Here is a 114,446-nt window from a genome sequence, read left to right on the forward strand (position 1 = left end):
ATCCTGCCCAGTCTGCCACAGGGCAACAGAAACAGACAAGACAAACAACCATGCACACATTCTAGAGAAAATTTAGAGAAACCAATACCTGACAGTTCAAAACAGTCATGGTTTTGAACTGTGGGAGGAAGCCGGAGTACCCGGAGAGAACCCACATATGCACAGAAAGACCCCGGGCTGGGAATCGAACCCAGAATCTTCTTGCTTCAAGGCAACAGTGCTACCAACTCTGCCACTGTGCAGCCCTACAGCAATATTATACTATCAAAATGGTCCCTAAATAGAAGTGAGTTGAAAACATAATTTCTAACACCTAAGAAGTGCATGTGGCCACATTTATGCATAAGCACACAGAATGTAAAACAATATATCAAATCAAAGCCACTAAAAGGAAAAAATTAGCTCCTGTTGCAGAGTTTCCCTCAGTGTATAAGAAACCAGGCTTTACTTGTGCCCCCACCAGGCTAATCATTGTGTATTTATGATTAGCCTAGGGGCTAATTTATGATGAGCTATTTATGATTAGCCTATTGTCTGAATTTGATTGAAGGGTCTCCAATACAAAGAAGAACCATGAGAATGCCGACAGAATGTGAAAACAAACATTGGAGCGGTCCCAAGATGAGGAGGCTGACAGTGAACAACTGACACAGGATCTGACTGTCTGAAGCAGCGACTAACTCTCACTGAGAGACAGATTTTCCCTGTATTAAATAGGACCAGTGAGAGCAAACACAATAAGTCATTTCATAATCAGCTCCTTAGTTTATATTCACTTATTTACTTTGATATAATCGAGTCTTTCACATCATGATCTCAGTCCGTGTCCCTCAAAACCTCAACATTTTTGCATGAAATCAGATTCATTTACAAATAGTTCACCGCTTCTAGAAACTACATTGAGACCTGAACATATCTTCACACACACAAAAAAAATATTCAAGTGAAGTAGTGCTTACATTCACAGTGTATGATATTCATACATTGTTCTAACATGTAAAAATGTGGATTTGTATTAAATGACTCTCTAAATAAAGTCCAGTGCAGCTGGTTGTATTTTGAAAGTCACCCAATCTGGAAATCGAGTCCACCTGAGTATAAAGACAGATGTGTCAAAGATTTATAAGTTTGCTAGAGAATATTTAGTTACTAGGAAACTTAATTGTTTGAGTAAGGAATAAAAATAATGCTTATGAAAGAATCTCTCTGGTCAGAAGACACAAATTTTATTCTTTGGGATCATGAAAAAGAAAACAATATTAAAGCAATTTATGTCAAGATAAACCCCCAATTAAAAAATAGATTCTACCATTTTTGAAATGGAGAAGCAAGCATTAACCACTAGAGGGAGCTGCTGGTTAGTTTGTGCAGGACAGAGATTTCCTGTCATCCCTCACCAACATTCATAAACTTTCATAACCAACATTCCTCCCGACAGTCAGATAAGATCTTTAAAAAGAGGAGCCAAATATATCTAATAACTCTATGTCACATTATTTGGTTTACTGGGTACCATAATAGTTTTGAGTTCTGCAAAATAGAAACTGAAGGACAGACGGGTGGGGGGGGCTTAACTTTTGTTTTGCTGAATTAAAAAATGGAGGTGTCACGAATACCTAACCTATGGATGGTCCTCAATCTGTTAGATTAAGCGAGTCACACCACATGAGAGTGGTGCCTCAGCTTCTTGCTGTCCTGGTTTCATTCTGTCTAATAATTATATCTGTTTAAAACTGGGACTGTAGGGTGACCTACAGCAACCAGTTTAGGGAGAGAGAGAGAGAGAGAAAGAAACAGGACAGGGGAGTCAGGGGATGAGAAAAAGAACCAAAACAGAAATAGCGTACTTATCCTTGGGAGACGACTCAAAAACTTCATGTTGAGGATATAAATATCTTGAAATGGGTCACAGTGACCGGAGTATAACCCGCTGGGTGATGGCAGTAGACTGCAGCTACTAAACTTTTTGTAGTCGTCTGCAACTTGTGTTGGTTTTGTGGGACAAATGTGGCACGCAAAAAAAAAAAAACAAAAAAAAACTGACGCTGCATCTAAGTATCCAGCGTCTGTTACATCTGCTTCTATGCCAAAAAAAGAGCAGAAAAGACATTTATAGAGATGCTTCGTCTTACACACATGCCTAGAGAAGAGATTCACCACTTCAACCACCAGAACTGATTGGCGATGCCAGGAGAAAACCTGTTTCATAACAACTAATCAAAATCTGGGTTTAGTGTGTTTTTGGTTCTGTTCTTTTGTTAATTGTATTTTTACAGAAAGTAAAGCAAGATCAATTTTTATTTTTTTTAATAATTTCTTATCTTGAGGAACAGCGTTAGAGATATCATGAGATGCATGCACACGCACAAATAAAAACAACACTGGCTTCCCAGAGAAAAACTCAATTTCTTCAGTGTGTCAGTATTTTTATATTCACACCTCAATACAGAAGAAACAATATTAAAACTTTAATTTCTGTTTAGTAGGCAGGATTTGCAGTCAGTGGTAGGTTGTAAAAGCAGAATACATGCATGTCTCATTCTACACCCTTCACCTTGTGCGACCTTGCCCCAGACAATTAACTCAAGGGAAGCTCAGAGACTCCTCCCAGTTACTTAGGACTGGAGCCATATGATTCAGCTTTCAGGTTGTGTAGGTGTAGCACCAAAGCTGCTTCACCAACCACCTTTGGTCCCTTCCCCACCCTGGTCATTGCATGCACCAATGATGACCCCCACCCGCCTACGTCCCATCTATAGTGAGCAGACAGAGGGGGGTTTAGTTCAAACTGCTGCAATCTGCAAAAAACACAGTGCTGGATGCACACTGGCAGCCAGTGACAGCCTTATATCCTGCACTCAGCTCTTTCCCTTTGTCATGGTGGATTGTGGATGAGCCCTATGGTGGTTCATGGGTGTTTGAGCAAAGGTTGGGAGAAGGACCAGGGCTGTAAACATGGTTTCTGTGTCTTGCTGTTAATGCAGACGCAGCTGCAACAGGAACAGATGACTTGCTTTCGTCCTTAGGTACTTCTTGATTAAACCACTGAAGGCACTGGACAAAGCCAACTTCATGAAAATGAATAATCTCTCATGTTCACCAGACAATCATTCATATTTATGGTGGGCTGCAGGCAGATTGGATCCAGGTCCAGACGTCCAATAAGCCAATATAGGCTACGGTTTTGATATCAGCCACTGAAACACCTGCAGGAAAATGGACTGGCAGTGAAATTTACAGCTGATGTAGCAAAGTCCACTGAAAAGCTCCAGTGAAAATGCAACTTCAGAGTTAGTGACCTTGCTTATTCTGAATTTTGATCTGTTTTGTGTTTTAATTCCTCTAAAAATACCTTCTCAGGGAAATGGGTTGTGGAGTGTAGCATCTCACCATAACTCATAACTCTGCCTTTGGAAAAATAGATGAAAATATGGTCTTTTCAGTGGTACTTTCATATGGGATCTATTCATATTTTGTACAAAAAAACTGAACTGGGTAAAATTTTGTGTCAAATGACAAAATTGAAAAATAAGCTACAACCGTTAATGTATTAGTAAGATTATGTGACAGACCTATTTGCATAGTTTTAACTAATTACTTAAAAATGCCTATCAAAAGTATGGATGTTTTACTCTTTAATTCTTTACAAATGAATTATGATCAACAAATTTTGGCTTGCTTGACAAAAGACAATTACAAAACAACATTAATGTCAAAGTAAAAACTAGCTCAACAAAATAATGACACTGAAATACAAAAAAAAGGTGATTACATAAATATTCACCCCCTTTATAGATACCGACCTAATCCAACAGTGGTCCAGACAACTGGTGCTTGTAATCAAGCACCAATTATACGTTCGAGGTTTCTATTTGTAAAAGATGTTCATATTCATCAGTTGGTCTATAATATAAATGGCAACAAAATACTTTGAAGTTTGTTGTTGTGATGTCACATAATGAGAAAAAATCAAAGTGGCGTGAATACTTTTGAAAAACGCCTTATTTTTTACGTAAACAAATGTTTGTAGGCACACGTGTATTTTGTGTAAATAAGCAGCATCTTGGCTTATCTTGTTTTCTTCAACAATAATAAAGTTATTGCACAAAAAACCAAAAATGTTTGAACTGTTCTGGTAGAACACGCCAAAACTATTTAATGACCCCTTTCGCTGCTTGTAATGAAAGGCATGCTATTTTCTGAAAAGCTCTGCCCTCGATAAAAGACCCTTCATGTCATAAAAACTTCACCACCACCACTTTGTTGGTTGAGCTACACCCATACTCACAGATATAGTAAACACCCTAACCGAACATAGGCAGCAGAAGTGAGCATAAATTCTCCTAAAAGTAATTTAGATGTCAAAGTTTGGGTGTCTCTGAGCCCCCGTCAACAGGCTACTTTGAGTCAATTAAGACTTTTTCAAACTGAGCTACTACAACCATGAAATATCTTTTATTACGGTACTACTGAGAGCAGCACAGGGGGAAAATGCTTTTGCCAGTCTTGAGGAGTCTTTTGCAGGAGGATCCTGTGGGGCTTTATGAATAACCCAGATCTTGATGACTTACCCTGTGACACGCCAGCTTGCCAGGTGCTGCATAGTATCTCAGGAATAATTTAGAGCAACTGCAGGCTCTACAAGATGAAGTGAAAAAATGCTGAAGAAGAATCTCAAGAGAATAGCCTTTGGATTTTGATTTCTAAATAGTCATCCCAGGAGCACGACAAGACATTGCAAAAATATAAGCTCCTATTATTATTATTTTCATATTTTGTCATGACGCCACTCCAGACTTCTGTGTATTTTGTGGTGTACTCCTATAAAGTGAGTGGCTAAATAGCCTCCTTGTTCAGCTGGATCCTGCTAATGACCTACTTCTTTAATTTAGGTTTGTTTAAGCAGATGCCATTCTAAAAGCTGGAGTTTTGGTTATAAACAGCTTTTAAACAAAGATTATATGTCACATAAATAGGTGTCATCTGAAAGCAATTGTTTGCACTGATTTTATCTTGGTGTCATCCTTTATCTTGGCATATCACATAAAATCTCAGTTAAACTACATTTTCAGAAATATTTACACCAGTACATCACTCAGACTGTATTTGCATACTTTCCATTGATATGTAAATGTGAATGGTTTCAGTTTTAGCACCAGGGACAGCACCACAGCACACAAGAACATCTTCTTCTCTCAAACCGAGAAACGTGCTTCCCATGTGACCATGAGTGGTCAGAAACCCACCCACACACCCACCCACCCATCCACCCACCCTGCCAGCCACCTACATCCCTCTAAACTACCACACTTTTTCCTTTCTTCTCCCCCTGTTGAACGGGAAACACAGGCAGGCTGTGAGGCTTGGACGGCCCTTTGGACGCCGAAGCGGGGAGGGGGCTGGAAGAAAGCTGCTGCGGATATCCGTCTTTAAATTACCTGCCACAAACAAACCCCCCAACCCCCCAAAAAGGGGGGTCTTCGCGTTCGCCTGGTTTCTTTTTTTCCAGTCCCTTCCCTACTTACGTTTTTTCTCTCTCTCTCTCTGAAAAGAGTCTGGTTTCGTAACGAGCTGCTGCTACCAGCGCGGAGGAGAAAAGAGGGGGAAAAGATCTTTTTTTTTCCTCCCAGAGATGCGGATTTAAAGGAGAGACGTTATCAGTGCCACCTGGGAAATTTGTAACCGTCACATTTGAAATTAGCGTAGCCGCGCGCGTGCTAGAAGACGACGACGTATTTATGTGTATTTGTTGTTTTTTGTTTCTTTCATTCCCGTTGAACTCTCCTATACAGTGACGTTACAGAAAAATACCTTCTTTTTCTTTCTTTTTTTTTTTTACAAGAGGACGGAGAAATAAAGAGGTAAGTGGGATTTTTTTTTGTGTGTGTGTGCCCTCACCAGGAGCCTGCCCACAATAACAAAGCTAATGAGGGAAAAGATTGGGAATTCAGGTGACTGCTGCTAGCTTGGCTCTACCGTTAGCTTTTTAACTCAATAGGTAACGCTTCTGTCTCGCTTTTGCTGTAGCTACAGAAGATATAAGTCTGCACACATTTCCCGTACGGTAGCTGTCTTGTATGATAGTTTATTGGGAGCCATCTCCCTGTAATCATGTGTCTCTTCTCGCCTTTGTTTGAATCGATGTCAAACGCAGCCACATTTTTTTTTATCTGCGTGTTGTGTTTCAAGCCAGCCTGTGGATCTTTGGTTCAGACATCTGCTGCTGAACCAGCCAAGCCTTGTTGCTTTTGTCCGGCTATTTTTGTCTCAGAATGATGGCATCTTGCAGAGCTTTCTTTTTCCCTGGTTATGTTATTATGTATAGGACTGAGATTTATGCTGCGAGCTTGGCCTAGACTGTGTGACTCATATAGGAGGGATGTATCAGGTTAAAGTATTTTATAAAAGGAGACATTGTGGTAAAACTACTGCAAGCAAATTCTAGTGAGTAAACACGTTGTTTTGAAATATTCAAGTTTGCCTCATTCCTTTGAACCATTTAGGACAGTGTCACTGGTAGCGCAGGGCTGACATGTACCACGTGTAGAACAGGGCACTAAAACCCAAATAAAAGCTGCAAGACTGGGTTAGATTGATGAAGTGGTGGTGTTTACTCTACATTGTAGTTAATTTTGATAGCTTTTAACAATTTGGATTGATCTGGTCAAAGGAAAGCACTGAATAAGACTTGAAAGTTATTTTAAAAACCAGACTATTTGGACAGGGCTTGATGATGAGTGCAAAAATAAAACTTGTTAGCAAGTTGCAGTGTTACTGACATCTATTTTTCTTTTCATGTTCAATGATTTATAAGCCAGCTAGAGCTTGGGATATTTATTTGCTGATACAGTATTTTAATCCACCTAACCCCATTTCATTCACCCATTGAACCCTGGAAATGGCTTTTTGTGGAGGACTACCATCGAATATGCATTTTAGGAAATAGTGCAGTGTCTTTATTTTGGTTAAATATTACAATAGTGATGATCCAAATTTGTTATACTACTTCCCCTCTGCCATTAAAAATGATTTCAGCACTCTCTTTGAATTTTCACACTTATTCCAGCCGTTCTTCCATGATTGTGTACCCTTTCCTAAGGAAAGAGAGTAGAATATTCAAAAAAAAAAATTTTTACATGAACTGTTCTTGAGTAATACTACTTCAACATATTATTACTCAAGTAAAAGTAGCAAGGAATCTTATAAGAAATTACTCAAGTGTACAAATGCATTTTGTAAAAAAAAAAAAAAAACGAAAGAAAGCCACTCATGTACCAAATTGATCATAATTTTTGACAGATATTAAAGTATTTCTGTCTAAATGGTTGGTTGGTTTCCTAATGCTCGATTGTTTCTATTTACTGTAGCTGGAACTACAGAAATACTTTTGTTTCTGACCTCCAGATAATACTTCATGTTTTACTAAAGATGCATCGATCAGGCTTTTCCCGATAAAAGCAAATGTTGCGTTTTTGTTGAGATCTAAACTGAAAATTCAGACTTTTCTTTCTAAGAAATGTATTGTATAAAATAGAAAAGTAGGTTCCTTGATTTTAGTATTTTTTTTTTCAGTCCAGCTGATCTTTTTTTTAATTCAGTTTAAAAAAATGCATCAAAGTAAAGGCTCTCAGTGGATGCATGTGTAATTCTAACTTTTTTTGCATTTATTGAATAATAAAACTATTTAATCTTTCCATGTTTGACCAGTATTTAGTCAGACTTCATCATCTTCTGATATGAACACATATTATACATTGTGTTAAAGATCCTATTCAGATAGCTGAGCAAAGCATTGTTATGCTTAAAAGAGCTGAGGAACTTGAAGGTGGAATAATCAAGAAGCATCAATTAAGTAATTTTCAATTTAATAAACTATTCTGAATGTACGTTTTTTTTTTTGTACATGTAAGCTTAAATAACACCACCAGAGGGCAGCATGATACGTTGTTTTTTTGCTGCAGCTCACCTGCTTTGATACTTTTCCATAGTAAGACTAAATCTTACCACAGGCTGTATGTTGAACACGTAAGGACATCTCTTAGAAAGTGTGGTTGAAATCTTGCCTGAACAGCCTGTTTTGATATGACAAAGCATAAAGGAAAACGTTAATCATCATGTGTCATTGTCTTTCTGAACAGTAAGTGCTCTTAGAATAATTTATTGACCCCTGTGAATAACTTTGGTTCTTCTTATGGCTTAATCAAACTTTTCTGTGCAAACATCACCTCTTTAGCAGACATGTGTGGGGAAGTCTGATTATACTTGTGATTAGCAATGTACATTTGTAGAACTTTATTTAGAGGTAGAACATGAGTAGCACATTGCAGGATCTGTTTGAGCAACTTAAATGTAAAATTCACATTACTTTGTTTATTTTTATTTCAAGCATCTTTTAAATTTGATTGCTATGTATGCATGTAGAATTAAAATGTTTTCAAAATGAACATGTTCATGAGATTCAAATTAGATTTCTTTTCAATATATATTATTTATGTTGCTAATTCATTCCTCAAATCTTACAAACATTATGGTCATTCATTATTTATTGATGGGGTTCATAACTGTTATAAGCTTTATTACCAAATACTCCAGATGTATGTAAAGTCAATTTTAAAGTCTTGACATGGCCAATATTGACTCTTCATAGCTCTTGCTTACCAGAGGCGATTTAAAACAATATGTTTGGTTTTTTGGAAAGCACTTTGTGCTTTTGACCTGTGGAAGGGCTTGCTTACTTACATTTGTCTGTGTTGATTATTTTCTTCAAGAAAAATGTTGTACTGAGTACAAATTGGATGAAACTTGGTGCCTTAAACTCTGAGGCATGTAGGCAAGAATTGTATTTAGAAACTTGTCTCTTGCTTGATAAAGCAAAGATTAAGTTTTATGCAGAAAAATTACAAATTGGGAAGGAAATACCGATCAGAGATCAAGAGTTGATTGTGGCTTGTTTCATGACTGTGCGTACAGCTCAAGGACAGTATTAGTCAAGGTAATTGCTAAAAGTTGACCTAAAAACTGTTTTGTTACAGCTTTCACAAATTCCAACATGAACTACATGTATTGCAGTCAGAAAACACTAACTCATCGGCTACACTTTAGAGAGTATTTGATTATATTGCTAATTTGCAAAGGTTTTATACTTTAATCCTGAAGGGTCTTGGAAAATATAAGTTATTGCAGAACACATTAACGTTTAACCTCCTTACTGGAACAGAACAAAAAAATCTCAATTCATTACTAAACTATAGGCATAATGGAACACAAATCACGGTTTGGTATGCATTCAGATTTTAAAAGTCATAAGTTATATTTACGTTGCACTTCAAAATCAGTCGACAGTTAAATAATGTATTTTAGTTTTGAAATAATTAGATTTTGTGATGCTGAGTTTTCTCTATGTATGATTACTTTGCTCCTGATATTGTTTCAGATGAGTAAATTGAGTTAAGTGAACAGAGTGTTTCAAATCTTTCTTCTTTTTTTATTTTAAATCTTTTTTTTAAATTGTACACTGACTTAAAGTTTTGGTTCAGTTCCAGCCATTTTACCATTCATACTTGGTTCCAAACAAACATTCTGCATGTGTTGAGGAATAAATCAGCGCTGTATTCGACAGGAGCTTACTGGATGTTTCAGTCCGAATAGGTGTCTGGTTACACTCCTAGCATCTACAGCTAGCTCTTTCAGGTCTAGAGGCGTCTTCAAAACCAAGAGTCTGGACATAGAAGCTGAAAAAGAAAATGTATAAGAAAAAGCAAATGGGACCATCCTCATGATATGTAGTTTGTCTAAATGAAAAATGGCAAGTAAGCAGACTTGTATAGCGGCTGAAAGGTGACCCGACCCCCCCTCCTCCCCAGCAGTCTCAAGGATTTTCATGATGTGGCATGTTTCAGTAATTGGTCGGCAGCTGTTAAAGGCAGATTGATCAGATGTTAGATTTTTGGCTACAAAGGAAGTTTTCCACAGTACTGTGATTTATTTATTTTTTTATACTCCTGGCATCCAGACAGACTATAGAGACAGGAGGCAGAAATGAACAGGAACTGGGTTAAGGCCAGGCAGGCTATGAGGTCTGTGAGATTGGAAGCAAGTCTTGAAAACCCTGTTGAGTAAAATACGTTCACCTCCAACTGCCTTGGAGGTGAATGTACTTTCCTGGGTTTCTAAAGGGAAATTCTCAGCGCTGACCTGAGGTGGGTTGTACATTTCTCCTAAAACTATGCCATTCGTTTGATGTCTTCTCTACAGCTGCATGATATTAGAAAGCCACGCAATTTCCACCCTTATAATTTTTTTGTTATATGCTACGGGGTAATACTCTTTGATCTGTAGCAGCTATGGTATCGTAATCTGTATCAGGTGTGGATGTTTACGGCGGTGAGACTCCCATCCAGCAGGCTGAATGTTTCACTGGCATGCAAAGTGTGAGATCATGACGCTTGGAATTTACTAGCCATCAATTATTACATTGCATTGCAAAAATTCAGTTTTAAATATTGCACACACTGATACTGCTGTGACATCTTCGACTAGAAGTGCAGAGTCCAGGCCGGCGGAGCTTGACTGAAAAGTCTGGGCTGCACATAAATAATGAGGACAAACATAATAAAAGATGGAATCCTACAGGAGCTACTGCAGTATGCTCTCACCACTTCAAGATGGTTCATTAATGGCAAACAATTTATGTGGATTTCAGAAGATCTTGCAGTCATTGAATAGCATGACAAATTAATTCATGTAAATTGGTTCCAAAAGACTACATGTAGAAACCGTACATTTACTCACAGGCATCCTGTGGATGGAGACACTTCTATGTGTCTCCATGTGTTTTGTAAAATGGAAAAAGCATTTTTCTGAATGAGAATGACCTGAAATAGTATTTCATTCTCTGATGTTTTTCCATTTGGATATTTGTCAGTGCTGGTAATGGATGCTGCTAATGTGGGGTTCCAGCCCAGGACATTCAGGACAAGCGCCATCATTTCTCTCCGGCTATTAGTTCTATTAATAACTTTCACTGTTGCCCTCCATTGAGCCGTCCGGTAACTTGTTGATCACCATGTGGGGCAACTCAATTAGCAAGATCCTAATCTGTTTGGATGAATAATGTGTGGCAGAAAGCCCTTTTTTGTTGATCACATTACATTTGTGTTTCTTGTCAGTATGATTACTCTCAGATCAGCTTACCAGAAAATATTACATATTAAGCTATTACTGTGAATCATTTAGGATATTTACAATTAGGAATGAAAACAAACTTCCTTTTCAACAAATATTTGTGGATATATTTCACAAATATTTCAAGTACTTATTTCTATTTATTGTAATAATTAACGCTAGTAAAAATCCAAAAGTGATCAGAAAATGTCAAATATTTTCTAACATCAATTTGTGAAAATGACTTTTAATACAGAAATCCAGACTATTGAGATTTATGTCCAGAATATTTGTTTATATGTAGTCAGGTTTTGATTTACATAAATTATTGCATCATTATTCTTTTATTGCCAGACTATCTATGTAGTCTGGTATGCTGGATATGTGTCGTTTTTCCCAGACTTTTTTTCTCTCCATAAGGTTTCCTTTAATGTGCTTAGGTGCAATTCTCTTAGCAGCCATTTTCTTTAGCTATGGTTTTCTGTGGCTCCCTCTCCATGTGGAGGGTGTTAATTGGAGAACTGTCTAGTCAGCAGTCATTTCACTGATTGTGTAAACCATAACATTTATGTAAAAAAAAAAAAAAAAAACTCCCTTCTAAGGGAGGTTTTCGTTTGTCATATATGATATTCTAATTTTCTGAGAAACTGAATGTGATTTATTTATTTTTTCCCCCAAGATCATCAAATTTTTAAAATCTCTGAATAGGTCAGGGTTTCCTGTGCTCCCACCAGGCTAAGCAAGGCTTTATAGTTAGTGTTCAGATATTAATCTCCCAGTCTGTCAATAACAAATAATTATCAAGTGGTATTTTCAAATTTCCTGTTAACTTTAAACATTTTTTTTAACTCAAAAACACAACAACCAGCGGGATGAATGACTGCCCTAGCAACCAACCACCAGGCTTAGCAAGTTTTGAGGGAAAACTTGCATGTTGTAGTGTAGTAATATGGTTTCACTTACTAAAATAAATTTTTTGATATTAATTTATTATTATTTTTCTGATATTTGTGTTATTGCTAGCGCTTTAAAGCGACCTAGCATGTCCATGTCAAAGTGTGGCGGCGGTCATGTGTGATGGTCAGTAGAGTGTTAGATGAATGTGATGCTACAGGTCAACAAAGGACGACCGCTGTCCTATTCAGCGGTGCATTCAGGCTGGGATCAGCAGCCTGTGGATGAGGCCTCTGATGCATCTGTGCCTGTGGCTGCCTCATCTCTGCAAACAGGAAGGGCTTGAACAACTGGCCTCAATTCTCTGCTGACTCCTTCATTGTGTGGGGCCAGTTAAGTGTGGCGAGCTTTGTGTCTGTCTCTTTGGAGTCCATCTCCCACACTTCAGGCTCATTAGTGTCACAGACTCGTTTATTTGGGCTGCGTTCTCATTTCTACGTGACTTTTTATTCTTTTTGCCTCTTCTTTTTGCTCCTTGTGTTGCAGGGAGTGGTTGTGTCTTTTCATATATGTTTATGTAAGCGCGTATGTCTTCCCTATTCCCTTGGTGCACATTGGCATTGTGGCTGGCTAATGTGAATAGGCTTTATTCCCTGCGGACATCTGATTATGGGCTCTATTTCTCTTTTCCTCTCTCCCTGATTAACGGGTGCGGTGACAAACAGACCAGCTGGGCGAAGGGAAGCGGCTCTAGGAGGGGAGGAGAGATGACGGAGAATGAAAAAGAGAAATGCGGTGGTGCTACCAATCATGCCGCTGGCTCTGTCCTGTTTTTTTTTTTTTTTTTGACCTATGTCATTCTGATTGCTGAATGTGTGTCTGCATCCTACAGTTTAGGTTGGGGTTCAACCCTCAGGCATTGGGCCGTGCCCCACTTTGGTTCCTTTCGTTTTCAGACTGATTTTTATGCAAAACATTTGCTGCAGTTCGGATCTGACTCGGAAAGCCTCTGGAGCATAATTCAGAATAATATTTAAAGATGAAGGAGCAGCATTTTAAAATACTTTCACACATTGCACAGGCCAGCCTGACAGATGTGTTGACCCATATGCAGAACGTTGATGCCCCTGTGTTGACAAGGTGGATTTAGATTTGACTTTTCAGAAACACAATTTGGGTACAAAGCCAAGCACGTGTGACTTTTTTTTGCCACATTGTGTTGCGTTTCTGTGTGTGAGGATGAGTACAGTACCATAGTAGGTCAGGGGATTGTTTGTCTGATCCATTGAGGAGTGATTAGTGCAGACACAGTGAGCCGGGGTTCTTCTCACTCATAGAGGGGGAGGATGTCCACTGGCAGACTCACTGGTCCGACTCCCCACCAACCCCCACCCTGAACAGCTCCCAAAACCAGACGACAAAGAGGACAGATTGGCCCTGTGGCTTTTCCTTTTTATTTTATTTTTATCATGTTCTACATAATAAACACAATTGGTCACATAATGTGTGAGCATTCCAGTGTTCATTTATTTTTATCATGTGTCCAAAACCTCTATTTACCTTGGTAATTCTTAGGACATGCACAACAAAGCACGGGTAACGATTGAAGATTGACTGCAATGGTAGTCGTGTCACCTCGAATCTGAAAAGTAGTCGATATTCATAGCCAGTTTGCACAAAAGGCAGTACGGCCTTGGCCAATGCCTGGGGTGTGGTTTAGTTGAGAGGTGACAGGTCAAGGAAGGATGAGGGGTGCGGAGGAGGTGTTTTGCCTTCTTTGCTAATCCCTGCATTTAGTTTCTATTCCGAGACACTTCGTAATCTACTACTAATGGGATTTACCAAGCCGTGTTTTTTCAAACTTCTGTTGAAATACTAAAAGACTTTTTCATTTATTTAATCAGCTGTGTGTTACATTCACAATGATGGATAAACCAATATATTGTGCAAATAGCAAATTTTTTTGTGTCTACCTTTTTTTCTTTTAATGTATTGTTTTCTCTTTTATTGTAAATGAATATTTCATATTGTTTTATGGTAGTTTTTTTTAGACCCTACACAGTTTTGTTTAAAATAGTTTGAAAAAGAATTTAACACATTTATCTCTAAGCTTTACTTTCACACTGAAAGTACAGAAAATAAAGCACAAGTTCAGTTCATGTTTTTTAGTGGCTCAGGTGAATCTGTACTAACATACTGTGGTAGAATAATAATCCAAATGACATCTGTTCTTCAAATTAAAAGTTTCACCTTATGCACTTTTTATTGGAAGAATATTCTTTTAATTTGATCAGAAATTGACAATGAATGTAATCTGGATTTGTCCAGAAGAGTCTCTTGGTTCATAGGAAGCAGAATCTAAACAGAAATGTGTGAAATTAAAAGTAAAGAAGAAGTTCTGCTATGGTAGAACTTTTTCTTCAAAAATTCATTATATTGAGAGCTGAAATGCTCACTTATACTAAGTTCTAGGTTCTGTTGGTTGAAACGTATCTTATCCATTTTTCCGTTTCCCCAATGATTTCTTTCTGTCACTTTGGTTTCACAATGACATCAGTAAAATTAAGATATAAAATAGCAGATTACAATAAACTCTATAATTATCGACCAGATTAGGGCTAGTAAGCAGAAAGTTTCAGTAGTGCCCATTGTGTGTACATCAGTGTTATTCAAATGGTCAGAATTTTTGATTTGGTAGGGAGCTGGTTGCCATGTTTTGTGCAGCAAATGTTGAGAAATTGTCGTTTCAAAATGCTCCTCATTTAAATAGTTTTTATTTGATTGACAAGAGTCAATTTATTCTTACTAAGAATATAAATAATTATTTGCTGTCAAGTTTTCTTGACAAGAAAATGGCTTTGTCTTTTGTGAATGGTTAGCACACAAAGACTGGGCTGTCTGAGCTGAATAAGCGGTGTGTGGAGACAACTTTTGTCGGTTGCTTGTGTTCTTTCTTCACGTTGTTGAAATATTAGCAGCTACAGTACTTTTTACAAGACGTTCTGTCTCTTCCACAATAGAATAAGGTTGGATACATTTAGCAATGACACATCACAATACCTAAGTTGTGACATTGGTGCTGTTTACAGGCAGCAGGCAGTGGACATTCTGTCCTTCCTTTTTATCATCCATAATTAACCCCATTGTTTTCTTAAGCCAACCTACATATTAGCTGTGTTGCCACTAACATTAATAGGTGCACATTTGCAGTTTTATGCACTCTAAAAGTGCATTCAGTGTTGGCTTTTAAAAAGGAATAGACTAGGAATTACTAGGCCTGTCACGATAACAAATTTTACTGAATGATTGTCACAGATGTTATTGCAATAAATGATAATGTTGTTTTGAGACCATTTTCAAAAAATATAATGGTAATGAAATAAAAATAATGCAAGAATACATTGTCAAAGATCAATAAACGTCATTCTAATGAACATTTAACACTGGAACTGGGAGACATTTCAAATATCCAAATAAACAAAAAAAAGAAACAATAAATCGTTCAAATAAGAATTAGTGCGTTTCTTCTAATTTATCAAGCGATTAATTGATTTATTGTGATAGGCCTAAGAATAACCTTTGGGCCTCGCAGCTGCATTATGCGGGCTGTGTCCATGTCCTAAGCTGAAATACAAGTTTTTGTAAACTATTGAACCTCTACAACAACAACAACAACAACAAAACTGTAGTGTTCATTCATTCATGCCATGCACCCTGAGTTTAATTGTGAATGGTTAATTTATACCAATAACTCCATAGAATTGAACAGTGATTTCTGTAAGGAGCTTCACTTAACCTTTGTGTTTGTGATGGTCTTACATTCCTGATTATACTCAGAGGTATTTTTGTGTTACTTTATGGATGTGCATGTTAACAAAGTCCTATTGCATTTATTATGAAATAAATCCAATAAAAGTTCTTGTTTCTTTTTTTCCAACTTTGGGAGTTTCTGCAAGAGTGAATTTAACTAAAGTACTAATACACAATGTTCTATCAGTTGGCCTATCACAGTAACAAATTTTGCTAGACAAATTGTCCCAGAACTTATTGTGATAGTGGATATTGTTGTTTTTGAGAAAATTTTCAAGTAATATAATAGTAATAATGGCACAATAATGCAAGAACACATTCTCAAGGGTCAATATAGTTGAAATTCTAATGAACATTTAAAAACTGGGACTGGCAGACCTTTTAAAATGTGATTAATTGATTTATTGTTACAGGCCTATCCGTTAGACTTGTAACTGCATGAACTGCTGTTGTCCAGGTGTACATCAGGTGCTGTTGGGTGACTGCCTGACTGACTTGGTGACTTAACTTATCTTAAGGTTTTTATCTGTTACCCTCACTGGCAGTTGCACCGTCCAGTCTACTATTTGCATATGCGTGCCATAAAACTACATTAAGTAAAGTTCAGTGGAAAGTTGTGTAGAAAGCAAGAGGTACCTTCACATACCTCTGTTCACTTAAATGCAAAGTGCCTAGGATAATATTTTTGACGGAAAAAGAGCCTAGGATTATGTTTTTTGTGGATTAATTCTGATATAACCTTTTTAGGTTCAGTCTTGCAAATTGTCTAGTGTTGTATTGTCCTCTTTTTGTGCCATCACTCACTTTGGACGCTTTTTGTTTTCTGTTTCCTGTTTCTAGATTGAATGTGTTTTCCCCAAGCCTCGACACCATGAGCACAATCTCACCAACAGATTTTGACAGCTTGGAGATCCAGCAGCAATACAATGACATCAACAATCGCTGGGACCTGGCGGCAGAGACAGACTGGGACAATGAGAACAGTTCGGCACGTCTCTTCGAACGCTCTCGCATTAAAGCGCTCGCAGGTATGTTGTGTTCAGGTAGTTCCCCATGGTTATTAAAGCAGGTCTAACCTGTGATTTAATTAGATTCTGTAGTGTAATTGAGCAGGGTGAGACAAATGTCTTAGAATCTGTTTTGCTCTTTTTTAGCTCTTCCTGAATGCTTTTGGGACTCATTGCTGGTTAATGAATTGAGTTTGTTTTTCTATTTAGAGCTTCATCTGGTCTTCATTGTTCTGGAAATTGAGTCAATTTTCACTAATCTGGCTTCTCTTGGCTAACACTCTTATTTTTTTCATTTCTTATCTGGTGTTTCCTATTTTCAGCAGATTCAGATTTTTATTTGTATTTCTTCCTAAGATTGTAGCACAGAGGAGGGGAGAAATGGTTTATTGAAGTAGATATGAATATAATAGAAAATGCAGATTATCCCTGTTTATGCAAAGAATTGTGTTTTCTTGCCTGCCTTGTTTTTATTCATGTCAAAGTTTGTGCAGTTGACTGACTTTACAGACCTGAAGTGGTGGAAGTTCTTGGTTTAAATGCATATAATAAATTGGAGGAAAAATTTTCCAGTTTTTTCAGTATGTTGACCAGCCAATTATTGGTCAATGCTGATTATGGGAATGTTAGATTATTTCAGTGTCTCGCTGGTTAATTTGTGGAAATAATTGGTTTTGGTCTAAGCAATGTTATGAAATGTTCAAGTACACGGCAAGAAGGACAGTAGCTTCTAAATGTCATAATTTTGAAATTTAAAAAAGGTTTTCCAGGTTATTGATGATCAAGTATTTGTGTATTTTGCATAGCATAGTTCATGTAAAACACACATTTTAATTTTTACATAGAAATATTTATTAAGCAATCCCTGACTAACCATAGCTAGAATAATGAAGGCGTGCTGACCCACCCATTATTTTCTTTTCAAGTTTGTAATTAATGTATTGAACTGAATTAGTTATAAATTTCTTGCAAACTTTGAATTTATACATTCATATGCTAGAAAGTCAAGATTATTTGTGGCTCAGTTTGGAAACTTTGAAGTAACTCATTAAATTTTACAGAAGAGACAGAATACACTACATCTCATTATCATATGACAACTCACTCAGCATTGAGTGAGTCCTTTTGTATCTTTGTATCTTTCATCTCCATTTTTGTCATAAGGTTGTCCAAATAATGTATGTCATCAGTAATATTCAGGGCTAGAAATATTGTACAGTGTAAATTTACTTTTTAGTCCTTACATTTACAGATTCACATCAACGCAAAAAACTTGCTTTGGTTTTTTTTACATTTAGGCAAATTGGAAATTTTTTAAATAGCATTTCTGATAAAAGGGGATTTTGTAGTGAGTTTCAGTTGAGACAAAATCATAACCTCATAGTAATGTTCACAAATCTAATTAGGCTTTGTAGACGAGGGAGCAGATGTGATTCTTTTGTATCCCAAAAGGCACGAGCCTTTCTTTATAGGCCAAGACCAAAATACATCCGAAAGGAGGACAAAGCTGAAGAGCTGATCAGAACAGTCCAACTTTTGCATAAATGCTGCAACTGATCACTAGTTCTAATATAACACAGCTGTTATATTGGATGCATAGCAGAAAATTTTGGTGACAGCTTGATTTTTTTGCCTTTGATAATCTCGTCATCCTTTGGTATGCTAACGGGCCTCTGTGTCCTACAAAATAATTTTTAGTGAGATATTAAGAAGCACTTTTAGTTTTTCATTCATTGATTTTATGTGTTTGAGCAGAAGAACATTAAAGATTTGTATTTATATGTTGCTGTCAAAAACTGTATTTTCAAAAGTCAAAACAAGTTGCAGTTTTCTGAAGAGCCCAGCAGAGGGAAGTAACAGATTAGCCACTGAGGCACACACTGATGTGTCCAGTAACTCCTGCATAAGGATGGAAAACCACAGTTACTTATAATCTTTGAACAACCCTTCAGTTCAACAATTGAACTGAAGACTTAATTGACTTAATTTCTTAGTGAAATGAAGTCTAATTTCACTTAGAAATGAAATCTAACAAACTTGTTCAGTTACTTGCTTGTACATCGTAGTTTGTTTTTAGTCTCATGTTCTTCACGCATTTAAATATCTTAAACGTCCATTCTTTGCATTTTGCAGCAAAACACTCTGCAATACTGGTTGCATTGGTCTTTCCAGAAATCCAGTGTGTGTGAATGCAGCAGCCTGAACGCCTCTGATGCCCTCTCAGTTTAACAAGTGTGGGCTTGATGTGCACATTCTTTCACATGCTCTTGCAGCTATTCCCCGAAGGCTCAGCTCCAGCCCACTTTTAACAGCTTATTTTTTCCCAAACATCAGCGACTCTGCCTTCTACATTCTGAGAAGTGCTGGACCTTTCTACGTAGTTTCTTTTTCAATCCAGATTTTACGATAAAAATATTTGCCATATTTCATCTTTTACATCTGCTGGCTGGGAATCAATGTACATGTGGTGAAGCGATCACCTCTTGGTTCTTTGGTTTGCTCTTTGGTTCACAGTTAAGAGCTTCCTTTTCCCTAATTTACATCTATACCCGCTTATCTGCTCTCCAGTGTGTGCAGCACAACTAGCTCTAGAAACTTTGCATAAGTTTAAGAAACACCCTCCTTCACACTTGAACAGTTACCCATACAGTGTTTATGGTTGGAGGCTCCCACACCTGGGAACAGCGAGGCTTTCAAAGAGCTTCGATCTCTAAAGATTTTCAGTTTCTTTTGGTTGAAGCTCATTCTTGGAAGCATGGTCTTGTCATAAATGAAAGCAATGTGAATACATACTTACGCCACTCTTTTTACACATAGCTTATACTTTCCACAACCTGCATCAAAAAGCATTTTGTGGGTAAATACATTTTAATGCATTGAATTAGCCTCTCATTTGTACAATGATAATGGAGTCTTCTTAGGCTTCCACTAAAGTATTGATAACATGAAGAAGCTGAGTGATAAATCTTAGCATTTTTCCCTGACTCCCCCATTTGTCTTTATCTGTTTGTCTTCCTCCCTGGAGTTCATTCACTGCACTGCACTGGACATAAATGAACCATCATTAACGTTAACTCTTAAAGTTTCCCTTTTGAACAGATTTCCCTATTTTTTTTTTTTCAAAGTTACTCCAGATTTATTTAGTTATTGTTAATCTTATTTAACATATTTTTCTCCATCTGATTTATGACTGTGTTACAAACCTCTACTGATTCACAAGCACAGGCAAACATGCTGTCTCGTCTCCGTTTTATGTTAAATAGGATTGTGCCCTTTAGGATACAAAAACAAGCATTAGTATGACTTGCTACTTTCCTCCCTGCATGTGTCCATTGTGTAGCCTCTGTTCCTCAGAAGGAAGGCTGCACTCCTCATTTCTCATTACTATAGTACTCCTCCATAAACAGCCAGTCACAAAAAAAAAATCCCTGAAGCATTTTGTCCTTTTAATAAGATCCATCCAGGTGCTACCAGCTCATCTGAACAGAGATCTGAAAACTTTACTTTTTGGTCAGTTCTTTATATTTAGTCTCCTATCACACATTAAACCACTTACTTTGTCCTATGGTGCTTAAAATTAATATAAACTTTATTACATTACACTTTTAAATAAACTCTTAGTATTTTAAAAATATTTCTCTTGTTTTGGAAGCTTAAAATGTGCTTAGGTCGCACACTGTCACTGCCACCCCCTCCAATCCTCTACATTGCAAACAGATTGTTGACAGTTTCAAACCTCATCAGGAAGGAAAGTACTCGTTGCATTTCTGAGACTTTCTCAATAACTTCCTTCCTGTTTTAACGCCTCCTCATAAGGTAGTGCTCAAGTTTAAAAACAAAAAAAGGGGAGACTGAATGCGATCTAGAAAGTGTGTGGTCATCTCCCATTTCAGTCAAAGATAACATTGTGTAATCCAAGTAGGATTTCTGTGAATCACGCTTTTGGTAAGCCACACCGTGATGGTGGTAGGAGCTAAGATGGAGTTAAATAATCCACCTCAAGGCAGATTGCTCAAAAGACTCTAATGGTTTAGTCCACCTCTACACCTCCTCCCTCCCCTTTGCCCATCCACCATGTTCTTCTTTCATGCTCCTCCCTCAAACACACCTTATGCAAATTGCACAATTTTCAGACTGCACAGAAGGCTTTGTTTACACAGCCATCCGACCGCGGCTCAGTGCTGTGCTGTGCTCTGCTGTTCTTCAGCAAATGCACACTCAGAATTTGGAGGGAAGAAATACCGACAGTTTCTTTGCTAGAACCACAGCGGAGTGCAACTCCAGGCTTTTACTTTATTCATCGACCACAAATGTGGTTAAGTGAACAAGAAAAGGGAGAACTTTTCTTTCTCTGTTTTGTTTCAAATTATTCTGACTTGGAAAAAATTGATTTTGTTCTTTTTGTCCATGCCACTCACTGCTGAGTTTTTCCATGGACAAGTTGGATCGTACAGCATATGAAGAGAAGAACAATATTTAAAGCATTTGTTGTGCCTTGCTGAAGAACCAAGAAATTTTTACGAAAGGGGGATAAACTAAAAACTTTGGGGAAAAAAGAGAACACTTTTGGAAATCTGTGAAAGGACGCTCTGGATGTTGTTTTTTTTTTTTTTTATTAGCTCTGCCGTGCTATGTTGGAAAACTGATTCATTTCGTCTCTATCAGGAATATTTAGCATAAGCATCTTAGGAAACTACAATGGAGTGGGATCACAGGGACAGAGATCCCTGTTTGTCCCCAGCAGCATTTGTTAACCAAGTACAATACTCCAACATCTTGGAGGGAAGATTTAAACAGTTGCAAGGTAAGAATCACAACACTTTTCTCTGGTTGAAAGTAATGGTTTCATTGTAACTGACCTTTTTATAGATCCACTGGATTAGTAAACAAAACTGGTGAGCCTGAGCAAACAATTCTATTGACGTCACAGTTTAGACTTTCACACCAAATTGTGTCCACTCGTATGATATTTCAGAGTCAGAAGCATGGAGTTAGATGTACCCCTTATGTTTAGGGCAGAAATTATTTAGTTTGAGGTTTTTTTTTGGCCTGCTACTTTAGCTGGGCCTTGTTATGAGGTACGAGTTGCAAGATAGATTTGACTTTTTCTAGAGTAAATGGCATCCTGTGGGAATTAGAAGTATTCTGCATTAGGAGAAATGAAGATATTCGCAGTACATAAAGAGTAGGCTTCAGCTCAGATCTAAAGCAGGCAGGCAGTCTGGCACCTGATCACTTGGCCACCTGTCCTCTCTTATCTCATTACAATACACCGCTCTGTCTTTAGCCAAAGCCTGAGAAAGCTGTGAGCTTCCACACACTAAAATCATCAAGGACATTGGTTGTGAGGCAGAAAATGTTTTCACTAGAAAGAAAAATCAAACAAAAAAACTGAACTAAAACATAGAATAGAGTTTTTTGTGATTTAGCTTCTGGAGATTATGATATATGAAACTCTCATGTAAGACAGGAGTGTGACTAAAGATCAGTTGCTTTTTTTTAATTTATTTTTTTTCATCTTGACTCTGGTCGCTCCCCGGATGCCATCTCAATCTGAGAGGTGTGCTTGAGTTTGCTTGAGGAGCGCCACTGCTTGTTCTGCATTTTTACATTTTTGTAATGCATCTTACAGTATTTCAAATCCTGTAAGATGGTGTATCTTTACCAACGTTTGGTGAAAGGTTGTTTGTAGGGTGGGATGTGTGAATTTTTTCACCATTAAAATACTTTCACACAAACTCTGTAAGGATGAGATTCATGCCAGTTTAACAACAATTTCCGAGTCAAACATGCAACATTTCATTCAAAAAGGGACACGTGCCTTAATCTCATTTTCAGCCTGACTGGCAATAACCTGAAACTTCCTGTCCTGCTTTTGGGGTTAGAGATCAGTCACCAAGTTAAGGCTAAAAGGATGGGCTTTCTTTTTGTTTGTTTTCTTTGTTGTTGAGCAGACAAAGAATGTTGTATTATAATTACTCATTTGAATCAGGAGGGGAAAATTTGATTATTTGCTTTTTGTAGTTTGTAGGTCATCTCTGTGCAGTGTGGTCTGGATTAAGTTACCATCCTGTTAAATACATATCCAGATGCATAAACACATTTTTGTAACACCCACTTGTCTTTCCAGTTTGACTACCCTCATTCTTTGGGTCACACCCTTCTTGTGTTAAAACATGATGTCTGTGGGAGTTATAAAGAAGATCCAAACTCACAAAGTTTGCTACTACACCATAATTTCAAATGGTTTAAACTCAAAAGGTTTTGCTTAATTAAAGACAACATCTATTTTCATGTAAGAGAAATTTTGTCTTGCATCCAGTTGGATATCCTTAGCTATTTCACTTTTAGAGATAACTTTGATTTGACTTGTATTATGTTTCCTAACTATATTAGAGATGCACAATATGTAGGATATGGAATCCTTATTGCAATATCACTGGCTGCAATATTGCAACCACAAAGGAATAATTGGCAGGCTATTATATTTCATATACCATGTGTTAAAGCTCTGTTTTAATAAATGGCTGCTTTGGTGGACTTAGTTTTTAACTCTTAATGCCCAGGTTTGGAAAACTTATATTTTTGTAGTGGTGGGGATGTTGAGATGGTCACAAAATGCGTTTCTGCACTTTTCTAAAATAATATCCCAATGTCACATTGTCCTACTATCCTACAGCTAGGATGTTAAGGCTGCAGGATAGTAGCACTTTTATAAATACATAAAAAAGAATCCAGCATACCAGCAACAAGTAAGGATTAAACTGAGTTGGTACATGAGAATGTCAAAGACTGATGGGTTGAATTAGTGATAACAAGTTTTGATGATTGCTATAACTCAGTTTTTGAAGGCTGATGTTACCATTTTCAAAATGATTTTACCAATACAACTAACTAGAGATCTGTCTTGGCAGACTTGGAGTGAAGTTGACCAATAAAAAAAGAGTTGCTAAATGGTCTGATTTGACAAACATGTTGGGTGGCCAGATTTCTTTGGCCACCAGTTCCCGTTCTGAGTCAGCTACACTCTTACTACAGTGATTTCAGCCAGTGGAATCACAATACTATATAAGATCCAGTAATGGTGCGCTCTGCTAACTTTTGATGCATTATATAGAAAAAACTTGTACAATTTTTGATTATCTTGATGACTCATGGTTATCATATGGTACACAACACATTTTTCAAATGGTTTCTTACATTCCTCATTTGAATTAAAACACCGGATCATTGTTCACGTCATACCCTTCTGTCAGTAGTCCTATTTCACAAATGAATGAGAACAGTTTTAATTTCTCTTATTTATTTACATCATCCTTTTTTTTTTTTTACCATTTTCTCTGTAATGTACAACAAATAATGTTTAGAAGTTCAGTTTACATCAGTAAATGTCAGTTTTAGATGTCGGTGCCAAACTAAATGTTCTGTGAAGTTTGTTTTATGCGTTGCTTCATACATAAATACACATTGGGAGTTTTGTTAGACAACAGGGTTCTAGTCCAAAGGGTCATTGCTCTTTCTACAAATCAGTTGATGTGGACTTTAGCTGAATAGTTACACAGCAGGCACTAGCAGCATGGTGTTGGTGAAATAGACTATACTATTTGACTGAAAAAGGTTCCCCCCCACCCTGCTTCAGGGTGTTTATCATTTTAAATTTTTACTTAGTCACACAACTTTGCTTTCAGTTAAATAATACAGAAGGACAAATAAATGACTGGAGTATCAGGAGGCTGTATCCTCCTATATGTTGAGCTGTAATGAGATCAGCATTGGATTTCAAGTTTCACATTTTGAAGCTCCTCATGAAAAATGTAATGTCATAACACTGAAACTCTGACTCCAAGGGCTTCGAGCTGTTGCTCTTGAGTCACATTACCCTGGTGAGAGTTTAGGATACACACATGCACACACACACACAATAGCTTTTTGTTTGTGCAGTTTTTCTACTATTGACAGCTCTGCACTTTGGAGGGTAACAAAAATGGCACATATTTGGAGCTATTGGGGGGAAATGTTTTTCTACTGGCATTTCACACTCTTGTGTTGCAGATGTTGTTGAGTGCGGATTGTTTCGGTCTCATTTCTCATGGGACTGGCCTTGGTGTGGGCCCCTCCTCCCACTTCTCCCCTGTTATCACCTGCAGCTGCAGATGGCAGAGGAAAAGTAATTGAAGGGCATGTTGACTGCGACTGTGAAGAGAAAAATACACTGTTATGAAACAGGAATGTATTTTACTCTCTCCGACGGCTCTTGTCGATGTTATAGCAAACTTGTAAAGGTTAGACACGTTTTTACGGTCACATCATTAAAGCTCTTTTAACAGTGTAAGAATAAGTCGTGCTACATGTGGCAGGTTTTAGGCAGCGGTTTTACCACAGACCTACTTTTAAAGTCATATGTGAGGGAAGGGCACTTCTACTTTTATAGAGTGAGGTGAAAAAAAAGCCAAAACATGTACAGCTGTCTGCCATTTTGTTCACATAGTTCTGCTCATATTTCTTAACAGTTTAGTGTTATCACAGAACTCCAGAAATTTAGAAGTAAAACAATTGTCTTGTTTCAAAAAAGTTGATGCATACAAACATCTTTTGACTACAGTTGGTTTATTTATCTAATTCCGGTATTTCAGCTGAAGGGAACTTGTAAATACGTAAACATTTTGAAAGTTATAAGTACGGCAGTGTTGAAATCATTTATCCTCTGCTTCAGCCTCGTTATGTTTTCTCCATGATGGTCTGTCCGCATGTTTGTATTGCTTTTACTCAAACCACCCATTTGTTTTGTTGTTGTTTGTTTACTTCACACCATCACACACCTGACAAGCCATAGATTATTTATTTTTGAAGATGAAGAGGTTTAAGATGAATTAATATTTATGTATTCTGTGCTTCTGGATGCATGCTTTTTGTTTTCAGGAACTATTTTGCAAGGGAAATATTGCTGAGCCTTAAAGTTCACTTCAAACACATGTTGAAGCTCTTTACCGTAACAGTTCAGAAATGTATTTTTTCAAAATAAAAGGTATTAGTACCTCCTGCTTACTGCTCTGCCTAAAAATAGCGCCTAGGGGAAAATGTAACGGACTGCGCAGCTAAAAACATTGAATAAGACCAGAAGAGCGAATATTGGAATAGAAAACCACATGCTCACAGACCTGGAATGTGTTGCTAAGAGAATTTTGGAAATGTATCTTTACATTTGGATATTAAGATCTTTTTATGGGAATATATCTACCAAGATAAGATAGATGAATCAATTGGGCTCAAAAATATTCACAAATTTTATAATTTTCCAGAGAAGGTTCTTGGAGAGTAGGTGAAAGTCCAGGTGAAAGCTGGGACTCTGGCTTGGTTGTCTCTGCTCCCCATCGGTATCGTTCTTCCCCTCTCTGCCTTTGCTCTGTTAAAACATTCACTAGCTCATTAGCAACCAAATGCAGGAATCAGATCTACAATTTGACCTCAGGAAATATTTTTCTCACATTTAAAAGATCTTAAATATGCACTTTAAAATTTACACAGATTAGTACATTTTAACCACAGAATTGTTTAACATTTTAGATGGAATGTTTAGCATTATGCTTTGGTTTTTTAAGGGATGTAGGAGTTAAATGATGACTTTGGAAAATTTAAATATGCAGGCCTAGATCAATGTTGGTGACTGAGCAATCACCAGCAGAGCTATGGGGATAAAAAGCATGGCCTCGTACTCATGGATATGCAGCTGAATGACTCTTTGCTGTCTTTTACTGGTTCTTTGTTTTTATTTCAAACTTTGAGCTCCCGAATGTGTTCAGACAAAGAATAATTTTACTTTAGTCTCATCCAAGTTTTTGAAATATTGCAGGATGGATCAAGTCGTATTTATTTTATTTGAGTTACCAAATTGTGATTAAGGTATGAAAAAGTCTTCTTTGAGTCTCAGTCATGCTTGCCTTTATGTTAAAATATGTCTAATATGTTGATCACTGTTGGTTGAGGAATTTGAGTCCCCTGTTGACATTTTTTTTGTCCAGTTTTCCTTTCATAGATATATCAAGAGATTTTGTAGAATCATTGGCTCAAAGTTAACAAAAATTTAAATCAAAACACATAATGATCTACTAGCTTTTATTTTAAAAACAAAAACCAGTACTCCTATTACTTCTAAATGAACAGATATCGGTTTTTGCTACATGGACTTCAGTAAAAATGCAGAACAGCCATCTGCTTTATCTTGTATGAATTTTCAAGAGCTTACTGCATGGAAAATGATGGCGCTCAAATTTTTGTAAATTTAACGTAACAATTCCAATAAACTAACCATAGTGAGTTACACTTCTTTAGTTTTCACACCTTTTTTTTGACTGAAAATACTTAAAAATACTATAAGTTGTCTGTCTTGTCATTAAGGGTAGGGTGCATGGACTCTCTTCCAGCCAGCTGGCCTGCAGTGTGCAGCAACATGTGTAGAAGGCTGGTGTTACTTTAACTTGTGTCCATATGCTTTGTATATGGAGCACAAGTCGAGTCTTATTGAAAGGACTTTATTGGAAATTCATGCTGAAAATATTTTTGAAGTTTTTAATCCTGGCTTTTTAAAACCTCTGTTCACATTTCATACCCATAACTAGGCAAAGCCTCGTGTCAGACATGACGGTAGGCACATATTGTTGTCAAATAAAAATAGAGCATTTTGATACAGCTGTTGAAATGAGACAGACTGAACTTTTTATATGGGTCACCGACGTGGTAATAATCCATTTGTTGTTGATGTAGGCCAAAAAATGTATTGATATTCTATAGCTAAGCCTCAATGAATCCAACATGTCACTCACTAGTTTTTAGGACATCAAGTGAAGTCTATGTCTCTCGGCTGGGATGCCTTGGGGTTCCCCTGGAAGAGCTGGAAGAAGTGGCTGGGGAGAGGGAAGTTTGGGCCTCCCTTCTGAAGCTACTATCCCCTCGACCCGATCCCAGATAAGCGGAAGAAAATGGATGGCTGGATGGATAGATGGATGGAAGTGAAGTCTGCTGCTTACAAATGTGTTTGCATGTTTTTAATATCTGATTCCAGTACATATTGGGTAGTCTTTACATACCTGATATAAAACTTAGTTTTACATCAGTTTTTACAACCATTTTTGTTATCTAGGGAATCTATTTTACTGAGATAAAAACAAAAGAAAAGTCAGACTTCCACCAATGAGGACTTAACTGATTGGCTCAGTAATTTTCTCTGTGTGGAGAATGTCATTAAGAAGGTCAGACAAATTGATGGAAGCAGTTTGCACCTTTTTTTGTAGAGGTTGCAAGCAAAGGCACCCATAATGAAAGGTCGGGTTAAGTAACTGGCAGGATGTTGGGAGTTTACAAAATCAAGGTCATTTTAGTGGCACTACAAAGAAAACCAGGAATTACTGTGCATGGCCAAGGTCGCACATGAAGCAAGGTGAAATTTTTGTCGGCTCCTAATGACTACCAGCCTGTGTGCTGAAGGTAGACATGTTTTAAGCCGCTGCGAGATTCTCTTGCAGTTTTGCATATTTTTGCACAGAGGGAGATGATTACAAAGCGTATCTGGCAATAAAAGGAACTGTTATTGAAATATCTGGAATGGCAAAACTTATGTGCAATCCTCTCTAGTTGTAATGCCACTTATTTTACGTTGTGCAAGAGAAGATTCAGCAATGGAGGCATTCAAAGTTCACGGAAGAAATCGGTGATCTACAAATCAAACAGGCTTTTTAATTAAAAACAAACAAAAAATTTGTTTAACTTGAACTTTTGTCATTTCAAACAGATCAATGTTTGTTTTTTATTTAAAGGGGGAAAAAAAGGTCAAATTAGGACTGTTTTAAGTCCAGCTGTTTTATGATACTTGGCTGCATCTATTTCATAGTCATAAATGAGCTACGTTTTCTTTTCTCGTGTTGAATTGTGACCTCTGTGTGTTGGGACACCATCTCTGTGATGTGACAAACAGGATTTAATCAGGAACCGGACTTTCTGTCTTGTGTCAGGACTGGAATCTTGTTCTGGAACACTGACTGTTATGTATACAACAGCACAGATCAAAACTTTCTGCTGGTGACATGTGCCTTTTAGAGGTAGTCAAGTTTTAAATATCTAGCATTCCTATCAAAGTCTGCCTGAGTTTCTTCTGATTAAAGCGCTCATCAACTGGTTTCCTATTGAAAAGTACAAAAGTATTAATACCCCTGAAAGAATTAGATTTTAAAATCTCTTCAACCAAAATGTTTAACAAGACATGAGACTGGCATCATTCAACAGATCATAAAATTATATATGTATTTATTTAAGATTACTTGTAACCAGTGGAATAAACTTTTAGAGGCATTACAGCAAACAAATACTTCTTATACTTACTGACCAGCTTTTTGCAAGTTTCCTGTTATTTTGACTATTTATCTTTTGTCATTTAAAAACAACTAATTTGTTTCATTACCAAAACTCCAGTACATAACTTTATATTTAAAATATATTTTTTACATATTAAAACTGTTTTGATACAATGTGAAAAAATGGAGCCTCTCAGCTCTCTCCCTGTGCTAACTGGAAACAACTGATTACAACCAGGAGGTGGGTCTTCGCGCTGTCAATAGGCTTGTATATGTGCTTCTCACAACCTCTCACACTTCTTTACAACTTCTTCCCTATAGCATAGTTTGCCATGAATGCTCCAGTAGTTAGCATATCCACCGATGATATCACTATAGTCTCATTTTTCCAAATATGTTTGGAAAAATGAGATGCTAATGAGTCTGTGACAGACTCATTAGCATTGTGATTTAGTGCGCTCTTTTGAGCAAAGTTGATCTATAACAAGTGTCACATTACCAAAAATCCGGTACAGTATTAGAAAAAAAAAAAAAATGTTAAGACTTTTGGTTTGTAGTTAAGCCACTAAATGCAGATCTTGGATTCAGTCACTCATTTTTTCCACCTTATTAATCCTGGTTGGGGCTGCGAAGTGGCTGGAGTCTTTTCCACCAGTTATTCATTGCCAGACACGGTGCTACTTGGGAAGGTCACTATTTCTTATTTATTGTTGTTAAACAATAGTTTATTTTTTCAGTTAAGTTACTTGTCAGATTCATAGGTCAAGGTTAAATAGTGAAGAGGTTATAAGAAAAGCATGCTCCTGGGACTTGAAAATGAAGCAACTGCATCATGTGATTTTTCTTATGAACATTTGCCTCACTAAGTCTGTGTTAGTATTGTATTCATCTGCATGTTATCACTAAACATGATCCAAGGAAAGTATGAGCCACACAAACAGGATTAGGTCCAGCATTATGATCACTTGCAGATAATCATTATCATCAGTTCTCAAGTTTGTTTCAGTGTTTAACAAAAAAAAAAAAAGAAAAACAAGAGCTCAATTCCGGTAACTTGAATTGTTAAAGAGTGCACTGGCTGGGGCAGGCCCTCATTTTAGTCTTGCTCTGACATATACTTAGCGCTTACCACCATCTACAAACGGTTTCAAAGTGGCTGGACAAGCCCAAATGTGCTTGAAACTTTTAATGATGCCTCTAACTACTAGTTTCTCATCTGTCATTAGTAAACAATAGGAAAAAACACAGTGCTGCAAATTCAAATCACTTGGTGTTTTTTTTTTTTCTTTTTAGCTTGCACACACAAAGGATTGAGTTAAAAAAAACATTCTGATAATGTGCTCATTTTTGTAGGAAAGTTTAAAAAATTACTAAGGCTCTGATAAACTCTTGTACTGTTAGGGATTCAAATGTATTGTGTTTTTATCCAGGGAATAAAATCTGAAGCTGGTTTAGCTTCAGATTAGAAACCTGAGATTGCTTCAAACTGTGTTTGTTTTAATAGGAATTTCTGTTTTGTCAAAGTGCAAGCAATGCTATCCTGCAGTTAGTGGGCGTTTGTTTGAAAGACTATATTTTACCCATCAGCCATCTTGTCATCTGTTGTAATTTGCGGTTATGTTGGCAGGCTCCACAGGTATTTTACATGACGTTGGAGACATCATAGCAGAGACGTGCTAGTTTTTTTTTCCCCCCGCCATAATCTGTCACTGTTACTCTTCAATGACTAAAAATGACAAAGTTTACCACCAAACTTCCTATTGCTGAACTTGAGCGTTCGTGTTTTCTAGCAGAACGTAATGCACAGTTTAGGCATTGATCTGCAAATGTAATTATTCAGCATAATACTCTTATGCATGTGATTATTTTTGCTTGTGCTTTCGTTCAGAGTGGAAAGTACAGTGCCAAATTTTTGGTAGCAGTTATTCTGAGGAGACCCCTCCATTTCCTGACAGCATCTTTCTCACTCCTGGGTGCTGTCATAACATGACTAAGCCACAGAAGGAATGTTGACTTCTCTGCTTTAGTCCACCTGTCAAATCCACATAAATCTGCAGGTTCATTAAACAAGTCCAAACTCATTAATAAGACCCAGTAATGGAGAAATAGGTTTTTGTGGTATTTATGTGTCACTAGAATAAGAAATAAAAGGTTTATTGAGGCTGTTCTGTAAAACTATATTGACGTGTAAAACCTTAAATAGAAGACAGCCTCCAAACACCAACACACAAAATTGCAGTACGCAAAGAGTCAACATCACACAAAATTAAAGCATTGCTCCTAAAAGTTTCTGCTGCAATGAACAGCATGGAAGTACAGCTGTGGTCTTCTGTATCTTGGTACAACATGCTTTTACATTAGATTACAGAAATGCCACACCTTTTGCATAAGATTTTGTGAAAAAAATATTCTTAAAATAAATTCGTCAAGTCATCAGGGTATTCCTTACACTGACTTAGTCTTTGTCATAGCTTATCACCTGATTTAAAAAATAAAAAAAATCATTATCATAACATTAAGCTCAACATAGCCAGCAGCATTTTACTTTTTTTAGTGACTGAAAGCTGAAATACTCGAGCTCATACACCTTTCAAGGTTTCCCCCCAGAAAACTTGCCAAGTCTTGCCAAAACTGCTAAAGCAGTCATTCATCCAGCAGCCTGTTGTGTTTTTGAGAAATTGTTATTTCTATACTCTGTAAACTTGTATATGAGCTCCAGATTTATCTGGGAGGTAGAATATGAAGATAGAAATGTGACTCCAAATTAACCAAGAAAATGGCAGCCAGGCAAGAAGGCAATAAGTTGGAATAGCTGTAGGACTTGATTATAACAAATTCAGTCATTGCTTTTGTCTATATTTTTTAAAAACGATCTGATTCCGTTTTTTTTGAGTCCAATGTTTTCAGAATTTTTATAAGTATATTTACACAATTTTCTTGGAATTTGGGACAGTCTACTCTTTAGACTCTCTGTAAAGGTTTTATGAACCTGTGTTTGGGGAGTTTCTCATTTGTTCTGTCAGAGCCTGTCAAACTGTTTCAGGTTGAACAGAAAGCCGTTGTTGTATGGAGTTTAAGTTGAGGCTTTAAATGAGCTACACTTTATCACTGTCTTGGGACACCAGTGTGTCCGACTCGTGTCAGAAAGAGCAGCTGATATTAGTGGAGAATAACTTCAGAAGAAAACAACAAAAATGTCTTTAGGTTGCACCAGAACAAATACTATGAACCATGGGTTACTCCACCCTAAAAGGCTTATATTTCACAATCTGTTTTTTTTTCTTCTTCTTTTTCCTTTTTTCCCTACCAGATTGTAATTGATGTTCATTCCTTCAATAAACTTTCTTTAAGTACTTCAGTGCATTTTTTTCAAAGTGCTCTCAAATTAATTGTCCATTTAGTTATCCAATGTAATTAACTCAGACCTCTAATGAACTGCAGTGTTTTCTAAAATTATTTTTATTGTAAGTTCAGTAAGTTGTTGTGCAAACAAATAATTCAGTGGACATCTTGGTCACGTAAATTCACATAAACAGCTGCTAATAAACAAATATGGCTTTTTATTTGTGTTATGGGAATCTTAAGATTTATTTAATGTTGTGCGACATGCCTGTTTTTTTTTTGTTTGTTTGTTTGTTTTTTGGGGGGGGGGGTTCCGATTGGTTTTATATCTGATTATATTCCGGGAATAGAGTTTTCTAAGGCAAGGGAGACCTTATGTTTTAGAAATTGGGTCACCTGGGTGGTTGGTGGAGCAGGATTTGCCTCTTACTTCTGGAGTCCATATGTCTGTTGTCCTTGTCTGGGTTAGAACTGTATAATGTTTCTCTTTATGCACTACCTCCAATAACAGCAAAAAATGCATGCAGCTAAATGTTTGTGCAGTGTTTACTCTTCTGAAGCTGTCGTTCTCAATATTTTAATTGACTATTGAGCAGATGCCTTCAATACATCTTGATCTATTAGGAAAGCGCTTTGGTGCAGGAGTACTCTTTAAGTGCTATATACATAAAATTTGATTGATTGATCTTTAAGGGATTGTTCAGGATCTTTGAAGTATGATTCTATTGAGATTAGAAGCAGCTACCATATTTCCTGGACTATAGAGCGCACCTCACTATAAGCCGTACCCACACAGTTTTTGTTTTAAAAAAACTGGAAACATACATATATGTCGCCCCAGGCTATAAGCCTCTGGTACCTCCGCCGCTCTCGGTTTTTCACAAGGACGCAGCAGAGGGCTGCGTCTTTAATAAATTTGCTATTAATGACACAGCCCTGCGAACCATGGATTCATTCATGTGGATCTTATGTGCAGTGGCTAACAATTTGTACTGCTAGATTGATAGCCTTAAACTTAAAAGCGGTATTATATATAAACTTCTCCGTTTGGTTTCCATGATGAGGGGGGATGAGTTTGAAAACATTTCTCTGTCATCCCTGCTGCTAGCATATTCTTGTTCTAAATGAAAAACAGCGCTTTTTTTCTTTAATTTCCAACTTTGACTTCCAATTGTTCACTTCCTGCTAAAGAGCCCCCTGGCGGTTGAAGAAAAATCCACAGAAAAGCCGCACCGGACTCTAAGCCGCACAAGTGTGGGGGGAAAAAAGTAGCATCATATAGTCAGAAAAATACGGTAATACATTTCCTGCAGTAGAAAACTCCCGCCGTCATAATTCAGCATAAATTCCAGATTAGTTGGTCCCAGAGGAAAGCTAACAGCTAGTCCAGTTGGAGCCAAGACCAAAGCAGACTCTTACTGCCTTAAAAACCTTCTAATCTCAAAAAGGTCACAGTGGTTTATGCTGACACTATTTTATAAACCTTTAAACCACTGTCACGTTTGCATTGGGTGGTTATCTACACAGAGGCTGATGATTAATTGCACTGGAAAAAGAGGTGGGAGTTTCTGTGCCACCAGTGACGATCCTTTGTGAAACGTGTACAAAAGAATACTGCATTGTGGGCCGTGTAGCTCCATGATATGAAATTCAAGCTGTGTGGAAAAATAGTGTAACATTTCCTTAGAACACTGTAATAATTTTGATTTCCCATCTCTGGAAATCGTTTCCCAATGTAAACCCCAATGTTAAGGCAGTTTTAAGTTTTAGAAAATATACATTTTTATAAATTTTGCTATGACTACCCTGACTATGACTACCATAAGATTTTTGAGACTGAAGCCAAGTTGGTCTCAAGGACCAACTAATCTGGATTTATACAAAATAAAGACACCAAGAAAGTTATCTACTGCAGGTAAAATGTTGACTGCCTGTAATCTTTTAGCAGAACTTCAAAAAGCCTGAATTATTCCTTTAAGATTAGAAAACCCTCCCTGGATAATAGTGCCTGTAAAACGGGAGTACACAAGTCGGGGCATTAAATTCTTATGACTTAAACTGCTGGTGTTCACTCTGCTCTGTCGACTACAGAAAAAAAAAGGATTTTCTGTCAATATTTATTTACTAAAGCCCATGTAAATACAACTGTTCAGAGGAGTGCATTTGGAGCATATAGACTAGTGAAACACTCCACACTGAGGTTTTCAGGCAGAGTACACGTCAAAGCTAAGGCAATGTGCGCTCACTCTTGTTTATCTGTTATTTTTTACAGATGAGCGTGAAGCCGTGCAGAAGAAAACATTCACCAAATGGGTAAACTCTCACTTGGGTCGAGTGACTTGTCGCATTGGTGACTTGTACACAGACCTGCGGGATGGCCGCATGTTAATCCGCCTTCTGGAAGTCCTCTCAGGAGAACAACTGGTCAGTACATGTAATTAACCACTTTTCTTTAGACATGTTTGTTTTATTATATGGACTTACTTTTGCTCCAGTTTCTGCTTGTGTTCCCCCTTTAAATTCCTGTCAGCTGCTCCTTTCTATTACATTTGTTCGTTTTTTTTTTTTTTTTTCATTCATCAACATTCAAATGGGTGCATTTTGTTTTTTGTTTTTATCCCCCCCTCATAGCCAAAACCCACTAAGGGCCGCATGCGTATCCACTGCCTCGAGAATGTTGACAAAGCTCTGCAGTTTCTCAAGGAGCAAAAGGTCCATCTAGAAAACATGGGATCCCATGACATAGTGGATGGAAATCACCGTCTCACCTTAGGCCTCATATGGACTATAATCCTCCGCTTTCAGGTAATATGAAGTGATTGTTTATGTCGTAATGTTGTCCTTATGCAAACTTGCACTTCCTCTTTGAAGCTCGTAAAACTTGACTATCAGATGGCGCTTTACTGCGGTTTTCTAATAATTATGTTTTAGTTATGAGCTCCCTATTACGACTTTTTGTTTTCTCACTCTTCAAAGGGTGTTATTGCATACCAATGTAATTACTATAAATTATGCTGCTAAATCTAGAAATGTAATTTATAAACACCTTACTATGTTGATTAAATGACAGATCCAAGACATCAGTGTGGAAACGGAAGACAACAAAGAGAAAAAGTCAGCCAAAGATGCCCTTCTGCTTTGGTGCCAAATGAAAACAGCAGGGTGAGAAGCATATGTCTGTTTATATACACACACACCTCAGTAAATTAGATTATAATCCAAAGACGAAATTATTTCAGTAATTCATCTAATAAAGTAAAACACTGTTTATAATTTCTGTATAGACAGTTAAATGATTTCTATATAGACAAAGCCGATATGGTTTTTGGCTTATCTATGCGTTACTTTCACATGAGTGTTATGCAAGACTAACAATGAGATCATGAACACAAAAATTTTATGTAATGATCGTGTTATGACCCACAATCATGTGCAAGTCTGCTGACTCGACAGTTATCCAGAAGCCACTGACATCTTCCTCAAATAGGGAAGGTGCAAAAAGATCATAGCCAAGGAAGTAAGCGGTTCCAATGATCCAAATGGAAAGTAAAGTGGAGGGAAAAAGGGTACAAATAAAAGTTGGAGGAATAACTGCAGCTTCGAGAGGATTGTGAAACAAAACCCATTCTGCAGTTTGTGGAAGATTGACGATGCTTGAGCTGTGGCTGAAATCAGAGCCTAGAGTCATCACACACTGATTTATACTTGGTTATGACCGCCACATGCTTTGTGTTAAACAAATCCAGAGAAAAGGCATTCGAACTGGACTTTTGTTCAGTGGTCCTACTCAGTGTTTAAGATGTTTTAAGTTCCACTGTGAACTTAATGTTGATGATAATTTGGGAGGCCATGATCCAGTGCGGTCTGCTTGGGTTTTTTTTATCATTAATTTGCATTGAAAGTAGACTATAATTGTAAAAATTAAAAGAACTGAACACTTGAAATAAATCGTCAATAAAATGGTGAGTCATCAGGAAGGCCAGTTCTGTCCAAGGTGATGTTGACAGAAAAATTCTGGCAAAAACTCATCACTTTGGATAATGTCTCTCACCTCATCCATTGAGCCGTTGCACAACTGGCAAGCTCCTTTGGCAACATACAACTGCATCCGAGCTGCACTAAAAGCATCGTCATAGCTCCTTCCTCCCAGTAACCATCACTGCTCCCAGCAATACCAATATGTTGTTCCCAACCCTACTATTGGATTATTTTATGTTTGCACTACTAGTGAGTACAGTTTGTACATTTTAAATGATCTTACTAAGTTACACATTTCTTAGAGCCTAGGTATGCTTAATGTACTCTCATTATATTGTTTTACAGTCTTTTAATTTCTTTTTTATTACCCTCTATATGCACCAGTATATCTCAATTTGCCTGTCACTTTTCTGGTAATAAATCTTAATTTCCCCAGTAAGGAATTAAAATTTAATTTTTCTATTCTATTGTTTGTGACTCTACATAAGTTTCACTCTTTGAATTTAATTACTGGAATAAATTTACGTTTTGTTTCTATTCTAAGTAATTAAAATTGACTTGTGTGCTGAATATTTTTACTGTTAGCATTTTTTTTTTACATGAGATATCAGTATGGTATTCTGTCGTGCTGAGCTAATGATTAATGCTTTTTATTCTGACCTCTACAGATATCCTAATGTCAACATCCACAACTTCACTACCAGCTGGAGAGATGGTCTGGCGTTCAATGCCATCGTGCACAAACACAGGTCAGTGACTCACTGACCTGTGGTCCCTGTTTGGCTTGTTTTGCTGAAGAATCTGATCAGTCTTTTCTTTTTTTTTTTTTTTTTTGCTGGGTGTTATTTCAGATTATCCTCCTGCAAACACAAAAGACATCCAATATTCTTGTACTTTGGTGTTCAGAGAAGTAAAGCAGTCAAAGGAGTTTCTTACCACATTTTCTATTTCAGTATTTTTCCTCTCTGCAGTAGGACTTGAAAGATGAAATAAAATAGGGAGTAAGATGACCTAGATTACAGTCATAACCCACCCATTTTTTAAAATATAAAACCATCATTGTGCACCCTGCTGGTTAAAGGATTTCTAGAGTTTAAAGATAAAAAGACCAAAGATTAATCCTTAACTTGTGACTTAGAAAGAACAGAGATTATTGATGAATTAATCAATGCATACAATGAAGGCGTTTCTTATTTACTTAGGTGTTCAATTATTTCACTGTATTTACTGTGTGACTCAGTCATGACACAGCTGTCAATGTGCAGTTTTTAGCTTTCACAATGTACTCTGTGTAATTCATGTTCATTGAAGTTTAAGAATATTTTCATTACATAATTTTTTAACTGCATTTAGTTGAGGTTCATTTGTAATAAACTTACATCTGACACATTTATGCTGCTCTAAAATCCAAATACTCCTTTAATGAACACTTTATTATTGTTGAAAAGAATATCAGATGTTTTTAGGTCCATACATGAAAAACATTTTTACATACATCTTTTGCAAAACAGACTTTTTATACATGATGACCCGAATGTTTAGTCATTTCTTCTTAGCTGTATCCGACTCCTATTAAAATGTCTGTTTCCCATTGTCTGCAGGCCTGACTTGATTGAGTTTGACAACCTGAAAAGGTCCAATGCTCACTACAATCTCCAGAACGCTTTTAATGTGGCTGAGAAGGAAATGGGCCTCACTAAACTATTGGACCCAGAGGGTAGGTGGCTGTTGGCTTCACTGAGGCATTCAGCTTTTCTCTAAAATAACTTCATTTAAGTTGCAAGTTTAATAAAGTTAATTAGTCTTGGACAGCACTAATTATTGTCAACTTTAATTCCTTCACAAAAGGCTGTTTAAAGAATCAAAAGGACTTTAAATAACAGAATGGATATAGCTGAACACTTCTTGTTTTTTGATCAAGTGATATTTGGAGCTACAGTGCTTTAACTTTGTTGTGTTTCCTCTCTTCCAGATGTCAATGTTGATCAGCCAGATGAGAAGTCAATCATCACTTATGTGGCGACCTATTACCATTACTTCTCTAAGATGAAAGCTCTGGCAGTGGAGGGAAAACGAATTGGAAAGGTTAGCTCTGTGTGCATGTGTCTGATTTGAGACTTTTGGCTAAGTGACTTTATAATTTAAAAGCAAGAACTTTTTAAGTGTAAATAGTTTGGTTAAATGGCTATGGAATGTTTTGGGGTTTGAGTTAATTTTAGATAGAAGAAATCCTCTTTGATTACCAAGAACTGAAGGAGTGTGCAGATAATTATCTACTCAAGAAGAGATGCTGACAGCACAAAGATGTCCCACAGATTTCCACTTCAAAAAATCTGAGACGTGCTTGGATATATTGGGCAGAGCATGATGGATGTGTAAATATTTCCGTCCCATTTATATGGAATCACTAATTGTTTTGGCTGCAGGTACTTGATTACGCCATTGAGGCTGACCAACTGATAGAGAAGTACGAGACCCTGGCATCAGAGCTGCTGCAATGGATTGAACAGACCATACTGACGCTTAATGATCGGCAGCTGGCTAACTCTCTGAGTGCTGTTCAGAACCAGCTTCAGGCCTTCAACTCTTACCGGACTGTGGAGAAACCCCCTAAGTGAGTACTAGTTCTCCTGACGGAAGCTCGTAAATGTTTATTTATTTATTTAAAATCCAAAATATGTTTTGTCTCCACAGATTTACAGAAAAGGGAAACCTGGAGGTCCTTCTCTTTACCATCCAAAGCAAAATGAGAGCAAATAATCAGAAAGTTTACATGCCAAAAGAAGGCAAACTCATCTCTGATATAAATAAGGTAGGGCTTGTTTTAAATACAGGACCAGATATATTCAACAGCAACCCTGAAATGAGTTGTGTAATCTCTGATTGAAAAATGGAGAAATCTCTTAACAAAATCATTTTACAGCAGGATAACATGTGAAAGCATTGCACATTGACAACCTCAGATGCGGGTGATGAAAAACACCCCTATTGTTTTCTATCAAGCAGCCCACACCGGCTGCACCAGCCAATGCTGCTAGGCTCAGCAATCGGTGATGTTTTATTTTAAATGAATAGCTAGAGATACTTCAAATGTATCCATGCTGCAATAAACATGCATTTATTATAGGTTTTTAAGGTATCTTTATCAGAGCCAATAAATGTGGCTGGCACTACACATTTCGGTACCTGAAAAGAGTACAAAAATTTTGCAAATAATAAATTGGGAGTATTTTCCTCTTATTCTTAAAATTTTTTATTCTTTGTGAAACTTTTGTGTCATGTTTGCTGCATGATTCAGGCATCTTGTGCATCCATCTGTTTGCCAGGCTTGGGAACGACTGGAAAAGGCTGAACATGAGCGTGAGCTTGCACTAAGAAACGAGTTGATTCGCCAAGAAAAACTGGAGATGCTGGCGGCTCGCTTTGACAGAAAAGCAGCAATGAGGGAGACGTGGCTGAGTGAGAACCAGAGATTAGTGTCTCAGGTAGAAAAACGTACCTTTTCCTCTTAAACCTGATGAAAAACTTGTATTATTTGTTTAAAACTATTATAAGATTAGTTGGATTCTTATACAGTCTTCTTTTTTTTTTTTTTTTTTGTTGCAAGGATAATTTTGGGACTGATTTGGGAGCAGTAGAAGCTGCCACCCGTAAACACGAAGCAATTGAGACAGACATTGGTGCATACTGGGAGCGGGTTGCTGCTGTGGAGGCTGTTGCCAAAGAACTGGAAGCAGAGAAATATCACGATGTTCGTCGCATACTGGCACGACGGGATAACGTCCTTCGACTTTGGGAATACCTCAAGGAACTTCTGGCGTCCCGCAGGGAGCGTCTGAACTCCCATAAAGACCTACAAAGATTGTTTCAAGAGATGCGTTACATTATGGACTGGATGGCCGACGAAAAGGTAAAACGGGCATCTTGAATGGCTTTGTTTAAATAAGTGCTGAAAGTCTGTGCTTATTCCTTTTGTTGCTTTGGTGTCCAATTAACTAAAAGGGCTCAGCTAATCCTCTGAAGTAAGATAGATGTTGTTCATAGTTTTTCCCAGCAGCTTTAGGGTTGCTCCTAATTGCAGTAATTAGCTGTTGCCATGCCTGCTAACGGCTGACTGGTGTTGCCTGTCATTGTTGGCTTAACTGAGGTTAACTGAGGCGGACTACACTCATGCGGAGCACTAAAGAAATTACATTTTGACAAGCTGTCTTGGCAAGCTGTGAACTTAATTCATCTGTGTTCTGCCAGTCTTGAAATGCTGGTATTTCCTCATGTTTGTTCATTTCTAGTCTTTTATTAGCTTGACTTCATCAGTTTCAGTTAAATTAGAGATCTTTCATTATAGAGATTATATGGTTTTTTCTTTTTTGCAGAGCACTACATTTGCCTCCTCTCCATGTTCACCAGAATTACAATTGTTTGATTTTGACATTTAAATCTTTCTTAGTATATCCATATCTTTGCTAATTCATGCCTTCACAAATCCATATCCCCCATTTCACACACGGGTGTTTATTTTCATACCTGTATTTTGTACCAGTGGTGTTTTATGATGTCAAAGATTTCAAGAAATTTATTAATTTTATTTATTTATTTATTTTTATAAAATTGCTCAATTTTCCACTTTCATTAATTTGTAAATGATTTTACTAAAAAAACCTTAATCTGCATAATTTGGTTGTTCAATACCATGTCGGTTCTATTCAGTTTCAGGCTTAATAAAAGCTTAAGCAAGTTTCTGAGGGACAATAATTACTGCACTCACCCACCTGATGATTCATGTTTAAATTGCAACTACAAAAGTATGGCAAGGTGGGAAAAAAAAGGCCTGTGCACTTTTTAAAAATGTATTATATTAAAACAATTTTTCTTTCCTCTTTTTCATTGACCTTTTGATCAACAACACATGCACGCACATTTTAATGCATAACGTGACTCAAACACTAATTTCCTCCATTTCCTGCTGGCAGAGTGTTGTCTTGTACTACCTTTGAAAATACAATTACTTGGCAAGATAATATTCCAAGTATGAAATAATCTTGTATTTGAGCTTATATAATTTCACGCAATTGTGATTTTATTTAAGTAACTTAAAAATATATCAAAAATCTATCACAATCTGTGAAATTTTATTGTGTTGAATTGAATTTTATGTTCTACTGGTTTTCCTGTAAAAGTGAAAAATAATTAAATCCATTAGAAAATCATTGTGCAAAAGTAATAGATTTAATTTCTGTGCTGTCTCTGATTCCACTGATTAGTTGATGGACAAGAGATAAGTCTAAGTGTCTCCCTATTCATTTGCATGAACCCACCTACAATAAAAAAATATATAAAAGAGATGATTATCAAACAATTGGATATTCTTAGAATATCAGAAATACTTATTGGGAAAAGTATAAAACTTAAAAACTCAGGTCGCTTCTGACCCATATTGTGCATGAAACGGTTAAATGAGTTTTGCTGCTTTTCTGGTCATTTTTTGCAGAATGAGAACTTGGTATTTCTTTAGTTTTTGATTACCTTTTTTTTTTTTTTTTTTTTTTACAGGGTCGCTTGCAGTCCCAGGATAGTGGCAAACATTTGCATGACGTGTTAGATCTTCTGCAAAAACACAATTTGGTGGAGGCTGACATTTCAGCTCAAGCAGAGAGGATAAAAGCGGTGCAAGGGGCCGCCAAACGTTTCACCTCCTATGACCAGGGTAGGCCTTCTGAAACGGTCTTCATCATTTTCTGTACGGATGCTTCTCTTTTCATCTATATCTAAATGCATTTTTCTCATTTCTTTCCTTCTTGACAGCTTACAAACCCTGTGAACCTGGACTTGTTAGTGAGAAGGTCGATTTGCTGGGTCAAGCTTATGAGGAGCTTGGCCAGCTTGCGGCGACGCGTCGAGAGCGTTTGGAGGATTCACGTCGACTCTGGCAGTTCATGTGGGATCTTGGTGAGGAGGCGGCCTGGATCAGGGAGCAGGAGCAGATTCTGGCCAGTGGGGACAGTGGCCGGGACCTCTCTTCTGCCCTTCACCTACTGAGTAAGCATGAGGCCTTCAGGGACGAGATGGCCGCCCGCTATGGCCCCCTTAGCAACAGCATCGCTGCCGGAGAAGCTTTGGTGGAAGAGGGACATTTTGGAGCCCCGGAAATCACGGAGAGGATCCAAGATATCCGTGGACAGTGGGCTCATCTGGAGGAGGTCGGTTGTGGTTTTCAGCTTTTTTGTCACATCTAAACAGTCTTCTACTCTGTATACATTTATGTTTTTGTACTCTGACTTTATTAGACAACAAAGCTCAGAGAGCAGAGTCTGAAGGAGTCTGTGGCTCTGCACCAGTTTCAAAATGATGCCAACGACATGGAGGCCTGGATTATGGAGACGCTTAGACAAGTGTCCAGTCAAGAGGTTGGCCACGACGAGTTCTCCACCCAAACTTTAGCTCGCAAGCAGAGAGAAATTGAAGAGGAGATCCAAAGCCACCGCCCCCTCATTGACTCGCTCCATGAGCAGGCCCAAGCACTGCCAGAGGCATATCTTCATTTCCCTGAAGTAAGTTTGCTTTAGTTTTCATTATCCTTTCCAGATCACATGCTCTGTCTGGTGAATGATGGCTAATTGCTGTCTCTAGGTGGAGGGACGTCTTCCTGCTATTGAGCAGCGCTATGAAGAGCTGGAGTCTCTGTCAGCAGCTCGGCGACAGGCTCTGGAAGGCGCACTGGCACTTTATCGCATGTTCAGCGAAGCCGACGCCTGCCAGCTGTGGGTGGAAGAGAAGGAGCAGTGGCTGGACAGCATGGAGATCCCCACCAAGCTGGAAGACCTGGAGGTTGTGCAGCAGAGGTCAGTTTGGGAGCGATGGAAGCAGAAATGATTATGTAACAAGATTGTTGCTGAATACAATGCTTTTTTTTCTTTAAAAATTAATACAATTAAATTTTTTCTGAACACAAAATTTTAAAATATCTTGAAAATCTAATTTTATTTACTTTTTAGTTATACACATTATACAACATTAGTGATTTAGGATTAGCTAAATTTGGTATGATCACTACCCATCCTAAGTGGATCATCCAATTGTTTCTCTTGTGATGCTTCTGCTTACTTTATTCAAATTCAGTACTTCACATTGCTAAAGAGCCATTGTAGCAAAACTTGATCCCAGTTTGCCTCTTGTTTGTAGCTTGAATCTCAAAACAAATGTAAAATAAATCATCTTAATTTAAAAAATCAATGCTGTTTACATAATGTTTATTTTTAGCATTGATATTATATCTCTCTCCAGGTTTTTACCAACCAGTACAGTTTGCACAAATTAATATTCAGAGTAAACATAAACCTGCAATGAGTATGTACTATAACGATGCAAATCTTTCATAGCAATTGAAATGAAACAACTATATTCTGCTGCAGGTTTGACACCCTTGAGCCTGAGATGAACAACCTGAGTACTCGGGTCACTGATGTGAAGCAAGTGGCTGAGCAGCTGCTGAGCTCAGACAACTGCAGCAAAGACCAAATCCACCAGACAAGAGACCAGCTAAACAACAGGTAAGTGCTAATATTGAACATGCCTTTATTTTCACCACTATAATCACCATTCTCTTTGTACTTAATGTGCAATGTGTTGGATTTTGTCTCTAGATGGAAAGAGTTCGAGAAGCTGGCTGGCCAAAAGAAACAAGCCCTGGAATCTGCTCTGAACATCCAGAACTACCACCTGGAGTGTAATGAGAGCCAGACGTGGATGAAGGAAAAAACCAAAGTGATTGAATCCACGCAGAGCTTGGGCAACGACCTGGCTGGAGTGATGGCACTTCAACGCAAGTTAACTGGCATGGAGAGGGATCTCGAGGCCATTCAGGTATGGAAGCGATGCATGCTGGGCAGAAATAGAAATATAAAAACACCTGGACAAAATAATTGTTTTTTTTTTGTTCTTCTGTTATTCCTTAATCTAAATTAGCGTTCATATTTTTTTAGGGTAAGTTGGATGATTTGACAAAGGAGGCAGAAAAACTCGCCAGTGAACATCCAGATCAAGCTGGAGAAATCCAAGGTCGCCTGGCTGAGATTCAGGAGGTGTGGGAGGAGTTGAATGCCACCATGAAGCGACGGGAGGAGTCACTGGGAGAAGCCAGCAAACTTCAGGGCTTCCTCAGGGACCTGGATGATTTCCAGTCCTGGCTGTCCCGCACACAGACCGCAGTGGCCTCAGAAGACATCCCCACTTCCCTGCCTGAGGCCGAGAGTTTACTCGCCCAGCATGAGAGCATCAAGAACGAAGTTGACAACTACAAGGAGGATTATGAGAAGATGCGAGCGGTTGGCGAGGAAGTGACCCAAGGTCAGACGGACGCCCAGCACATGTTCTTGGCCCAGAGGCTTCAGGCGCTGGACACTGGGTGGCATGAGCTGCGACGCATGTGGGAGAACCGCCACAGTCTTCTGGCCCAGGCCTTTGATTTCCAGACTTTCCTTAGAGATGCCAAGCAAGCTGAAGCTTTTCTCAACAGCCAGGTTAGAACAACACAAAATATGGATGAAACTTTATTGAATTAACCACATTAGCTTTCTTTGCAACAACCTGCTGTTCCTTAATCAGTTTCAGTACGCCTGTTACAAAGGACTAGCATAACAGAACTAAAATATTTAGTCTTGCTGCTTCTTTGGCAACAAAAGAAATGAAACACAAACTGTAAGCAGAACTCTTTGATTTCCTTTGACAAATAGCTTTTGCAGTGAGATCGAATTGCAGGATTCCAAAAATATCCTTTACTCTGAGATTTAGGGTCTTTGTTATTTAAGGTATTGGTTAAAAACAACCCATTTGCCCTTTTTGTTTTATTATATAGTTTTTAGAAAAATGTTGCCTTTCTGGGAAACTGAAATGCAAGTGCTGCTTTTGTGTCTGTGCAGGAGTATGTGTTGTCCCACACAGAGATGCCCACCAATCTTCAGGCTGCAGAGGAGGCCATTAAGAAGCACGAGGATTTCCTCACCACCACAGAGGCCAGCGAGGAGAAGATAACGGGTGTGGTGGAGGCTGGTCTGCGCCTTATTAATGACTCCAATGCAAATGCAGATAAAATTCAAGAAAAAGTTGATTCAATCCAGGAAAGGTCAGAGCTGGAGCAAAAGATAAGGGAAAAATTCTGAATTTTTTTCTGATGTGTTTAGGCTTGAAAAGTTCTGTGTTATTCTTGTTTTTTTCAGACATTGTAAAAATAAGGAGGCTGCAAATGAACTGCTTTCAAAACTTAAGGATAACTGTGAACTTCAGCGCTTCCTGCAAGATGGGCAGGAGGTAACGAAGTTAAGCACTTAAACAAATTAATGTGTAAAGTCATTTAAAGAAGGAATTTGACTAAGTGGCCTTGTGTTGTGATATGTAGTGTCTCTTTAATGTTTTTCCATATCGCTACTCTTCTCCAGCTAACTTTGTGGATCAATGAGAAGATGCTAACAGCACAGGACATGACTTATGATGAAGCTCGAAATCTTCACAGCAAATGGCAGAAACACCAGGCCTTCATGGCAGAGCTGGCCTCCAATAAAGACTGGCTGGATAAGATTGACAAGGTATGTAAACACAGAAAACATACCCTTAAATTTTTCCCCCTTTTTTCAACTTTGTAACAGTTTAAGTAAATTGTTTTTCTAAAAGGAGGGTCAAGTGCTGGTGGCGGAGAAGCCTGAGCTGAAGCCGGTGGTTCAGCAGACGTTGGAGGACCTGCAGCGTCAGTGGGAGGAGCTGGAGAACACGACCCGGACCAAAGACCAGTGCTTGTTTGAAGCCCACAGAGCGGAGATATTTACTCAGAGCTGCTCCGCTCTGGATGACTGGCTGAAAAACATTGAGACACAGCTGCACAGTGACGACTATGGAAAAGATTTGACCAGCGTCAACATCCTCCTTAAAAAGCACCAGGTAGAAATCAAAATAAGCTGCAAAGAATGTTTTTATTTTTTTATTTTAAAAAAAGCAGAAATAAGTTGGGCCAAAAATATTTTATCTGATGCAAATGAAGATGTTTTATCTTTTTTTAAATGTTTTTTTCCTGTGTAGATGCTGGAGCATCAGATGGAGGTCCGAGAGAAAGAGGTGCAGTCCCTACAAAGTCAGGCTGTTGCTCTGTCCCAGGAGGATGCAGGGTTGGCTGAGGTAGACGGGCAGCAGAAGAGAGTCATTGACAGTTTTTCTAGCCTCAAAGACCCTCTTGACCTGAGGAGACAGCAGCTGCTGGCCTCTAAAGAAGCACATCAGTTCAACAGAGACTTGGAAGATGAAATTGTGAGCACTAGCAACTCCGTGTAGTCAATAGATGAGTTTTGAGTTTTATGTTTATCCTGCTGAGGTTTTATTTCTATTTAATTTGCAGCTTTGGGTAAAAGAACGAATGCCTCTGGCAACTTCCACGGATCATGGAAAAGACTTGCCAACTGTGCAGCTGTTAATCAAAAAGAACCAGGTACAGTTTTATTTTCTGCTTTAGTATTTAGCAAGAAATGTAATAATTACATTGTGACTCACTTGGCTAAAAAATATATGTACCAGGATATAAAAAAGAATATTGAGTGTTTGCATTTTTACACAGTGTTCCAAATCATTATGCAAATTGGATTCAAGTGTCATAAAGATCACATTTTTTGTTGTGCTATTAAACTTATAGATGGTATTGTGTGTCAGGGCTCTTTGAATCACTATAATTAATTTCAGAAAGCTGGTTGATTAGTTTGTCTGGTGAGCTCAATTAAAGAAAATCTACTTAAGAAGGATGTTCCACATTATTAAGCAGGCCACAGGTTTCAAGCAGTATGGGAAAGAGAGGATCTCTGCTGACGAAAATCATAAGATAGTGTAGAACCGTATGACAACATTAGATGTATAACAAAAACTGAAGCTTTATCATTGTACTGTGAAGAGATTTGTGGCTGATTCAGAACAAAGATGGGTTTGTACAGATAAAGGCATAATGAGGAAGGTTTCTGTTTGACAAATTCATTGAATTAAGAGGGCAGCTGTTAAAATGCCTTTACAAAGCAGCAAACAGTTATTTGAAGCTGTTGGTGCCTCTGGAACCTCAAGGTGGAGGATCCTCCAGAGGCTTGTGGTGCATGAACCGACTATTTGGCTCCTGACCAGAACTCACAAGCAGAAACTGTCGCAGTGGGCCCAGCCGTACATGAAGATTAATTTTCAAGCAGACTTGTTTATTGATGACTGCTGTGCAACCCTTGATGGTCCTTATGGACACAGTAGTGGATTGGTGGTGGCCCCAATGTTGCCTGTTCACTCTGGAAAAGAATGGAAATAGAAACTATGCAGGAAGCTCAGTTATTCATGAAACCCCAAAAACCGCCATCCTTCTAGTAGAAATAATGTCAAAACTGGTTGTGAAATAGACGTTGCAGAAAGAGATCCAGGGCCACCAGCCTCGCATTGATGACATCCACCGTCGAGGCGAGGCTCAGAGCCAGGTGGACGGCGACAGGCAGTCGCTGCTGAAGGAACGCCTCGTTGAGCTCAGGGATCTCTGGGACCAGCTGATCGCAGAGACGGACAAGCGTCATGACCGTCTGATAGAGGCCAATCGCGCACAGCAGTTCTATGCTGATGCAGCAGAAGCAGAAGCCTGGATGGGGGAGCAGGAGCTGCACATGATGTCAGAGGAAAAAGCAAAGGTAAACCTGAGACAAAGATGAACAGATTGTTGTTAATCCTGTGTTTAGGAAATATAATCTTTCATGTTTGTTACCCAGGATGAGCAAAGTGCTCTGGCAATGGTCAAGAAACACCAGGTCCTAGAACAGGCCCTGGAGGACTACGCCCAGACCATCCACCAGCTGGCCAACAGCAGTCGTCTCATGGTCACCAGCGAGCACCCAGAGAGGTCCGGAAGCGCATCTTAGTCTTCAACTTGAAGATGTAGTTGTCATTTAATAACAAATACATCTGATTCCTGATCTCAATTGAACAGTGAAAGAATCACCTTGCGACAAGCCCAGGTAGACAAGCTGTACGCCGGCCTCAAAGACCTGGCGGAGGAGCGCCGTGGGCGTCTTCAGGAACGGCTTCGGCTGACCCAGCTGAAGCGAGAGGTAGATGACTTGGAGCAATGGATCGCTGAGAGGGAAGTGGTTGCCGGCTCCCACGAACTGGGACAAGACTATGAACATGTCACAGTGAGTCTTTTTTTTTTTTTCTCCAATTGAAGATATGAAAGCTCTGGGAAATTCAGCTGAATTAATTATGTTGCCCTGATTTCTGTTTTTTCTTTCTCTTCACAGATGCTGAGGGACAAGTTTCGTGAGTTTGCTCGTGACACCAGCACCATCGGCCAGGAGCGTGTAGACGGCGTGAACGCGTTAGCAGATGACCTCATCGAGTCCGGTCACCCTGAGAACGCCAGCGTGGCAGAATGGAAGGATGGTCTAAATGAGGCCTGGGCTGACCTGCTAGAGCTTATCGACACACGCACGCAAATGTTAGCCGCCTCCTATGAGCTGCACCGGTTCCATCAAGATGCCATGGAGGTGCTCGGACGCATCAAGGAGAAGAAGGAGGCGGTGCCTTCAGACCTTGGCCGGGATCTAAACACGGTCCAGCATCTCCACAGACAGCACAACACTTTTGAAAATGACATCCAGGCCCTCAGCGGACAAGTGAGTGAAAAGATATCTTGTTAGAGTTTGAAAGCGGCTTCAGATCAGAACACAGAACGCCTTCTCTTCCTCTTAACTTCAAGGTGAACCAGGTGCAGGATGATGCAGCACGTCTGCAGAAGGCTTATGCTGGTGAAAAAGCAGATGACATTCAAAAGAGTGAAACGGCCGTGACGATGGCCTGGCAGGGGCTGCTGGAGGCCGGCAAAGCCCGCAGGCTCCTCCTGCTGGACACAGTGGAGAAGTTCCGCTTCTTCAACATGGTGCGAGACCTCATGCTCTGGATGGACGGCATCAACGTGCAGATCGACGCACATGAAAGTCCGAGGTAAAAGAAGTATCAAAAACTGGAATGGCTTGTATAAAAACCAGAAGTGGATAGAGTAGCCAAAAATTATTCTCAGGTAAAAGTAGCACCACCTTAAAATATTTTTACTCTAGTGAAAGTAAAAATTTCTCAAGCAAGAGTACACAAGTATTTGGTAAAAAGCCTAACCAGGTACTGAGTTACTGATCGAAACAATCATTTAATACTTACAAATTATATAATCAAAAAGACCAAAATACAAAGCGATAAATGAATACATTTATTTGTAAAGCCAGTTACAATAACCACCAAGTGAACCAAAGTGCTTTACATTGAACAAAATAAGATAAGACATATTAAACACAAGGAGTGAAACTGATAAAACACAACAGACAGTAGAATAAAGTAAAAAGACAATTAAAATATCACACTATTGAGGAGTAAGTCATATTGAAGATGTATGTATTGAGTCTTCACTTATAAAGACTCATTTAAAAAGACTCAGGTCGGAGGTCAGTCATATTTCATTCGGACCTTATGTAGAAATTTGGGCATTTTAAAGACCAAAAGAAAAATAATTCATTTAAATAACATGATTGCAAAATAACAAAATTTGGTGAAATAAAAAAAAAATTCTAAAACAATTTATTTCAGTATAAAACTGTGGGTCTGTGTATGATGAAGTTTTGGTTAAAACAAGCTTATTCTTTATTAGGAAATTACTAATGGTGTATAAAGTATCCAGACATTTTAGTGATATATCATAATAAAGTTACTCAAATAAAAGTGAAAAGTTCAGCATTGTAAAAAAAAGGTATTTTTATTACATCAATAAATGTAAGTCGATGCTATCCAACTCTGATAATAACACCAACTCTGTTGTTTGCTTTATTTAAGGGATGTATCATCTGCTGAGTTGGTCATTGTCAATCATAAGGGCATCAAATCGGAGATTGAGACCAGAGCAGACAGCTTCACTGCCTGTACCAAAATGGGAAATGACCTCATCAATAAGAACCATTACGCATCTGACGAGGTATTTGGCTACGATTCAAGAAAAACTATTTCAGAGGGCACACAATAACCTGCTTTTAGTGTCTTCATACCTAACAGCTCAATACCCTGTTTACTGAATACTCCTTTTATCTATAGATCCGAGAGAAAATGGCTCAACTCCAGGAAAAAAGAGATAAGATCAACAGCAAGTGGCAGGAGAAGATGGACCATTTACAAATTGGTAGGCATAGGGACTTCATTTCACTTCAATGGAATTTTGGAGTACTATGTTATTAAATAAATTCAGATATAAATTCAAATTCAAAGAATATCTTGTCCTGAAACAAAAGGTTATTATATTGGTATGTTAATTACATCATCTAACTGTGATGTGGCAACAGAAAAGCATGTAGGTACAGGTTTAAAAAGGAAGATATGCAAATGGGAAGGTTTAGGCTGTAGGGCTATTGAAAGGGAAGAACACACAGCATCATTTCATACTCATTGGGAAAAATGGTTGTACGGTTTAGCCATAGATTTACAAGGAAGTCATGTAATCTATTGTTATTAAGTGACATAATGCTGCTATTATTAATATTTCTTTTGGAAAAGTAGGCCTACTTGCATGCATTCGACTAACACTGACATAAGATCAGTTCATTTTTAATTGACGTCATTTTTGGGGGTTTTTCCAACACCACCATTCCCATCTTACTTAAATGAGTTACCACAGTCCTTCTACTGGTTTGAATGTCTTCTTACCAAGATGGTGAAGCAAGCTCTAATAACTTGGCACTCTTGGCACGTTTCATGATTTATTAGTATTTGATATTCTTGCACTTAACTTGGTGTTTGTATTTGCTTTAGTGCTGGAGGTGCTGCAGTTTGGACGAGACGCCAACGTGGCAGAGTCATGGCTGGCAGGGCAAGAACCTCTTGTCCGAGCGGCAGAGCTTGGTGCCAATGTTGACGAGGTTGAGAGCCTCATAAAGCGCCACGAAGCCTTCGAGAAACTGGCTGCAGCCTGGGAAGAACGCTTTGTGCAGCTCGAAAAACTTACCACAGTAAGTACAATGATCGCTTTCCCTCTGAAGTCATGGTGCCAACTCAGTCTGGTCTTTCTGAAATATTTTCTTATTAAAATGTTTAGCAATTCTGGGAAGTGGCCTGACACATTCAGGATGTTTCTAACCTCCTTTATGACAGCCAATTAAAGTTTGAGTCGTCTTTTTCTCCAGCTGGAGGAGCATGAGATGCAGAGGAGGCGAGAAGAAGAAGAGAGAGCACGGCGACCTCCTACTCCTCTGCCTGAAGAGGTGGTGCCGTCTGAGCCAGAGAGTCAGCCACATGATTCAGCAGCCAGGTAGGAGATGTTTGAAAGAGCAGACAGCAAAACCAAACCTGTTTTTTGGTTCACGTGACATTCATCTGTCTTTTAAACTCAGAACAAGTCTGGACCAGACGACACTCAATCAATTGGTGTCAGTAAATGGAGTGCACAGCGATAACGACACGTCTCAGGTGAGACAGGTTTGCCTTGTCCAACATTGTCGTGTTTTTTCCTTGCTTTTGGCCTCATTTCATGTTGTATTTTTGTATGATTCGAGTGGGTTATTGAAATGTGTTTTCAAGTTTGAATAAATTATTTAAAATTAATGTTAATATGCAAAATTCGACCAAGCAGAGTTGAAATGAGTCCAATATTTTTCCAACTCCATTGATTCAAAATCACTTCATATGAAAAGTATTTTTCATTGTTTGTCCTTGGTTGTCATACCACTGTGAATGGTATCTCATCTTTATATGGCATCTAACAAGGTATTGAATCTTAATTTAACAGCAAAAATGCCTGGCAAAAGTTACATTAGAATCTCAAGTTTCAATGTATTTTTCTGGAATTTTAGGTGAAAGAGAGACAATGAAACATGGTGGCGGTGGTATCATGCAGTTAGAAATATTTTCCCACCTTAAAACATAAACACACCGGAGATATAATAGACTAGTTTATATCAAACCTGCTACAAATCCTGACCCATTTCCATTTGAGATTATGTAGCAATCCTGAAATCAGTGTTCAGAGTCTCTCCATCCAAACTGAGACTGAGCTGTTTTTCAAAAAATGCAGCAAAAGTCAAGTCTAGACATGGGAAGCTATTTCTAGACTTTTTCCTGCAACTGTAATTGCAGGAAAATGTGATTCTACAAAGTTTGGAGAAGGCTGAGGACAATTGCTTGCCACACCTTTCAGATTTTTACCTGAAATCTGTGTTGTATTTTCCTTCCACTTTATGATTATGCATCTCTCGCTCAGTCTATTACTAAAGATCTAAAGATTGCTCTATGTGGTTGTAATGCTCCAAAAAGTGAACAGGCTTCTTATTCACTGCATTTTGAAGTGGTTAGATAATCTAAAAAAAAAATAGCTAGAATTAATATTTTGTCTTTACTGGAGCAACATGGTCAAACAAAATGGAAAAAAAAAATCTGCAATTTTGTCTTTTACAGAGAAGGAGAGGGGCCTGGGAAGAAAACAGTGCAGTTTTATATACATGTAGTTCAATCTTTTCAAAAGCATCACTAAGTGACCTGGATATCTTTTAATTTTGATCATGGCTGTTGACTGTGGTGTGTTGGCATTTTTGTTGAACTAAAAAGTTCAAGCCCCGAACTAACATTTAAGTGTCTGCCAGCGATGGACTCTTTAACAATTTCTCATTGCATTCTTACCAGCAGTCGTTATCGCTGCCGTTGTCAGTGGGAAAGAAATCAGAGCCTAAACGTGTGTGTAAGCCCAAACAGCAGGAGCGTGTGAGTAATGAGCCACGGTCAGCTTTGTTGTTGCTCCCCCTCCCAAACGCCCCCTCACCTTCCTGACAGCCTCCGCTCAGCTCCTGGTCAGCGGCAGTACTTCTTCTTTTAAGAAGCCATTGCTTCTTTGCATCCACTGCTTTATTTATTAATGAACCACACAGCTTCATTAATGAGTCCCCTGGCTGCAAAAAAGAAAAAAAAGCATGATGCACTTTCACGAACAGGATGTTTTCATGGATCTGATGCTGCGGTTTGCGGCTGCTGTGTATGTGCTTGTATTGACCAGGACGGGAGTCTCTAAATGTGGGGCAAAGTAAATGTGGTGGTTATTACAGCTGTTCAGTGGTATTTTTCTACGTGGCTTGTGGTAGTGTCTGTATGTTTACTTCTGAGTGTATATGTTGCTTAAAGTTAAAGCTTTGAATAGTGAATAGTTTTAATGACGGATGAATAACAGCCTTCTTGGTTTCAATACAGTTAAAGTTGTAGATTTTTAAATTAAGTCAGATTTTCTGTTTTTTTGTTTCATTTGGTGAAAAAGAAGCAAACGTCAAAAATTAGTTTCCTTAGCAGAGATTGTTTTTTTGTTTTTAGATGAAAACATAAGAATTTTCCTACTTATTTTCAGAACTCTAATAAAACAAGTTATAACAATTTTAAAATATTCTGCCGTTGGCTGTCAATATATCAAACGAGAGGCACTGCTGTCTGTGTAAGAGAGCAGTCATTGGAAAACAAGCTTTCAACATAATTTTAAGACAAATGGAAGTTAAATTGTTAGTTTTATTTTGGATGCTGCTGTTTATTACTAGAACAGCAATATCCATTTAGATAGGATATTGATATTCAAAGGGATAAAACAAAGCATCTCCATTCAGGCTTCCTGATATCTGACACTTCCTCACATTCTCACAGCCTGAATGGGCTGCAGACACGACGTACCGTCTCTTTAAAAACGTGTTTCCTTTTAAGTAGCTTCCTAGATATCTGTTGCCTTTGAGTCGTCTTTATGCAGTGTTGCAAGGTCTGCCTGGCATTAATGAATGTGGTGCATTTTTTTGAAAAATTATTGTTTTTTAACCAGCAGCTCTAATTAATCTGAAATTGGCAAATTTCTTAGTGCAGCTCTACAATTTTTTTCTTTGTTTTTTAAAGATTGTCAAGGAAAGTGGAATTAAACTTACTGAGGTTTTACTATGTAGGTTATAATTTGAATTGGTATAATTTTTTTCCCAAAATGTATTTAGGATGTTTAGCTTGTGCTTCTTGTATGTTTCCTTTGTGAGTAGCTAAGTGGTACGGTTTGTCTCTCAGTTATAATGTAGTGTAAAGTCTTGTGTAAAGTATGTTTCTATGAATCCAGTGGACCCCGTGTTCAGTACCTCAGTTTATCATGCAGTGTGTTAAAGCAAGCATCATTATGGCTTTTTGTGTTTGGCTGTGAACGGCTGCTTTGCTGCTCCCTTGGTCTTATTCTGATTTTTGCTGCCTTACCACTTTGGTCTGGTTTTAACCACAGGGCTCAGAGTCCGATTCCGTTAACGGACCCGGTAGAGACAGCGGCCTGGCGTCCTCTCGCCTCGAGCCGTCTGCCACGTTACCGAGCAGAGGCGGTGCCGACTCCGAGCCAGAAGCCATGGAGGGCATCCTCTGCCGAAAACAGGAAATGGAGTCCCACAACAAAAAGGCAGCTACCAGGTAGGAATTTGGTGAAAAGAGAGTGGAGACCTGGTTACATACTGGGAAAAATGTAATTAACTGAAGAGCACTTATTATCTCACTTGATGGGGCTTGGACCGCACACATTCAAATGGTTGTGGATCTTTTTTTAAAGTTCTTACACTTTTTTTAAACACTTTATTAAAGACAATTTTTTGTGATATGCTATTACAAATAATAATGACGTAAATGCAAAGGAATTAAAGGTGTACTCTTCATGTTTTTTTGGGGGTTTTTACAAACTGACAGAACAGAGAACAAATTAACTACTTATGTCGGTCTATAATTTGTAATGTCTCTATTTAAAAAAAGTAAACCAAATAATGAGATAAATCATACATCACTAGTAGAAATGAACTTTTCCCCCTCATTGAAATGTAATTATTTTCAGAGTTTGGGAAGCCATCTGGTTATTGCCAATATCATAAAGTTCAGAATCACATAAAGTATTAAAATATTGGTTAAAATTATTGTGAAATTAATTTGTGTAATGAAAAACATTTGTATTATCTGTGTAAAATTAGTTCTAATTTTTACTAGTATAAAAAAGGTTTATTATTTCATCAGCTTTTGACCAAATTTTAGTCAATTTGGAGGAATATTCAGTGCAACATCATTTATTGCTTTTTAGACGGAATTTATCCATATATATATATATATATTTTTTTTTTTTAAAAATCCCTTCTCACCCACCGCGGGTGGTTCTTATCCTCTGAGCTCGGGTCCTCTACCAGAGGCCTGGGAGCTTGAGGGTTCTGCGCAGTATCTTGGCTGTGCCAAGGACTGCACATGTCTGGATATATATATATATATATATATATATATATATATATATATATGTGTGTGTGTGTATATGTATATATATACATATAAAATATCTAAAAAAAACATTTAAACACTAATATTCACTTCAGACAGACTAAATTATCACAAACTACACAGATACATGTCCCATGTCTATACGAGCTTGACGTATACATTTGTTTTTAAAATATGGCTCAACAGTCAAAGCTCTCGATTACAAATTTCTTAACTCGGTCAAACGGCACATTAGTTTAGTCTTGCAGCTTCTCAGTAAAGCATAAAAAGTTGGAACACCACTCGGGTCGAGACAAACATATAGCAGCACACAATCGTGAAATTCTAATTCAGATTCTAAACGCACCCTAGAAAGCCATCCGCAGCTGTATGAGCAGATCTTAATTTATTCAACAACAAAAATGTATTTGTGTCAAAACGGAACAAGGAGCTTTTTGGGACGCCACACTTGTAAAACATTTTAGATAGTTTCTGAGCCAAGTGTGCGTTACTCTTAAAATTTCTTTAATTTCTATTTTTAAGATTTTGTGAACTTTGGTGTCAAAAGCCGGTTTTCACTCTTGTTGCTGTTGCAATTGCAGTATCTTTCACTTTATTAGGTTGTAAAATATATCTAACTTTTTTTAAGCTATTTTGTTGTCAACACCTGGATCATACTAATCAGACTAATTTGCTCCAACAGATCGTGGCAGAACGTGTACTGCGTTCTTAGAAAAGGAAGTCTGGGTTTCTATAAAGACAGCAAGAGTGCCAGTAATGGCATTCCATACCATGGAGAGGTTCCCATTGGGCTGGATGGCTCTGTGTGTGAAGTAGCCCACGACTATAAAAAGAGGAAACACGTATTCAAGCTCAGGTGAGGATAAAATAATTTAAAGCAAATATTTACCTTTAGTCCACCTGTTGGTATCAATGATTGACTGCATTCATTGAGTCATTTTTCCTGGTTCATGTGTCTGCAGGCTAGCAGATGGGAAAGAGTATCTGTTCCAAGCCAAGGATGAGGTGAGATGTACAGACTTGTCATTTTAAATGAATGAATGAATGATGAGGTATAATAAAACCTTTGTTGTTTTTTATAAGGCGGAAATGAGTTCCTGGATTCAGTCCATCGCTGGCTCCATGCCATCGGGATCAGGGGACTCGCCGGGAGCGCCCCGACTCAGCCGCGCCATGACGATGCCCCCCATCTCGCCAAGCTCAGGAGAAGGTGTAACCATGCGCAACAAAGAGGGAAAAGAGAAGGATCGTGAGAAGAGATTCAGCTTCTTTGGCAAGAAGAAATAGGACATTTGTAAATGGAAACATCCAAAATCGAAAAAATTCCACAGACTGAGGCAGGCGGACAGAAAGGTACACACAGGTCAGACAGACGCACTGCTCTCCATGCGGGACCCGAGGAATTGCCACCACATCTGTCACTTGGGACTCTTCAAATTTTTTTTGACTTCCTTTTCTGTTTGTTTCCCTCAGTGTTTTAATCTCTTGTTTACTTTATTTTCTCCCGATCTGTACTTGCTATTCACATTTATCCCCCAGACTAGCGTCAGACAAGTTTGTTGGTCTGAGTCGGTAACATCAGCTGAATTGAACAGGTCAGACGACTGAAGCGGCTCGTCCTCTGCAGGAATCGTCTCACAGTGACACCTAGTGGACGGAGTCTCCAGGAAACCTGCGGATCGTGGGTTTTTTTCCCCACTCCTCACAAGCCTTCTCTTTTGGGGGCGATAACATCCGTTTGTTTTTATGTTGATGTTAGTAACTTGATTAATATTATTATTAATATTTATCTTTTGCAATGTATGGTTTGAGAAGAAAACTAATTAATGACCTTGATTTATGTTGTGGAGAGAAACAAATTTGGTTCAACTAGTGGAGAATGTTGGTCTTGCCCTTGTATTTTTTTCTCTTTAGGAAAGATCATTTATGAGGTGTTTTGCAACAAAAATAAAGCTCGAGTTTTAGCCGTGTGCGTTAAATGATCACAGGTACACTGGGAAAATCATATATACATATATTTAATTAGTGGTCTCATAATTCTTTTTTCTTGTTTATCTCCCGATTTTGCCTGCATTTGATGATTTCTTTTGAGTGATCTTTTCTGCTTGATTTTTAACTTTGTTTTTTTTCTTCATAAAGCAGACTAGTTTTCTAGTGTGAGCGTGTGTGAGTTGTGGTGCTGTGGATTTTGCATGTTTATTTGTTCCTAATTAAATACAGTCAGATGGATGTCGCTTTTCGAAAACCAGACACAAGCAAAGTATCACTGGAGTAATTTTCTGAAAATTTTTACTTTTCCTTTTGCTTTATAGTACCAGTAACATTCCTCTAGACATTATTTTTCTCCTCTTCGTTTTAGTCTCCTAAACTATTTTCCGTTTTTTTTTTTTTTTTTTCTTTTTTTTTGGGTCTGAAATGAAAGCTTTGGGGACAGTTTGCAGACGAGAAGCTGAAGCACATTTTGTGGCGGCAGACTGCGGTGAGGAGAGCAGGACTGAAGGACAGACTTTGCCAAGCGAGGGGAATGGAAGTGAGACAGGAAGGGCATTGATGAAGACGCTTTAGGTGCTCTCTTACAACCATACATGAGCCTGACCTTTACTTGAACACACTACATTTATTCTGATCCCTTTTTACAAACACACCCTTCATTCGAAACAGTCTTAAAGTTTTCTTAGTACAAAGAAGTGAATGTTAACCATGTGCCCTGTGGCAATGACCTAATGTATGTTAGTGGATTATTAGTCTAGATACAATGATGGCGACCATGCGAAGCTCTGCTTACAAGCAGCCAAGTTACTGAGGAAAACAGTCTGCAGTTAGTTTAATAAGCCGTTTTGCTATTTTGTTTTAATCTGAATATATGGCATGACAATGTGGGATGATTATTGTACGTGTCTGAACATCACCACCTACTTTATATGTTAATTTATTCTGGAAACAGCTTTTAATCAGGACCAGACGTAACGATTAGATGTAATTTGGCAGAAACTCACTCTAGCAGAGCAAATGTATGCAAATACTAGGTGATAGTTTCCTCAGATATTGTTTATGAAAAGGACCTTTACAGGATGTAGACATTAGTACAAATTTACACAATAGTTCATTGCTGCACCTGATCTTGCATAAAACCAAGTAAACAGTATAAGACGTTAGCTGCAATTTGTGTTTTTTTTTTTTAACAGTATACACAATGTTCCAAATTATTATACAAATTGGATTCAAGTGTCATAAAGATCACATTTTTTGTTGTGCTACTAAATTTATAGATGGTATTGTGTGTCAGGGCTCTTTGAATCACTATAATTAATTTCAGAAAGCTGGTTGATTAGTTTGTCTGGTGAGCTCAATTAAAGAAAATCTACTTAAGAAGGATGTTCCACATTATTAAGCAGGCCACAGGTTTCAAGCAATGTGGGAAAGAGAAAGGATCTGCTGACGAAAATCATCAGATAGTGTAGAACCGTATGAAAACATTAGATATGTAACAAAAACTGAAGCTTTATCATCGTACTGTGAAGAGATTTGTGGCTGATTCAGAACAAATATGGGTTTGTACAGATAAAGGCATAATGAGGAAGGTTTCTGTTTGACAAATTCATTGAATTAAGAAGGCCGCTGTTAAAATGCCCTTACAAAGTTATTTGAAACATCCACCTTGAGGTTGCCTCTGGAACCTCAAGGTGGAGGATCCTTCAGAGGCTTGTGGTGCATGAACCGACTATTGGGCTCCTAACCAGAGCTCACAAGCAGAAACTGTCGCATTGGGCCCAGCCGTACATGAAGATTAATTTTCAAACAGACTTGTTCACTGATGATGGACGCAGTAGTGATTGGTGGTGGATGGGCACTACGTCCCAACACAGCTGTGATGTCAGCAAGGAGGTGGTGGAGTCATTTTTTGGTCCAAAATCATGGAGAGAGAGAGAGCTGGTCAGTCCTCTCTCCATGAAGGTGTAAAAATGACCTCAGCAAAGTAGATGGACTTTCTGATTGATCACTTTCTTTCATGGTTCAAAAAGAAGATCCGTACCTTCAGTAGCAAAATCACGCATGGCAATGCACCATCTCATGCTGAGGAATACCACTGTGTCATTGGCTGCTATAGGCACAAAAAGGGAGAAACTCATGGTGTGGTCACCATCCTCTGACCTCAACCCTATTGAGAACCTTTGGAGTTTCCTCAAGTAGTAGATCTGAGGGTGGAATGCAGATCACAGCAAAACAGCAGCTCTAGGAAAGTATTCTGACATCCTGCAGAGAAATTCAAGCAGAAACTTTCCGTAAACTCACAAGTTCAATGGATGCAAGAATTGTGCAAGTGATCTCAAAGAAGGGCTCCTATGCTAACATGTAACTGTCTGTTAAGATGTTTTTGTTTGAAATAGCTTTTGATTTTAGTACATGTCCACTTAATGCCGCACATTCAAAGAATGACCGTTTACAGTTCATTATAATCCATAAAATTTTTAGAAAATCTGTTGTGCATAATAATTTGGAACAGTGCATTTTGAGTTTTTTATTTTTGAAAACATGCTGTTCTCATGGGGAGCTTTGTTCAGTAAAATTTTATTTATACTGCAATAGTTCATGACTTAAAAATTATACTGACCATTTGCATTGACCATTTAAGAAAATATCACTTGCATAATAATTTGGAACACAGTATATGTACCCCTACAACTCTGGTATTTGAGTGGCATGACTTGTAAAAGTGTTTACCTATATGGATGTCGCACCTCGGCATGGGCTGGTAATTTTAATCAGAATTAAAAATACCACATAATTTCAGCCAACATTTAAAACAAGCATATGTAATGTCTTATTGTTAGTAGTTTTCAAGTGCTTACTGTGCAGAATATTACAGTTTTTGTAACTGTTATTTGGTTTTTATATAGCAATATGAGGTATTCGCTAGTTAATTAGTCTGGTTACCTGCTCTGGTAGCTAGCCTGCAGTTGGCTGCTTAACAGACATGCTGCTCAATTTTTTAAAAGGTTCCTTTTCACACCATTACTGTTTCGCAGGTAGGGTTATTTTCAAAAATCCTTTTTGTTTTTTGTAAACAAGAGGAAGGTGTTGGAGATTATATTTTTTTTTCTGTTTGATGCATCTTGAGACTGCTAATCGCCCCAGGCCTAGTTTATCTGAACTGCAGGCTGGTCGCACAAATCAGCTCAAAAGGGATGCTGGTCATTTTGTCAAGAGTAGATTTTATGGTGATTTGTCCCAATCATTAATAAAGATAATTGGTATGACATGGAATGACATGTAGGTACAAAGTGGGGGTACAAAATGGCGACGAAACAACTTTCACCTTTTAAACCGAATGGTTTTCTTTTTCTTGTCCAAACCAGGACTATTTAGATGAAGGAAATCCTTCTGAACGCAGATTGCTTAAGAGCAGGCAGCCCCAACTTTATAAAGCACACCTGTTTCTGTCTGTAGGACTGAATATACCAGACATGGCTCAGAGCTTCTAGTTTCTGAAATTAAGCCACAATCAAAGAACTACACAACATGCATTACGTGAGCCAACGCAATTGGCACAAATTGGAAGAGAGGCGTTGATCCTCCTTGGTGGACAAGCTGGTGTGACTCCCAGTGCTACCCGTTCTCCCAACGTTTAATACCAGATCCGACTGATGCTGCCGAGCTCCAGCTCAGAGGTCACACAGTCTATTTTCATACTGGCTCGTTTGAATGTGAATGAACTCAACTGAATTTGGCCAAATTGGTCAAGTGAAGCTTAACTCATACTTGACATACTGTACACAGGCTCTGTATCACGTATACTCACATTGATACCACTTTGGTACTCCAGTCTTGTGGGAATGTCCTCAACTGGCTATGATTTGATGTTGCATATTGCATCCTTTCTAAAACAATATAACTTTGTGCTACTGGTGAGCTTTGACCAGAACTTAAGAAGTATGCATTATTGATGTCAAGCAGGTTTTTGGATCGAAGAGTGCTGGTATCGATGAAGAAAAGCAGCTTTTACATGTTAAGTATTAGATGTGGTTAAATATAGACTGCTGACAGTTTGAGCTTCCTCTTTCAGAAGAATGCTGAATATTTGCTGTCCAATGGGAGCTTGTATTTTTTTCATCCAGTGGTCTGTCTTGCAGCATTTGATAACCCTTTTCTTCTCTCATTTCTCAGTACCTTTGACAAATGTCTGTTCCTTCCTCTGTAATTCAGAGTTGTTAATACCAGTACTTGTATTAATTGCTCTTATGACCATTATTGCTACTGTTGTTACTATTACTACTACTGTTACTAATGCAACTTATTGCAAAAAGTACAACTGCTGTCCCATTTTTTTTCAGGTATGTGTCTGTAATGCCAGACTCTTCCACACGATGTCAGTGTGCTGTGGAGCATTTTCATTACAAATCAAAAATACTGTTTGTTGACTTGTGTATCTACATCTAATATTAGGAATAATAAAACGGTTTAATCAACACAGGAGGTTGGGTTTCTTTTTTTATGCTGGTTCACATGGTTTCTTATGTTCCAGACTAAAAAGAGGGATTAAATGGATGTCCAAAGCGAGATTCTTTAGACTAGTGTTTAATTTTTCAACATATTTAACAACCAAATATGCCTATATTATTAGGATTCAACAACAACAAAAAAAGTTTCTACATATCAACCTATAGAAAAACAAAACATAAATTTCAGCAGTCAAGACTACATATACACAGTGCAATGCAGTCCACCTTAACTGACAGAAAAGCAGCCAAAATCCCCATGGAGGCAAATATCCTACAGGTAAAACTAAAACTGGACACCTCCTTCACCTATGTTGTCTGAATATACTTTTTTTTTCTTTTGCTGTAATGTGATAATAAAATACGATTTTTTAAAATTTTGTATTTTTAATTTTGTATGCCGACCTTTTTCACGCTTCCGGGTTTGAAAGCGGATGTGGGGTTGGACAACTTCCGGTGGCTATAGCGTTAGCATTAAAAGGCTAGGAAAACGGCTCAGTCTCGGCGCAGTTGTTTTTGTTCAGTCCCTGGTTGTTCATGTGGGACAAGGAAACAGCCTTATCTGTCATATCATGCGTTCAGTGGATCCAGGCGACCCGAAGAGATGAAGGTCAGGACTTTTGCATAAAGACGGGGAGCACTTTCGTATGTAGCCGCCACTTCACACCGGAGGATTTTGTTAGCGGATCCACCACCAGCCGCCTCAAAAGTGGAGCTGTTCCTTCCCTGTTTGCCTGGAATAACTTCACTGCACCGGCAATGAGAGAGTCTGCTTTCGAGAGGGCTGAGAAACGGCAGTTTGTCCTCTCAGAAAGCTAGCCAGACTGAAGATGCTACCGCGGACAATGACTACACGGCAGGGGCCGGGTCGGTTGTGCGCATGCGCGCGGCCGGGTTGGTTGTGCGCATGCGTGGGGCCGGGTTGGTTGTGCGCATGCGTGGGGCCGGGTCGGTTGTGCGCATGCGCGGGGCCCGAGCGGTTGTGCGCATGCGCGGGGCCGGGTCGGTTGTGCGCATGCGCGGGGCCGGTGCATAACCACCCCGCATGTTCTGCGCCCCGCAACAATAAAAGTTAACTTGCCGTCATTGACAAAACTCCATTTGGGGAAAAAACAAACAAACAAACAAACAAAAAACTAAGCTAAACGTTCTTTAAAATGTCATCCACCTAATTGCAGTGACGCCTATTCGGCACTAGGAGCCGCACGAATTCAAGCTTCTGCTTCATCCGCCTACAAGTCCAGACAGGGGGCACTCATTACCCGGCAGGCACTTTACCCGTGTTTTAAAGCAAGATGGCAGCTGTTGTTGAGAATGTTGTCAAACTGTAAGTACTGGACTTCCTTGCAGATTTTATACCTATAAAAGTGACGCTCACCTCAGTCACGTTATTCCGTCTGTATAGTTACTCATTCACCGACTATTTCGCCAGCTAGCTTTGGAGCATTCTGTTTTAGTGCGGTTAGCCAACGCTGTCGAAGCGTCGCGTCTGTCTTTTTACATCCTGGAATGAAAGTAGAAGTTAGCAGACACGCCACTTATACTTTTATACACACGCGAGCTACCAATATGTGTTGAGAAACGTGTGTGAAGTTTCCTTGCTGTGTACTTGTTCTTAATTGTTACGTCCTTGTGGTCAAACGGTCGACGCAGCTAGGTGGCTCGCACGCTAACAAGCTAAAGAGTCCAACGCTGTTTATGACAACTGGCCGACTAGTTTTTTGATGAATGAAAGACGGGCGGTGAAGTTTTTTTTCTTTAATTTTGAAAGCTTAGACGCTTCTGTAGCTGTCACGCTTTAGATCAGGTCACTGCAACTCTTTTTGAGGTGTAAAGTTTATTGCTTTGATGAGGCGTGTGTGTGAGCTCAACCGTTCCTCCATTTCCGCTGTCTCCCTCATGATGCAGCCTGAGCCCTGGTTAATGTTACACTCTGATTACAAGCATTTAACTGAGATTACACACACAACATACCGACACATGTCCTCAAATTAACCTCCGCAATGTTGTGAAAATATGTAAAACGTGCTTTGATAACTTTTTAAATGTATGTTTGTGTTCATCAGTTCCTGTCAAACTTTCCATACACTTATAAACATAGATTTTTGATCGTTTTTAAGCTTTTATGGAGTAATTTAAATAGTTGTTTTTGAAAGATAGACTGGGTTTACAACATATAACTTGAATAAACGTTAAAAATAAGAATTAGGTGCATAAATTTTAATAAACTGTGGGTTAACCTATACATACATGCAAGTTATAATTTATTAATCAACCCTAAGATTTCCCCCATAAAACTTACTAAGCCTGTTGGTTGGGTGCCAGTCATTCATCCAGCAGCCTGTCATGTTTTTGAGTTAAACATTTTTTAAAGTTGGCAAGAAATTAGAAAACATCACTTGATGATTATGTATCATTGAAACATTGGTGATTAATACCTGAACACCAACTATAAAGTCTTAAAAAATGAAAACATTTTAAGAAGACTTAAATAAATAAGCAAAGTTTGGCCTGGTGGGGGCACAAGTAAAGCCTGGTGGCCTGCCAGGCTTAAAATACACTGGTGGAACCCCTGAATCCTGATTAGTAACATTTTGTTTAGTCCCCTTTAACTAGTGCCAGAGAAATCAAACGACATAACATATTTGTAGCTACATGTATTATCTTTTTTCTGGCAATCTTTTACAGTGTATAAATGGGATGGTTTTCCTCTACACGCATAACTATTTAGTGCATTTTCAATAAGGTTGCAGTCAGGACTGTTTCTAAAGATAAAACATTGTTTGGAATGTTTTATCCGTTCCAAGCAATTTAGTTTTGTCTTTACAATCACTGTCCAGTTGGAACAACCAGGTCCTAATTTTAATGTTAATTTGAATTAAGGATAGAGCTCTGTATTTATTACACCAGTTTGTGCAACATTCCAGTAGCACTGGAAGTAGAACAAGACTATCAGGTCGAGCTAAGTGTCCTTACTTCGTATCCAAACTTCATTTTTGTCATTTTAGCATAATAACTCAAACATTTTTCTCCAGAAGAAAGCACCACATTTCATTCATGTATGTCAAGCATTTCTGTCTATACTCCCAGTTCATAATGATATTAAATTGCTCTTTCTGTAGATTATGGTGCTGTTGTCACTTCCTGTTCATGTTATACTGAAGCCTTTGTCATTTTGTGGTTATTCTTTGTTGTCCTAGCAAATCTGTCATTGAGAGTTTGAATCCCATGGCGGAAACAAAGTTGGGTGTACCAATTGTACATTAATCAAAAATCTTTTGAAATGGGTCAAGTTAGATTAAACTGTTTCTGGTCCGACCATGACATCATCCTCAAAGCAAAGTCTTTGCTGCCAAGCTAACCAATTAAAATGAGCTCTTCCAGGTCTGATAAGACTTGATCGAGCTTATTGTGGACTTTTATCCACAATAGAAGCCTCTTAGTTTTTGTATATTAATAGAAACAATATGTCGTATGTAAATGTATGACTGGCACAGACAGTAAATGGTTACATTTGACTCATTTCACTGTATTCTCAGGTTGCATTCTTCAGCACCAGATTTATTAGGGAGTAAATGCTGAATGTTGCAGTTAAAATGTTGAGCTCATGACTGAGCAGTGACTCTTACTGGAAACATTTTTTTTGTATGATTGATATTCAAATAAATACTGCTTTCAGCTTTTTCCACTCGAGAGCTGCTGGGTACGGTTAAGTTCTGTGTTTAACTGGAGTAACTTTAAGGAAGTAGACTCGACCGCTGAAATACCGGTATCTGGGTAGTAGCCAGCCTCTTGCTCAACTGCAGCTCACTTCCTGCAGTGGAAGAAAACTTTTTGGCTAGTTTGATCTAACTTTTTACTCTGCTTGCAATTCTTCTACAAAGTAGGAAGTGTGGATAAAAACCCATCTCTCTGTTATTTAGACTTCACTAATAGTTGACATTGTCAGAGCTTGTTTAAGTTAATTTGTTTAAGTAATAAAAAAGACTGAGTCTTAACTGTAGCTGTATATTTTACTAATGCGTTTTCCTTGATTTTCCCTGTTATCCATATTTTGTTAGGAGTCAGTCAGTGAGTTCCCCTTTAAGTGTGTTCATAAATAACCTGGTCTGACTTAGTCGACCTTGGAGTCTTGATTGAGGCCCAGCTGCTGCGGCCGGCCTGTCACTATGAACACTTTAAATAATGTTGCCAACTGTTTCTCGCTGCCACTGTAAAAACATGCTTGTGCAGCAAAGAGACACGCCTCAGGAAATACTGATGAGGCTGAACCCTTTCCCATACAAAATAAAACACATTTATTTTTTTTATTAGAAATGACTCGTGGTACCAAACCGCTGTTGGACATTTTCTTATTAATTAAATATTTCAACTTCTTGTTCTGCTCAGATTGGGAGAGCAGTACTACAGAGATGCCTTGGAGCAGTGTCACAACTACAACGCCAGGCTGTGCGCTGAGAGGAGCGTTCGAATGCCATTCTTGGACTCTCAGACCGGCGTGGCTCAGAGCAACTGCTACATCTGGATGGAGAAGAGACACCGGGGCCCTGGTAAGACTCCAGATTTGCTCTCAGAGATTTTACAGAGCTTAACACAACCAGAGCAAAGTCGAACTGTTGACACGCAGTCGGGTGGTTTTCAGATGTTCGTTTTTACACAGACACACCGAGCCAATCTCCCTCTGCAGCAGCATCCTGGTGTTTTCCGATCAAACAAATACACCCTCAAACTTCAGACCAAACACACAATGGCTTCCAATGGAGAGGGGGTAAAATATTTGATTTTTGTCACACAGATGCAACGAGAACCAATTTCAAAAGTCCATTCTGAGCCCTTAAACCCTTTGAAAGAAGTAGAAATCTAAGGAGATGGAAACTCCTAGCAGAAGCATTCCTACCTGTTCATCTTTCCCACATTTACTCTCCTAATAACCACAAATTTGTATTTAAGCATTTTGTATGGATTTTATTCTCTGCAGAGGTCAACAGCTCAGGATCGAGAATGAGTTGACGTCGTAACTACTAGTTGTTGCTTCAGTTGTGTCTTTAATGGAAGGTGTAAACATGTTAAGAGGTTCTCTTGGTAGCATTATTCTGTAGAAATACTTTTGTTCAGCAAGGACAAGAAAGCTGATCAGAGAGATGCTGGGTTAGGAACAGGTGTTGCCAGCTTTAATTTCCTTCTGAATGCTACAAAGAGACAACTTCAACACACTGAGATCAGACATGGCATCTTCCATTAGGAAGGAAGCCGCTGCTGAGTCATTTAGTCTGAGTGCCTCCATCAGCCTGCCGCGCGTCCATCGATCTGGACCGGTCAGTGATGAGCTCTCCTCTCCTCAGGCATGGCTCCGGGTCAGCTCTACACGTACCCAGCCAGGAGGTGGAGGAAGAAACGGAGAACTCATCCTCCAGAAGATCCACGCCTCATCTTTCCTCCTGTCAAATCAGGTACCAGGGCAAAGAGCTCGGCTTGCTCTCTATTTAATTAGGTTTTCAGTAACATGCCTGGTAAAACTGCAGGATACTTCATTTGTAACTTTCATGTTGAAGCATGAAAGCAAAGTATTAAGAAGTTTCTGTCTCGATCTGTTTTTTACTCTTAGAATTAGATTTGGGGCTGAAGAAGGATGTCCTGCTGTCGTCAGATGGCAGCAGCTTGGAGGCCTTGCTGAAGGGGGAACCTCTGGACAAACGGACCCCGGCGGACATCCGGGGGTCAGAAGAAGACTCCAATCAGAGCGACTACACCGGCAGCCTGAACCCCTCCACCCGGATTAGAAAGGTTCCTGTTCTCACTACCGACATCTCATTTACTGCCGACATGAAATCAGATGTTCAACCTGGACTTGCTGTCCGCTCTATTTATCTTCCTTCCTCCTCCTCTCTTCAACATAGAGAATTCTCGAGCCAGACGACTTCCTGGATGACCTGGACGACGAAGACTACGAGGAAGACACGCCTAAAAGAAGAGGCAAAGGGAAAGGGAAGGTAAAAATTAACTATGTTGTTTCTTCATTTATTCGAACTTTGGGTTGACTCCAGCCTCGTCCGCAGGGTCGAGGAGTGGGTAGCGGCAGGAAGAAGCTGGACACGGCAGCGATGGAGGACAGGGACAAGCCCTACGCCTGTGACAGTGAGTCCTCATGCGACAGTAGTCCTTTAACAAAGCTAGTTAGAGTTCTGCTGCTTCTTGTTGCTGTTCTTTTGGTTTCCTCCACCTCTTTCCTAAATTCAAATTGAGAATCTGTACCTCTTGAACTGTTTTTCTTCCCTCTATTGAAACTGTTTCGCTTTCATTGCTGACCGACTGTTTCTGTTTCTCTGATCTTCTGTCTGTGCTCTCCTCTGATTCTCCTCTCTCTTCCAGACACTATCAAACAAAAGCACATTTCAAAACCTTCTGAAAGAGGTAGATTTCTCTTCATCACTTCTTTCTCTCATTGTCTGTTACTGAGTAGATGTATGTATTTTTATGTACTGTCATTGTTCTGTTTTTTTTTTTTTTTTTTTTTCTGGAAGGAGGAATTTTTCTTTTGCTTGCAGTTTCTCTAGACCAAAAACAAAGACTCGTATCCAAATGTAATGAACCAGATTTTGAAGGTTTCGGTAGCTCTCGGCTTAAGTTTAGTTCTTGAAGATGAGTATCGGTAAATTTTCCAGCTAAACTTTTTAGTTAATGCATGAGGTTTGATTTTTGTCTGTTTTTTTGTTTGCACCCTTCTGAACATTCACTCATTTCATATTCTATTTTTTCTAAAGGCCTTTGCTTTGATATTGAGTCAGTTTGATGTTTGCATGACCTTTTCAGTCTGTTCAGCCACCGGCGACAGTCACATGGTTTGATGTGCTTATTTAGATCTTCAGACTTTCACCCAAGATGCTTGTTTTAGCTGACAGATGACGAAATATGATGGTTAGCGTTTTGAGGAAATGAAAAGCAGATCTTGGTGCGGCAGTGAAAGAAGAAGTCTCATCTTTGACTTGTTACACTCATCATGTAACAACCCCACCCTCCCAGAGTGGCAGCGTCACACAGTTTTATCTTTGTACTGTTTTCAAGCTGGGGATGCCTGGTATCACATAATCTCCTTTAATCTCAGTGGTTTACAGAGCACATGAAAACCAAGGGATTACTGTTGGAGGGGGGTTTTTCGTCTGACTTACTTAAAATTATTAAACCAATCATTTATGTTTAAGATTGAAGAGCTGATTAATTTCATACTTTTAACTGCATCTTCTAGTTGTTTACTAAACCTAAATAGTGACTGTACCCTGCACACATAATCATGACACCTGAACGTTTTCACCATTTGTCTCTATAACTACAAACTTTAGTGTGTCTACCTGGGATTTCACATAAGCACCAGAAAGTGAAAGGAAAATACGTGATTTTATTTATTTATTTTTGAGTAAAAATCTAAAACGTGTGGCATGCATTTTGACCTTGCCCCCTCCTCCTTAGAACATTAAGACTCACAGAAGTCACCCAGTTAATAAATAGTCCATCTTTGTATTAACCAACATTCACCATAATGCAGCCAAAAGGCTTGTGGTAGCTTTGGAGGAGCTGCAGAGATTCCTAGTCAACACTCCTGGCTTCAGTTGTGCAGAAAGAAAGAATGTTATTAAAAGTTCCCATCTTTCACTTTTTTGCCCCTTACAAGTGAAACAAAGCGCTCGATCAGCTGAGATCAAAATGAAAATTGTGTGTGGCGGTAAGGGAGCCTCCATCACCCTGAGCACAACCTCACTTTAGTAGAAATATGTAGGTGGCAGCATGATGGTGCGGGATTCCATTTTATTAGCAGAAACAAGATAGCCTGCCAGGATTGACAAAGTACATTCAGGAAAAAACATTAAGTTGGATAACAATCGTAAAAACAACCAGGGCTCCAGAGAAATCTGTCAGATTAGAGCGCATTTGCGTTAAAATCCTTATAATTTATAGCAACACATGAAAACTGGTGCTCACAAACTCCATCAAATGTAACCTTGCTGGAGCATTTTATTACAAAGACTGAAAGGCATAAATTTCAGTCCCTGTACATGCAATGCTGTTAGAAATATACCCTGAAAGATTTATGGCTGTAATTTTCAGTGAAAAATGTTTCAACCAAGGACTGGCTCAGAATACAAATGCATGACGCACTTGTCAGATTTTTATATATTTTTTAAAAACTAGATAGTATGACTACTTTACAAAGCAACATTGTTTTTTTTTTTAAATCAGCAGAATGTCATCTGTATTTCCCCATTTCTACTTCTTTGACTGCAGCTTGTAATTCTGTTCCAACTTTAATATTCATTATAAAAAAACATTGAAACTTTGTGTGTTGAAAGAGATTTCCTGTTTGCATCATCACTTCTCCCCACATGAACCGTCTAACAGAGGCTTCTCTCAAACCACTGCAGTCCTAATAAGTAGAAAGCACTTTATTCTTCAGAAATACAGCAGGTCTTTTATTTTAGTGAGAAGACAAAAATAAATCGCTTTGGTTAGATCCTCACCTTTCATTCTGTTTTTTTTTCACTGCACAGATTTGTGCTTTTTCTTCTTCTTTTTGAAAATCTGTTTACTTATTTTGGTGTCAGTCTGTGGGAAGCGCTACAAGAACCGCCCAGGCCTGAGCTATCACTACGCCCACTCCCACCTGGCGGAGGAGGAGGGCGAGGAGAAGGATGACCTGGAGATGAACGAGTCGGCCCTCCCGCTGCCTGAGGAGCCAAAAAGTAAGAAACGAGCACCAGAGACTTTCTGTGTCACTATGCAGGCATCACTGGTAACTGATAACTATTTTTTTATTCCCTGAAGCAGCTCCCAAAAAAGGCCCAGATGGTCTTGCATTACCTAATAATTACTGCGATTTCTGCTTGGGAGACTCCAAAACCAATCACAAGACGGGCCAATCAGAAGAGCTGGTGTCCTGCTCGGACTGTGGACGCTCCGGTACGTCCTTGAGATTTCTGAAAGAGGCATGCAGACTGCACACATAGACCTGTTCACTAATCTGTGAGAACGTTTCTTTTCTTGTGTGTGGTGAACAAAGGCCACCCGTCCTGCCTGCAGTTTACTCCTGTAATGATGGCTGCTGTGAAGACGTATCGCTGGCAGTGCATAGAGTGCAAATGCTGCAACATGTGCGGTACCTCTGAAAATGATGTGAGTCTCTAATATTAGTATGGAGTTGAACTCTGAAATACAGGAATTGCTGTCCAGAATGGCCCAGTTTTAAGTGATTCACCTATTTAACAGGGCAGCAGCCCAGACTTTGGAGGCCCCAGAACTGTTTAGTTTATTATTAATTCTTTTTAGTCTACATCTCCTGTTTTTATTATGCAGCTTTGATTAGAAACCTTTTAGAAAAGGGTATAATAAGCAACAATTTTTTGTGGACAGAGCCTAAAAGTTCTTATTTAACTTGTTTGTTGTAAAGGTTTATGTCAAGTTTATGTAAAATAATTGGTGTGAATAAATGGGATTCAGCAGTCTGATTCAGTTTTCAGAGAAATATGAATCATAATGTTTGGTATTTAAGCTGGATTTGTCCTTTACAGACTTGCATGCAAGGGCCAAAGAGTTTCTCTAAGAAAGTTCATGAGTTCTGATTGTGTTTCTTCAAGGATCAGCTTCTCTTCTGTGATGACTGCGATAGAGGCTATCACATGTACTGCCTCAACCCGCCGATGTCTGAACCTCCAGAAGGTAACGACATTAATGAGACACTGTTTCAGACAATGAAGCTCTTTTATCAAAAACTGTGTGCCCAGAATGTGATTTATAAACAGTTAAAAAGATTAGCAAAATGCTTTTTGTTGCTAAAAGTTTTCGCTCCTCCATCAATTCCTTGACTGCGGGTGTTTCAGCACCGAGCCTCACCAGCTGCTTCGCCAAACAAAGAATATCTGCATATTGGTAAACTCCATCCTGGTTCAATAAATCCAGTCGTGAAATTTTCTCGCTATTCCACAGTAAAGTAGAGGATTTATAACAAAGTTATAAATAAATCGGGAAGATCAGAATCTCCTTGAAGTGATGACTTAATGTGACCTTCAGATATATTCAGAAATGGTGCCTGGAATGGTTTTTATAGCTGAGCAGCCACATTAAACCCTGACATCACCAAGTCTTCTGTAATGTATGGGAAGAAATGGGTTATTAAAGCAGGTTTTCTGTAGAAACAAATCCTGCTGCTTTGCGTGGCGATACACTGTCTGGTTTTGGTCGAGCCCAAGAGTCGGCCTCAGCCAGTAAAAGGAACTCTTAATGCTCCAGCGTACAAAAACATTTTAGTATGGTCAAAAATTCCCATAAATATCCTCGTAAACCTTCTCTGGAGACTTTAAACCGTCATTATTTTTTTTTATGTGGTAGCAGATTTTATTATAAATGTCGCACTTTTTGTCCTAGAACACAAAATAATGTTCCAATAAATGAAGTAATGGACATATTTATTCCCTGATTACATATTTCAAAATGGATACTATTATTAGCTTTCATCCTCATCATGCAAAGCAAATATGCAATGTGTTTTTGAAATTAACTCCTTAAATGCCATTTTCTGTTTAAATCTTGACTTCGAAATGCCTGAAAACTTTTTCATCCTATAAATGCAAAACGATTCATGTTTTGTTTGCCGAATAATAACACCTTAATAATTTGAAAGAGAAATGACAACGTATTTTACTGAATATCTGTGGTATTGATTTTAGGATGCCACACCTTTGTTTTTCACAACGTAAATGAACAAATTAGCGCCACCTGCTGGTGTCTTACAGTCAGTAATCCTTGGAAATATTGACAAAACATTGATTTACACTACAATTTGCAATATATTTAAAAATGTATATTTTAAATAGGATTTGGTAGCACAAATTTCTGAGATCTGGACCTCAATATGGTTTTAGCCAGAGAACAACAGATGTTAAATGAAAAATTTTAACCTTTGGCCCAAATACAATCCTGTGGTGATTTTCTTCCATTTGCATCATCAGAAAAATACAAACATTAAAGATATGCACTAGGACAGCAAAATAATGTCCAACACATTCTTGAACATCATTTTGATAAACAAGTCGTTGACTCTCCTTGGTAAAGTTGGTAAAACGTCACCAGACTCATCGGAGCATCAACTTTTAAACATTTCTCAACTCGACTTTCTCTGTCATCTTTCAGGGAGCTGGAGCTGCCATTTATGTCTGGCCCTTCTGAAAGACAAGGCGTCCATATTCCAGAATCAGAACGCACCCACGTCGTGATGGCCGCTCCGTCGCCCACCCGTCCTGCAGCATTACGGTGAACCCTTCAAGGTATACAACGACCTCCTCCGTCCCCTTCACCAGGCGTCGGCGTGGGGGTGGAGTGTGCTCTGGATCCAGGAGGAACGCCCGATCAGACTGGCCTCAATTAGCACCACATTATGACTGTTACACAGTTCCGGCCTTAGATCCAGTCCAATGGGTTTTTATTTTCATCCACTCGCCACATTTAGCCAGTTTGGTATCGTTTGTTTCAGAGACGTGTCATAAACGGCCAAACTTCCACTTTGCGTTCAGCTTTTATACCTAAAGTTGCTAAAGCTTCGTCTCTGTCCTGTAACGTACTGATTTTATGGAGTTTAAAAAGCTTGATCATGGTGAAAAACAAATACATTTTATAATATTTATATATTTCTATGGTAAAGATTATTATGTATGTAAAGCTTTGGGAAAAAAGGAACGACTGTGTTTAATATTAGCTATCATTTTAGGAGAAAGGCCACAACCACATGATTTTTGTGGCACTTAGTGGATTTTTGATCCACCTGATGCAGTCAAAGGGATTCACTGCGACTGTAAAGGGTTCAACGTCTTCACAATAAAAACAAACAGGAAGTACAAATAGAATCCCTCTGATGTTTCTCAGCGTGGCTCCACAGGCTGCGCCGCTTCAAACATGGCAGGTTGGACCTTTATCTCTCGGGTCAATCGTCATGGTGACGCACCGACGCGTGCACATGCCTCATATTGTCCTATTTTTGTGATGTAGTGACTTATTTCAAAACTTTTCCCACCGTTTGTGACATATTCTGTACTATTTAAAAAACAAATTTGTTTCAAAAGGTTAAAGAGTAAAATAGCAATAACTTGTTTGCACACCCTTTGACCTTTTGCTCCAGTTTTAATATCAAATCTTGTGTGTACATTGAACATCAGTTAAGTCTGAATTTGGTCTAAACGACCACTAAGCTTTTTCCTTTAAAGAAAATGACCTACCTCCATGTGGGAGAATGTTCTGGTCTGATGAAGCAGCATGTAAACTCCTGGGTTGTGTTTGGACCAAACACATCATGAGGATCCTTAGAAAATTACAATCTCATAAACACCACAAACCTTCGGATGTCTGATCAATGGCTTCCTCTCAATCTCATATATTTGGAGAATGTTTGGCAATTCAAGATGTCTTTACTCCTACTGATGATGTCTGAAGACAGGTTTTAGATCAAATGGTATTTAGTTGGAGAGTGTGCAAACGGTTGTAACCAGGTTATTGAAGCTTTCCTTTCTTCTTTTTTCTAAATTCAGTTCCCGTCTTAATCAGAGGGAAAAATGCTCATGGTCTCATATTTTAATGTCACAAAAAACCTGTCATTGTTACTCCGCTGTGTCAACTCTGCAGCCTGAAGTGTCCCAATTCCGATTTATTTATTTAGCTGTAATGCAACCTGTATCTGATCTTTTCATGATAATGCAAGTCGGCTTTTGTTCGAATACAACCCCGGCCGATACGTATCCGATTCAAATGTGACCTGACATTCAATTCATCCGACTTGAATGTCACTGATATGTGGGAAGAAAAACAACCACCCCGGAGGACTATAATGAGGATTAAGTTGTTAATATGCTTCAAACTTCAAATGTGTAAACTAGGCTCCATCACTAGCATCCATGTTTACTTCCGCAAACGCTGAGCACTTCCTCTTCTTTCTACAGCGATTGTCAAAACACTGAGCACGCTGTCGCTATTGCGCCCTCTACTGCGCATGCCAGGCACTTTCAGGTCGTTTGCTGTTCACACTGGAGATCCCATACTGATCACACATATTTGGAAGAGTGAACGGTCATGGCAAAAAAATAAATAAAAAATAATTATCTGAATAAGCAAAAAAATCAGAATTGGGTCACTTGAAGCTGCAGTGTGAACACAGACTCGGTTGTGTCAATGTCCGGGAGCCACTGTCTTGTCTGTCCTTAACTAAGGGACTGCACCTGAGGACTGCACCAAACATACCCATGCTCCGGTCATAACCATGACAAAAACTAAACCCTGTTGTTGTCTGCTGCCTAATAAAGGGAATATTGCTGTGTTTTATCAGTTTGCTCATCATTTGCCACATCTGGCGCCGAATGTTGACATTGAGGTTGTGTGGACGCTGGGAGGACAGGGACTCGAAGCAGCCAGCTGGACAGATAATGTGCAATACTTTAACTTTAGCCTAGCAGAAGATGTTATCACACAAACTGTTTGGCCCCAGATATGCAAGTGGTTCTATATTCTAGAGGAGTCGTACGTATGTTCAGTCCTGGAGAGGCTGCTGTTCTTCTTAGCTTTTCTAAATGTGGCTGAAAAGCAGAAGCAGTTCCTTTACCTCAAACAGAATCAGTATTTAAAGAATCAAACCATGATATAGATAAGTCGGAAGAGTCAAAGTAACGGTGATTATAGCTGCAGGTTCTGCATTAATATTCAGCTGCATGTTCACTTCATATAGTCGTCTCAGAGCCGAGTCGGTACGTGTGTCTGGGGAAGCAGTGTAAAATAATTTAACCATGCTATCATGTCCTTTCAATAGCCAACTAACAATAACTAAAGCATTACACCAGTATGACTTGGTTTACTTTCCTATAACTTACTGCTTTGTCTATGAAGAGGGGTTAGTAAACTATTTATCTGTTCTTTTTATGTCTATCGTCAGTGACGTTTAGGATTCAGTTGCTTCTTTAGTTAATCCTGTGATCCAGGTCTCAGCTGAAGCCTCTTTCTTCCAAAGCTCAAAGCAAAATTTCTTGTGATTACGAGAGACGAGGAAACTCACATTAACAGGGACATTTCTCACCTTATTTTATTTCACAGTACAACCGCCACGTGATTATTGTTATTAGATTATGCTTCTGTTTTTGCATTGGGAGAGAATTCTTTGTTACATAATATTTAAATCAAAATCATAGGTTTACAGATTAGGGGAATTTTTCTTGGGTGGACTTTTATTTGAATTGTGATGGAATGTTTTATTGTAAAAAAAATAAAATAAAGAAAGAAAAATAATGAGCTCCATCATTTGGTGTCTTTTATTCTCCTATAGTAGTTAAATTATTTAAAAACAAGCTGTTGTTTTGGTGGCTTTACAAAACAAATATTACTAGTGATGCACCACTCAGGTATTTGTTTGTTTCCAGTCTGGACCTGCTAATACAATTTAAAATCATTTGGAAAGTTTTAATTTTTCTCTACAAATATAAAAAGTTTCATTTTTTTTACATTTATCTGTCGAGACGACATAATATAGGGTCACTAATAAGTTAGCAGCACTATTGGCATTTAAAGCGATATTTCTAATTTTTTAAATCCATCTACAATTAAAATATTAAAGTCATTATCCCTCTGAGCAACAAAACTATTTAGATTTAATTTATTCAGAATCATTTCTGACAGAAAATCAGTTATTGCACTTTTTTTTTATTGCACTCAAGAAACAACAGTCTTTCTATGATCCAATAAAAATATGCTAAGCTGTTAATTTGACTCTTAAGTTACGTTCTTCTTCAGACATCAAGCAGAATGAACAGAAACATTCTTTGGAGACCTGAGCTCAGCTGTTTGGTTTGTAATTATTACCAAATGTGGCTCAGAGGCTGATCGCAGAGACTCCTGACAGCTGAGTGAAAATAGACGTCAGCGTCTGAGGCAGAGTCATCTGCTGGCAAAACGAGGCTGGAGGTCATGAGGACGGTACAACTTCTGCCTCAGGCAAGATGTAAAAAAAAAATAAAAAAATCAATCAAATGCTGGATTAGGAAGTTAAACCCAAGAGTGCAACGGGAAAAAAATCTGGATTTTAAATAGAAATTAAAGAAATGACTGTATAATGCGTTGACCTAAAGCTTTCAGAGCCCATCAATTCATTACAAATAAGCGGTTAAAATAAAATACACCAACAAGATTACAGCTCTGTTTTTAAAAATATCAAATTACCACAGAACAAGTCTTTGTAGGACAGTCATTATTGTAAAACTATGCAAGTTATTTTAACATTTATAAACATTACAAAGTAGACAATGATCATTTTACAACCACCTGGGAAAAAAAATGTTTCCCTTTAAAGAAACTTTGAGAATTTACAAATCTAACAATCAAAAATACTTCCACTGTAAAATAAAAATCAATACTGTGAATAATTGTTCTTTTTTTTTTTTGTATGACAGACTTGGTTTACTCTGACTGATTCATCAGAAAACAGACTCATCTTGTAAATGTACATGGGTTTATACTCTAGTTTCTCTGGATTGTCTTTAATAAACAATGTCATTAAATTCAAATATTTTTTACTAAAACACATTTAAGAAACATTACATTGATTGTTGTATCTAAACAGGAAGTATGCTACTTTTCTGCACTAAAATACAAAGATTGCAATACTCATTCATAGTAATAAGACTTCTAAAAATACTGCCGTACTCGGTTATTCTCTTTAATTACTTTAAGTACCAGAACTGACTGGCTTGAAGTAGTGAGGCAAAAATCATCAAAACATTAATTATCACAACATTGTGCATTTTAATATCAACTAACTCATCTGATACCATCAGATAACTATTGTTAAAATCAGAGGGTGTACATTCAGAACATATGTGTTTAAAAGGCGTCCCAAACACGACACAGCAGTGATCATTTCTTTTTGTCTCAGGTCTCATTTCCCCCTTCTGTCAGGTGCAGTAGTGTATTAAGTGCTAGATACGTTTAGGCAGAAGCTGCAGTGGAAACAGTGATTTTAGCACCAGTTAGCATTAGACTACACTAGCCTGTGGTAACGTTGGTGACCCAGCTTGTTGGCTTAAATTAATTAGCTTAGCTGCAGTTGGAACAAAAACGAGAATATAAATAAATAAGTTATGAAAACTTACTGTGAACTGAAACCTGTTGAGAAGATTGTGACAGTGTTGTTTGGCATCTATATATATATATATATATATATATATATATATATATATATATATATATATATATAGATAACACTGATAACAGCAGTGTTATCTATATATATATATATATATATATATATAGATAACACTGATAACAGCAGTGTATATATATATATATATATATATATATATATATATATATATATATATATATTGATAACAGCAGTGTTGTTGGCATATATATATATATATATATATATATATATATATATAATAGACACTGCTGTTGGCATCTATATAACAACTTTCTGTTGTTATATATAAACAACAGAAAGTTGTTTAGATTAGCTTATTAGCAACAGCCAGCAAGCTAACGTGAAGTTTTAATGGAAATATTAAATACTTTATAGAAGTGGGATTCTGATAAGGCCTCCACTTAAAAATAATCTGAAAAAAGGATGTCACCAAATAAATGCCCCTCCGAAAAAACAAAAACCATGACAACCCAGATTAATTATTGCTAATAAATAGATTCAAAATGTTTCTCATTGCAAAAACAAGGTTTTAAAATCACAATTTTCAGTGTCACTTTCTTATTACAGTTGATAAATATCTAACAATATTGCTGCTTCATCTGCCTTTTCTGTAATTGCTTTTGCAAAAAAAAAAAACTAAAGACAATTTCTGTATGTCTAAATACAGTAATCAAACACTGCACTATACAAAACAACCAAAAAAGAAAAAAAAAAAAAAACTTGTGTATTTGTGTAGTTGTACAACATTACCATAGTGATTCCTACATAGGTGCACAGAAATTGTCACAAGGAAAACCACGCCACTTTCACTCGGTTTTTTTTGTTGTTTTTTTTCTTTGTTTGGCTTCAGATGAACTGTACGTGTGGGAAACAGGGAACCTATTAGACGAGTCTATAGAAAGGGGAAATGCAACCGTCAGGTCTTACATCTGTCCAAAAAGGATGGAGCAGAGAAGGAAGACCGCATAGAGAAACAACAGACCCAGACCCAGCCGGCGGTCCAGCCTCCAGTGGTTTAGATGTACACTCATCACCTGAGGGGAAACAGGAAAACGGTTACTTTTTCCTTTTTTATGTTTACTGCCAACTCTGTTGCATTATATTCAAATATATCTTAATGACAGACACTTGTATGACACTTTGAGGAGGAAACACACAGAAATCAGGATCAGAAAATAGCTTTCATAAATCTACATTTTCCAACGTACTAACACACAAAAGCCCGACACAAAGCTCTGTAGGCGGCCAACACCCATTTTGTTCAGTCAAAACAATTGTTGGTAAAGAATTTAAAGTCGGATCTTTAAGTAAGATGAAGTTTTGTCATAAAATGTTTGTTTTTTTTAAATAACGAAGAGGCTCAAGCTCCAAACTCACTTCTCAGGCTTCCTGTTTGAAACTAAATGTTTTTTGACTACGGTAAACATTTACTGTTTTAGGTTTCTTAAGGCTTAAACCAAGACTTGGAATAAAATAGAAATATTGTCACAAATGGGATGTTCAAGTGGAACAGCAGCAATGTGACAGGACATTGACGCATACAAATAAAATGACATTATAAAAATACATAAAAACCTAAATTAATATACTGTATAGTAAGAATAAAATTACAACATAAAATACAATGTAGTTATAAATACTCCAGTCAGCGTATTCATTCATTTTCAGTGTCCTGCACAAGTATTCACTCCTTGACGTTTTCTCTTTTTGTCACATTCCAAACACCTGCCAAGTCTGTGCGCACGCAGCTGTGGAGTTCATGTGCTGTGGCAACCCAAAAGATAAACAACACAACTGGTGTGTTTTTGTGTAGTGGGAGGAAAATAATGAATGGTTTTTATTTTCTTAAGTCTTTGTGTTGCTGAAAACAACACAGAGACCTAAAACATCTCAAGGTTTGTATTCACTTACAGTCAGAAACACTGATGCCAGCAGCAGGATGACCGAATATACAAGACCTTTATTATTTATGGACACCTGAGGGAAAGATTAAAAACATGCCCTTCTGTCAGAACAGGAACATTCTGAATACAGAAAAAGGAGAAGATAAACGTGTTCATACTACAGATCCGTGGTCCACCAAAAGGGTACGCAAAGCCCAGGGGAAGCCCAACCCCAGCAGGATGTCAAAGATATTGCTGCCTATCGAGTTGGACACCGCCATGTCCCCCATGCCTGGGAAGAAAGAGGAAGAAAATACAATGAAATAGGAGGAAAAACTTGCAAAAATTCAAGTGACCTTTCTGCCATCTACCTTGTCGAGCTACAATCAGGCTGGCCATGCAGTCGGGTACACTGGTTCCTGCTGCCAGGAAGGTGATACCCATGATGTAGTCAGGGATGTCCAGCGTAAAGCTGATAATGGTGACCTGATTAAAAGTAAATGGAGCAGGATCAAACAATCGTTTGGAAACTGTTGCTTTATTTACTCTACTCTATGAGGTTCTGTCTTCTCACCATCCACACCATGAGGTAGGAGAAGACAGCGATCCACAGGGTGGAAGCCACGAATGTGACCATGAACCAGCGGTGCCAGCGTGGCAGAATACAGTTAGGCACAGTACAGTAGAGGAGGAGGCCCAGAGGCCAGGTGATCACCCACTTCACCCGCGCACGGCAGCTGCCTGCCACACGGAAAACACAGATACCGACTATTAAAAGCCTCCGGTTGTTGCTGACTGAACGTTTAATGTTACATTTCTTATCTACTGCAGCGACACTGTGTTCACCATTTGCTGTCAAAAAGGCCACTAATATAACACAAAAAGTAAGTTAACAAAAAAACTTCTTCAATGCAAAACACCTGAAGACACATCTAAAAAATGAGCAGCTGTAATTGTGGACACTTTTCAGATTTATTTTTTTTCTAACAAACTGTAAAATGTATATTTTTCTCCTTCCACTTCACAAAGGTTGTGCTTCTGTCAGACAAAATCCAAACTACCGTCTATTACCACCATAGTTTGTGGTTGTAAGGAGACAAAAAGTTATCAAAAATATATAGTTAGTATTGATCCTGTCACATAAATTATCCCTGAAGTTATTCTGATAAACTATAATGTTATTTTGAGACCATTTTTAAGTAATATCATGGTAATGGGATAAAAATGCTAGAATACATTTAATTATAATGAACTTTTAACTGGAAAATATTTGAAATAAATAAAATAAGTAAACAAAAATAAAATATGAAGTCTCTGTAAACAAAATTGTCCTTCAGAAAAAGGGCCAGTTGCACCAGAATGAAAACTTTTGTCATCCAAGAGAGAAAAGAGAAAAACATTAAATTATTCATGCTGGTTTTAATTTATCATTTGATTGATTTATTGATTATGACAGGCCTGGGTAGCATGAATCTCTTTGCAAGACTCTGCAAACCATTATTCAATTAGAAGCTTTCCAAAAACACAAAGGCCTGTGTTCGATACCTGGCATGCGAACAGGATTAAAAATGCCATCCTCATCATCATCTTCCTCCTCTGGCCGGCACTCCTCGGCCCCTGGCTTCTCTCCCGACTCTGCGTCTTTTATCCCGGGTCTCCCTCCTCCGTTCTCCAGGCTGCAGGAGCCCGACCTCTTCAGATCGTTGCTGGGCGACCCCTTCCTGGACCCCGTGGCGGCCTCGCTGTCTCGCTTGTGTTTGGAGCTCCTGGTCAGCCTCTGTCTCTGGGGTGAAGAGAGACGAACCTCGCTCTGTCTGACAGTCGCCACACACACCAGAATCTGACAAATGAAACGATACCTCGCTGATGAGCATGCGTCCGGCCATGGAGAGCCTGGTGCGGGGGGAGAAGTGCGGCGTGATCATGATGCGCAGACCGGCCTCGGAGAAGGACAGCTTGTGCGGGTTGAGGATGAGCAGCTCGTCCACCATGATGACGGGTTGAGACTCTTCGCCTGCGACAGTTTTTACCGATCATACAGGCAGGCAGACACACACAGACGAATCCAACGAGCGGAGAGACTGTCTGTCTGACCTTTATTGAGAAGAACCATGGAGGTGTTGCAAGCCGAGGCCTCTTCTCCCATCTTGCTCTCGGGGCAGCTCTCTGACGCTCTGCAGCACGGCCTGCTGCTCCGTACCCGCCGCATCACAAACACGGAGATCTGGGAGTTGAACCTGCAGCCAGACGGGTGACAGGCGACGTTTAGGATCGACGCTTCACATGTGACGACGGGGACAGACGTCTCGTTGTGAACTCACTTCATGATGACGATGTAGATCCCGTACATGGTCATGAGGGACAGGGACTCCCACCTGCGCCGAGAGCAACGTCGTTATTATTATTACTATTAATAAACTTCACACTTCAGTCAGATTCACAGTGCATCAAGTACAATTTCATTGCAAGGACATATTCTCATCTACAATAAATCTATTTGAACAAGGTAACCTTATTTACACTATTTACTAAAACTGGCATTTACTGAAAAACAACAAGACTATCTCAGCGGTAATTCAGCCGCAACATTTTAAAATTTGGATTAAAAACTTTCTTTGTACATAAATATATTCAATCTAGACCTCAAGTGTCATAGTGACAGTTACTTGACCTGGTTCAGCTTCTGTAAAAATCTCCTATTAAAGCACCTTTTGTTATCCAATTATTAACTGGTTAATGAAAAAAATATAGTCAACAGATCAGACCTGTACTAAAGCCTAGTAGATGCACCTTCTGCTGCTAATGCACACTAAAGGGATGATATGGTATTGCATTTCAGGCAATACAGTACCCAAAAATTGACCAGAAAATTATTTAATTATTTGACTTGTTTACATATTTTAATGTTGTATAAAATAAGCTTAAGTGGTTATTTTATACCACTTAAGAAATGTGCAATTCTTTTATGTAGTTACTCGATTGATCAACAAAATAATCAATTATTGGAGTGTCAAACTTTCTGGGTATTTCACCAAGAATGTAACATCAATGCGTGACTCCCTGATTGTTTGTAGAAAAGCAAACAGACTCAAACACCTGAGATGAACTATTCCTGTCCTCCTAAAGATGTCGTTCCAACATTTCTCAGCCTCAAGAAACAGCAGTGAGACACTGAAGCGCGTTACCAGAGAGCAGACTCAGGGGAAAAGGAAGGAATCAAGAAGTTTTCTGCCACACAGATGCGATTGTTTACATTACTGACCACAGTGAGATTCAAGGTCAAGTAACTGTCAGTGGGAAGGACTGCCCCCATCTTTCCCTCTAGTTCCCATCCTATGGGAGCTGGCTAGATGGACGATGAGATAACATGAAAAGACGCTTCCACTGAAAAGGTCTTAATGGGTTGACTGATAAGCTGCTAAATGTTCATTTATTTTTGTAGTTCAACGTATAATCAGTTACTTATATTATGTGCTTTACAATTATATTCTGTACTTGCTCGTTTATTAAAGCAGTAGCTCTGGGTTGTTATTTAGGCCTTTAGTAGCATAAAAATACTTGATTTATGTTTCATACTTGATCAATAGGAAAGGAAAACAACTCATATCAGATAAATAATTGGATGGTTTAATCAATAGTGCAATATGACTCATTTAACTAACTGAGTTATAAAATACTGTAAAGTAAAACAGTCCATTTTGTTTGTAGAGCACATTAAAAAAACAATGTTGATCCAAAGTGCTGTACAGTAGGAACAGATAAACCAAAGATAATAACAGTCAAATAAAAACATTAATCAGAGGCACTAAATAATGGTAATCTAGGGAAGCTACAACAATATTATACTGAAAAGAAGCAGTACATTGTTATGAATTGTGTAATTTTCCAGCATGGAATTTCACAAAACCCATAAGTCTTATATCGCTGGTTTAAATAATAAACATTCATGTTTCTATCCTCTACCATAGAACATTTTGTCCAATACTTAAAAACAACTATTTACTACTCCCTTAGTTGTGAACCAGTAAGTTATAACCTGCATTACCATTGCACACAGGAAGATTTATCTCTCCAGTACAATAACACTGATGCTGGCAGAGTCAGCCCAGTATAAATCTGGCAGCCTGTGTGAAACGTGAAGTCAAGCACAGCAGCACAATCCGAGCCTTGAACTCAATAAATAAGACATAAATCTCGCAAGCATCCACTGCTACCTCAGGCCTTCACTCCCTAAATGAAGCCCGCAGATTTTACAACTAAATTAGCCTTTTTCTCAAATCTGACTGAAAAACCATCAGCCATACAGCAACACTGAACTCCGCGTCTAGTTATTTGAAATGTGATCAGCAGCGACTCCCATAAAGATGGAAACATGGAAAACAATCCTGAATGGATTCATGAGTATAAAATGTCGGACTCACCAGTAAACTCTGTCATCGTAGATAACCTGAAGAGAAAACAAGGCAGGAAGCTGTAGGTGAGACGAAAGGCTGCGTTCACGCTGCAGCCTGAAGTGACCCAATTCCGATTATTATTATTATTATGATTTTTGTTGTAATGCGTCCCAGGCCGCTTGATTATCCGATACATAACCGATTCAAATGTGACCTAACGGCCGCATTCATCCGACCTCAACGTCACTGTTACTGACACACAAGTATTATAAGAAAAACAGCAACCATGGCGGACGATAATGAGGATTAAGTTGTAAATCCTCATTAAAATAATTGGATTAAAAGTGCTGGTTCCGGTCGGACAACAATTTCAGAATCATAAGCTATGCTCCACCGTTAGCATCCATGTTCACTTCTGCCAGCACTTCCTCTTCTTCATAGCCGTTAGCAAAACACTGAGCACAATGACGCCATCGCGCCCTCTACTGCGCATGTGCGACGCTTTCAGGTCGTTCGCCGTTCACATTGGAGATCACATACAGGTCGCCGATATTTGGAAGTGTAAACAACCACGAAAAAAAAAATAAAAAAATAAATCTGATTTGACAAAAAGAATTGGAATTGGATCACTTCAGGCTGCAGTGTGAACGTAGCCTACGTAAAGCAGAAAAAGAGAGTGCATGCAGTTTGAGTGCAGGCCTCACCATTATGAGAGCCAGGACAGACAAGATGTAGTAACAGGAATCTCTAAAAAGAGACCACCATGTCAGAACCACCGTCTGTGGATGCAAGATTCAGAACCGGTCAGTGTGGAAGAGGAGCGCTTCATCAGCATAGAAACGTACTTTTTGTCTTCAGACCATCTGTCAAACCAGCATATTTTCATCATGATTGTGTCCTACTGACCCAGACTGAGATAATTTAGTGCAAGGATGTCAAACTTTTTTTCCTTTTGGGCCATGTCAAGATCATGAATGTGCCAGAATGTATTGATAAAAACCATTAGCAAACTGTTAAAATAAATACATGGCTGTCTCTGCGTTCAATAAGTACTTCTTTAAATAAAAAAAATATTTAATATCTTTTCACATTGATCAGTACCTTCCACATTTTGATAGTTTTTATTTTTTGCTATCAAAATCACAGATTTTACAGTGCTAATTAAGAAATACTTGTAATATTTGCAATATCTGACATTAACTTGGCATCAAGTTTTTTTAACTTTTGCTACAATCTAGTAAAAGAAAAAAAATACTGCCACCTGCAGATAGAAGGAAGCAGTAACTTAAACTCAATGCTTAAATATTTGGACCACATTTGTGAAAAATTATGAATTCGCATGGAAAAAAATCACAATCGCAGAATCATGAAAAGCTGACATAATTTGGTGTTGGGCCACATAAAAAGCTATAATGGGACAGATTTGGCCCCCGGGCCTTGAGTTTGACACCAGTGTTCTCGAGGCCCAGGAAAACATTGCTGGTGTTTGGAGATAATTAGCTGATTAGGGTGTGACACCAGTAATATTTTCAGAATATTCTAATTATCTTAGATTTTGGTTTTCATCATTGATAAGCCGTAAAATTACAGGAAACAAAAGCTTGAAATATTTAACTGTATATGTCACAAAACAATGAGATTCACTTTCTGAATAGTGAAAAAAAAAACTGAACTTTTTGACAACTGTGCTAACATTATGTGAGAAAGTGTATAGTAAGCAAGAGTTTTAATAACAAATCAATCAAGCATACAGTAACATTTTCAGTGTAACATAGGATTGGAACAGAGAAAAAGCTTTTCTACCTGGCCTGCAAAGATCCCACTCAACCCAATAATGACCAGGATGTTGAAGACAGCTGAACCCACAATTGTGCCGACTCCGACGTCTCCTTTAGTGATGAAAACACCTAAAGATGGGAAGGAGTAGGTTCACTGTCAAGTCATAAAAAAAATAACAAATCAGTCTCAATTGAAGGAATTCAAAAATGGCATTTTGACTATCCTGCAGCTTTAGTGTTTAATAGCAAGTGTTATTCTGTCTTAATCACTTTTAAACTTTCCTCTGCTGACATCTCCTGGACAGTTCTGGCTCATGCAAACACACTGGCTGCAATCTAAAGTTTTTCTGTTGAAAAGTCAAGATTCATGTGAAGAAACACTAATGTCACAGCTGTTCCTTGGTCTGGATTCACAAAGCTACGAACCAATGAGAGAGGTGAACAGCTCAGGGGCGGAGCTTCCAGCAGCCATAAACGTCGCCCCCGCCACATCCTCGCTGAGCTGCAGGTTCTGGAACATTAAAAATCGGAGCAGAGAATAAAATAGCAGTCATCTAAATGCCCTCTCCAACTGAGGAAATAACATCTGAAGGCAGGCAGCAGCTGGTTTTCTTCACCTCGGATATTTTCTCCAGAGAAGGGACGAAGTAGTCGTCACAGACGATAGCCAGAGCGTAGAACATGTAGATGGCCTGAAAAATAAATTTGAGCATCACTAAATACACACACTCACACATTGACTCTCCTTTAAGAGCAACAGCTTGTTTTGATGTTAAGAAAATTAGAGAAAGTGTTGATGCCCCTTGAGCATTTAAGACATTGTGTCATGTTGCAACTAAACCAGACTTGTACTAAACCAGACTTGTTTGTGTAATCACAAACTTTGGTGTATTTTATCGGCATTTTATGTGAAAGACGGACAAGCAACCCGCATCATAAACATTAAAGGAGAATATAACTTGAATATTTCACAAAATATGATTGAATTTACCATTCAATGATGTTAATTTCCAATGCAAGCCAAACAAGATAAACTTTCACTTTATAATTTTATTCCACTTTTGTGTAATTTTTTCTGCATAGTTATATAAATTGGTATTTATAGTTGAAAGACAACTATAGACAAAACCTAAAATGTTCAAGGGTTTGAATACTTCTGTATGCATGAAAAGCAGAAGGGAGTTGTTTCTTTCATGAGAAACTCACGCAGAGTGCATGCAGGAGCACAGCCCCATTCTTCCTCTGCTCCTTGGTAAAGATGTCCTCTGGAAACTCATGGATGGCTGAGGGAGGATTAACATCATAAACACCTGATACTTAAAAACAAACAGCGAAACACTAAGAACATGTTGTAGTCTTTTGACAAAAAACAAAAACTAATGAATCATGTTTCTATTCTGATTGTGTCCCACAGCAGTTGTGGTGTAAACCACAACATCTACATTTACCAGAATGATACAGGAAATGATGAGGGAGTGAAACTGGCAGGTGCTTCCTGTAAAAAACTAAAACATAAAACTAAATGATGGCTTGGCTGTTCCCTTGACGGCCTCGAGAGTGTGGTGCAGCTCCAGTTCACATCTCCGAGCGGCGCTGGATGAATTTAAACTACAGCGCAGCGTGAGGCTATTAATAGCTCCTTTGGTGTGTGAGACAACAATGAGCCGACATGCTCACAATAAGCGCACTGTAGCTGTGGAGATGCACGAAGGCTACATGGATTAGGACCGGGTCCGTTGTGATCCGGGACATTAGATCTGCTCTTTGACACTGCAGCGAGGCAGAATGAGAGCAGGGAGGCCATATGGTCCGGAGAAGAGGACTTTAATTTGGACATGCTCAGAGGGAAAACATACATGCTTCTTGTGGATTCTTTCTAAGCCTTAAGGCAGAGGTTTTCTGTAGGTTTCACAAACTCAAATTTAAGACTTCTTAAAACGGTTATGAAGGAAATTTAAAAGCTACGTCTCAACAGAAATGTAGGAGTTTCGTCCAGCGAACCGGCCACAAAATCACACCAAGATAGATGCAAACTAAGCTAGTTAGCTTGAGAAATCAAGCAAAAGGGTAGGACTTTTCTCAGGACAGAAAAAACCCATGAAATATACACTTAAACAGTCCTGTCAAGAGAAAATGTAAGACCTATGATCAACATATTTATGTTTCTAATAAATTTAAGCTGTTTTAAGGATCTGTGGACATCCTGCAAGGATTAAAATAAGTTCCTGAAATATAGCTATGTCTCTCCTTCCTGCTCCTTTAAGATCGAGAGAAAATCTATTTTTACTTTGACCCATCTGTTGTTGTATGATAGGGTTTGTCCAATGATCAGTATTGAACATTTCTGGGCATCTTATTCCACAAACAACAGCGCCTCAACGACAAGATGCACTTTGAGGGTCTTCTGTTGAGCTGATCAGCTGTTAAACATCTGCTCTCCCGCTGTAGCTTTGTTTCTGTCACCTTCCTCGTCTTGTCCCCTCTCTGCCCCGACACTCAGGTTCTGCTGCGGGCAAAATCTCAGGACTGCCACAGCTAGCGTTGGATGGACGCTTTGAGGGGTTGCTGTGGTGAAGGTAGTTGCTATGGTGGCCCTCTCCCAGGGGGAAGCGTTTTTTGTGATGGGTGTCAGTACAAAGCCAAAGGCTAGGCCACTGCATCAATAATGAGAAAGGGGGAGGTGAATATATTTTTCCCATGGTAAGGATTCATGAAAAATTTAAAAACTAGATGAAGTGACAGCAACTCTGGACTGAAACGTCTAAAAATATTTATTTTTCCTCACAAACCCTCAGGAGACGTCTGAGAGGGAGCGAGCGAGGCAGAGGGAGCACAAAGACAGAAGACTGTGGAGCAAAAAGTGAGCTCCGCTAAAACTCCTCTAAAGCAGAGGAGACCTCAGGGTTGAAGCTGACAGCACATCTGCATCTCTTCAAACTAGATCAGCTCCACAGTAGCTATTTACTCCAAACAAGGCAACATATTTTTCTCTGCTTCCAAACTTTTACTGCAGGCTTCAACAACTTTTCAGCTCTGATCATGTTTTGTTTGTCAGTTTCTACAGCGACTCACATGTCACCTTTCCTGTTCCCACAAAAGCCGAAGCAGAAAAGACTGTGGGACAACTTGTACTAGGCCAGACTTGTTCAAAGCAATCTGTAATATGTCGTAGTTTGTCTTCTTGTGACTGGACTCGCCTGAAGCCAGAACAATACGCAGCTTCAAAAAGAGCTCTGAAGCAGGACACTAACAGTTAGATTAAGTCATGCAAATTATAAAAAAGTTCAAATCAAAGTAACCATAACGCAAAAAGAGCAATAAAATATAATGTATAGACAAATAATGATCATTTTAAGTTGTTTCTAGTGACACAAGGAGGATTGGCTGGTGGCCAGAACCAGATGATCCTCACCAGCTGGACGGCAGCTTAAAAATCCCATCCTTGTCTGGTAAGTGAACACATCATATCAAAATGTATAGCTGTTGAATAGCAAGAGTCAAATAATGAATTAAGTATCCCAGATCAAATTCAGATTCCTTAGAGGACAGTTTGCGTGCTTTTCTGTCCTTATTAAAATTTGAATAATTAGAAGTTTTGAATCATTGTTTGGTATTCAAGACCCAGTTGAAGTGCCAAAGAATTTAAAGTTGTCTGGAGGTTGTAAAATGAACCTATTATTTTTTGTTTGAGTATCTATTAAGATAGTTTATATAAAGTATTAACATGGTATTTATCAAAACAAAAATAAAGCTTGTGAATGAGTTATAAATAAGTGTAAAATCACTCCATTTATTAATCAGTTTAGACTTTTACCCTTTAGAGTGAAAGCAGAAAAATTGTCTGGAATATCAAACATTAACCATATTTGATTTTCTTTTTTTAATGACTTATCCAGACCAGGAAATGATAAAAGCTAATTCCATACTTTCCCAGGCTGCATAGGGGCAACACTCTTCAGTGTAGAAGCTGAGTGAAGAGTCAGCTTCTACACTGAAGAAAATTTCCTCAGTGAAATTTTCAGTATTTCACTGAGGAGTTTAAAATCAATTAACCCTCACGTCTCCTCTGCTGCTAAACTAAGGAGTGCTCGTAGAGGGATGTATGGAAAAATATATTTTAAACGAATTTCTTCTCTATTTGTTCATTAAGAACACGATAAAAAGCTTTACAAAAAGTGCAGATCAGAAATCAGCTCAAACTCAAGGCTCAAGGTGCATTTCAAACCTAGATATTAACTATCAAATACCACACTTGCTGTGAAATATTGAGTAGAACATTGTATTAATGTCTCATTAATACAACAGAGAACACACTGTTGCATTGATGGACCTAAACTAAGTGAAAATTATGAAGGACGTTCTGATATGTACGATTACTACTACTCCTCTGGCGTTGCATAATTAACCTGGTGTTAAAACAATCATTCTTCACCTCAAAATAACAGCAAACAATCTCAAAGAAATCAGACCATGTTAAAGTGAACCATGTCTGTGTGTCTGAAGTGGCAACTTGGCAATTGAGTTTTTATTTTTGGTTTATTATTGGCACGACTTGTGGAAAATAGCTCCACTTTCTTTTCCCAGTCAGAACACTGTACTTATTTTTTTAACAAAAATATTGAAAAATCCTAACTAGCAGCTGAGATTAGATCTCTCACAGAAGATAAGCATGATGAATTATCGATCTTATCAGTGCTGGCTTCACTCAGATGGATTTAAATTCGTGTTACAATGGCTCGTTTTTTTTCTTCAGGATTGGAAAGAGCTTGTTTTCATACTGACACTTTGAACCAATCATGCAAAAGGGCAAAATAAACATGCTTCAATTTAAATGTGAGAACGACTCTCACCCTGTCTGTGAGTGTGAACTGTCCCTACATTTGCTGCAGGGTGGAAGAGTCTAGCTGACTGTTACAAATATGTGTTCTTGAAGTGATCGGTAACATCACCTCACGTCAAATTATTGACGGCTTTTCTGGTCTTAATTACAGCTAAAAACACTAATCTTTATCAGGGAAGGAATAGAAACAAAGATTTCTGATGTTAAATATTTGCATCAAAACCATTGAAAACAAGAAATTAGTTTGATGCTAACATATTTTCTCCAAAATATCTACATTTTTAGATACAGATTTTGTTTTTTGCAATGTTTTCATTTACTTCCTGCCTCTAAGTTTTGATTTGACTTGTTGATAGTTCTGCTCATGACATAAATCAAATCTTTTCTTTTGCTTCATAATCTTTGAGCTTTGCTTTATTGTTTTAGGTTGTTATGCTTTATTTTGGATATTTAAACTATCTTCCAGTTCCAGCATTAAATCGGAGTGCATGATCAAATCTTTTATCATCTGATATAATACAGATGCCTCTGTTTGGTGTTTGTATTGAAGGTTTAGTTTTGGCCAGAAGCGGTCCCATACAGAAAAACAAATTACAAATTTACACTTAAATACACAAATATCTACACAACACAACTTAGTGAGTGCAATTGGGAACAATATAAACTATGTAAAATGAATAATAAAGAAAAAGAAACTGAGTAAAGCAAAAGGTTGACTATCCTAGCGAAATGTATAAAAAATAAACTTTCTTTCAAATAGTTGAGAAATGCAGTTAGGATTTATAAATATAATGTAAAAAAAATAATAATAATAAAGTTGGATGTTGCTTGGAGCACAACACATAGAATCAGACTGAATATATCTGCCCTTATGGATTGGAAACATTGTCATCAATTCCCATTAGAGAATCTGTTTTAATATTGGGACCGATAGATATTACTGATGATAATTTCTGGGACAATATTTCTTATCCTAGGATTCCCCCAGAAAACTTACTTAGCCCGGTGGTTGGATGCCAGGGGTGTCACGAGTTTTAACAAGAGACCTGAAAATATAACCTGATAATTATGTGCTAATGGGAGACCAGAAGAACACTCTCTGAACACAAACTATAAAGTCTTTAAAAAATGCAAATGTTAAAAAAAAAAATTAATAAATAAACAATGCTAAGCCTGGTGGGGGCACAAATCAGGCCTGATGGCCCGCCAGGCTTATTATACATTGCTTATCTTGCAGTAAAATTTGTTACTGTGACAGACCTAACTATGCTAACTTTCTTAACATCCTGATATTTTGGTTGTTACTAAAGGAAATTCAGCATCATTTAACAATTGATCGATAACTTTGAGGAATCATTTTTTCCCCTCAGTCCAGATGAAAAATATGTTAGAGCTTCAAAAGCTGTATGACTCTACAGAAAAAAGGTTCAATCTGATTTTACTGCTGCAATTACAGGAACAGTGGTTGAATTTTTAAACATAAAGCCCACATGCTGTGTGTGTTATGAACTGCCACACTGAATACTAAAAGTCATTTTATAGGGGACTCGCCTCATTTCTTTAAAAGTCATCCTCACTGAAAAAGCGCCAAGATATTATGACTTTAGGATGCAGTGTGATTACGTCATTTGCATGTAGTGCAGTCCTCATTAAGTAAAAACGCTGCTGATGATGTAAGGAGGAGAGCTGAATGGCAGGCAGCGGGTAGTACGAGATGCAGCTATCAGTCTGAAAGTCAGCAGGATGTGCTGGAGTCAAGCTGAGGTTCTGACTGTCGCACACAGAGGTGGCTGGTGTCTCCACAAACACACACTCAGCTGCATTTTTCATGAGGAATCAAAAAACTATATTTCATCCAGGTGTGTATTGCAAATTCAATTATGCATTTGTTCTTTGATTCCTTTTCTTTGAGGTGAATGGGAAACAAGGCTGATGAGCCGACAGCAGGGCTTCAATTGAAACACGGAACATCGTGTACAGTGCTGTGACAGAAGAGAGTAAAACATGATCAGAGGCAGCAACAGACTCACAAAACAAACCATATGCATCGTCTGTTCGATTACAAATATTTAAAATTAGAATCTAATCACCACACCGGTTTTAAAATATCATTTCCATAAATCTTAATACAAACTGTCCTGACGAAGGCATCTTCCTCGACGGCAGAGTGTTGTCTGCCAGTTTCTCAACACTTTCTCCCAAAATTCCCCTAAAACATGGCAGTGGAAAAATACTATTCTCAGCCGACTGTCGCTTGCCAAAACAAACAACATAACAAACCTCATCAACAACACACACTGCAAGCTATTTAGTTCATTTACATCGTTTAGATTCTTTGACCCCAGCCCCCCGCTGCCCCAAAACCACTGGTCTATTTTTGGGTCTCCTCTCTCTGCACTTTTAATGCTTGAAAGACAGAATTGTCTGGGTTTCAAAATTTAGCATTCAGTTGCCTAGTAACAACGGTCTCGGAGGCTCGTCAGCCGGAGCCGGATCGAGCCGTCTCCATCCTGTTAAGCAGCGGCGAGATAAATAGAGAGAAAGAGAGTCTGTGGCTGGACGTTGCAGAGCAATCCCCCGGATAATATCCCCAGAGGTCCGGGGTGGGCTTTTTAATCACACCACAGATTATACAATCGCTGTCAGGCGGCCCGCTGAGGAAGAGAGCAGAAACCTGAAGCTGGAGCTGCGCTCGCCGCTCGGGCTAATAGTACCTGTCCAGCCTTTTGTTCGCCTCTTTCTCTCCAGTGTATTACCTCGACGAAGAATCTACGCCTGTGTCTTTGTAGGCGATAATGAGGCAGATCTGCTGGCAACCAGCAACTCAATAAAGGTTAAGTTCGTTATAAAGAAGCAGAATGTAAACGAACGCACTGAGCAAAACTGGAGAAATTAAATGGGTCTCGATGTTTTGTCAGGAATCGGAGGGGAAACGCCTCTTATGTAATCTCAGAGGTGGATGCGCTGCAGACTGTGGGGTAGTGATGCCATTTTTACCAGCACTTTACGGCGGTTACTCTGAAATATCACAGAAGCTTAAATTTGTGGCGTTTGTGTTATATTTGGGGAGAAAAGCAGAATTTCTAGAAAGAGACACCTCGGTACGACCAATATAAAATTAAAAATGTAAAACTGCTCTCTATTCTCCCTATTATTTTCTACAGAAACAGCTCATTGTCAGTATTTATAAATTCATAATTATTTCACCATAAAATGCTTTTTGTAAATCATTTTGACTGAAAATGACTAGTTTTGATCCCTGCATATCTTTTAGTTTGGAAACGTGTTTTCAAGTGCAAATGTTCAAGATAAAATATGTCTGTTTGAATAAATTAAATTGGTATTTAAGCTTCAGTATGTAACTTTTATAAAACATTATGTCATGAGCGTATGAGTCACATAATCTCTGGGGGTGAGAAAGCTCCTCTGTTTCCTCCAAGTGCTATCTAAAAACATCTTATCAGAGCCCACAGGAGGATCTTAGTGCTGTCAATCATACCTATATACGCGCTGCTCTCTTTGCCCCATTGCTCTTTGCTACAGTACAACTTCTCCTCATCAGCAAAGCCTGTCATGAATGCTAAGGATAGTCAGAAAGGTCACAAAACAGTTTTACTATAACGGTAAATTGTTTCTCTGCCATTAGAACATTTAGCAGTACATGAGCTTGATTGACAGCGCTAAGACACTTCTCTTAGTTCTGATTGGCTGTGTTTTAATGGGAGCCATGCATTTCTTCAGATAGTAACAGAAGCTCAGAGAGGAGATTGAGCTTTTCACAGATTATCTGTCTCATATTATTCTGTCATGGCAGGACGACAGTTTAAACAAATACTAAAAAAAAACATTTTTATAAAAGTTACATACTGTAGCTGTAATGAAACTCTTAACTTCTGTATGTGTTGTTTGATTTTGGCATTTGTGTTGCTATTGCACTTAACTAACTTTAATTTATTTTAAGCAGTAGCTTAAAATACAGTATAAGCATCAAAGAGGTTATTAAAAAAATGTTCGCCAATCTGTTGTTGTCCTTTTGTCCACCCCGACACATGATTGCCATGGTATCATGACCTCAGCCACTCCACAGCTTTATGCACACAGACTTGGCAGATCCATGATGCAACTCTGTTGATTTTTCCACGAAGAAACAGGATTCAAACTGGCAACTCTTTTATAATGCCCAACATGCTTCTAAAATAAACAAGCAACTTAGCAGTGTTCGTACTTGACCCCATTACAGCAAAGTGTTTTATTCATTTGATTGTAGCAATGTGAAGCATGAAGAAATGTGAAGGTAAACCAGTGAATTATTGTTGTGCTGCAAAATAACACATAGAAAACTGAATTTTCTATGTGAATTTTCAATAATAAAACTGTCAGCTGTGACAAATGCAGATAATGTAACAAAATCAGAAAAAGATGAATAGATAATGCAACTCTAAACAAAGTTATGAACTCGTAGATGAGTCCAATAGGGGCTCCATGAACAGCGCTATGCAGTCCTTGTCACGTTTTTATGTATTTCGTGAACATGCCTTGCATGCCCATGAAGTCATGAAAGAAAAATGTTTCACTCAAATCTGCCATGACGCAGCTTGACTTTTATTTACTGTGCACATATTCTCTCAGGTTTCACACCCCCACCAGGCAGTGGGAATCAGATGAAGCGCGATCTGGGCAAACCATTCGCACCGTTTATTTTTAGCCCAACTTGATTTGCATACGTTTCTAGAAGAATATGCCTGGCTCACAATGTGGAGTCAGGCTTCAACAATACTGGAGTAGTATTGCACATAATGCATTGTTTTGACTGACAGACTAACATTAGCACAGAGCAACTCCAAATATTATTAAAACAAAACGTGACTCTGAAAGTGTTGCAGTATTAATATTGTATTGGGTGTTTAGATCACACATCACTAATTTTCTATGTGAATTTTCAATAAAACTGTCAGCCGTGATGAATGCAGATAGTGTCAAACAACATAATCAGCCCGAGAAGCAGAGGAATAAAGGTCAGTTTTGGTTCGGTAATGACTTTATTAGGAGCAAACTGAATCCATCCTAACTCTACCGACAGCTGCAGGGCTCAGGAGGAAAAACAAAGTAACTGTGCATCTGATAAAATCCGATCATCTGGGAAATTATTCTGACTTTCCCGCCCATTCCCCAGAGTATGTTAGTGCACAACCTTTACACTATAGTAAACAGATACAAGGTGTGGCCTGCCTGACCTTTCTGTTGACATACAGGGAAGAAACAGTTTTAGAAACCTACATGTACAACACATTTTACTCTGCAAAAGTATCTCAGAAAAATCTAAACACACAATTTCGGACTTGAGTGTCATTTTCAAAATTTGTTGTGTTCGAATGGATTGAGTGATGTACATCCTACTAAAGTAAACGTCCAGGTGGATAAACTATAAGGCCAGTAAATAAAGAACAAATGCAAGAAAGTTTGAGTCCCAGCATTAAAGCTATTTCAGCGAAAATATATTGCTCGTGTTCTTGTCTTTTTAAATATAAATACATTTTTTCGAAAGCAGTGAACCCTGGAACCACTAGAAAGAAAATGTTGTTTTTATTTTTGTTGGACTTTTGGATCTTGATTACAGTGCTTTGCATAATCAGGGTTTCCTCCAGTGTAAAATAAGCCAGGCGGGCCAACAGGCTTTACTTGTGCCCCCACCAGGCTAAGCATTGCTTATTTATTTAAGTTATTTTTTAATGTTTGCATTTTTTGAGACTTTATAGTTGGTGTTCAGGTAGTAATCTGCCAGTCTTTTAATAACACATAATTATCAAGTGATATTTTCAAATTTCATGTCAACTTTAAAAAAAAAAATTTAACTCAAAAACACGACCAAACGCTGAATGATGATTAATTTAAAATAATTAATTACTTTGTTTGCTTAAATGGTTTTTCTTAATTACACATTCTAAATCCTTTTGTTTTGATTTTGAAATGACTTCTTCTGTCAGAGCTGCAGTCATTACCTTAAATACCACCTTGTTTTCATTCCTCATTACATGAGATAAAAATTTCATCTCTGATTTTTCTTTTATTGCTTTTGCAACTTAAATGGACTCAAGTCAAAACCTGAGAGTCTGCCTGCATCTGCATCATGTAGCAGACCTCCTTTTCAGATATTACTGAGCTTTAACTGCAATATTTTTCCTGCTTTTGCAAGGAATAGACTGAAGTTTCAGTATGGAGATTTACAAACATGGTAGAAGCATATATCAAATTGTTTAGTTGTTATTCTATCTTTTTTCCTTCCACTTCACAAAAATACACTACTTAGCTGGTTCATCAAATAAAATACCAATAAAATACTTTGATTAATAAAATATATTTAAGTGGTTGTAATGTGGGAAATGTTGAAGGGGTTATGACCACTGTTAGTCTCTCAACCCTCAAAAGTTGGATTTCATTAACATCAAATTACTTTCTGCTTACTGGTGCATTAGAGACTTTTTGTCCCTGTTTTGACAAATCAGGTAGATTTACACAGTATCTTTGTATCTGCTAACTCTACACTGAGGGAGGCTGCTTTTCGTAAAGTGTCTGAACAATTTAAATAAAGTAGAAATGTTCTGGTACCCTTCAACAGATTTATGCCTTTAGACAGCCCTACTCCTCTCAACATCATAAATAGAAGTGCCAAAACATTAATGTCTGATTAAATTAGAAATGTAATAATAATAAAAAAGTTAGTATTATTCAAACAAATACTTTTTATGATTTACAGAATAAAATAAAACAAAAAACAAATAATTGATGGGGAAATTAAAATTTTCCATCAGCACTGTATCTGATTTTAAATTAACTAAATTGGTACTTCAATTCTGATTTCTGCCTGAAATAATCAATAAAACCACAAAGCCTGAAAAGAAAAGTACTAGAATTACTGTACTACACCAAGTCCGCCATGCTTTACAACAAGTGTCCAAACGTTTTGGTTTGTGGGCCAAAATAGTCAATTTAAAATTATTTGCAGGCCAAAAAAAAGAAAGAAAACTAAACTTAAGCTAATAAAGTAGTCATTTTTTTGTAGAAAAGACAAGTTATTCCTTGTACAACAGAATTTTTGCATGTCTTCTGTATTCAAAGAAAATAATGTTTTCAAATTCTTTTGTTATCATTATAAGAAATTTATTCTAAGTTAAAAGAACAAAATTTTAAATTTTTGCTAAATTTAGAAAAATTTAGCAAACTAAATAAAAGCTGATTTGGGTGCAGCAAAGTCAATAAAAATCTGTGATATATGCATGCCTCTACTTATTTTAAAAGCTTGCTTATACCTAACTTTTTCTACAATGAGAAAATTACATAGTAATTTACATAATACATTAGAATAGCATCATTCTAATGCTATTTTCTCTTTTTAAATTTCACTATGAGATAGTGTGAGGAGCAGATCTTCACTTAAAAATGTTCCAGTTTATGCAAAACCCTTTCAATAATCAAGTCATTCTGAGTCAAATTAGTGATAATGAATTACTATTTTGTTCCAAGAAGAAGCTCTTGGCTTTATAACTCAGCTGTAAAAATTTGCTCACATTAGTTAACACTACATAATATGAAGTCAGAGTCCGACTAAAAAACCATGTATCAAATTCCCATGCTTCCGTTTGCAGCGTTCAGTCTGGAGGTGTTTGACATCCATCCAGGTGAGGCCGGGTGACTCACCTGCTCGGGGCTCATCCAGGCTCTGGTTGTCTGACTTGTCCTGCATCAACCTGCGTGTCCATCGCAGCAGCTCACCGTTCACGCCTGGCTGAGGCCCGGAGGACTTCGTCTCTGTAACAGAACAGCAGCGGTCAGTGTAGGGCGAAGCCAAGCACATGCTTACATTCAGTGTGGAGGGACTGTGGTTTCAATCGATGTATTTATTGGAACAAATAGTTGTAACTTGTCACAATCATTTCCACCGGGCATGAATGAACAGAATCATCTTTATTCTATCGCCAAGCCATGTGTCCACTGCTTTATACAGGTTTAAAAAGCCACTTTGTCTGACTTTCTTGTACACATTCCCACAAATAGCCAAAAGATTTAGAGTGAAATTGAACAGATTTATTCTCCATCTTGTAATTTATATTCCTGGCTGAGAGAGATAGCGGTATATTCAGTGATGCACTACAATCTCTGTGCTTCATTCTTCAGTAGTTTATCTTCATGTGGTTTTCAGTCACTACAGGCTTTTGGGAGGCAACAGCCAAGAAACTCCCCTCAAATAGATCTGCCTCACCATCCCAATTATGGTATAAAAAACACAGACATCCTTCTTCACCACCCACAAAGATGCTTCCCGCCAAGGCCACAGGGATAAAGTTATTATACTCTCCATCACATCGCAGTATTAATATGAAGCAGCCTGTCTGTGTGTCTGATGCACTTCGTGATTGCCAGGCGCTGCAGTGTCTCTTTGTACCTCACAGCTCAATGAGCCCATTTCACGAGGCCAGCGGTCGCGGCCGAGAGGAGACCTGAGGGCTTTCATGTTGAGGCATCAAGAGGAGCTCGACTCGTATGAAATTCAAATAGGTTTCTGCCACAGATGGCTCTGCGGCATTTTCACACTCCTAACTGGGACAAGTCACCTAGAAAACCATCTTATCTAATAATAAAAAGGTGAGCAGAAAACGTCATGTTTGCTCGGTTTCTTTTTTTAGATTCTGAACTCGCTGAGGTGAGTAACAGACTCTTTGGGATGGAAAGAGGATGAGATGCTTCATATGTTTGCGAAAAACAAACGTTCTGGCTCCAAATGCAGTAAATGGCTGGCTCAGAGAGAAAGCTATTTAAAGATATCCCTCTGGGAACATAAAGTCAGATTTTCCTTTATGCTAAACAATTATTAGATGCAGCAATCATCATATGAATGCAAAGGCTTTCAGTGAAATATCTTGGAGGATATTTTTTATTACACTCTTTTAAAGGCGTGTAATACAAATTTGATTTGTAATCAAAGTTAAACAGGAGTTAGCTCAGTGCTAAATGCAAACCTCCAAAAAGTATTTATGCCACTTAACCACAAATTTGAATTTATGGTTTTGGGATTTTATGTCATAAATCAACACAAAAGAGTCGAAATTAATCATGTCTTTTAAAGATTTTGACAAATGAAAATGTAAAAAGTGTTGCATCAATTTTTGTTAACCACCTTTACTGTCCCCCTTTACTCTGATACCCTTAAATAAATAAGCTCTAAAGGTAACTACTCACAATACACTTAGCTATATGCTAACTAGCTATTTGCTACTTAGCATGTAGCTTAACCTCATAAGACCTACGTTTCAAATCTCTGCCTGTATATTTTTGCTTATTTTAATTGTACGCAGTTTATTAAACGTCCTATGAGTAAACATACATATTGCCCACTTATCCATGACAACTGGACTTTTCTAGCAAGTTATTTTCGCAATTTACCGAGCGACCCTCAGATTAATTTCACCGCCAGCTACGCGGGGGTGAAATTACCGTAATAACCCGATGTTGGCTTAAAAACGCAACGTCTCCCCTGTCAGAAACCGTTGGAATTTTTCAGATAGCGCAAAGTGTGGCGGAAACACGGTACTACAAATTTGGCTGGATCGTCTACGTCAAGTTCGGTCTGGAAGTTAAGGATTAATGAAAACCAAGGAGCACAGCAGATAGGTCAGAAAGTTGTTAAGTTTAAAGAAAAGTTAGACAATGCCACAGCTCAAGCGTTTAACATGCTGTGCAGCAGGAAGAAATTAATGAGGAGAGCAGTCAAAGTTCGTGGTAATTTGGACCTGCAGAGAGGGAGAAATGTAGAAAAATCAGCTATATTTCATGAGCTCCACAATTGTGGACATTTGAATTGCGGCAGGGCTTTCATTCCTGAGAGAAAGCCCGAAGAGGCCCTGTTTAATGTTTTCCACAGGTCATGTGGAGTAAGTGCTGTGGTCATATGACAGCAAATTGAACTTTCGGGTCAACATCAGGGGTTTGCAACCTGTGGCTCAGGAGCTGCAAGCAGCTCTTTAGACCCCTTACTATGACTCTGAATAACTTTGGTAATTAAAAACTGCTGGCTTTTGCTGTTTGGGCTTTTCATGCAATATATGCAAAACATTTTCAAGGTTTCCCCCAGAAATCTTGCTAAGCCTGGTGGCAGGAGTGAAAGCTGTAAGAGACCTGAGACTGAGGTGAATGATTGTTCCAAGAATAGACAAAAAGTTCACTCTCCAAATGTGTAAAACATTTTGATAGAGACCAAGACTCAGAATACCTGAATACAAATGAACCCCTCTTTAGATTTTTATTTGTAAATAACCGTAATCAGTAACATGACAATATGTGAAAAAGTTCAAGAGTTATAAATATAAGCTACTTAAAATGACTGTCTTCATTTTGACATTGACCTCTGACCTGTAAGATTGACATGACTGTTATAGTGATTGTTGGTATACATGACAAAACTTAGTTCATGAAATGTAAATATAGGAGAGCGGTCCCAGAACAACCAGAGATAAAATCTGATTTGTAGAGTTTGTATGGAAATAACCTAATCCTGTTTTTAAAAGCTGAATAAAGACTGCAGGTGCAGAAATTACAACTAGAGTCACCTAGTTGTAATTTGCTAGATTAAAAAAAGTTGAATAAATCATTTTTGTATGAGGCGGTAAAATAAGTCAGAAATCTTTACAATTTTCTTTGTTAGAGAAATTAATTATTCTAGAAGTTATTGCGATAAATTATAGTATTGTTTCTAATTCTGAACCTAAATCACTTTATATAATTAGACTTTATTCTTCACAACTATAATAAAAAACAATTATCTGGAACAGGTAAAAAAAAATTAATGACTTTAATGATTTATAAAAATTATCCTGCTAACGGCTATTTATCTATTCATGGCAACTATGGAGGCAACATTAGTTTATCAGCTTTTTAACAAAAACTGTTTAAATGTTCAATAACTTACTAACAATTAATTAACAAAGATGCATCACAAAATGTGTTTTCAACCAGAAGTGACTGATTTTCAGGTCGTTCTGCTCTGACCAGTGATTACCTGACAAGAAACTCAAAAATATTTCTTTTTTCAACAATAATCCGCCACATCAAAGCGCTGACAACATTCTGCAGAGTCAGTGTGATAAAATGCATCATATATTGAAACGCAATTGTTACTCTAATCACATCAAACTCTAATCACATCAAATTTAGTATTACTAAATTTGTTTGTTTTATATTATAAGCCATATTTTCAGCCTTCTTATCACAAAATGCCAAAAAGCTTCATGTCATGCTAACATCCTGCCTCTTCCCAGCAGCACCATTGAAAAGGAGATTACTTTTCATTTTTACTTTTTACTGTAAAGTCACTCAGTTGAAGTGCTGCCTCTAATTCCCATTGTTACAGTAATGGTTCAAAATTACCTCTTCCTTCTTTGTTTTTGAATCAAAAATGGTTGATATATTAGTTTAGTTGACATATTTTTAGGAAAAAGTTAAATATTGAAGAAATAAATGTTTATAGTTTAACCCAATGAGCATTTATTGATCTCATAAACTTCTTCTTAAATAATTTGTTGTGATTATTAGGCAGGGAAATATATTATTCATATTCTTTTTTCTGTTTCATTTGAGTGAAAGTGGCATAAATGTAAGGTCTGATTCAGGTAATTTAAAGTGTATTGACCAATTCAGATTCAGTATGAAAGAGTTTTACTATCTGTAAGGTAACAGACCATATTTAGTAATTTTCCCTGTGATCCAGATCTGTGTTAAAAAAATTTACTACCTGTTTAACCTACTGGATACTTTACAGACCAACTGGGACACTAAGTTTTCGACAAAAGAGGAGGACTGAACACAAAGGAACATGGATATTTCAGACAAAGCTGCTATTAAATGCCATTAAACAGTTTGTGGACATTTATGGCCTCACAGGTAGATAACAAAGTAATAAATAATGATAAGGCTTTTTGTGGATGATATAAAGCTTTCCGTACACACATAATGCAGCAGAAACGAGTCCTTAAATGTCAGGCAATGAATCTGATCTGCTTTCTATATGCAGAGCGAAAAATAAGACACATAAATCTTTATGAGAACATTTTGATCTCAAAAGCTCCTAATTGGTGTGTTCAGCAAACTTTAAACCCTTTTTCTGTTCATTAGGTTTTATGTTCTTGAGTTTAAACACCAAGAATAATAGACTTGTTAATACTTTCCCCAGTGACTGCCAGGAAAATTATGTGACAACCTCTATGACTAATATTTACAAATAAAACACTGAAAGAATAAGCTCTGTAAAGGCTGCTTAATCAAGAAGAAACTACAGTAAACCCTAAACTACAATGGAGGACTTAACATAGAAAAGTAACTAATCAACTATTTGCAGCATCTTTAAAAGGAGTTGACAGTGCTTGAAGTAAATTTTGTTGAGATTTTATTTAATAAACCAACTTTTAAGGTGATGCATGATTATGAAGGAGAAGGAAACAAAGAATTATGTAGGCCTATCAAACTTTGCTGAACAATAAATTGTCCCAGAACGTATGCGATAAACTGTAACATTTCTGTTTTATGAACATGTTCATGTAATATAATAGCAATAATGGCATAAAATGCAAGAACACATTCTTAAAGATCAATAAACTTGAAATTCTAATGAACATTTAAATACTTGACTTTGGAGAGGTTTGGGAAATCCAAAATAAAGAAAGAAAACAAGAAATAAAGTAAATTATAAAGTCTCTGTAAACAAAGTTACATTTCAAAAAAGGGCGACTAAAACACCAAACTGAAGACTTTTATCATCCAGTTTTTGTTAAAACAAAAGAAAAAAGAGAGAAAAAAATAAAGTAAATTAAAATGATTGTATTTCTTTTAATTTATGATGCGATTATTGATTTATTGTTTACTGTGACAGGCCTAGATATATAGTTAATTTTCTTACTCATAAAACTCTAAAAAATGTGATATGTATCAACCATCCTGAGTTAATATTGTGACCTCTGACTGCACTGGAAATCTTCTGGTTGTGTTTTTTTTTCCCAATTTCAAACACCTAAACATTCTTTACAAAGTTACCCAAGCTCAATCAGACAGGATGGAGCACTTCCATGAGCCTCATTTCTCAAGTCGTGCCACATTTAGATCTGGACTTTGACTGGGCCATTTTCACACATGAGTACTGTTTGATTTAAATAATTTCATTGCAGCTCTGCTTGAATATTTATGTTTGACTTGAGGGTGAACCATAGCTCATGTCTCAAGTCTTCTGCAATCTTCTGGATTCCTCTAACTAGACTGCTTCACAAAGCAGTTATTTGTGATGTATTTTATTTAAAGGTGTCAGATTAAAGAGGTCTGACTAAATAAAAGTTTGTATTATTGTCCATCTACTTCACAAGGATGCTACTTTGTGTTCCCAACAGACAGAGATCTGTGGTTGTGATGCAACAAAATATGAAAAAGTTTAAGGGGAATGAAGCCTCTCCCAGAGCACTGTAAATAAGCAGGTTGATTAAATTTCTGCCTACAATTACATTACATAACCAGTAATCTTCATCTGGAGCATACCATACTGAATCTTTAGATAAAAATCAAGCTTTCTAATCTCTGATGTCTAATCTTTGGTCTAGTTGAAGACCAGGTGGTTTAAGAAAGCAGAGAATCATAGATAGCTCTTATTCCTTCAAGCACATTTCCATAAAGGTTTGTTTTTATTGAGCTTAGTAGCATCTTCTGTAGGATTTGCCAAGAGGTTAACACTTTTATGACAACTTCAGTTAACGTCAAACATTTGTACTTTGCAGAATCATAAAGGTGTGCCTGGGCTATTAACTACTCAAATTTACTGTGGCATTTATTTACTGTTAACTATGACTACTGCAGCTCCTGATAAAAAAGCGGCTTAGACACGGATAGCCATAAATGGCTACAAAAGCTGTGTTATTGTGGACGCAGCAGCATGTCTAATATTTTCCAGTATTGTTCTGCCTGTCACCATTACAATCAGCAGACCACAAGCTTTGCCAAAAAGGTTGGAGCGAGCAGCCTTGGTCTGTGTTCAGAGAACCTCTTCAGGTTGATGGCACACTCATAATTTAAAGGTGAAGCATAAATATTAATGACACGGCTCATACAACGGGACGCTCTGCCACAAAGGGATGGCACGCAGCAGAAGCAGGATGAAGCCCAAATGGGAATTAAAACACTCCTCGCAGAAATGAAAAAGTTCAGCTACTCAAATCCGTTGGATGCGCACGTGAGGCGAGGGGGAAAATGGTGCTGAAGCATCTGCTGAGGATGTGTGTGACAGTGTGTGACCACATCAGCAAAGGCGACGAGTGGATGACGAGCTGGAGAGCGAGGGGGTGAGGTGACGCCTTTAGGGGCATCGCTGCCACATTTCACATTTCCAACACATTTCTCTGGGCTTCTATGCAGAAAGTAAATATCATAAAATATCTGTCATTTTATTGTTTATCTACTGAAATGGCTTCTACTAAAAATAGTCATTGTGTTTTGTGAAAAATCATAAACAGATAATATAGATTTGAAATATCATAACAGCAGTTGATCATTTTAACAGCTTAAAGGCAGAAAGTATGATGGTTCTGCTTTCAGTGTAGCTATTTGTGCAAGCTGGATGGATTTGTGCCCATAATTAATTCAGAGCCTCCTGAAATGATTCCAACCCTGCTGCAAAATAGGTTTATTGCCAACATTTAACACTTATTCTTTGAAGTAAATAAAAGATAAAGATTTCCTTCAAAAACAACCCTAAATCCAGTTCCATTGACTACTGCACAATCTAAATCACTTGTGACAAACTCAAGGTCCGTGGGCCAAATCTGGCCCGCCATAGCTTTTTATGTGGCCCTACAGATTCTAAACACTAATTAAATATTATGTAATCAATCAAATCAATGCAGTTTTTCTCCATTTACTGCCAAATTACATCAATCAGTCCCTCTAGTTTCTTGAAATTTATCTTGGAAATTGACATAAAACTGGCAACTTTTTTGCACTTTTACATAATTTGGAGTTTATTGCAGATTTTTCTCAAAAATAGTCAAAAACTTGCTTACCTCTACTAAACAGCTGCCTCAGCCTTCGCTGATGTCAGATTTTAATCCATAATCTATAAAGTGGGTAATAAAATGTCTCATGTACCGTCATAAACAAGCACAAATGTCGCAAATATTTCCAAATTAGTATTTGGTATTGCAAAATCACAAAATGTATCACAAAATCCTGGAGGGACTGAAAATATGTTCAATGATATTTAATTTTAAGGATTCATTGATATTTTTAACAGCTTGTGAAAAGGTTTTATCAATACATTGATCAATTCGTGATTGTGATTTGTCCCAAAACGATGAGTGTGACACCCTGATCTAAATCATTCAATGCCCCCAAGGATAATTCTTCATAACTTTTGCAAACAATATGTGGCAATCAGACGCACTCGATGCAACCAATCAGATGCTTAGTTAGTTGAGATAACACAAAGTTTTATTGCGTGTTAGAAATAGGGTCAAAGGACTAAGAAGAGCTGAAGGAAACTTGAACAGCTGGATTGTTTTCAGCTTTACAGTTAAAGGAATCTTGGCTGGATGTGGCAGGAAGTGGAACCACCACCAGATTCCTGAGGAGGCTGATGGTCAAAAACTCTTCCCTGACAGCAGAAAAACCTGCACAGGCTCAATGCCTGAACTCCAGGAAGTAAAACACTTATGAACCAAAAGCATAAAACATAAAACTGCCTCCCAGCTGAGTAAGAAAGCCAAGAAGTTTTAGGATTCTGTGAAGCAATAACTCAAAATGTTAACTTTCGGAGCCAGCAGTATGTCTGGAGGAGAAAGAATGAATCACACCATCTGCAGCAAAGCATGGCGGTGGCTCAGTGATGCTCTGGGGCTTTTATTTTTTGCTGCATTCGAAATCAGCAATCTGTGAGGAAGATTAAGTTTGGACAATGATCCAAAACATTTCTCAAAGTGAAACAACATCAACGATGTGAAGACGTCTCTGAATCATGCAGCAGGTCATAACAGCAAAATGTGCTGCAGTACGATGCTCCTCCAGGATGGGTTCATTAACTCTGAAGACACTAATAAAAATGGCACTTTTGTGTTAAATTTAGAGAAATTGCTTGTAACATAAGTTGTGTTGCTTTCTAAATATCTGATTTATGTGCAACTGCAGATTGTAGTGACTTAGAAGCTAAAACTGATAGGGAAGAAAGAGAAGAGCAAGGAAAATGGGAGGTAATCAGATTCCCTTTTCAAATTCTCTTCATATTGTTCCTCCCAGATTCTGTCGTACTTTTCCAACATTTTAAACTCCTTTCAAAAAGAAGCAAAAGGAAGAAGCAGAGACATAGGAGCATTTTCTGCCCTACCTACTGCTGCCCACGGCCAAATGAGAGGATGAGAAACACAAACTTCCCCGGCAAAATGAGTGACACGAAACACCGTCATGATATTTCAGCAATCATTTTACTTTTACTGTTTAAAAAATAAATAGCTATCTATCTACATATATAGCCACACAGATGTATATTTACACAGGTTAGTCATGCCACACGAATCATGGTAATCAAGTTGTTTCTGTGGATTAATTAGATTTTTTATAAATTTAAATCAGGTGGAAATCAGGATTCTGTTCACAAAATCAGTTTGTTTTGAAATAAGTCATACTTTTTAAATTGATCATTTTTTATTATTAAAATCCACCCTGTTTTTCATATATGAAAACAGTTTGCTCATAAAACAATGAGTCTTTAGCGTGCATCGTCATCGTCGGTTTGTCCTCTGAGCTAAAGATAATGCCCAGCCTACACCCCCAGTGATTGGATTTACACATGCCACAGTTTGTGCCCGCTTTGTATGATCAACAATCTGTCACCTCCCTGCAGGGTGAACAGAGTCAATCATCCCAAGAAGCCCAGACAGAGAGGCTGAGGGATGGGCTGCAGTCATGTCAGGGAAAAACTCTGCAGCAGCAGGGCGTGCTGCTGGAAATTCAATCTAAACTCTCCAAGTTCAGCTTGTTTAAAAGGTCAAACATTCAACCTGACAGGGAATAAAGAGAATGCATATCCTGTTGCAAACCATCTGATAACATTTAAGATTTTAAAAGGAAGATATTGATTTACTTCTACTTTTAAAATATACAAAATTGCACGTTTAATAAAATGAATCCATATATAACAATAAAAATGAACTAATATTACTATTAATACTACTAACGTAGCACAACATGTACTTTTGCTCGTCTTTTGTCATTTTCACTGCAAATAATTTTACACAGTATTCAGATTGGAGTATGTGTTTAAGCACTAACTTATAAAGCTGGAGTCAGAGTGAACTTCAGACGCAGCCGTGCGTCCTAATTAAGGTCTCACCTGGAGCCTGCAGGACCTGCGCGAGCCAAATGACGGCGACCAGCCCGACTCCGCAGCAGCAGAACCGCTGGAAGGGCCGCCGGTGCCTCGCTGCCGCTTTCATTCCTCCGCCAGCTGCATGTTCACCAAAAACATCTGTTGCTCTCTGTCTTTACACTTGTTTCACACTTTCTTGGAGGACAGCGACGAAACAAACCGCCTCCTTCCTCCCTCCCTCCCTCCTTCTGCTGCTTCTCTGACAAGTTGGGTCCAAAAGACAGAAAAGAGAAGAAGAAAATTCCCCCGCAAAGACGAGAGCCCAGTTCACTCCGAGCAGCTCCTGGTTCAGAGCAGGAGGCGCCGAGCTGGTGAACTCCGCCGACCGCCCTCCTGGTCGCACATAGCGAGGAGACGCGCCAACGAGCTTTCTGCGTTCATGTGTGTAGCCTGAAAGGTCGACTGCAGATCCCACAGTGAGGTGCAGCAACAGGAGGCGGTATGTTCCGAGCACTGTGTTCCTGCTCGGGGTGTAGTGCTCATCAGTGGCCACCAGGGAGCGACAAAACGCAGGGTGCGCAATTCAAATCAAATCTACTTTGGCACAGGAAGTGTTTGGCCTTACCCACATTCTGGACGCAAATGTGTCCAAAATGCATATAAGTGATGACGTAGCAACCAAAAATGCATTGTATTATACAGCTATGAATAAAAAAATATAGACTGTATAACGTCCTTTTTTTTCTAACCATATATGGATATTTAATATAGATTTTAAAGTGACAGTATATCAAATTAAACTTAAAAGAAATGTAACTGAAATTTAAAACCTAAAAAAAAAAAAAGTAATTTTTCCATAAAACTGATACATAATAATTCACAATACTGAACAATTCAGGGGTAAATGGGGCTTTTTCTGCATGGTATTACAATATTTTGCATATGAACATTCTCGCTGAGTACTTTGGATTCATACCACACTTTTAAAGATGGCTGCTTTATTTGTCTCTCTATAGAGCGATTGTGTGAAAACTTTTGCGTATAAATGGACTCCTTTCACCCGACACTACTACCAACATGGATAAGCCAAATACATATTAAGATTGGTGGTGGTAACAAAAGGCCAAAGGCCACGTTTGCAGCCACAGGTACAGGTGCAACAGAAAAGTGTGGAATAATCAAGAAGTTTAACAGCTTGTCAATGGAGAGACAAAACATCAAAACTTGATTTAGGATAGACAAAGCATGAAAAAATTATAATTAACAATACAATGGCCCTGATTTCAACTGTGTTAAAGATTCATGACTGCTCTCTAAAAGCCAGGTCTTTTCCAGGAAAGCATGCAGTTTGTGAGACTTTTACAGATAAGGCATTTCAATCCAGAGTTATGACTGAAGTTTGGTGACTTACACAGTCTGTGGATCATTATATAGGTTCAATAAATTAGAACCTGTGCTCCAATTAGGTAATTTTTTATCAAATTAATTAAAACATTTCTGAAATTTTTTTTTTTACTGGTCTGGCATGATACTCTCATCCTAAATGTTATGTTTTCATTAACTGTAAGTGGAATATCAAAATAAAAGCTTGAAAACATCAACAATTGTGAACTGAGTAATTGAGTATTACATGAAAGTGATCATTTATAGTTTTGAGAAAAAATATAAACCTCTGAAAGGCCCAAATATATTTGGTACCTTTCTTTCATCTTGAGTTTTTCCAGTAATGCAAAATAAAAACCACAAGAAATAAAAGGCCTCTTGATGTTTTAGCACCTTGTCATGAAGAGACCTTCCAGAATCAGAGAGTGGATTAAAAAACACAGCTGCAGCTCTGCCTGCGTATATCTGTACAAAATGTACACAAAACCTTTTGCAATAACCTTACAACAGGAATAGTCTGGACAATGTCTTAAATAAAAAACTTAAATCGACTCCATTTCTTAGCAGTGAAAGGAAACAATCAGTAGAAGTAGCCTCATGTGTCTTCAATCCTCACAAAGAGTCCTGGTGTTTGTCATTCTTACTGTTTAACTGCACAGTTTATGACAGGAGTGGTGGATTTGTTATCACCAAACGGGGAAAGCTACATAGTTATGAACTGCATCACTTATTAACAGAGTGCATGCTTTAACAAACGACGGCTTTTCTTCATTGAAATCTGCTAAATATGATTTCTGATTGGAATCAATCAAAGCACAATCAGTAAGCAATAAGATGTTGAAAAATTTCCACATTCTCCCAATTTTCTAGATGAAAACTTGGTATGAACTCATTAATAATGATGAAAACTTTGTGTAAAAATGAAAGAAGAATTTTGGAGCAAGATGATCCATTCAGATCCAATTTTACAAGGATGACTTGAAAAAATAGCCGACAAGAAACTTAAATTTTCTTAGTGGCAGAACGGAACAAAGTGAAGATTATGTTTATGAGTTTTGCAAAAATAATGCAAAAATAGAAAAGAAAAAAGGAATGGACACATCAAAACATAAAGACATCATCAAATATATTTTGTATGCAGAAGCAAAAGAAAAGCTCTACAAATTTGAAGAGACATCTGGAAGCAAGGTAGCCTGAAAACTATCCAATCATAATTATGCAAAACCTGAAAACCAAAGTTAATTTGGAATAAATTAAGTCAACTAAAACTGGACTGAATCCTAAATGGCAAAATGATAAAACGAAACATTTTTATCAAAGAACATGACTGAAACAAAATGACATGTGTGTCAAACTTAACTCTGCTTAGAAAACACAATCTCTTCTTTAGTTGCTCTCATTCCATCCAGCAGAGCGGATATTTTCTGAATTTCACCAATAACATCTTGATTACTCACTTTTAATAGAAGATGCTGAACCTTTATCAGTTATTACTAATACCTGCCTGCATGTCTTCCATTAAAACATTTACTGATTCCCACTCATTATACAACTCTCAATCCTCCAAAACATAGGTGAAGATGCCAATTTTTTTATTTAGGGACGGCATTTTAAACTCAAGAATCCATGTTTCATCTCATCTTGTTTCTACATTTTATGCATTTCAGTCCCCAGATTTTCTCAACATCACAGACTTTTTGTTTTAAATTTAATTCTTTAAGCAAAAGAAAAAGATTACACTTCAGATACAACACTGAGTTTTTTTTTTTTTTTTTTCACATAATTCTGGAAAAGTCAGCGACACTGTGCAGAAACTGTGTGAACTACTTCTGGACCAGCAGTCTGACGTGTAAACAAAGTGGATATAAACAAGAGCACATAAGCAATTACACTCAAAATGAGAAAGCGCTCCTGTCCAATTACGTCTTAAACCTAAAATCAAGCCTGATCTGCGGTCAGCAGTGCGGTTTGTTTCAGAGATTTATCTGTCATCTCTGCTGGAGGGATGCAGCCAAAACACAACATGAGGTATGAATTTTCCTCCATTAAGTTTCTGTTGACAAACACCAGGCAGGTTTTCAGCTTGCAAACTTAGATTACACATTTGTCTTAATTTCTCTGCATTGAGGGCAAATTGATTGCAGGAATGATCCCAAACGCTGTGAGGACGTTTCAAAACACACTTTGATCCTACAGGTTCTGCTCTGTAAATTTAGGACTCAAAATGTTTAATTGGTCAAAACTACCTAACTCATCCTCTCAGCATAAACTCAGAATCTGTGTTAAAGAAATGACTCAGTAGATTTTAGAGTAAAACATTTGAAAAAATTATTTTTTTCTAGACACAAGTGAATTTAGATAATTTAAACTAAATGGATAGCAGTGTATCTTTATTTACATTGTGGCATGAATGTTGCGTATAATTACAAGTGATTACAAGCTGCTATTTAAAGTTAACAATTGTACAATTTAACTAAATTGTAACATCTGCTAATGCTGTTTGCCCAAAGTTTCCATGCCAACTTAGCTTTTGTTAGTCTAGCTTAGCGTTTCTCAACGGGGACGGTACCGCCCCTCCAACAGGGGGCGCTGGCGTAAATTTTCACAAATTGGGGGCGCTGGGATTCCTTTGGGAGGCCTTTGCTCGAAGGTAAACTTAACACCTTACATGCACAACATTACCAGTTTAAACTTTGAGCAACTTGCTAAAACAGTGTTGTGTATCATTAAAACATTCTTGGCTGCAACTGTATCAATGGCGGCTCTTCTTCTCTTCTGTTTCTGTTAGCTTTTCCTGCTAATAGCAGCTTCACCGGTTCAGTTGAGCGACACCAGCTGATGACGTTGCCGTGATTCACTTGTCTGATATTCAAATATTTTATGTTTTATTGAGGATTTTTGTACATATGTTTGGCTTATATTAAAACGTTTTTTATTGTTCATCTGGATGGAATGTCCATTTATGCTGCCATAAATGGACATTGAAATATCGCCATCATTATGTAACTAAAATCACATACACTCACCGTGGATCCCTCAGAAAAATTCACCAATTTAAATAAATCTAAAAAACAATATCTGTTCACGTTGCTTTTCTGTTCATCGGGAAATTATTTTTGATAATAAATACAGAAACAACCATAAAAATCAATACATCAACAATAGTGATAGTAATATTAATAATAAAACAATATTCAGTGCAAAGAAGCCTACAAATCTTTGTTGAGGGACCTGGATAATGGACAGGGGGGCGCTGGCCCAATAAAAATTAAGAAACACTGGTCTAGCTAAATAAACTTCCACAGACATTTCTCAACACCAGAAGATCTTTTGGGTCAACAGTTGAGTTGTTCTTTGTAAGCTTTGAAATCTGGTGCAAATGTTTCCCGTCTTATTTATGGCAGGAACTGTGAAGTGAAGAGATGTTGCAGGCGGACTTTCATCAATCCTCATCTATTTCTTGTAAATGGGGCCACAGTGGTCTGGCCATTTAAAACGTGAGACACAACCCTGTGACCTGGGAGTGTAAACACACACTCACAAACCAACACATTACCTCTGTATTTACAGAACAGGGATGAGTCGGGCTGGCTCTAAGCACTTAAGCAGCTCGGAGAGAGGACTCCAGCGCTTCAACCCCAAATAAAGACATGAACCGGTGCATTGTTGTCATCAGCTGTCCTCCTGTTGTCAGGCGCTGGAAGATGAGTGTTTTTCTCTGGCGGGTGTTTAGAAAAGCTTTCCAGTGGACAAAGTCCTGGGAAATGTTTGTGTGATGTCTTTGTGCTGTATTATGATCACAGAACGAGCTTCGGAAAGTGAACGCATCTTATCTCACGCTTCATCAGTTTCAGTGAGGTGACACTGCGATTAGTCTGGGATTGAAAAAATAAAAAATAGAAACACCGTTATCCCACATGAAAACCACACCATGCTTTCATGTTACAGCAGGAATACAGAAATTGAAAACTTTTTGTGATACTTCTAATGTCAGGGAACTCGGAATAGGTGCATGAGAAAACTTTACAGATATTGTTGAAAATGCAGATGCTGTTATGTTTCAGTGTTGTCAAGGTGGAATCAAATGACAGTGGATAATGGAGTGTGGGAGAATGGATTTATGGAAACCAGGGCAGCAAGACAAATAGAAACCAGTGAATTTCTATAAAATGAAGAATGATACTGAATGCAGGTGAGTAAATCATGTGATTAGGAACAGTTGCTGA

At 38.1% G+C, this 114,446-nt stretch overlaps 3 protein-coding genes across 11 annotated transcripts; 2 read left to right on the plus strand and 1 right to left on the minus strand.

The window, feature by feature from the left end:
* The first annotated feature begins 5,324 nt into the window (after positions 1-5,324).
* Positions 5,325-62,319, plus strand: LOC129368429 (spectrin beta chain, non-erythrocytic 1). Of its 5 annotated transcripts, none has more exons than XM_055043387.1 (40): positions 5,325-5,861; positions 16,708-16,895; positions 34,833-34,984; positions 35,192-35,365; positions 35,631-35,722; positions 37,207-37,287; positions 38,140-38,255; positions 38,511-38,623; positions 38,965-39,152; positions 39,233-39,350; positions 39,865-40,023; positions 40,146-40,448; positions 42,089-42,242; positions 42,341-42,735; positions 42,823-43,086; positions 43,166-43,377; positions 43,948-44,085; positions 44,179-44,398; positions 44,518-45,054; positions 45,454-45,656; positions 45,751-45,841; positions 45,970-46,116; positions 46,202-46,465; positions 46,604-46,828; positions 46,917-47,006; positions 47,941-48,219; positions 48,298-48,428; positions 48,516-48,720; positions 48,826-49,200; positions 49,284-49,528; positions 50,405-50,543; positions 50,660-50,744; positions 51,371-51,567; positions 51,742-51,866; positions 51,949-52,024; positions 53,234-53,311; positions 54,834-55,012; positions 56,535-56,708; positions 56,815-56,857; positions 56,936-62,319. In XM_055043387.1, exons 2-40 carry the CDS (start codon positions 16,739-16,741, stop codon positions 57,137-57,139), a joined length of 7,128 nt encoding a protein of 2,375 aa, XP_054899362.1. In that variant the 5' UTR covers positions 5,325-5,861; positions 16,708-16,738; the 3' UTR covers positions 57,140-62,319. The 5 variants fall into 5 exon arrangements, with proteins under 5 accessions (XP_054899362.1, XP_054899363.1, XP_054899365.1 ...); XM_055043388.1 differs by having other exon boundaries at positions 53,237-53,311; XM_055043390.1 differs by lacking the exon at positions 53,234-53,311.
* Positions 62,320-63,563: 1,244 nt separating this feature from the next.
* Positions 63,564-75,699, plus strand: dpf2 (double PHD fingers 2). 5 transcript variants are annotated; one of them, XM_055043524.1, is made up of 12 exons: positions 63,564-63,676; positions 66,739-66,899; positions 67,692-67,799; positions 67,955-68,133; positions 68,247-68,339; positions 68,406-68,484; positions 68,719-68,760; positions 70,944-71,081; positions 71,164-71,298; positions 71,399-71,511; positions 71,979-72,054; positions 73,525-75,699. In XM_055043524.1, exons 1-12 carry the CDS (start codon positions 63,645-63,647, stop codon positions 73,605-73,607), a joined length of 1,239 nt encoding a protein of 412 aa, XP_054899499.1. In that variant the 5' UTR covers positions 63,564-63,644; the 3' UTR covers positions 73,608-75,699. The 5 variants fall into 5 exon arrangements, with proteins under 5 accessions (XP_054899499.1, XP_054899497.1, XP_054899498.1 ...); XM_055043522.1 differs by having other exon boundaries at positions 63,566-63,676; positions 71,973-72,054; XM_055043523.1 differs by having other exon boundaries at positions 63,566-63,676; positions 71,167-71,298; positions 71,973-72,054.
* A 3,193-nt stretch (positions 75,700-78,892) lies between these two features.
* LOC129368514 (sodium/potassium/calcium exchanger 3-like) lies at positions 78,893-109,342 on the minus strand. The gene is made up of 18 exons (XM_055043527.1): positions 108,862-109,342; positions 99,153-99,263; positions 87,824-87,900; positions 87,235-87,309; positions 87,044-87,128; positions 86,643-86,746; positions 85,544-85,618; positions 84,867-84,892; positions 82,767-82,820; positions 82,540-82,682; positions 82,305-82,459; positions 81,991-82,228; positions 81,020-81,186; positions 80,817-80,931; positions 80,625-80,737; positions 80,474-80,539; positions 79,545-79,596; positions 78,893-79,454 (listed from the first exon to the last, which is right to left on the minus strand). Exons 1-18 carry the CDS (start codon positions 108,962-108,964, stop codon positions 79,369-79,371), a joined length of 1,845 nt encoding a protein of 614 aa, XP_054899502.1. The 5' UTR covers positions 108,965-109,342; the 3' UTR covers positions 78,893-79,368.
* Positions 109,343-114,446: the final 5,104 nt, after the last annotated feature.

The sequence above is a fragment of the Poeciliopsis prolifica genome, unplaced genomic scaffold, assembly GCF_027474105.1.
Source record: "Poeciliopsis prolifica strain line A6 unplaced genomic scaffold, Auburn_PproV2 SCAFFOLD019, whole genome shotgun sequence".
NCBI classification, from domain to species: Eukaryota; Metazoa; Chordata; class Actinopteri; order Cyprinodontiformes; family Poeciliidae; genus Poeciliopsis; species Poeciliopsis prolifica.

Excerpts from the sequence above, each read along its gene's own strand:
- LOC129368429 (XM_055043387.1), top strand. The coding sequence starts at position 16,739 with ATGAGCACAATCTCACCAACAGATTTTGACAGCTTGGAGATCCAGCAG. Across the intron at positions 35,723-37,206 it reads TGCCAAATGAAAACAGCAGG|ATATCCTAATGTCAACATCC; the intron begins GTGAGAAGCATA and ends TGACCTCTACAG. Across the intron at positions 56,858-56,935 it reads TGTTCCAAGCCAAGGATGAG|GCGGAAATGAGTTCCTGGAT; the intron begins GTGAGATGTACA and ends GTTTTTTATAAG.
- dpf2 (XM_055043522.1), top strand. The coding sequence starts at position 63,645 with ATGGCAGCTGTTGTTGAGAATGTTGTCAAACT. Across the intron at positions 68,485-68,718 it reads CAAGCCCTACGCCTGTGACA|ACACTATCAAACAAAAGCAC; the intron begins GTGAGTCCTCAT and ends TCTCTCTTCCAG. Across the intron at positions 72,055-73,524 it reads GATGTCTGAACCTCCAGAAG|GGAGCTGGAGCTGCCATTTA; the intron begins GTAACGACATTA and ends GTCATCTTTCAG.
- LOC129368514 (XM_055043527.1), bottom strand. The coding sequence starts at position 108,964 with ATGAAAGCGGCAGCGAGGCACCGGCGGCCCTTCCAGCGGTTCTGCTGC. Across the intron at positions 80,932-81,019 it reads CCTACCTCATGGTGTGGATG|GTCACCATTATCAGCTTTAC; the intron begins GTGAGAAGACAG and ends ACTTTTAATCAG. Across the intron at positions 79,455-79,544 it reads GGACCGCCGGCTGGGTCTGG|ACTCGTCTAATAGGTTCCCT; the intron begins GTCTGTTGTTTC and ends CCCTTTCTATAG.